This window comes from Centroberyx gerrardi, chromosome 19 (assembly GCF_048128805.1).
Source record: "Centroberyx gerrardi isolate f3 chromosome 19, fCenGer3.hap1.cur.20231027, whole genome shotgun sequence".
NCBI lineage: Eukaryota > Metazoa > Chordata > Actinopteri > Beryciformes > Berycidae > Centroberyx > Centroberyx gerrardi.
In genome coordinates this window covers 13816163-13928088 of record NC_136015.1, presented here as the reverse complement: position 1 = coordinate 13928088, position 111926 = coordinate 13816163, and the positions used below count along the sequence as shown (strand labels likewise).

Genomic DNA, 111926 nt, shown 5'->3' with positions numbered 1-111926 from the left:
GAAAGTTGGTTGTGAAGGTAATGACAGCTGTAAAGGTACTTACTTTTTTAAGGATTCATTGTTAAAAAAAGACAAACTTGGTGAGACCATATATTTACATGTTGTGATCTCTTACTCTTGTGAACTACTCAGCTGGGTTTTCTTTCTTTGGACATTTTGCGCAGGAGTAAAAACATATTCAAAAGGCTTATAATGTGATAAAAATGCAACAGCAAACTTGTACTAGTAATGCAAATGTATTGATCAACTAGTATTTTTTGGTTGACATGTCTTTGTTTTTGCTTAGCCTACTGTAGGTACGTATACTTTAATCTTTAAACCAGTTGCATCCCTGATGATTTTAAAGCACAAGGGTTTAATGTTATGGTACTGCATTTGTATTCAGCTTATCAAAAGCATCATCACCATCCAGTATCATATCTGCACAATTTGAATATCCAATGCTTTTTAACTTACTATGAGCACTCTGACGACACCATATCTGTAGCTTGTACTGACGACATGCCAAGCAAGGCTTGTATATAGTTAGAGTACTATTTTAACCAATTGTTACTTGCTAGAAATTTTATGTAAGCTTTTACTTATTTGTACAATGTCCAGAGTGGTATAGTATAATTTTAAAATATGCCTGTTAAGAGCACTGATGTATGTCTGTGATGTTGCTTTAAGGGAAATTGAAAACCTGTTGTCCAGTGGCTTTTATCGTAACTCAAAGTTGTCAATAGCTTTTGAGTTCTGATAAGTAGTAACCAGTCAAATGTCCAAAATATGGTACAATGTAATGTGTTGGTACATGCAATTTAACAAACAGTAAGGTTGGTACTTTTATTTAAAAAAAAAAATAGAATTCATGTCTGAATAATGTTTGATGTTTATTTACAATATAACAGGGCCATTGCTTTGTGTAAATATTTCTTTCAGTGATATCTCCCTTTTGCAGGAAAAAAAATTGTATCATAATCTATTTCCGCCCACATCAAAATATTACATCATTACAGCATTTCCAGTCTGAGTTCATGTTTCATTAGACATGTATGAGCTTGTTGGTGGTACAGACATACACACACACCCCTGGTTGACTGCTATTAGATTCATAAATGTTATCATCCATTTTTAAATGTTACATTTACATACCCAACATTGCTACAGTAAAAGTTCATGTGAGATACAATACATTCCCAGTGACTGGGTCATGTAGCGGGATGATGCCATCATTTAGACATAGTGGTGTTCATAGAAATGCCATAAAGGGCCTATAAGGAAATGATCTGTCAAAGGGGGATGTTTTAGTGCCAAATCTAATCAGTATATCACACTCACACATACACAGTTACCAATTATTTCCCTAAAAAAATTTCCTCTGTCTATCTCACTCACTCTTTCTCTCTCTTCCTGTTTACTCACTCTCTCACACACACATAGAAACACAATGTTGCCAGGTAATTACCTAAAAACACTTTTTCTCTCTTGCTGTCTTTCTTGTACACACACACACACACACACACACACACAAAGAGAGATAGGGGTTCGACTGAAGGAGATGCTCTCTCACTGCCCCCTCCTTCAGTCCCACTACTCCAATAATGAGATCATTTGTTCCCCTTACAAGCAGCAGACAACTCCTTGGTGACACCCGCCTTTGATCACAGGGCGAAGCCTATTTTGGCAGTTATGGCCACATCTGTCACTCCACTCTGTCCGGTTTCCTGTCTCTGCATGTAAATATTTTATGACATGAATTATTCTATTAAAAAATATATGATAAAGTGTGTCACTGGCTGTGTCTTTTTATTCATGGGGGTGCTGTCAAGCACATAAACTACATATATACATGATTTTCTTAAACATTAGTTTGACATTAATTAGGCTATTTGTCACTGTGAGAACATTACTGGGTATTCTGGCTGCCACACTGGCTTATAATCAGGATGAATGAATGAGATTGCTGGTAAACTTGATTTATCAAAGCAGTGCAAACTTTCTAATCAAAAGTGACACACCCATCTGATATAAATTTTTTAGGCAGCAGCTACTTGTAAGATTAGACCTTATAGCCCACTAGTGCTATGATATGCAGTCTTGCTCTAATGAAGTGCAATGAGGAACAATGTGACCCATTACTCCTGCCTATCATCATTACCCTATGATGTCAAACAATGTCATCTATTTTATACTTCAAGGCTAAGAAGCATGCCTGGATTATGAACAACGCACAGGGCCCCAAAGCCCCAGGTTCAGTTGTAAATTTGCATACTATCTCTGTTATATTTAATGGTTGTACAGTAAGCACTTTTGAGTACTATGGAGTGGGCTAGGCTTTGCATTTGACTGAGTGGGTTCTTGTCTGGGCAGATGCAGGATGTGCAGGATTGAATGGGGGTCGCTGGCACCAGAGAGTATCTTTCCCCTGGGGCTCCTATAGTGGGATAAACCGGGCATGCTAAATGCCAAAATAAATTAATAACCTGTTGTTTACATTCAACAGAACAGAGCAATGTAGTCGATCACTTCGATCTACCAGATCTTATGGCCCAATAGTCATGATCTGCACTTGAAAAAGTAGTACATGTCTGTAACAACTACAATATCTATATCTGTCTGGTCTAAGTTTTCCTTTCTGTAGCCTATATTTTTCCCTTTCTTTCCTTCTTCCAAGCCCCCTCCCTTCTCGTTTCCTCTCCATCCTTGCGTCATTGTTTTGAATGGAGCATCCTCCCGGCTTGCGTTACCTTCTGTCGGAGGGAAAGGGGGAGCGTAGGGGCTTGTGGAGGCGTGTGCTGCGCAGACCAATCACAGCCCGCCTCGGCCGCCGGACCGCACATGTTTACAGGCAGCATTCCGCCGGTAGAGGCTCTGGTCGGTCGGAGCCGCGTCCGGACCGGATTCCCCAGCAACTGGATCTGGAGTCACCAACTGCCGTATTTTCAGTCTTTTTCACCATTTACAGAAGGTTAGTGAGGTATGGCGCCGAGCAGAGTGAAATATTTCGACGTATATGCCACATTTCGCCGACGTCCTTGTCATTATTTCGCGGACAAACCGCCGCTTTCTGGAAATCGTGTACAAATGTCATTGTCGTTCCCGAAAGTGGCCGTTCCTCCGTGTTTTACCGCCGCCTCCTCAGCTCGCAAGGAGCAGTGGGGAAAACAAACAGGTCGAACGGAGGAAGATTGGTAGCCGGTTGGATGTGGAGGTTGTTTAGCGGCGAATGAATCGTTTTTGTGTCGTGTCTTTGTCAGGTGTTATTTCAACTTCCCTTGCATCTTTTTGTGCTTTCGAGTACGGTGCATTTAGGACATCGTCAGGAGTTTTCGCCATCCGAGTATGTTGCCGCTTTCTAACATCTTGTCAGGGCTGTTGGAGCGCGTAGTCTACCCGCTGCGGTTTTGTGTTTTTCTCGACGTTGTTTATCGATTATAATTCGACGTTTATCGATTTAAATCAACCGGTTTACCGGCTCTGAATTCAGTGGGACATTTTTAGCCATGCATACGAGACGTTTGGTGAAACGGTCGATCCTCGGTAGCCGCGTTTATGCGCCGAGTCCGACGGGGGACGGTGCCCCGGTGACAGGAGTGGTCCAGGCTGTCAAACAGGAAAACAGAGACGTCTCCACCACAGGACCCCGGCGCAGCGTCTACACCGTGCTGATGCAAGACGGGAGCCTCAAGGAGTTCTCCGAGGACGAGATAGCCGCGGGGTTCAACCATACGACAGCCAAAGGACCGCTCAAGTCCAGTTTGAAGGTGTGTGTGCAAGAGAGCGCCCCGGCCGGCAGCGCTTCTCTGTTTTTGTTGTGCGGTGTTTTGCAGCGTTTAACCGCTTCCTGCACGGAGCGGATTTCTCATTGCCGCCGCCGCGGCCGTTGGTGACAAATTTCATCCGTGGTGACAAAACCAGCATCATTCCGGATAGCCCAATGCCGATTTAGCTGCATATTGCACCAAATAACGGGCTGTCATGATATTTAGCGACATCAGATATATGGGACAAAGAGCTTGATAGGGCCTGCGCAATGTTTATGTGGGCTAGTGGGTGGGTATAGCCGAGGCAAACAAACACGCTCTGACTGCAGCGTTTTGGACTGATGTAAGGAGCTGGTCCGAGGTTTTTGCACAGAAGCATATGGTTTAGGAGAGATAATTCTCTGCACTCTGACACTAAATGCATATCTGCAATGGAAGAATAGATGATTTTTACCATTTTCATTTTCACTGATAGATGATGCAGTTTGTTACCCCATTTAATATTAAATAGCCTAACATTAACTCATTCTGCACAACAAAGCTATTATTGTTTAGCAGTGTCCAAAATAGCTAATGTGGGCTTTATGTGGCATTAAGTGACAGAATATCAAGTTTTGATAATGCCGAAATTTGTGGTCCTAATTAGCAGTGACCTAATTGCCTTCATTTCCAAGTTGTGTGCTTTGGTGTCACATGGCTTCAAATAAAGATGCTGTGAGGAGGGTAGAGGAGAAGCCAATTCAGCCCTCGGGTTGAAAACACTGCTCCTAGCAGAGGGAAAGTGTGTGTGTTTATGTGTATATGTGTGTGTTCTGTCCTTTTTATGGTGAGGGAGTGACTGTGAGGAAAGCATATGAATGAATAATGGCATGTTTACAGTCTTAGTTTGATTTATTTTGATTTGTGTGTTAGTGAGCTGTACATGTGTGTGTTTTGTTTTGTTGTATTACAGATCAAGTAGTAGGCTATACATGCTGTAATCCTGGATGTTATTTCAGTAACTCAAATGGAAATGTTCAGGCGCTGTTTGTTACCACATGTGTTGGTCTATTAACATTCCTTTTTGTAAATGCTATGTTTGGGTAAGGCTTAGTTGTCAGATAAAGCAACATCACACGAATCTTACTCGCTGTCTGAATGTTTGGGAAACTTAAATTAAGCAACAAGCTATTAAGATTAGCATAAACTACTTTTACTTTTACTTTACACGGAAATGTAAAACCATGGCACAGGAATGCAACACCACTGCACGCAAAATGTAACAGCAGTGTATGGAGAAATACAGCATGTATAAGCTGGGGTTCCCTTGTTTTGTGTTTGTTTGTTGCCTTCAAAAAACGTACTGCACAATACCATTAGAATTACGAATGGAGGCTGAAATAGTGTAGCAGAGACCACAGCGTAGTCCTATCAGCACAATGGACAAGCCTCTTTCAACACTACTCAATTCCCATGGAGTTGGAAAACAAGACATAAAATGAGGAGGAGGGGTCTGTTGTGCGTGCATGCGTGCAACATGTATGTGTGTGTGTGTGTTCCATCTGTGTGTGAGTGTGTGTGTCTTCACAAGTGTGCGTCTGCGCTTGACCGTTTGTATGCATTGTTTTGCGTGTGTGTGAGTGCGTGGGAGAGTATGGATGTGTGTGTGCCCGCATACGTATTTGTGTGTTTTATGAGTGAGCGCTGAGATTGTGAAAATTTGGAGTGGGGGTGGGGTGGTTGGGGCGTGAGGGCATAGACCCCCCATTTGAGCAGCTGCCGTACGGCCCCAGCACTGGCATAACAAAGCGGGCACCCCCAGGTTGGCAACGGGTGGCATGCTCCAAAGAATCTGGAAGCCTGGCACAGCGCCCAGGATGGCAAACGAATGCCCCCTGTTCTAGGGGGGAGGGGGAAGCGGACAGAATGCCACTTGTTGACTTGTTGGTTTGTGCATGTGCGAGTGTGTTGTGGAGTGTGAGCAACGTTACACGCATTTTTTACTGCTAACAAAGAGCCGTTACTTGTTTTTGTTGCCGGCGCTTTTGTTGTTCTTGCTGTTGTTGTTGATGCCGATCTCTCCCGGACGCTTGAGTCAATGAAGCGGTCTTGTTGACAGGAGCTGAGTGACTCTTTGTTCCGAAGCGGTGATCCTCGACAGGGCGGCGTTGGCTGTGCTTATTGGTTGGCTGGGCAGCATTAGCATGAATTACAGTGACCGTGGGGCCAAGTTTGGATTTGGCCTCCCCTGCTCTGATGTATGAGTAATGACATGGGGGCAAGGAGGTGTGTGTGTGCAAATGCACACATGTTCATAACTTGATAAAAGTTTAATACTTTTTTTCTTCTGCTTGTGTGTGTGTACTTCAAAACCATTCACACCAACTCACTTACACACTTACAGACTCTACAGAGTCTACAGTCACAGATTGCTATTCTGCATGTAAAATGAGTTCCTCTGTTTTCCCCACAGACTAGGTGATATTAGCAAACCTAATGTCAGGCAACATCAATTCAGTCTTCCTGTTAGGTACATATGAGCATTTCCATACTGCTGCCTTTGATTGCATTGTCATTAGTTAGCCTAGATGCTGCACCACCACAGGGTACTTCCACAAATGATTGTATAGCCTAATGTATAGGCCTAATTATTGTCCTGATTTCTTCCTCCCTTCTTTGTTTTGAGCCAGCGTAGGCTCACACTGCTTGCCTATAGGCTGATGATGTATGCAATGTGTGCATTATGATAGCACTGCATGCCCCCACTCACACACTTACACCCTTCCTACAAATTACAGTGATGTCTTTATAAGCTACATGCCATCTATGTAGGGTAGGCTAAATCTCGTACAATTCCTGGGTATGAGCCTATGGCTTCAAAGATTCGATATACAGATTGTAAATAGATCAGCTGCATGATGAAAGTTAAATCCTACTACACTTGACAGAGTATAGCCTAATCCCTTTGCAAAAAAAATACATTGAATGAAAAAAACAAATACCATTCTGATCATATTCACTATTTGCTCTCAAACTGCCACTATTGAAAATTGTTGCACAAAACAACCATATGAACCAAAAAACATAGTGGGTTTGGCTTGGGATTTTATGATATTTGGTCCGTGGGATTCAATTTATGGTCCGTGAAAGCTTGCTTTATTATGACCTTTGACCCATAAAGGTGAAAGAATCTTTACACTTGACAAACTACCGCACAAAGCAAGGAGGTTATGAGTTTCTGTGTGTGTGTGTGAGTGAGACAGAGAGAGAGAGAGGGAGAGAAGGAGAATGAGAGATAAAGAGAGGGGATATCAGAGACACTTGGGTATTTGTTCTATTCATGCGTGCACACACACATCGACACACGCGCACGCGCAACAGCGTTGACACATGCAACTCACATTTCACGACCGATTTGGCATGCTTCACAATTTCCTGGCTCCGTGAAATGCCATCATTCATACGGCTGGCGAGAGGAAAGAATTGCCACTGGTTTTATCCGAGGAGTACGCTCGTCATCCACACCTAATCTTCCCCGAGCCTATGTAATCCATCTTGTTGTTTTACTCAAGTCTGTGTTTTCACAGAGGGCTTTTCGCACCGCTGCACGTTTGTCCGACCAGCTTCTATCATGAGCGATACTCGATACTCATTTCTCATGTTTTTTTACCTCATTAATCTAAGTAAATTGTTCTCTTGGTGTGCGTGTGTGTGTGTGTATGTATGTGTATGCATGGGTGTATGCGTGTGTATACGTGTGAGTGATTGACTGGGGTGCCACTGCCTTTTCTACAGTCAAGCCTAATCGTGTTACAGTGCTTTGAGATAATGATCTGGAACACACACACACACACACACACACTACTGGGCTGTATGGCATAACTCCTCAACGCTCTGTTGGCGTGGGCAGCCGTGTGTGTCACCCTGGCTGTGTTTTGGCCTTTTCTCAGTGTGTTTCTGAGAGCCTGATGGCTTTAGTTACCCACAAAGAGGTGTGTGTGTGTGTGTTGGTGTGTGCGTAGGTGCATGCAGGTATTCATGTGCACGAGCAAGCTATCTGTTGCTGTTGTGTAAGAGGAGGAATGATGCTCGGCTGTGCTTTACGTTGCTACAGGTAGGCGTTTTCTGGGCGCTGTGGTAGGGGAAATGCTGTTCTTTTGCGATTGTTTGTCTGTCTTTTAGTGAATATGTCAGGGGAAGTGTGTGATGTGGAGAGGGAATAAACATTATCTTGCGCTGTGTGTGTGTATGTGTGTGTATCTGTGTGTGTTCATGCACGTGCATCAGTGGTTCTCAGGGAAGCAGAGGAGTGTGTGTGGGTGCTGTGGAGGGACTGTCTGAACCGCTTTAAGCTGAATCGCTTAAACAAAGAAAGAGACCCACCATTTCTGTTTTCCCCCACTTGACAACTTCAACGCGAACTTCATTTCACTTTTTTTGCTGTCATAAGCGCAGCACCACAGTGTAAGTCCTGAAACATTCAAGCAGCCCAAAGCTGTCCTGTGGCTTACATCCCTCGGTTAGGCCAAAAGCTAACAAACCAGCACACTTAGTTCTAAGGTTCATGTTGATGGGTGTGGGACAAACACTTTAAAATTCTCAAACATAGGGTTATATAACCACCAGGGGCAGAACACAAGCACTTTCACAAAGAATAAGGGCAGATTTTTAAATTAATTGTTTAAATCTTAATAATTCTGATAATTAATGTTGTTCATCTGGACAAAATGAAAATGTTTTAAAAATTATTGTCACTAAATTTGGTTACACTATAAGCAAGACACTGATGGTCAAATATCCCATAATTCCCATTGACTTGTTTTCAAGACAAAGAAAAATCAAATATTGGCAAAAATATTTTTTTTGAGATAACTTGCTGAACATTAGTACACGTCATCTTCATCTTCATCTTCATCATAGAATATGTCACGATATTTTCATCAAGTTTGGACACTTATTATGTAAGACTGTACAGTGAGTGTGTACAGTAGCATTTACAGACAGACATTTTCAGTCACTGCGAGCTCAATCTTTTATGAAATCAAAAACCGTATAATAGAATTGTTTGCTTATGTCTGATAATGCAGTATTGGGCTTCTGGTTTAGTTACAGTCATAAGTAGCTATTGTTAGTCTACAGTTTGTAGTACCAATCTTTTCCACAGTGCCTTTATACAAGGTCAGCTTTTATATCATGTAGACCCTTCCAACCTATACACTTGCCTATGCAATATTTTCCCGGTATTATCACTAGGTCATTAAAATGGGCAACCTTTCTTAGTGTCAGCCTTGTTACCTGTGGCAGGCGTGTCTGCTGTTCACCAACGTGGGCCTTTACAAAAGGAGGCTCCTTTCTGTCGTCTGCACAATTTTGTACAAACATTTCTCACGGCTTTTTCCTACATCAGCGTTGTTACTAACTTGGATACGTGGCTCTACCACAGTACTGACTCACTGCACTCTGCCATCCCTCTACAGCACAGTTCCAGTAATGGAGCTCCAGAGGGCCAGAAGGGGGAAGGTGGCTCGCTCAGCCCAGAGGCGGTGGAGGAACAGCGGGTAGCGGACGGCAAGCGCATTGGCCGGGTCCTGGATCCCGACACACGATCAGTGTCCCTGCTGGAGCAGAAACGCAAGGTGGTCTCCTCCAGCATCGACGTCCCCCACGCCAGGTAAAAGAGAGATGTGTGTGTTTGTGTGTGTGTGTGTGGGTGTGTGGGTGGATGTATACACACATGCATATGCTACTACATCCCCATGTCCTTGACAGTGAGAGTGACAGTCTTCTTGCCATCCTCCTAGAGGGATTTTGGCTTGGGCTTGTGAATGCAAGGTTCACTGAAGGTTTATGACATAGATATGTCATCCCATAAATAGGACAGGGTTTATATGGGCTGACATCCTATATTTTAATGTGATCCTTGAAGCCATTTTGGCAGTCCACGCTATGCAATGCGATTTGACAGGACTCCACTTTTGTTCCATTGCATATATATATTTTATTGATTCTATCTACATGTTGAAATCATTTTAGCTTTATAAGATATTACCCCTACCCTAATACTGAAAGGTTGCACACAAAACATAATTTTTTGAAAAATCCCATTCTACTGCCTTCACTTGCTCAAGCAATTATGATTATTAAAATCACATGCCTCTGGTGGTTTCCCAAATTGTAAAAGTGGTACAACACTCAGTCTAAGCCAAGAGAATCAACTGACACAAGCAAACTGAGCAGCTACCCTCTTGCCCGTCTTATCCGCCCGTTAACAAAGACATTGTGGTCTCAGAGTTCGCCTAATGGGACTAGATGTGTGCAGACTGGACATTTGTGTGAAAGAACAGCTATCACTCTCATGTTTTATTGAAAAGTGAGCTGTACATAATCTATCTGATCCTACGGTATGTAATGCACAGCTCCATACAAATGGATGGTTATTATGTTAGGACACACAGGCTGTACACCCACACACACACACACACACACCCTCACACTCAATGATTCCCTTTACAACACACACGCACGAATATTATCTTTGCATGGTCAGCATAATCCACCACTGGAGCTGGCCCCCAACAGGGCAATTAAACATTAATAAGTGGTAGTGCATGGCAGTGGAGTGCCATCTAATAAAGAGACAACACACTTTAACTATTAAATGGAAAACACTAATCCCTTGTAAAGTACCGTGCTGTTATCGAACCTCACTCCCTATTACTTGTCTTCTCGCTGCTGGAGGATTCCAATCAATGGCAACTTGCTGAAAAGTACAGTCAAAGTCGCCCATTTGTCCAGCTTTATCACTTTATCCCAAGCCCCGCTTCAGATTTAATAGTTATTTGCTGATGAATCATTGATTTGGTTCTCACAATTCCCTCTCGTGCTGCCCATTAGGAAGAAATATCTCTTTTAAAATTGAATCCATTTCATGGATGAGGAAGATGTTTTACACCTGTTCCGCTATAATTGCCTTGCCTTGCATAGGGATTGCAATAATATTGAAATTTATATTGTTATTGTTGAATGGCTTATTGATTATCTCACTGCCCTTGCATGAGTTGAGCTTGTTGCCTTTAGCTCAGGGAAGATCATTTTATAAGGCAAATTCCTGTTTATCCCCCAAATGATATGATTGAAGATATGAAGAAGAACGCTATGGGGAATATTTTATAAGTCACAATTGACCCTTACCTTTAACAAGCAAGCATTCCAGATATGTCAAATGAGACAGTGATCTATGATGAGCTCCACACCTTCTACATTCAAGCCAACTATTGGTGTGGGGATACATTCCCAAAATGTCATGACTCAGTGAATCACAGAAGGTGTCTTCCTAGCCAAAATTTAAGCCAAAGTATATATCAGAGTATGCTGTTATTATTATTCAAATATTTTATTAAGTTTTACAGCTGTTATGCAACAATTAACCATAAGTAGCCATCACTTAACATTAAACAATTTTCTCACACAAACACCCTTGTACCTATACCCATCCATACAAAAACACCTGTTATTGGGAATGTGGACTAGCTAGGCATCTTTGAAACATTTATTTGAGAAATCTGGTTAGCTTCCGCCCATACACAAATGAAACTGATCAAAGACAAAGGTTAGGGTTGCTTTTCTGCAAACCCTACTTAACTATCTATCAGCTGTACTGGGATTTGAGTGGCCATGAAAGTGGCTGCTCTGCCAATGCGTGCTGTGCCTCATCTTGTTTTTTGTACCTCCTCCTGAGCAATTTAGTCATCCCCTGTCAGGTATGGAAGGAAAAAATAGCTTGACAGCAAATGAACTGTGTGAATGCCCTTGTGCAGGGAGGACGCCCTTGGCACAGTCAAAGATGTCCTGGATGATGGTGGTGGTGGTGGTGGTGGGTGGGGGGTTCCATAGGTAATCTGGTTAGTGTCCACTCTCTGACTTTCAGGATGCTACAAAGTGTTAGCATAAAATTACCCTTGCTCTGTTTGTTATTATTATTAACATAGGCCTGGGTTTATATGGCTCATATTTTATAGGATTGCACCATAATCCAGTTTTAATAGCCATCTGAGATGAAAATGGGGATGCCTTCAGGTTTGCTGGAGAGGTTTGGAGTCAAAGTTAACTGCCTGTCTCCTTACTTATTCATGCTCCTTCAAAGTGTTCAGCAGGAAATGCCTTGTTATTATAAAAGGTTTTTTGTGTGCTAGAAAAAGGAAAAATCCAGTTTCTTAGCTAACAACATATACTTTTTGTATTTGTTAAATTTAGTATAATATATGCATAATGTATAGCCCTTTAAGGCCTTGTGTTCGAAGATAATTCTATTGTGCGTGTCAAGTACTAAATCAAACCAACTTCAAAACCAGATTTCAAAAAATCCATTTCAGCCCAGTTTTTGAAGTATGTTCACACAATCAACAACATGGAAAGGTCATTCTTCCAACATCTTAGGAGCAGGTAAGAGTCCCTACCTCTTTTCTAAGGTATCAGTATAGTGACCTCTCCAGTGCACAGTGCCATTATTGCCTTAAGATTAAGATCCATGACTCTCATCCTCTGCACACCTGCGACCGATTTTCAGCCTTGCTCCTCCACTGGGGAAGAAACGGTGTCGCTACCGACCGCAGAGTAACATTTATCTGTAATGGAGACATGGGGACTCGAGATAGAGAAGGAGGGAGGGAGGAGGGCTGGAAGGGATGGAGGAAAGGGTCTGAGAGAGAAAAAGAGTGAAGTGAATGTGTGTAGTGGGGGAGCGGAGAGGAGGGCAAGAGGGGAAAGGAGATGGAGAGAGAGAGCATGTGTAAGAGTGTGTAGCTGTGAAGATAACAGTGAAAGAGAGAGAGAGAGAGAGAGAATGCCTGAGGATTTTTTTTTTCAGAGCTAACTCCCCAGAGAAGTCTGACCTTGAGGTTGTTAATTGCGCTCTCAAAAGTTCCCTCTCTGCTGGTGATTTACCAAGAAAACGTCTGGCTGCTTGATGGCTCTCCAGTTCCCCTGTAACCCAGATACAATAGGTTTCCTACCTCATTGGGAGCCATTGAAGTACCCCAATGCCATGTTCGCAATCATTGTGAAAATAGAGGAAAAATGACGGTGTGCCGTATAGATGTTAGACCTCGGGGGTTTTGTGTAGCTACATTTCATGGCCCTGTCAGCCGTTCCTCCTCTCATTACTGTATCGAGTAGCTTCCTTCATCGTATTTGTTTACAGCACATTTACCCCACCCGCATTCTGTCAAATCTTGCACCAAAAATCAATAGGTGTCATGCCATGATTGACCTATTTTCTCCAACGGCCCAGATCCCAAATGCCCCAAGAAACCGTTTTCTTTATGAAACGTTTATTAAAAGTGCTGTGTCTCGAAATATGGCGGCAGGAATTGCTCGCTGTGGCAGATTTCTGATTTGTTTACGCCATGTAGTGATTGCCTCATTCTTCCTTTACTGAATGCTCAGACATCTCCACGCATTGTCAGACTGTGGTCTTAGCCAGCTGCTGGTTCTGGTCCTTCTTCCAAGGGCTTATGTTTTCTCTATGCAGGAAATGGTCAATTGTAACAAGAGCTGGCGGGGGCAGACCAGTGGAAACGAATGGCTTGGCTTTTGACAAATAGCCTTCTGGAGACTAATTGCTAGCAGGGGAAGTGAAGTATAACCTTAGTTGAAGGGGAAATCAAGAGAGTGCTCTGCTTATTATTGCAAAACCCAAAAACAACAGATCTGAGGGTTCAAATCCTATCCCCTCAAGACCGCCGACACAGTCAGCCCTCCCTGTCGAGTGTGAACTGAGGTTACTCACGTTTCTGAAAATAACTGGACCCCTTGCTGTTCTTTGTGTGATTGTGGCTTGGTATGACTTTGACATTTTTTCATATATCCAAAGCCAATACAGTGACCACCGTTGTTTTGATTTATGGTAATTGATGACATGTGCTTCCCGCAGAGTCATACTTTTAGGAGATGGGGGGCATCCAACTTCAAAACCCACTTTGTTTGAAGCCCAAACAAAAGTGCTCCTCTAGTGTATTATTGTTGATGATTGTTATTGTTGATCAGTGTGTTTGCAGTGCACTGAGTTCACTGTGCTGAGCCGACCATGTGTTCCACACTCGGGGCCTGGTGCACCAGCCAACTCAGAAATGGAACGGTGCCAAAGACTCCCCATCCTGTACAAAAAGAGGCCCAAAGGGACTGTCGAATTATCGTTTTGTCTGTTGATAAAGTGACATGGCTTCATAATCCGCTTCTTCTCTCCCTCCTGGTGTAGTTAGTTGTTTTTTTCCACGGTCATTTCTCCTCTTTTGGCACACTGGTACAGTTGTTACTCCTTTTACACGCTGTGTCCGTGTTTGTGGCAAAGGAGGGCGTATGAATTTCGAAATAAGAGAAAGGAGGGGAGGATGGGGTTTGTGCATCAGAGCAATGTGGGTTCTCCAGAGAGTGAGTGACAGAGAGAGTGAGAGAAAGAGAGAGTGAGAGAGACGCTCAGCACTTGCCAAAGAAAACAATTTTCCCGGTTCGGATGCCAGTTGAGTTCAGAAACCATGCGATTACCATCTGAAAAGACTGCTCACATGCTCTCTCTCTCTCTCTCTCTCTCTCTCTCTCTCTCTCTCTCTCTCTAACTCTCTCTCTCTCTAACTCTCTCTCACACATGTTCACTGTCTCACTCTCCGAGGCTCCACATACGATTATCTGATTGAACAGAGTTTTTTTTCCTTTAGCATTTTACTTCCTCAAACCAAGCATGTTGAGTGAAATACTGTTAAACTGTATCAGATTGGCCTGAGTAGCATGCAGCTAAAAATATCAAACAGAATGGCGCTTGTATTTATATAAGGACATTGCCCAACATGTATAAAGGAGGATACTTCTTGTTGTGCCACAGTAGTGGCTCCCAAAACTAAAAGAAAATCTGGGATTTGTCTTGGTGACATAGTGACAGCTTAGAGTTTCACAATACATATTCACATACATGATACAATGACAACAGGACCTTGCATATCTCTCTACATATACACACTAAATATTCTTTATAGATGTATGGTTGAGCAGCAAGACATGCAGAGGTTGTCACTTAGGGAAGTTTAGTAGTGACCAGTGGTGCGTTGATCTAGTGTACCATGAGGAAGTTATACTGAATAGAATGAGATGCAGCATGAGCATACACTCCTGACTCTGCAAAGTGGTATAGTGTGCAAAGAACTCTGAATCTGAATAATCATTTTATTTGTATAGTGCTTTTCACAGCAAAGTTACAAAGCATTTTACAAAGGAGTAGCCTAAATAACAAAAACAATCAACAGCAAAAGTGAAAAGCAATGTAAGAAAAGCAAGAATGATTAAAAGATGATACAGATTTAGCCAGCCTGAGCTCCTTGATGTGGGTCGTTCCAATGTCCAGGAGCCCTGATGGCAAAAGCCTGATCTTGTTTTTAATCCAGACCCTGCCAATAGGGACCTACCCAAGGACCTCAGGCTGCAGTCCACCTCATATGGGGTTTAATGGTCTGTGATGTATCTTGGAACCAGATGCATTTATGCCTTAAAAAGGATCAGCAAAATCTTAAAATCAATTCCTAGTAGAGTAAGTATCGGGTAACCAGTGTAAAGATGCTAAAATTGGCACGATATGATCTCCTTTTAGACAGGGTTCAACATAAACCATCATGTTCGTTGTTGTAATACAGTCATCTATTCTCTAACCTCCCACTTTCCATCTTTAATGTCTCATCGTGAAAACTCAATAGAACAAAACGAGATCTTCCTTCTGGTGGAAAGGAAGCAGACATAAATGCACAGGGGCTCTAAAAACCAACTGAGAAATAAAACATTCAACTTCGACATGACAGGTGCACCTTCTGTACCGTAGACAGTCATGTTTTATAGCGTAGCCTAGATCACAAGCTTATTGAAGAATTGTCTTGAGGGAGTTGTGTTTTATTAAACCTATGCAGCTTACTTAAATATCAAATCAATGCTTTCCTGCTTATGTGCTTTTGCCATCGCCAAAAGCATATCCCAGTGAGAAGTGCCACGCTGAAGAAAATGGTTTAAATTGGCCTGCTCTGTTTACCAGGCTTCACTGGAGTTTATCTTGGTCAAGACTGAAAACCTCAGTGCATTGTACATAATCTCTAATCTCAAGAACAATTGCTGAGTCTCCATGGATCCACCCTGCCCTGCTGTTAGCTCAGTCTTAGATTTAGAGCACATAGACTGAGCAGAGTGAAACCTCTTACTCTTTGTCAATATCCATGGCACACCAGCGATGGCTCCATTGATTTGGTCTATGCCGGCTAATTCTACAGCCTCTCGCTCCTGAGAAAGCGACCACCTGTGATGCCGCAGGAGTGGAATTGCGAGTTGAAATTTATATGCAAATTGGCACTTTAATTAAGCGTGCTAAATATCAGTGAGTTTGAGTGGGGGAATGGTTAACAATGGATTAGTAGACAATCAGTCCAAATCCACCGTGATCTTTTGCCAAACCATTGGACCGTGGCAAGTGTGTGTAGGCAATGTGTGTGTGCTCTTGTGAGTTCAATCCTGGATTTACATTCACTCAAATGCCAATAGATTTCAGAGCCGTTCGCTGGTTCATTGGCTTGCTTCTGAGTATGGCACGCTAATAACAACAGAAGTTATTTCGAATAAAATAGATTCTCATGACAACTCTCAGCATTTACTTCATTCACAGTGTTCATTGCGTGCAATTTACATGATAACCACAGCAGTGCATACAGTATATCTAGATAATGCATACACCTTAGAAGTCCTGTGACGATTACTTTGACGTTAAGGGAGGAATTGACTCATCATGTGCGACATTAATTTTGAAGCCATCCGAAAAAATCTACAGTTTATTGAATTTATTAAGTTTACAGTTATTGATGTCATAAATAAATGTAACACAGCTTCTTAGGCGTTTGAACACTCTTTATGGCGAGGGAGCGTGAATAAACATGTCGGTTTGACAGCACTGATGTCATAAATCAACATAGTAATCAATCTTTAGCCTCATAGAAAATGTCACTAATATGCTAATTTGTCCTACATCGCTGTTGTTGTATCTGTATAGTATTTTTCTGTTCAGTCATTTCCTACCTATCTATAATGCATAGTGTAAGGCCTCAAAGCCAATGTTTATGTGACAGTGCGCTCTGTGGGCCTTCTGCTAAGTTGGACTAATCCATAGTCCCCTGCTTTAATGGACTGATAGGACAGAGTGCAGCAGGGAAAAAGCTCTAATTGATTGTATATCGACAGACGTGCATTATGCTCATCCACGGTATAGGCGAGGTGGTACTAATTGACGGCAGTGTCAAGTGTCACACTCTGTGTCCAAACATACACGCTAATGAGGAGGTGAAATTAGCAGCATCTTCCACCGAACATGGCTTCTCTTAGCCAGGAAGTGAGAATTTTACTTGATCTGGGCAGTCAAGTCAGCAGACAGTGTGTAATTTCTGCTCCTATAATGATCAGGAAATGTATATTAAGGTTTGTTCTGGATAAATATGGCATTGTTATTGTTTAATTTTTTTGAATGGCCATTGAGAAACAGGTAATGCTGATTGTGCCTTGAATAATGGTGCTGCCATGATTTGGTATTTATATTACTGTTCCAGCCAAGGCAAAGTTTTGGTTAAAGGCAAAGGCATTGTGACACAGTGGGGGGTGTCATTAAGGTGGCATGCTCCTCAAGTGTAACCTATTAAAAACAAACCCAGCCCCGCAGAAGTCCCTGCCCCCTCCCCACATCATTTCTAATTATAGCCATCAATTTGGAGGCTTCATTGCCCTGTCTGTTTTGAATTATTGATCTCTGTCAGGCTGACAGGCTTTATTAATTAAAATGGAGATGTACTAATTAAGAACGCGGCGTGAGGGTGTCATAATTGTAGCCCCGTTTTAATTTGGGTGTCACTCATCAATTTTATCGCAGTTTAGCAGAGTGGTCGTGGTGTGACGGAGGGGTGGGCAAAGGCAGGATGGAGGTGCCCTGGCAAGGCGAAGTGTGTGTGTGTGTGTGAGTGAGTTGTCGTGTGTATGCATGTGCGTTTGTGTGTGTACGTACGTGTTTACCCTCCCCTAAAGCTAGATGTCCATCATTCGATACTACCCCAACTTGCCACTTCAGATTGTCAGCACCCCCTGACTGAAAGACCAGATGTCATAATGACTTCCTTTCTTTGTTCATGACAGTTTGCATTAGAGCATTAATTATTCTTAGCCATAATCCAGAGAGATAAGTGCAAATTTAATGCAAAGAAAGGCACTCCTGCAGCACATCAATAGTGAAGTGATGCCGTCCAACAAAGGAACCTCTCTCCGGCTCCCGGGGGCTCGCCACATATTTTTCAGAGGCAACAGACAGGGAAGTGATATAAATTTCCCCCAGTCTCATACATACATTCATTTTAAAAGGGAAGAACTATTCTGTTTCCCCTCATTGGTCCCCAAGAAGAGAGAGTCTGTTTTTTGGACATGGAATGAGATGTGGAAAAATGCTGAGAGGAACTGTGACTGCCAAACAATTTAGTATGGTTTATGCCTCTCACACATCTGTTTGTGAAAGAGAGCGCACCTACATGTGTGTGTGCTTGTATTCAGGCTTATATCTGTTTGTGGGTATGTTAACACACGTGTGTATTCTGAATGTAGTCTTAGCATTAACATATCATTCCCACCATATTACTCACCAATGGGGTCTCTTTCTTTCTCTCTCTCCTCCTTTTTTCTTCTCTCTCTCACTTGCTGAGAGCTTGGGTTCCCTCCGAGTCAGATCAGGTCAGACTCAGCACACAGGTGTCATTCCTTTCCCAATAAATTTGGTGTTACACAACCGCTCAGACTTGTATCCCATCTTCTCATGTGTCTTCCAAACCCCTCAAGCAATGTTTTGACCTTAATGGTCCCTCCATCCTGTCAATAGCATCTATACTGGTGTAACTATACGACAGCCTAGTCAATGACCATGAAAACACAACGAGACACCAATTACTTGCCAATTAGCAGTTTGGAGGACAGGAGTTAACGCAGCACTGCTAGAGAACTGTCCTTGAGTCCTCAGACCGCCCTTCAGTGTTGTCAATAGAACACATGCCAAAGGTAAACGAGTAAACGTCAGTCAGGCTGCAAAATGTTTAAAGGTAGTCTATCAAGTCACTTTCCTGTACATTTTTACGGTCACAACAACCACACAGCACGTAAAGTTGTGTAACAAAGAGTTGGAGAATATACTGCGCTTTCATATGATCCTAACTTGTGTAATGAATCAAATACATGACGCCTACACTAGTGTTAATTCCCAGATGTGGTATGCGTACCTTCTGGACCAACAGATGTATAAATGATATTGTACGCCGCGGGAGAGGCTATAATGTATTTAGCACGGTGGCATGTAATTTCACCTCCAAGAGAGCCAAAAGATGATTATTCACACGAGCTGCAATCATACGAGCTTAATGTGATGATAGTGCGACGTGCATTGAAGAGCCTTTCAACACAGATTTCCTTGATGATTTATTTTGCCGATAGCTGCTCAGTATTCACCAGGGAGACATTAAGTCGAAATCTTTTGTACAGTGCAAGTTTGATGACAGGAATCACATCTAGGCCACAAGAAGTGATAGTTGATGGACTGTTCAAACATGCAGTGCCTCAACAGATGGCGTACACAGAATTTCACTCAATGCTGTAGCATCTACCGCACCATTTAATAAGCCAGACATTCAGTCAAAACTATCCCGCAGACGTCTTCCTCAACAAAAGGGCCTTATGTTGTGAGAAGGAAGCGATAAAGTTAATTGAAAGTTAGCCATTTGTTGATCAGTCCGACATCTAAGAGCCATCTGCTGGGGCCTATCGACATAAAATGTTGCTGAATAGAACAACAGTGGAATATCCATTTACTTAATAATCCAATAATGGGCCTCCATGGTCTGTGGTGTCTCCAATAAGATCTAAAGCCATGGGAGGCAGCAGACCAGAACTGTACATAGGAGGCTAGGCACTTCCAAAAGAAAATTTAAAAGGTAATTTATCATCTATTAGGTTGCCAGCTCACACCCTTGGCCAGATATTAAGCCTGACAAAGAGAAGCAGAGATGGCAGCTATTTTCCATCCTATCTTCCATTAAATTGGCACTGTGAATAGGAGACTTGGGCTGACTTCAGTCAAGAAAAGAAAAACTGAACAAGTATTGGGTCGCAGTGCATTCCCAGTAGGACCAGTAGCGCTAGACACTCAAATGGGACAAAACCAGCACAACCTCAGGAAGGCTCTGTGAAATGTCGGCTCTGTTTCGGCCACCTTCTCTGCTGGCTCTAAATAAATTTTAAATTAACTTGAGCACAATTTTGTCCCTGTTTGTGCTTCCTCATCTCAGTGTCTTGCACATGGCTACATTTTAAATAACCAAAGATCAATGCAATTTAAACTGGCAAAAAATCACTGTATTTGTCCAGTCGCCCATTTGCCACACCTTGTTCTTATCATCACCTCCTATAAGATCTGGTTCTTTAAGGGCTTAAATTTTCATCCGCAATCATTGTGAACATTTATAAGCCCTGAAATGCATAAACCACCTTTTGTTGTGGTAAAATAGTGAAACTTAAAATGGTGGACCCCAGCTGTTTCATAAATGTACCCAATCATAATTGGCCCTTACCACACACCGCCCAACCTTTCAAATATGATAAAGTCTCAATTGTCGTATCTCTACCCTGTGGGGGGTCTGTGTAATTCTCTCTGCCTCTCTCTCTCTTTCTGTCTTTGTCTTTGTCTCTCTCTCTCACACTCACGTTCTCTTCGTCTCTCTCTCTCCAGCCTTCCTTTGTTCTTCAGAGACATTTGTCATTAGCTTCACTAGCTTCACCTGCAAGCAGCTGGCTGGCTATGGCAGGGTTAATGCACACAAGCGCACACACACACACACACACACACACACACACACACACACCCCTGCACACACACACACACACACAGACGACCCCCTGGAGGTCCAGCTTAGTTTTTCACTGTACTTCTTATCTTCAGGTTGTCTCTTGTCACTGTACAGAACAGCTTGCAAGGGGGTAAACAGTCGACACTGGCACTCTTTGCTTGGGGGGCTGTGTGTGTGTGTCTTTGTGCGTGTGTGTGTGTGTGTGTGAACAGGGTGTTGTCAGAATTTAGAAGACAGCTGGTACAGTTGCCCCCTCAACCCCCATTTGGAGAGGTTGTTCAGACTATCTCCTGTTTTTCTCATCATGGACACTCACTCTCTCACACACACACACACACACACACACACCACCCCCAACATTAGAGAGCCTTTAGTATCAACAAGCCTGCAGTTTGCCCTAACTACAGATTTGTCATCTCTCTCTCTCTCTCTCTCTCCCTCCCCCCCCTCCCTCCCTCCATCCCTCCCTCCCTGTAAACAATGGGAGCCAGTGGCTTTGGTCACGTGAGCCACCAGCATCTGCAGGCGAGGTTGTTATTGTTTTGATTTCGGTTCCACATGCTGAACCTTACTCCCATTGGAGAGGGACGTGTGCGTGTGTGTGTGCGTGTGTGTGTGTGTGTGTGGGTGTGTGGGTGGGTGCAATCATTTGGGGGGTTTGGGTCGGGTGGGACTCCAATGTTCTGCCAAACTGAGGGCTGTCTGCAGAACTTTGTGTGTGTGTGTGTGTGCGTGTGTATGTATGTGCGCACATGGATCATGGTGGCTCTGGCAGCATTACCTCACTGCAAGCTGAAAATGGATGTGTTTACCAGGGGCTTCTTTCTCTCTCTCTCTTCTCTCTCTCTCTCTCTCTCTCTCTCTCTCTCTCTCTCTCTCTCGCCCTCTCGCTTTCTCTTCTCTCTCTCTCGCCCTCCCTCCCTCCTTCCCTCTCAAAGATTCCTCTCTTATTTTCGCTCTTGCAGGCATTTAGGCTTACGGTCTTGATGGAGGGAATTACAACAGCCTCATCAGACACACACACATAACACGCACACACACACACAAGCATTTCAAGGAGTTTAGGTAGGCAAACATTAACACACACAAGTGCACGCACACACACACTCACACACAAACCATGTTACATAGCCGTACTCCCTCATATAGTATGCATAATGCATGACCTCCCATTGACATCTATGTAAACATTGGTGCTTCCTTCAGCTGCTCTGCTCTGGTTCTTTGTCAGAGGGTTGCGGTGGTGATAAAAACTACTCATTGATTCAATTCTTTCCATCTCCCCACACACACGCACTGCAACAACTTCTTGTACTTATTGTTCCCATGTCCTTTATTTATTGGCTTGTGCCTCCTTTTGTTACATTGCTAGGCAAAGTAAAACAGTACAGAGCAGATTTGTTATTTGCTCAACCTCTTTTTCAAGCCATATCTGAAATCGTATCACATTTGGGTTTGGAAAGACGTGGGAAGATGGGCTGTTTTTGCCCTGTGTGTATCTCCAATGGGAGAGCACCGTGACAAGGTTTGTAGTGCGGTTTGTAAGTCCCACTTCTAGCACCAGTGCTGTCAGATTGTGTGGCCAGTGCCATATTATATTGGATTACAGGTTAACTCTTTTCTGGGTGGGGTCTGTTTCTCGCTCTGGTCTCGGTGGTCGTAAAAAGCAAGCGCTGGTTCCTTCACTGAAACAAAGGGAGAGCAGACAACCTCCTCCTCTTCCTCCCTCTCTCCCTTGCTCTTCTCCCCCTTTGTCTCCCTTCCGCTCTCTCCCTCTCGCGCTCTCTCTCTCTCTCACTCTCCATTCCTCTCGCCCTTTCCCTCTCCCCCTCATTCTCTCCATCTCTTTCTCATCTCCCCCCTCTTTTTCTCCAAATGGATGAGCCTTCCTCTGTCGCTCTCCACCTTCCTCTCCCTTTCTTTCACTCTCTCCTTCCTGCTTTTACCTCCCCTCTCTCACTCTTTTCTATCTTGCTTTCTCCATCTCTGTTTTCCCGCTCATTTCCCCCCTGGTTCCCCCATGATCGGTCTCTCACCCTCCCTCACTCTAGCCCTCCCTCTCTTCCTTTGTCTTCTCTCTTCTCTGCCCGCCTGGTGTGTGTGTGTTTTTCATCTGACTGACAGAGAGAGATGTTAACCCACTGTTGAGCTGTGTGCTGGTTTCACTGGATAGGGCGCCTGGCTGACTTACACTAGCATATGAAGTCAGTAGGGGGAAACGCAGTCAGGCTAATACGATACAACCTGAATATTTGACTGAGCAGTATGCAATCACTTGAATTTTAGCATCAAAGCAAACACAAAATATGGAATGTGTGCACACTTGTGCGCAAATGCTTGTACAGTCTAAATGCCTCTTGTGGCATTGTTGATTGTGTAAACTTATGTAAATTCTTTTGTTGTATTGTTTTGTTGAGTGGTCTTTAATGGAGCTAACAGTGCGAGTCCTCCCTTTAATTTGGATGGTTTGAGTTGTTTCTTCTATTTTGCAGCACAGTCTAACTTAATAAAACTGCTATGCAAATAAAGTTATTATTAATATTGTAGTTGTCAGTATTATTATTTATGTACCCAGTGCAGTGCATGTCTAAGCTGAATGTCTAAGCTGAGAAAGGAGTGATATTGTGATAATGGAGGACATTGCTAAGCTTGGATTTATTGTGCTAAGATATAATGAAGCTAGGCTGTCGCTCACCTGTTCCCAGATTAGAGAGATCTAATCTAGGTTAGTACACGTAACTAGGCATGCAGGGAATATATGATAATAATAACAATCATCATCATCATCATCATCATCATCATCATCATCATCATCATCATCATCATTATCATCATCATCATCATCATAATAAGCATAAGCATAATCACAATAATAACCCTAACAATAATCATGATAATAATAACAATAATCATAATTTATATAACAATAATAATCATCATCATCACTGCCATTTAACCAAGCTCATTGACTTAAAAAACTATTGTTTACAGAAATGGCCTGGAGGTGTAGCTGCAGGAGAGGGGGTTGTATGCAGGGGGAATGAACACGCACATGCACAAACACACACACACACACACACACACACACACCACAACATGTATGCATGCCCGCACACAGAAACAAACGTTTTAGGTTGTGCATGCATCCACATACAATTCCCACAAAACACACCCACACAATCGCACTTCTAATTATATATGCAAATATGCCAATCATTTGCGGTTAACCCCTCATGAAGGGTTAACGACTAATGATTGTCACACAATCACACATTTACAAGTGATTACAATATCAGACAGACAGACAGACAGCAAATTACAGAAAAAGCTCTTGAGATTTCCTTCACCCATGTCAAATTGCCGGTATTTACAGCCTAAATTTGTTTTTGTTTACCTTTTGAAGGCACACCGTAATAAGTAAAGGCGTACAGCGTTGACCCAAATGCTAAGCGACAATTGGCACGTTAGCTGGCTGAATCTGTCCATCAATTCATCGCCTCGCCTGCGGCTCCTCAGAGAGTTAGCACCGAAGACGTGAGCGGCATGCTGACACACAGACAGGTGGTGAGAGTGCAACCCCGGATCCGAGAGAAATTTACGTAGCTTAAGGGTATTACTTTGTGCGGTTTCCTGTTTGCTTTTTATTTCATTTCTGTAACACTTGGAAACGCAGATAAGTTTGAAAAAATCCTTTTGTAGGTTGTAATCGCTCGTTCACACTGAGGTTCAGGCTACACTTTGAAGAATGTCGGTGTCCAAGAAAGAATAATCTATAATTCGGTGGTCATGTGAAGCAATTATATTTGTTTGTGGGACTTATTGATTGTTATGACACCTGCTGTTTTCGACAGCATTCGATGCCTCTACGTGCTCTTTTGTGTTGTAATTCCATTCAAAAGTCAAGAAGCATATACAATGTAATATTAAGTACAAGACAGGTAATCAATTTTCCCCTCTTTCTCCAGCCTCCCAACAGCGTTTTGGATTTCTTTAGAAATGTAAGCATTTGTCCTTTATGTATATATCAGTATAGATCCCCATGGGAAAAAGGAGTGGAGGAGTCTTTGTGTCGACTTGTTGACATGGTTGAGGGTTGAAGAGGGGAGGGGAGGGCTCTCTCTTTCTCTCTTTCTCTCTCTCTCTCTTTCTCTCTCTCTCTCTCACTCACTCACTCACTCACTCTCTCTCTCTCTCTCTCTCTCACACTCTCTCTCTCTCTCTCTCACTCACCCTGCCTCTCTCTCTCTCCTCTTCCCGCTGTCTTTCTTTCTGTCTTGCCTTCACTCTCATGGTGTTTTTTTTTTTGTTATGGCTCTCTCTTCACGCTTGGTGTGTCACATCCTCATACCACACAGCAGTAAATTAATCAGAGATGATGCTCGCCTGATGGAGACCTCCCCCAATACACACGCTTCCTCTCTCTCTCAATTTCAATTTTCAATTCAAAGGGGCTTTATTGGCATGGGAAACATACACTCACCGAGCACTTTATTAGGAACACCTGTACTCCTGCCTATTCATGCAATTATCCATTCAGTGATTCAGTGACTTTGACCATGGCATGGTTGTTGGTGCCAGACGGGCTGCTTTGAGTATTTCTGAAACTGCTGATCTCCTGGGATTTTCACGCACAACAGTCTCTAGAGGTTATACAGAATGGTGCAAAAAACAAAAAACATCCAGTGAGCGGCAGTTCTGTGGACGGAAACGCATTGTTGATGAGAGAGGTCAGAGGAGAATGGCCAGACTGGTTCTAGCTGACAGAAAGGCTTCAGTAACTCAGATAACCTCTTTACAACTGTGGTGAGCAGAAAAGCATCTCAGAATGCAACACGTCCAACCTTGAGGCGGATGTCACTTTGGTAGCCGGTTGACACTGAGCTGAAAGCTGATACCTACCCAGTATTAGTAAGGTGTTCCTAATAAAGTGCTCGGTGAGTGTACGTTTACATTGCCAAAGTAAGTGTGAAATAAAAACAAAAAATGTACGTACATTTATATACTAGAATAAAGAAATGTGTAAACAGAACTGTGTAACATTGCAACATTGCAATCAAATATATAAATAAGAGTAGGTAAAATTAACTTAAAAATACAAACAGAAAAATTGTGCTTTTGCTGTTTTAAAAAAAAAAAAAAAAAAATTATGTATATATATATATGATGATATATAAATGTGGACATTGCAGTTAAAAAATATAAATACAAATAAGTGAGAACTGTGTAAACAACTGCAACAATTTTTTTTTTTTTTTTACAAATGTATTTAAAGGTATCTATCTGTTCTGTTTGTATGTACAGTATGTCTATGTACAGAGATCAGCATGGTGCAGATAGTGCAGGAATACACAGATGATTGACAGTCTTTGCGGTGGTTGTATTCCATTAGACGTCCTTTTCCTGTCACAACAGCTCACAAATCTTGCTGCTGTGTTTGCACATTGCTGTACTTCACCCAGCAGATATGGAAGGTTTTTGTTATTAGTCATGTTTTCAAAATGTTTTTGGGTGTTTGTAATCTGTGGGAAGTATGTGTCTCTGATGTCTTGGTACAGTTGGCAGGTACTTAAAAAGTGCAGCTCGGTTTCCACCTCATGTTGTGTGCAGTGGGTGCACAGTCTGTCTTCTCTTGGAGCCAGGTCTGGCTGTGGCGGCCTCTCTCGACGGCGAGGCTGTGCTCACGGAGTCTGTACATAGTCAAGGATTTCCTTAGTGTTGGATCAGTCACAGTGCTCAGGTATTCTGCCACTGTGTATTCTCTGTTTAGGGCCAAATAGCATTCTAATTTGCTCTGGTTTTTGGTTGATTCTTTCCAATGTGTCAGATAGTTTTCTTTTTGTTTTCTTATAATTTGGTTTAGTCTAATGACGTTTCTGTCTGTAGTCTCTCTAGGTGAGGGCTTTGTTATGGAGCGTGTCAGGGTCACTTTCTTTTAGGTGATTATAAAATTTAAATGCTCTCTTTTGAATTTTGATCATTAGTGGGTATCATCCTAATTCTGCTCTGCATGCATTATTTGGTGTTTTCCGTTGGATGCGGAGAATGGATTTGCAGAACTCTGCATGCAGAGTCTCAATTTGGTGTTTGTCCCATTTTGTAAAATCTTGGTTGGCAAGTGGACTCCAGACCTCGCAACCATAAAGGGAAATAGGTTCTATAACGGAGTCCAATATTTTAAGCCAGATTTGAATTGGGATGTCCAACTTGATGTTCCTTTCTCTGTCTGTTCTGAAAAAACTAACCGGGGAAAGAGAATGAGTAACTCTCTCCCCTCATTCCACATCTACCATCCAGGTGCCCTTGAGCAAGGCACCTAACCCCCAGCTGGGCTCCCAGGTGTGAATGTGTTTAACTGTGAATGTGAAGTAGGGCATTGCTGGAAAAAAAAAAAGCATGCACTCTCAACCTTTCCTGGGTAAATAAAGGTTAATAAACTGCATGAACAGCGAATAAACTCAGATGGAAGCACATGTGATAAACTCAGATGGAGGCACAAGTAAACAGAGAGGGAAAGAGAGCGGAGAGAGTTGCAGGCAGGGGGGAGGGGTGTAAGTGAAAGGCCTTTAGGTAAATGTTGAAGTGGCAGGCAGATCCTTTGTCCTGCCCGGAGGCTGTGTGAGGCGATTGGACCAGCTGATAGGCCTTTTATAATGCTCTCCATCAGCTCAATCTCTGGGGCTTTTATGAGCACCTCCAGCAAACACACACATGAACACACGCATGTACACACACACACGCTCACATGCACGCTGACACACAAAGCTCCCCCCTTCGAGGTGTAATTGGGAAAGAGGCCCCTTCCGCCAGTCTTCACGGTGTGTATTGCTCTCCTGGGAGCTGGGTTAGGGGGTGGAGGTGTGTGTGTGTGTGTGTGTGTCTGGAGGTGTGGGTGTGTGTCTGTCTGTTGTGGTTACAGGCAAGGTGTTTATAATCAAGCTCAGCTGTGATAAAAGGGTGTTTGTGTGTGTGTTTATGTGTGTGTGGTTTATGGCACTTATTGGCAGGTTGTGTGGTAAAGTGAGCACGCGCGTGTGTGTGCAGAGAAAGGAGCGCTCGGACCGACACGTGCTGCTCTCACGACCCCCATTATCACCGCTGCATCCACCACTAAACACCATGACAGACAGACAGACACACACACATACACACAAACACACTGATGAGGTCGAAGGTGGCCACAGGAGAGGGGTCCCCCAACCCGTAGAGAATGAGTGGAAGAGGAAAAGGGAAAAGATGAAGAGAAATGTAGAGAAGGACAGAGCAGAGCTTTGATCAGGCCCAAAAATGTAGTCCAGCGGGAGGTCAAATGGCTCCAAATCACCCCTCGGTGGCATTTTATGAACCTGATTTCAGTTGAATTAGTTTCCACTAATAACCCCTTCTCTTCACAAACATGCTACACAAAACATAGCTTGACAAACCCTAGTTTATTTAGTGAAACAAATTACCAATGTACTAGTCATCATAGCTGCTTACATCTAGACTAATTGTGACACCTTGTCATAATTACCGTAAACAAAAGGGGCCGTGGTCGAGATAATTGGTAACCTCTTTCTCACACTAGTGGTATTGTTAGTGCTAGTGTTTCTCAAAACCACCTTAAAACCACATTTCCCATCAACCCTGTTGCTTCCTGTCGCAAAGACGATGTTGTGCGGGAAGAACAACTTTGTGCTGTAAAGCAGTCTCCCTTTGTACCACAAATCAATCCAGCTGATTTCTCTCCAAATCTGACCTGGCGGCACACGATGTAAAATGCAGTGTAGAAGGTGCCACACATAGCACCTTTTAAACCCATTTTGCGTAGAGAAGAGTACACACAAATCAAAGCTTTTAAGTCGGGTACCTGTAATTTGATGGAGATTCTGACTTATTTGAAGGTGAACACAATGGTTTATACAAAACTATGTCAATGAACTTACTTTAGGGTGACTTTTTGTGAGTGTCAAGGTAGAGGTGGAGCTCCCTTTGGACCATCTATCTGTGCTCATGCCTCTCTGATTGGGTTCAGTCAGCTGCTAGAGTCAATGCTATAAACGGAGAGAGAGACAGAAACAGAGAGAGACAGGGTTGTAACCAGCATTCTCTGTTGTTTGCTTTCCCAGCTCCACACATCATTCTCTAGCAGTTTCTTCTCATTTTCTCTATTCCTGACACGGAGCTCAGGTGCCTCATTTCTCTGTCCGCTTCCTTTTGTTTACTCCGATGCTGCATCGTATGGATGGACAGTGCTGGGCAATGATGAGATATAGATAGAGGGTGGAGAAAGATAGAGCGGGAGAGAGGAGGGGGTAGAGCGAGATAGGGAGCAAGAGAGAGGAAGAGGGGGAAAAAAGACAGGAGGGGGGAGGGTGGGGGGTTAGAGAGAGAGAGAATATTTACCAACCAGCCGCTGTAAAGGTCGTCATGACTCTCTTAGCTGCTGCCTTTGTTCGCATCAGCGGGCAACCCCCCCTCCCCCCCCCCCCCTCCTCCTGCACGCGCTGACTCTCTCTCGCTCTCTAACACACACACACACACAGACACACACAGTCACGCACATTCACATTAGCTGGCTTGCGTTCACGCACCCATGCACGCAGGTACTTGCATGCAGAAACATACATACCCAAATAAACCCACGGACCGTGACACATTTACACACACACGTGCGCGCACACACACACTCACATGCAGACACACACATGAGGCCAAATGAGTAGCTTCCAGCAGTAAGACGCTGTGTATTCCCCATGCTCATTAGGGCATACAGCAACATCAATTCAGGGGAAGCCCATCTCTGGGTCTGTGTGTGTGTGTGTGTGTGTGTGTGTGTGTGTGTGTGTGTGTGTGTGTGTGTGAGATGCTGGGTTACCTCTGCTCTCACCTTCCTCCCCTCCCACCCCTCTCCAGTCTCGTTCCATCTCTCTCATCATCATGGCTTGCAATTTTATTCTGTCTTTATCATTAGACTTATTATACCCATTGTTATCTTCAGGGATATAACTATTTATTTATTTGTTAGTGGTACTTAAGGAATTTGGCTATGCCACTTCCATTGTATGTGAGATTATTGTCACAGAGTTAATGCTTTCTTGTTATTTATTCATGATTAGTATTGAGTGACAGACCTGTGAGACAGGAGATGTTATGTGACAAACTGTAGGTCAAGAGCTGGATGCAAGCTCACAATCTCCTCATTATTCCCATTCATTTCTAATGCTGGCTAATTAGCTAACGTTAACAGTGAATAAAAGTACCAGCCAATCTCAAGGTTATAGTCTAGTTATATTTTCTTTATTAATATTATTTATTTGGTGAATTCTTTCAATTAACAAGAATGATTATTTGCCAAATAAAATAAAAACGAGAGGTGGGGAGAAATAGTAATTTCTAATAATTTCTATTTTTATGATTTGCATCCTTTGTTTTGACAGAAGAGAGATTTTCATGTTGAATGTAAAGGTAGTGCTTATGTAGGGTGGAGGAGCAGGGGGTCGGGGGGTCCTAAACCTCTCCCCCTAACTCCCTCATCTATCCCTCACTCTGCCCTGCCGCCCATTTTACCTATTTCTTTTTTTTCTATCCGTCCATCCATCTATGTGAGTTGTTTTTGTTTACCAGCCCCAAGTGTTTTATCAGCCACCCTCCTCCTCACCTGCTAATATGGGAGGGGGGAGAACCCTGCAGGCGACAGGAGCGTCTCTTGTGGTGTGTGTGTGTGTGTGTGTGTGTGTGTGTCTGGCCCAGAGGCTGGTACGTAAGTGGGAACTCCAACCTATAGCACAAATCTAGGGCATAAGAGCGAAATGTGTGTGCACCCCGGGTCCAAAGGGTAGGATGCAAGTAGGAACCCCAACCTATAGTGCAAATCTAGGGCACGATAGTAAAGCGTGTGTGTGTGTGTGTGTGTGTGTGTGTGGCAGTAAAACGGCATGTTGCGAGGTAAAGTGCAAGATACAAAGCGGCTGATCATTTTCCCTCATCTCTGTCGCCTAAGGGGTTAACTCTGTCTCTTCGCATGTGAGAGGAAGAGAAATCAGGACTCGTATACATCAACCTGACACACACATTCACTCACTGAAGACCTGGTTCTATACCCTACAGCTCCCGTCCTATATAAACACACACACACATACACACACGCTACCTGAAGACAACATTCCCTCATACGCTCAACCATCTCTGCATCCGAGCCGTTGTGTCACTTTACGTGTCGCTACACACACTCTGGCTCTCCTTTGTTGTGACATGTTTACCTTCAACTTCAAAGGTTATCCATTCACACAAAATAGGTCGACACAGTGACATGAACGACACAGTCAATTTAGAGGTAAATAGTAAAAATGTGCCTTTTGATTGCATCATTGTGGATTTAGTGGTGAAAATGTGACATTTGAGCCTGTAAAATGGACTTTGGTGAACAGTATAGGATTTCAAAACAAGTATAATATAGCCTACCAGAAAATGAGTCTATAGGAAGAGAAAATGTCAAGTGTTCTGCATCCTTCTTTTTGTTTCTCCATATTAGAGAAGTGAAAGGAGAAGTAGTAACTGTTAAAGGCATAGTTACTGCTTTTATGAAGCTTATCTAATTTTTCATGAGCTGGGAGTCTTTTCAGTCCACAGAGCCACACAGGTCCTTAGCTTTTATTATAGCAATGCGTGTGTAAGCCACTGATGAGCTTCTTGATTCACTACATATATATATATATATATATATATATATATCCTAATTATGGTTTTTCACAAAAGTTTCTCAACCCTACTGACAAAACACTGCGGCAAGTGTATCTGAATAGACGTTTAAATCTCAAATAAAACAAAAAGCAAACATCTCAGTTTTTTTTTTAACCACAGCCGTTTATCTCATCGCATTTCTCTGTGCATTAGTTCAGCTAGGTGTCATATCTAAGTGGAAGTATGTGTGTTTCTGCTGTGTGTGTGTGTGTGTGTGTGTGTGTGTGTGTGTGTGTGAGAGAGAGAGAAAGAGAGCGAGTGCGTGAGTGTGTGCATGTATGATCTCATTCCCAATTATGTGTGTGTGTATGTGTGCAAGTCTTTTCCTTGTGTGTGTGTGTGTGTGTGTGTGTGTGTGTGTGTGGTCTCAGCTCAGTCTCCCAGTAGTGTGGAGTATGGATGGATAACTAGGCTAAAGAGCAGCACATGGGAGGGAGGCTGTGTTTCTGCCAGTGCTTTCTGTGATAGTGAAATCTGCTTTACTCCAAGAGAGGCACTGAGACATGGAGGGAGAGAGAGAGAGAGAGACTGAAAAACACATACTATATACTTTAATCAAATTGTACAAAGAGAAAACTGTATTTGAGAGTGGGGCAGGGAGCTTTGAGGCTGTGTGTGTGTGTGTGTGTGTGTCGGGGGGGAGGGGGGGGGGGTTACTGTCAGACATTCTTATCCATCTATCAGTTTACAGCATGAAACATAATCCCATCCACTGTTAGTGTATTAGAGACTATAGGAACAAAGGGAAACAGAAAGATGGATGTATGGATGTACAGATAGAGGCATATAGGGTCTCTCTTGATCTGCAAATAATTTTGTGTAGCTACCGTACAGTTAGCTGGTTGTCTGTCTGCAGACACATTAGGAAGTAAACAAGGGCATTACGCTGCATCAAACACACACACACACACACACACACACACACAGAGGATCTTTGGCTCTATGCCCAGCTAGTGTATGCCATGCCCTGTTTTGCTCTTACCAGAGGGAATCCACTAAGAAGGGTGTGTGTATGTGTCTGGGAGTTGTATGTGTCGTTTAAAAAAAAAAAGGGGGGAACTAGCACACAGTACATGCACACTGCCCGTGTGCACGTACTGTAGCTTACTCATGCGTACAAATGTGTCTGTGTGTAGCTGTGAGTGTGTCCTTTTGTGTTGGTGTGTGTGTGCATTTGGGTGTGGGAGGGAGAGCTAGAGAAAGAGAGAGAGAACAAAAACATCCTAATGCTCAATCAGCTAATTAACTGCTAGCAAATGCCGATGATTAGACACGGTGAAGGCCTCAGCAATAATATTGTTTAGTCTAAATGACTTGATCATCTGACTAGCTTCATACGCTCAATAAGCCATTCTCTGTAGAGTACTTCGTAGCAGATGGTGTACAGGTTTTACCTGGCTTTTAAATAAGTTCACCAGCGGTGGTGGTGGGGAGAGTATGGGTGGGTTGCTCAAGAAACACTGATTGGTCACAGGCAAAGATGACAATTTGAACTTTTCATTTAGAAGGAAAAAGGCCTACAACCTATTATGTCATATTTTCTTCAAGGCTGTCAGAAAAAAACACTACGGTAGGTCACTTGACAGTTTATTAGGGAAAACCTGCCAGTGCATTGCATTTCATAATGTCTACACAACAGTCTGTGTTCTTTGAATTTGATTGATAATCATTGTACAAAGCAGCGTCCTGTCTCATCCTTTGATCCCCTGATCTTGAGCTCACTGGAAGTCAGCAACTGCTCGTAATGATGTCTTCATTGCCCTCACTAATGAAAGAGAATTTTACCAGCCACTCAAGACGGGAATCTTCTGAGGATTCTGCTTTTTTTTTCTTTTCTTTTTTTCAAAGCAGACAAGACACCAAGAAGCCAGCTCCTCCGATTCTCTAGCTTTTGTAGTTAATGGCATGTTAAGCATTGTTAGAGCATGGCAGGTACACTGCTAGAGTTTGGTGTTAGGTGTTAGTTGTGCAGTGCACACAAAATTTTTGAGGGGGTACGAATTCACACAAACATGTCCCCAATGCAAATCAATAGAAAACACAGAACTATTAACATAATTTGGCAGCTTGACAGTACCTGTATTTTCAAATACAGCTGTCTCTGCAGGTTGCCAGCTTATGGTGGTTGAAACAAAAAATTACAATTAGGCTACACAGTTACAATGATCATGACTAAATATCTAAATGTCTCAAATCTCAGTTTATTTCATAACTGGGGCATGTTTGATATCAAATATCTAGACCATACACTCATACCTGTAGTGTATGGTCTTCATTATTAAGTTAAAGGGAAAATCCACCTTAAAACAGAACTGATTTTGTTCCAGTTATGTTTTACAATTCAGTCCATGCTTTTGAGCACGATCAAGTTTCTCCTAAAACTAGAAACCAGACAGCCAAGACCCAAGGAGTTAATAAAGTAATTATCAAATTGATTTACCATGGAGCGGGTAACTTTATTTTTTCGGATAGGTTCCACTCCTGGTTTCAATCCCAGAATCAGTCCCAGTACTTGTTGCAGTTTAAAACTGTCTCCTATTTGGATGTTTTCTATATGATTTATCAACAATTGAACTGTAGTTACTCTACGTTTGTTTGAATGATGACAGTTTGACGTTTTTAAAAAATGGTGGTGATTTTTCAGCACTGGAGAAACACCGATCCATTGTACAGTTCATTGTGAAGCTCGAGTTACAGTGAATCAGATGGAGGTTTGGCACTGCTGGTCTAAGAGCAGAAGCAGAGCTTGTGTGAAGGGATATGCCCATGGCTCCTATTTCAAGGAGCTGGCTGCCAGGCCAGGGCATATGTTGTTATGGCTAGGGAGATGACTTGGCCCCTTGATTATAGGTCCGTGTGTCTCTGTGTGTGTCTCTGTGTGGGCGTGTGTGCGTGTGCAGCTTTCAGAACAGATGCTGGGGTTCAGTAACATTCAAGGACCCTCATGTGGAGCAATAATACCAGTGTCAGTGATGGAGTTGTCATTCTACAGACATTTTGACTTCAATACCGATGCCATCTTGAATATCTCAATTTTATTTTAAAACCGATGCCATACCTAGAGTTGATAGACAATTAGCTAAAACTGAAACCTCATGAAACACAAACAATTATGGGTTTGCAATAATCAAAAAATAATGGAAAAATATTTTTCGGTAATATGTTTTCGAGCTGTCAGTTTCACCTAAAATTTTGCCTTTGACAATGAATTGACTGAAATTAGTCAAATTTGACTGAAATTTGAATATTAATGGTAAAATTGACATAATATTGACACATGAAAGCAGGGGGCAATGAACGGACAGTGTGTTGCTAAATTATTGCATAGGAGATCCCCTCTGTGTGCAGTAAAAGTTTGACTTCTCCTTTGTGGCTGTAAAATTCACCCATCTTATTAGTCGTGCACTAGGCATTACACTTGGGCAAACATCAGACTGCAGCTGTCTTCAGCATCCGCCCAAACCTCAAATACACGCTCATGTATCTAAAAGCTATAGGCCCACACATCACAAACACACACTTGACGTGTGTTAGAGAGACTTGCTCGACAAGAACCACAAGCGAAGCAGCCAATAAGCTGCACCGGAAATTGAATAGGCAACACGCTGGTATAATATTCCCCTTTATCTCCTCATATCTCTCAGTTATTATTATACAAACTCTATTTTTGGGATCTGTGTTGTCCAACAAAGAACCGTTATCTGTAACATCTCTAGAGCCTGCATGATGCATGCAAGCATGTCAAAGAAAATTCCCTAGTGTGTGTGTGTGTGTGTGTGTGAGAGTGTGTGTACCTTCACATGCATCTGTCAATCAAAAGCTGTGCCCTTCATGCATGTTAGTCTCGTGTCATATGCAGATTCCTTTTGTGGATTTTTGCTGCCGTGTGTGTGTGTGTGTGTGTGTGTGTGATCTATCAGATAAGCACAGGGTAGAGGAGGAGCAGTCTGATTTATAGGATATTATTGAAGAGGAAATAGGCGTCATAGTCCAGTGGCTGTAATAAACGAGTAGACCGCCCTGCACCACTTAGTATCAAAGAGACAGGCCAACCCAAACATATACACATGCACACACACACACACACACACGTGCGCGTACACAAACACTCTCACTCTCTTTCTCACTCACTTACTTTGCTCGCAGTTCAAATCACAACAACAGTCTCAGAAGCTCAAAGTGTGGGAGGGAGAGAGAGAGACGGAGCGAGAGAGAGGCAGAGAAAGTGAGTAAGTAAGTCCAGTAGGGGTGAAGGGAGGAAAAGGAGCGAGAGGGAGGAGTGTAGACAGAGGAGTGTAGGAGTGAGGGCCGTGCTAGGCAGGGCTGGACTGTTTTTAGGGGGAATTCCTGTAGCCCGCCGCACCATTCAGCTGGCTTCATTATATTTGACTGATGGTCTTTGGGTGACATAGAAACTAAAGCTGCCAGGTGTGTGTGTGTGTGTGTGTGTGTGTGCGTATGTGTGCATGAAGACTGACCTTGTCCAATTTGTTTGAAAAAGGCTATGAGGTTGTTAAAAAGATAACAAATTTGGAATGGTGGATTGCTCTGTAGCTACATGTCGAACATCCGCTGTTTTATATCTTAATCTGTCAAGAATGTGACCTGGGATAATTTTGTTGACTCTGGACAGAAGCCCATTTCCCTCATTAGCTTTCAGTGGAAGGATGTTTAGTTGTCTGTCTGCAGCCAAATGTTGTTCTATGATAAGTAGATACAAAAAAAACGTCTTTCTTCAAAGGAGAGATTTGTATAGCAGTTCTGCACAAATCCTCCAGCTTGACCCTATTGCAGTTGTCTCCAGCTCTCATTCCTTGTGCTTGGTACTTGATTTTTTTCTAGATTACACTTTTAGGCAGTTTGTGGGAAGTAACCTAAAGGTTGAAGAAGAGGACTTGTGACCTGAAATTTGCTAGTTTGAATCCCTCAAATAGCTGGTAAAATCTGGGCAGGGGAAGCGAATGAGTTCCACTCTCTCCTTACGTAACTACTACTGAGTTGCCCTTTAGCAAGGCACGTAACCCCTCACTGCTCCAGTGGAGCTGCTCAGTGGCAGCTGTGGCTGCACCGGGCTGCTCACAGGTGTGAATGTGTGTAACTTGATGAGTGTGTAGCAGGGTGTTGCTGGGGGGAAAAAAGCAAGTTTGCTCAGTCAACCTTCCCTGGATGAATGAAGGTTGAAAAACATATCTGCTTTATTGCCTAGTTTGGTGGAAAGCAACAGGAAATGGAGAGAGAAGGAATGACGTACAATGTTCTGGAGGCCATAAGGCAAACTCAAACTGACAATGCTGCTTTTACCAAGAGCTGCAGGGCATCCCAGTAAAATAGAGATTTCTGAAAGAATTCATGGAGTGTCTGAAAAGAAAGAGGGGCTAAGGCTTGAAACTCACCCTTGTGCACTATTTGTGTCCTGAAAATCATGCAGACTAAACTTCAGAACTTGATTTGACAGAAAAAAAAACAGTACATACATAACATACAGTATGTAGGATCCCATACCTGTCAAACTAAGATGGCTGCAGTAACCTGATACACTGTTATTGTCTCCCTCCCTGCCCAGCGTTTTGGTTGAAACTGGACACAGCCTGCCCCCAGAATGGCAAGCAGGCTTCGGATGCACACACACACACACACACACACACACACACACACACACACAAACGCGCACACACTCCTCTGTCCCACCTTGTTTGTTCCAAGTCCCCTTTGTTTTGTTGAGTTTATTTATCCAATAAAAAAATTGTCACATCTGTCCAGGGAAGTACAACAGATGTCAGCACACTCTACACACTCACACACACACACACACACACACACACACACACACACACTCACACACACTTACAGCCCCTTGGCAGCCAGCCATTTCTCCCATTAAACTCTTCGGAACCCCGATGAGGGAGTTGTTGTTGTACTTGTATTTCCACACCCTCAGAGGGAGAATTTCGGCTTAACCCTGGTCCTAATCTGAATTCTTTCAGTCTGTCATTTCCACGGCGTTCAACATGTGTCCCTGGTTTTCTCGATAGGTAAGCACCTCGTCTCCACTAGTGAGCTTTTGCGTCTGGCCTTTATGAGAGCTGCAGTCAATGGGAGATCCTGTAGTTCTTGTTACAGTGTAAGCACCCAGTATTTGGCTTTTACCATCCTCACACAAGACCCTTCGGGATAGAAGGGCCTGGTTAATATGGGATGGTAAGTTGGGTGAAAAAAGAACTGCAGGTCAATAAGGGGGCTGTTTTCGGTAATTTGTGTCTGTGCGAGGTAAACCAGACCAAGGGGCATGACTGTAACAAAGGGCTGAAAATGTTTTTTTTGTTGTTGTTGTTGTTTGTTTTCCCCTACTTCCTCAGTACTTGCTATGTTTTTACTGCTTCCAGGCCCCACATCTGAGAGCTTAAGCTCCCGGTGTGATCTAGCTTCAAATCTAACTGAGCTAATTCCAGATGGGCTGGGTCAAAGCTAGATGCAAAACAGGCTCAGTTTGTTAATTCAAAAATCCTCTTTGACCCTGTTTACACCTGGCATTAACATGTGTCTTGGGCATTCACACACACACCTTAGGAGGTAGTCAGAAGTGCATTTGGCCACATTAACACCAAAGTGTAAATAGTTTCCATTCCACATACAAGCGAAAGTAGAAAATACAAAATACAATAACTGTTTTTTTATTTTTTGATCACTTTGTTGCATCATCTGACTTTTTGTATTTTTTTCTCTTGTTTGTAATTTAAAAAAAAATGTTACTTACTAATAAGATAATTGAAATATGGAGGACCAGCTGATGTATGCAGTATGCTAATTGGCAAAGACAAGTTATGAAGTAAAGAAAATGACACATGCAGCGTTAAAACATATATTTACAATGGAAAACTCAGTCCAAGTCTGTGTGGGTAGTTGAGATGCATTGTTAATATCAGGTATAATCAGATGAGGATAATTCATATCTTGATACCTGGATGAAAGACATATGTTAATAACAGACTTAAAGGGGGCTTTCTTTGAAGTCAGATGTGAAAAACAACACTGGGCATTTTTGTAAATGGGATCATAATGTCAGAAGTAGCCAGATACCTGCTGTAGGTTGTGGGTTCAAGGACCACGTAGTGGCTTGGATAATGAGAACATTAACAACATTAACAGCATCTTTTGTGAGGACAATAACATGACCATTTGGCCCCTGAAGATATAGTCAGTTTCCATTCATGAAAGGCCAGTAGCAAGTTCAAATCGCATGGCTTCATTTCAAGTAATCTCCATTAGTAAACAAGCTCTTTGTTACTTTCCCACTGGTTTTCTGTTGATTATAAGGCTATATGTCAATGATAATGTTCCTTTCAGCGTGCCTCTGGGGTCAGAGGTGGAAAGATGTTTTATTGCAAGTTAGCAAAGCGAGAACATTAGAACACAAACACACTAACACACACACACACACACACACACACCCCAACATATGAAACTCATTTATCAGAATTCACTTACCAATCCATTAACCGTCCTACTTAGTCTCCTGTGTTACATGTATCATGTACAGTTTAACATGTCTCACACACACACACATGGGTACTCGCGGCCTGTGTTAATTACCTAGCCATAATAAGCACTTGGACCGAAACTAAGCTTGATAAGACGACTAATGACAAATGTGATTTGGGAAATTCCCCTTCTCTCTCTCTCTCTCTCTCTCTCTCTTTCTCCCTCTCATACATCACATCTTAATTATTGCTCCTCTAATGTGTTTTGCTCAGATTTACTCTTTCATATTTCAAGATAGACGAAGCACCCTGTAATTATTGTCTGTCACAGTTGCCATGGAGATAATATCTCCAGTCACATGACGGCCTCCCAAGGTGACCAGGAAGTGGTTTTACGGCAACATGGGGTAGGGGGTTATGGGTAAAAGTGACAGTTGTGTGCGCAGCTACGTCCCTTGATTTATGTGGAAGCTGTAATGACATCATATTCAACGGTGGAAAGGGTAATAAATTAGACACTAGCTAATGGAGGTTGAGGAACTTTCTTTGTTAGCCTCTGCTCTCTTGCTCTTTTGCTCTTTCTCTTCTTTTCTCTTCTCTTCTCTTCTCTTCTCTTCTCTTCTCTTCTCTTCTGTTCTCTTCTCTTCTCGTCTCTTCTCCTCTCCTCTCACCCCTCCTCTCCTGGAATTCCCCTCATCCCAAATGCTAATCTGTCCAACTGGCAAAGTAGGATCGGGGTTGCACCACTTCCCTATGCTTTCTGCTCTACACTCCTCATTACCAGTTGTGGGATGAGTTTATTTAGTCATATTAGGCATGGCTATCTTAAACTCAAGGTGGGATTACCAGTCTCCTGCTGGAAAGCTCCCCCACAGCATGACGCTGCCAGCATGCTTCACGGTAGAAACGGTGTTAGTTAGGTGATGAGCTGTGCCCAGTTTCCACCAGACATAGTGCACTGCATCATGTCCTGCCACTTATTGCATCCTGCCATGATCAGTTGAGTGTAACTGTAGCAAATGAGTATTAAGTACAGACACACGAAAGAGACACGAAAGAGGAGGATAAATGTTATGATTATCTCAAGGATTTTGCATAACTTCCTCTGCCCTTTCCCCACTAAGGGCATTTATTTGATGTTTGCCAGGGATTGGAAAAGTAAGACGTGACGGTAATTACAACAACTTGTTGCCTGTGTGTTATTCCAATTAAGATGCAGTATAACCTAGTACAGTGTTTCCCACAGAATTCGAATGTATTTGTGGTGGTAGGTGGGTTGGCAACGGGGGGTTGAGTGCCTTTTTATTCTTGTATTCTCTTATATTGTCAATATATAGGCTAATATCAATAAAGGATCCCATTACCTGGATGGCTGAAAAATTATCTAATGTACTCCATTTTAAATAGTTCCATTTGTCAAACAAATAACTAACCTGTATATATCTAAAGTACTTTGTGTCAAAGATAACATAACTTAAAAATATAAACAGTGTTCTGTTTGTTGCTTGCTTTTGTCTACAAGGTGAAGAATAGAAATGAGACCCCTTTTACAGAGAAATCTGCTTTCTGCCCCTCTGCCCTGCTGCATCTCTCTGTGCTCTCAGTCTCTCCTGTATCTTTACATCGTTACATTACAGCCTTTGACATTATTATCTACTCTGTTTTACTGCTCAGCACCTCCTCTGGTCCAGACTGTCCTGCTCCTCCTCAGGACCAGTCCTTTTCCTTCTTTGAAAATATTTTTCAATATTAATCTGGATTGAGGGAGCAAACATTCAGAGTCAGAGTTAAAAAGTTAATATTAACGTTATCAGTATACTCAGTGGATACTGACTAGCAGCTAGGCTATACAGCGTGCTAATCTCGGAAACTCAGCTGTATTCCGAGTAACGTTAACTGTTAGTTCTTCTTTTCGGGAATTCAGTCAGCCGTCTTCTTGGCGTGGAAAAAAAATCTCCCTCACGCGTGTGCAGTGGGAGGCGACTAGACGGGTCCGGTGAGAGAGCAAGCAAGAGAGAGAAAGAGAGAGAGCGAGAGAGAGAGATTGCGTGGAGCAATTAGGGGCTGAGCGAATCAATGCGCTACATGCAGTTCTATGATTAAATAGTGAAAAAAAAGAAAATTTGTGGCAGTCAGTGCTGATATTGTGGCGGCCCGCCACAAAGTTTTCTGTGTGGGAAACCCTGGAGGGGTAGAGCGAGGGGAGATTGTCCACTAGTTAATCGATCACGGATGGCGTCGTTCTCTCGGACGGATAAAAAAATAAAAATAAAAAATGCTAAAATGGGTCGCCAAATATACTTTGGCGGCCGTTAGTATACCTGGGCGGCCCGCCCAAGTAATGTCTATGTGTGGGAAACACTGTAGTATTTGATCTCACAGGGTGTGAAAACTTGGCAGTGGCTGATCTAGTGTTTTTCAAGGCAGCGGGAGGTTCGTCATTCTAATAGACTTAACTTTGATCATTTGGCTTCCACACACCATCAAAGTCTTTTGCTCGCTCGCAGACAAAACACACACATACACACACAGCTTGTTACGATAATAGTGAGCATGTACCATAGGTATGCTGTCAGTAATAAAGCCATCGACATCTCTTTGATCACAGGGATTGGCCGTCTCCAGGGAATACATGGGAGAGGATTAAGACGCCTGTCTTCCAGAGCGCGTTTGTTTTGCGCCAATTAGAAGAGACAAATAGGGATGTTGTGTGTTGTTACTGTCTGTCATATGGATTGGCTAATGTGGAATCAGCAATGAGCTGATGTTCGTAATATAAGCTTCATGGATATATAGAATACAAGACCCACACCAGACAAGTTTAGTGTGGGATTTGTCAGGCGAATTGTTTAATCCGCACAATTTAGATTCAGTGTATCAATGTGACAAGCAGCTGATGTGGCATTCTTCACAGCAGGAGCCAAAGCTGAGAGAAGCAAGCTTTTGACCAGAAGGTCTCTGGTCTGTCTGGAAAAACCCAGTCTTCCAGTCTGTCTGGAAAAATCTGGTTGGGGGAAATGAACAAGACACGTTCAGTCTCAACCCCTGCACCATCTACCGTCAATGTGCCCTTGAGCCAGGCATTTAACGTCCAGTCCTTTCCAGTGGAGCTGGGAGACTATGGTGGATGTGTGTATGATGTATGTAATGTAATGTAACCCTCCCTCACCCTACTTCAACTACCCTTGTTAAATCTGCATTTAAAAAAAAGCATTCCCTGAGTTTTTCCTAGGAACAAGGAAGTTATTTTCAGTCTAGCACAATGTGCAATACTGTAATGTGAGCAGGGCATGCCCAGTGACGTTCTCTTCTTTTTCCGTTGTGTTTTGACAGACGGTCGGAGGAGGAAGTAGACATGGACAAGGTGACAGCTGCCATGGTGCTGACCAGTCTCTCCACCAGCCCATTGGTCAGGAGCCCGCCTGTCAAAGTTAGCGGTGAGTTCCTCCACCTACACTCTCCTCACAACACCCAAAAAAACGAATAACTGGGGGACGTCCTGCTGACACAGTGAGCTTTGGCAGATCCGATATACTTTCAGCTTCATGGGTTTAAATCCATCTAAAACCACTGTTACATCATTCTTCCTCTCCTATCTCTAATAAAACAGAAATGTTATGAAAAAACAATTAAACAACTAACAGCTCAACCTAGCCAGGCATCTGAATGCTCTGTTATACATAGACTTCTTATTCCCTCATGGCTGTTATCTTGTGAATGCATGTGCAAGCTTACGTTGATAAATTACCGCCACCTGCCGTGCTTTAGGATTCCCTCATCAATGACCGAGTTCTGCAAATCCACAGAAAGGCGCAGTGAATCTGGATCTCTGCCACTCGACTCAGTGGCGGAAATCCAAAGTGCTCCTGTCAATGCAATCACATGCAACCGCTTAGAAACTCTGCGCAACCAACCGACCGACCGACCATTCAACCAAGCAGACATGCAGCCAACCTTCCAACCACCATGCATGTGTTCATCACAGTCACACACACATGCAATGAGATGTTAAACGTTCAGGCAGTGCATAGCACACACTCACACACATCATACACACCACGCGTTCATGCACACATGCACAAATTGGATTTCATATACCAACCGTACAATTTTATCTCAATGTACTCATACACATGTCACGCACATGTACACATGTTAGAGATCATACAGTGTGCATCCACATCGGTACACACACATACATAGGTTGTCATGCATAGTGCATTCTTACAGATTCTTGCCCAGCCGAACACCATGGTTCAGTTTCTTCGTTTCTCAAAAATTGACATATAGCCTTTGTCGTGGAAAGGCGTTTGGTCCATGTCTGACCTAAAAGTGGCCGCCTCCCTTAGCAGCTTAATGTCATTGGCATATTATTCAACAATATGATTTGCTTTTACAAACACCAAAGCAAAATGCAGAGCAGGGTAGTTTTCTTATTGCTGGCGAGCCACTTCCTCTTTCATATAAAAGTACTGTACTGAGATAAAAAGCATGTGTCTCCCTACCCTGACTACACTAAACACACTGGGTCTGCTTTTATCACACACACTGTACACACACCACCATCTTTGTCTTTTTCTCGCTCACTCATTTCATACACATATAAATACACACCGCATACACACAAACACGCGTACACTCTCTCACACACACTTACACACACACACACACACGCATGTACATACACACTCCAAACCCTTCCCCAGTCTCTATCTTCAGAAGGTAAAGTGTCTTTTGTTGCTGATATTCAAAAGAAACCTTCCTTTGATCTCCTAAAAAAACAAGACCTTGAAACCATCTCCTCGGAAACACAAAGTAACCTTTATTTTTTGTCACAGTCAACAATGCCGCTGGGAGGCTCTATGTGTGAAGTGCAAATAAAGCTGTCTGAACTGAATTGAATGTCTTGCTCTTCCATCAACATCTGTAAATGTGACTAGAGAAGCTGTATTTCTTATTAGATTAACTCTTGCTCACTCTCGCTACCTCTCCTCCCTACTTTTGTCTCCCTCTTCCTCTCCCTTTCCTTTTTTCTCTCCTTCATCCCCCTTACCTTCTCTTTTCTTCTCCACCCCCCTCCATTTCTGTCCCTCATGCCTCTCCCTTCTTTTCTCTCTCCCCAGAGGGTCTGTGCGGTTCGTGGAAGGACAACGGCTCAGCCGGCCCCTTCACCCCCTCTAGCTACAGCTCCTCGGGGGGCTACTGGAGCTGGTCCGCCCCCAGTGACCAGTCCAACCCTTCCACCCCGTCCCCGCCGCTCTCCGCCGACAGCTTCAAGCCCTTCCGTGTGCCCAGCCTGGGAGGTGTGGGGACCGGCCCCGCGGGGCCCGAGGACCCCAGCCTGGACGAGCAGGACGGCAGCAGCCTGCTCTTCGATGAGCCCATCCCTCGCAAGCGCAAGGTGAACACTGAGAGGCAAATTCTGCTGTTGTACACTGTGAAAACTTTTTTTTCCTAAACCTGGGTGAATTAGTAGCTGAATGTGTTTCCAATAATTGAAAAAGATAAGTGATATTACTGCCGTTTCAGCAGCTTTCATTTTGAATTAAGCAAACCCCAAATAGTTCAGCTATTTGAAACCATTTTCAAATATATCTCACTCATGCCTCATTTTCAAATGTGAAAATCAAATTGTCCAATTACAACAGTTTATGTCAGTGTATCCCAATCTGGTGGTCGGGACCCCCAGGGGGGCCGCAAGATAATTTTAGGGGGTTGCAAGTTGATTTATGGGATAGGAAAAATCTGATTTCTTACAAATATATTTTTGTGTCTATTTTTTCTAATTTTATTAGCCTTTTTCTTGTGAAATACTGAATAGCAATATGCCTCTCGGCTGCCTCTGATAATCAAAGGAAACAACCTGAAAAGGGAAAGTCATTCTCTGGTTGAACTGTATGCAGTCTGTGACAGGGGGTCATGAGTAGGCATCACTTTAAGGGGCGCATACCAAAAAGGTTGAGAACCACTGGTTTACGTTTTAGCGACATGCACAGCAACACTTTTCTTCTAGCTGTCATTAAAGGTGTTTGAAGAGAGTGCCAGCAGTTCTCCTGATAAGACACAGATCTCTCAACAGGAAAAGGGTCAGGAACTTGTCTTTGAGATGCTGTCAAATATACAGCAGCTACTTCATTCCCTTTTCCATCTCCCTGTGATATTAGCTAATGGGGTTATACAGTATATAGACTCCAACTGAGTGCAGCCCTTTGCTCCTGTGATAGTTTTGTCTGTGGTACCCAGATGCTGCAGAGCAATGCGCGCACACACACACACACACACACACACACACACTATTTGGCCACATCTCATTTCTACACACCACTGACAGCTTGTCGCATCTATAGCTCACTGTCACTCTCATTATTTTCCCAGATGTATATTGCTTTTCTCTCTCTCTCTCTCTCCCTCTGTCTTTCTCTCTCCCTTTCTCCCTTATTTGTTTGTTGCTTGCTTTCAGTGTCATTCCTCCCTCCCTTCTTTTACTCTCTCCTCCTCACTCCTTTTCTTCGCTCTCATTTATTTCTTATATGTGTGTGTCCTCCCAAGACATTTGACCTTCATAATTACTTCTCAGCCTGCACATGCAGTCGCTTAGCATTGACGGTAATGATTTTAATACCTGCTACGGCAAACACAAAGGTCCCGCCGGCTTCGTGTCTCTCCTCTCCAAATCAATAAAGACTATTGGGTGATCCTCGCACCAGCACAGCAATGTATTAATTGGGGACTTATCACAAAGAAGGGCATAGAGAAATTGAAGGAGAGAGGGAGGAGGGAGACATATGGATAGAGGAAAGAAAGGGGGAGAGCGAGAGAAAGCGAGGTTATGGATGAAGAATAAAAGGGGGACCAGGATGGGGATTACAGGGAAGAGGGAAATAGGAGAGATAGAGGGAGAGAGAATGGAGGATAGCTGGAGAAGAAAGGAGTCTCCTTCAGAGCTTCAGAAAACTAATGTAGCTCACTTACACACACACACACACACACACACAGGGCATATGTGCAATGCCAAGGTTTCACGTGAAATTATCCATACACTCGTCTTGTGCTCTCGGTTTTCTCTTGGCAAGACAATACCGTTCGGAGCTCCCCATTTAATTAACTGTGAAAGGTTTCTTAAAAGGGAATAACTCACACACACACACACACACACAAAACAGGCTTTTGTTAACCAAAGACAAAACAATGCACAGGGGACAGATGATTGTTGTGTGTGCATGCATGTCTGAAAAGGGGAGGGAAAAAAAACGTCTCGTCAAAATTAAATGAGCAGCCTCAACAATAGTTTGATAGACGGGCTTATAACAGCATTTATAATGGCTCAGAGCAGGGGAACGGAGCAGGAGGACGGAGAACGCTCCGAGGGGTTTTCACACTCGGAAAACAATGCATAGTCTCTCTAGGAGGGGAATAGTGTAATTACAGTTGACTGATATAAGATACAGGAGCATCGCTAGCTCACACCCACTGTCAAGTTAATGTATTTTGGCTCTCATGATAGACAGCGGGTGGGGGATCATCGGCCAAAGGCGTCTGCTGGAGTGTTTTCAGAATGGCTGTTTACACTGAAAAATGGGATGCTGATGCCTGCTTCTCAGTGTAGTCTCATTCCACATATGATAGCTGGTATCAAAGGAAACTCATTAAGGAACTGAAATCGAATTATTAGGTAACTGTACACTTTATTTACAAAATAAAATGTACAGCAAGGTGGAATCACATTTTTTTTTGTGCAGGCAATTCCGTGTCTTTTTTAACAAAACAGTTTTTTTGGGTTTTTTTTTTTAAGAAACTGAGCCATGAATTGAGGTCCGGGGATCTCCTGTGCTCCAGGATCAGTTGTAATAATCATGTCAGGATGGAGGGGGTGAAATTTCATTGTTTGCCCAAGAGGGATGACATTGTAGCAATTTATAAATGTAACATTATCTTACCTGCCCAGTAATCAGGAACAACTTTTTCTCTTGAAGATTAAGTACTTTTGAATACTAATACTTCACACACCCTGAAGTGAAACAGCGAAATATATCAGTGCTTTTATAAAATGCAGATGGGTTGTGAATAAGATAACTATATATCATACAACGCCAGATTTGGGAGTTCAGCTGCAGACTTTAGTGTCAGAGATGTTGGTGGCAGAAAGTAATGGTCACATCCTCCAAGCACTTCATGTTCATGGTTGCTTGTCATATAGTCTGTGGTTATAATGGAACGCTGTTTTGGGAGTCAATATGGCAGCGTCAACAAAACATTGCAAGTCATGGACATGAAATCATGACTACTCAAATGTGCTTCCTTATGCCAAAAAACGAAGAGGGGGTCCATGGTCTAAAGTGTATTTATGTGCTGGTCCTTGATGTGTGACTGTGTTTTCTGACTGTAGCTTCTGTACGCTGTGTGTTTCCTGTAGAACTCCATGAAGGTGATGTTCAAGTGCCTGTGGAAGAACTGCGGCAAGGTGCTGAGTACCGCCGCTGGCATCCAGAGACACATCCGCACCGTCCACCTGGGGTAAGACACACACGCGCGCACACACACACACACACGCACAGTGGCTTTCTCTCTGTCCCCACCTTCCACCTCTCATCGGAGATTGTCAAAACAGGGGATTAATGCCTGACGGATTATCGCCACGGTAACACTTCCTGCTCTGGGCGCAGGGGGTGACAGGCCAGGGGAAAATGAGCAAGGCGGAGAACAATGCTATCGGATGGATCGCACATTCATACTGACATTCAATTAAACCGAGGCCACTCTCCCCTCCGCTGATGCACTCCAGATGGCGCTTTCTCACGGGTGTTGGTCGGCGGAATGACGTTAATGTGGAAAGGGGGCAGGGGTCATCTGTGATCGGATTGACACATTTTGCATTACACTTCACGTGTGCACACATATAGGGGTAATGAGTGTGCACATAAGTCACGCTCAGTTTTGCTTGCCAAAGTTCTTCAACATGCTAGATATGTTTAAAAGGAAAGAAAAGGGAAATTTCAATCAAAGAAGTAGAATGTCCACACAAATGACTAGTAATGGGTATTGTTCTTTTTATATGCGCCACATGCCAAAGCCATAACTGTCAGAATGTAGGCTAGACGTATTGAGCTCATAAAATCCAGACATGCAAGCAGATATGCAGTCTATGGTTTAATTGGATGTTTCCTCTAGGCAATGGGAATCGGATTGGATTTTAACCCTGTTTATTGTTGATCTTCCTTCTTCTCTTTCTGTCTGTTGATTTCTTTTATCTATTTAATTTATTTGTTTTTTCTTTCTTTCTTTCCATCTTTCCTGCTTTCCTCCTCCCTCCTTCCTTGTCTCTCTCCATCACCCACTCCCCCTCCCTATCCTCCGTCCTCCCCGCCTCCCTCTCCCAGGCGTAACTGTGACTTGGAGTGCAGCGACGGCGAGGAGGACTTCTACTACACGGAGATCAAGCTCAACACCGACTCGGTGGCCGACGGGCTGAGCAGCCTGTCCCCGGTGTCGCCCTCCGTCCTCTCCCCTCCTCCTCCTCCTCCTCCTCCCCCTCCTTCGCTCAGCCAGCCGGCGGACTCCCACAGACCGCCGCAGCCCAACGACACCAAGGAGCCCCACGGCGGCGGCACCACCCCGCTCAGCCGCTCTGCGCCCAGCGCACTCTACCTCATCCACACGGACCACGCCTACCAGGTGAGGCAGCGTAGGAAGAGTGCGCACACACACACACACACACATAGATGAAGACAAGATCAAGATCAATGTACAACACACACATTCACACTCAACTTCAAGATATAAGATCAATGCACAAGATCAATGTTCTCTCTCCTGGTCACACACCACAGCATACTCTTCAGGCACACACACACACACACACACACACACACAGACATGCAAGATCAATGTACCCTGATCATACAACTCTCTACTCTCTCTGTTTCTCACGTTCTCTCTCTCCTTCTTTCTATCTCTCTCTCCCTTCTCTCTGTCACTGACACACACACTGCTGTTGTGGGTCCTCAGTCTACTGACTATGTGTCACGATGTTTAAAAAAAACAAATGATGTCACAGTGACTTCTGGTCCCTCGCTCCGGTCAGCGGCTGTGCTAACAGTTGTCGTATTGACACACTGGAGCAAGTTTGGACAATTCATCCCGGTTAGAATAATAACAAAATGCATCTGTTATAACAAAAAATTTATGTTTAAAATTATGTGTCAAAATAACTACCACTCTTCAGTCACATCAGTCCGTAAGTGTGATATTAATGTGACAGTTACTTGTGCATAGCTACATCTGTTACCAGCAAGGTAATTATTAATGATTACGACTTTAGTTCCATAATGAGGTATCCACCATTTGAAAACCCAATGTCTTTTCTTACAAAACAATTGCTGTCATGAGAGTAAATCACAGTATGGGTCACTGCTAAAGTTATGAGTCATCCTAAGACCTTTGACAAAATATAGAATATAGAATGAGTTATTTTTGCTTGGAACACGCCTAATATTCAAATAATTGTTCAAAGGAGCCAAAGAATAGACAATTCTTAAAAAAGACATTTGCACATCCCTTGACACTATGGCACAACCATCTCTTCAAAAAAGTGTCACACCTTCTTTCTTTCTGAAACATATGGCCTCGTTAGTAGCAGCAGAATAAATCCCACTTATCCCCTGTCCCGCGCCCTCAGGCCACAGCTCCAGTGTCCATCCCGTCCAGCAGCAGTAACTCAGCCGGCTCCGCCTCCACCAGCTTCACCCCCACCAACAACTCCAGCTTTAGCATCTCCTGGCAGTCACCGCCCGTCACTTTCACCGGGAACGCGGTGAGGAACGCGCACGCATACACACACACACACAAGACCATGCATTTATTTTCAGCTTCAACCGTTGTTTTCCTCACACACGGATCCGTTTGTGTTTTAATGATTGTAATTCCATCCAACCCACTCAGGTGTCTCCCAGTAAAAGCCAGGGCTTTGGAGAACAGCGTTCCCAGACCATAGCCGTCCTCTCATCCCCTCCCAGAGCCACCACCGCCCTCAGGTACTGGACCTCACTGCAGCTTACCTCTTCCCATAATGTGAACACTCCCAACAAAATCAAACCCTTCTGAAAACACAAACCTCCTTGGGAGATGGTGTGGAAGTTTTTTGAGCTTGGCAGTTTGCCTCATTTAAACATTAAGAATCGCAAGCATTTCCCAGTTTCCTTTTGGCAGATGATGTTACCAGGAAATATCTCGCAGTTTAACCATTGCATTAAATATTAATTTCCACTTGGATTAGAGCTTTTTGAATGAAAAAAATTCATTGTGAAAGAGATGAATAATTAAATAATGGTTGCAGTGGCTCTCAGAAATTAGCACATTGTCTCATATTTAAAAATAAATCATGATTAGCCAGTCAGATTCACCCCATGATTTGCCTAATGCACTTCAACAAGGAACCAAGCTGTTTTATGCATTATGATTTTTATGTTTGGTTTCTGTGAATTTTGTGGGACCTCCTCAGAGCAAAAGTGAACTATGTCAGGAGAGAGGGCAGTGCTGATGTAAGTTGAAGGGGCATTGTTGTGTCTTGGTTGTCGTTTTCCATATCTGTGGAACCGGTCCGAAGTGTCTTAAAGCATGGGGGGGGGGGGGGCAGGAAGAACAAGCAGTTCTATTTCTGCAACATGTCTTTTCTGAATGCTTAGCTGGTAAATTTATTTAGCAAGGGATCAGTCAGGTTTTTGCTACAAAGTTGATGATGAAGCTGTCGATACTCAGATTTGATGAGGATTTACACGGTGTCCATCATGACGGTGTGTTCTGTTCCTCTCCATCTCTCCTGTCCAGTCGGAAGGTGCGCGGCGAGGGGAAGAAGTGCCGTAAGGTGTACGGGATGGAGAACCGCGACATGTGGTGCACAGCCTGCCGCTGGAAAAAGGCCTGCCAGAGATTTACCGACTGACCGCACCCTGCCAACGCCACGCCACGCCAACAGGCACTGCCGCCTTTCACCAGGGAAAGGGGGAGGGGCATCATTTTGCATGCGTCCATTTTTCTTCAGCTCAAAATCGCAACTGTCCGTCAAGCTCTGGCTCCGCCCCCTACTCGCGCCCCCCTCAGCTCCACTGTACCAGTCCAGCTGCAGTAGGAACCAAAGGCTGGTGGGGTCACCTTTTGCATCGCCGTCCAGGTTTCCCAGCGCTGCCTCGCCATTCCCTTCGTTCCCTATTTTGGGAAACCCCAGTGCAGCTAAACAGTGCAAAAAAAAAAAATAAATAAGTTCTAAGAATTTCTGCCGTTTTCTATGTTGGGTTCAGTGTTGCATCTTTCTATGTTTTGTAAAGCTCTGGTTTTTAAATGGAAAGTCCAGTCAAAGAAGGGGACCAGAAACCTTTTTTTTTTTGTCAAAAAAATACAAATATTCACTTTTTTATCCAAAAGAAGAATGGCCTCTTTGCTGCCGTTTTTGAAGAACGTCATGAAAAAGCATGGAGGGAAAGCTTGTAGTTTTTGTCCTTCCTTCAACTTGTTCATCTCTCTTTTGTCTGGACCTTTTGAGGTGGTCTTTTAACATCACAGCCTCCCCTAGTCCCTTACCTGTTCCTCACTCCTTACACCCTCAAGGGAATGTATGGCAGAGCTGGGGATGTGAGATAGAGAGGGAAGGAGGGAGAGAGCAGTAGAGGCAGAAGAGAGACCCACACATGGTGAATGATCAATGCAAAAAAGATGAAATTCACAGTCAGGGAAAGCAGATGGACCTTGCCAGCGATGTACCAGATAAAACCGCATTCACGTGAACACACACACACACACACACACACACACACACACACATAAACACAAACACACACATCCACACTCAAACACCACAGAAGACAGGAACTGTTTTCTATCTCACTTTTTTATCCAATTTATTCTTTGTTTTCTTTGTTTTATCAGGGATGTGATTCTAAAGAAAGCAAAAACCAGCAGCTAAAACTATGGTTATATACAGCACTATCTCAATAGCTTCTCTTAAATCATACATGACAACTTCGCAACCAAAAACTTTTCTTGTTCTTTGTTTTTGTTTTTTTGGGGTTTTTTTTAAGGTGCCATGATCACTGTTGTTGATGTACTTTTTCTCTTTTTTGGCGTTAAACCAAGACTGTTTACCTACCACCTGCTAAAGAAAGTGTGTATTAAAAGACCAACATCACAACGCTGGAAGCATGGAGTCAGCGGCTTGGCGAGGCCATAAAATGATTGGCATCCTTCACCACATACAGAGAGACAGATTGCCCTCCTCCTCACCAACCTTTACGCCTCCCCACAGGGAGCAAACTAACTTTGTGTTTACCTACGCCACATCGGCGTGTCCTATTGGTCAGCTGACCAAAGGGGGAGGGCTCAAAACCAAAAGTGAGGCACTTGCACTGTATGTGTGTAACTGAGCACTTGGTACACTTGTTACCTTCTAGAGAGTTGAAAATCTTTTTATCTTCCACCATGCCCTCTCCATTTCAGCCTAACAGGTTTTTAAAGGAAGTAACAAAAAAAAACAACCAACATTTGACCAGCCGTGACTTGGCCACTCCCCCTTTTGTGCCTGCTCAAATGCTCAGAGAGTATTTGAGTAGCGTGGGAAAATTTGGAAACACTTGATTCGTTCACTCCTTTGTCGTTTAAAGTGCACTGCACACTTTGTTCACTTGGCAAGATGGAAGCAAAGCTTTGGCTTGGACTTTCATAAGAGGCCTTGTGATCGGCTAATAACCTTGTTATTGACAAGGTAAAGGGTGGGATTGGTAAAAAATAATGCAGCTAGCTGATTTATTATTTGAACATGTCCATGAGCATACTGGCCACCTGGTTGGCCAAAGGCAGGAAACAAAATCCCAAGGCCAAACAGTTTACTGATGCTCGCTTCATAGAGATAGATGGACCGGCTCTTTTTCACCTGGGGCTGCATTCGACTGTTCGAAATGTCCTGTGTTAAAAACAAATGTTACTACCAACAGGCACACTGTCATTTCCCTTCTGTTCATTAATTTTCTCTTTGTATTTCTCAGTATATTGCATTTCCTTGAATGCCCCCTAAATTCTTTCTTGGCATTTCTGTCACATTTAGAGGATCGTTTGACACAAGAAATACACCAAACCAACACCAGCTAATAAACTCACAAGCTAGCCCACTCATTATACTTCCACACCTGAGAATCGTAGCTCTTATTTTTGCTCAACTGTTTCTATTTTGTCCATTTATCAGTATGTTAATGTAGATATGTAGTTCGTATATTTTCTCTAAGCTCCATGCTCACGGCCGACACCTCGGTCAAATCTCTATCCGCCACCTTATGAACAAGAGAGGTTTAAGTATGATAAGATGTGGGGAAATAATGTATCATTCAAACTTTCAGGCTACTATTGTTTTGAATACAGGAATAGCCTTAAAGTCACTCTTTAAAAAAATCATTGTGCTTCTTCTATGTCATTACTTTGGTGACGTCTCCGCAAGAAATATTTAGATCTCAAAATGATTTGCCATTGTATTATGTGAACGTATTGTTGTTTGAGAAAATAAGACAAATCTATATATACTTAAAGAAATACATGTTTGAATTTAAAGTTAAAGCAAAAAAGACACGGATTTGGCTGTTTTTTTTTTTTTTTATATATAAATATATATACTGTTTATGCCTTGTTTTGTTTTCATGTTCTGCCGAAGGAAATTTTGTGGCTATTGTAACTGCAGGAGGGAGACGAGGCATGATTTCCGATGCAAGGCAAGCTTGTTATGCTCCTTTCAGTCGGCGCGACCCGCACGCTCCCGCCCGGAGGCTCCTTCACGTCGCGCGCCCCGCTGCGAGCGCTGCTTAGTGGCCGAACACCACACTTGATTAAAACCTTTATCTTATTTCCACTTCTCTTCTCACCGTGCCGCGCAGTCCCACCCGCAATTAGTTTGATTGACAGCTCTGCGTGTTTGCGCGCTCGACACACACGCACAGGCTTTGTGTGCGTGTGTGTGTGTGAATGCGAAGGTGCCCCGGGGCGAGGATGCGGGCCGCTACTGAAGCGCGGTGCTGTACCCGCCCACCCCCACCACCGCCGCCCACGCTCCCTCCCCAGCAGTTACATACCTACATCAAACGGCCTGCGGGGTTTCACTTGTCGGGTTTGTGTGGGGCCGTCCGCTGCGAGACTCCTGTCAAAACCAATACTTTGAGATTCAAGGCTGTTTCAGTCGGCCCACGGTTGGTTTTGTCATTGTTCCGTGTTCCATGCCCTCCCAATATGTCGCCCCTTCCCCTTCATTGTGGTGCTTCATGTTTGTGTTCGGGACCGTCTCCTCCATTGGTGCGTGGAGATTCCGGGTGGCCCATCAGAATCTGTCGGGGTTCTGTCCAGGAACAACTCCCTATAGTTCAGATCATTCGACGGTGCTGACGAGACTGGATATCGTAGCGTCAGCATCTCTAGGCAGCTAATTTCAAGTGAAGTCGTCCCTAGATGCTCTTTCTAGGTCAGTGTTTTGATTTGTCGCTCAAATGGCTAATATTACGGTTTGGGCTAAATAAGCTAATCTCAGACCCTCGTTTAGGGTTGATCCAAATTACCTCAACACAAAGGATACTTGCTGCCATATCTCTCATACCTATCCATCTCCTCACAGATCTGCAAGGCAGTAAAGAACTAGAGGATTTGTTTCTGGACCGTGGCCTGGCTGCATCGTTGTACTGAGAACATCTTGGTCCCTTTTACTACCAGGATGGCCTCAGCGTGAAGGTGCTTTTAGGGTCACTCCGCCCAGATCTGTTTTACATACTGTACGCACTCATACAGGGCCGCGCACGCGACAGGAGGGGAAGTGGAGGTGCTATATACCCATGCAGTGCTATTTCTCCCATGTGTCCTATGGTCGCATATACAGTCTACTCCATTTTGTACACACTGTTATGCTGTAGAACATGAAAATAAAAACACCCTGCCTCAAGTCTACCAAGTGTCCAGACACAACTCACCCCTAACCTCTGTTCTCTCCCCTGCTTCCTCATCAGCTCTGTTTTTTTGGTGATTAGTGCTGATTACTGTCTGTTGATAGGATTTCCATATGTACGCAAACACAACTAATTCTCTGACCCATTTGTGGCGGGGGGGCAGCCCGGTAGGTAAGAGCAAAACCAATGAATTTGCAAATTTCATAGAAGATGAGCCAAGCCAAGTACTTTTCCCACTCAACAAACTATTATACACAGTATGGAAAATGCTAAAAAATGTGAATGTTACACATGGCAAAGTGGTTGATATGCACACACAATGCCATTCATTTGACTTTGACAGTGGCAACAAGTCAGCCATAGTTGTATTCCTATTTAGCAAAATGAGAAATTGGAATTTAAACCAATATCAGAGCATAGAGTCTTGAAGGTGTTGAACATGAAATCCTTTACTAATATATAATATAACAGATGAAGACATGCTGTAGATTATATTGTATAATTCAATTCCTTTTGGGTAAAACTGGCACAGCAGGATAAGGATCATGACACCCGCTCGACATCTTACTCCCAAATTCATAACCAGATGATGCCAAGCGTGCCATATGGTAGCATCCTCCTGGGATGATCCAACTTATTCATATAGTCAGAAGTGAGCGTTCCACGCAGCCACCTGAGGGAGCGAGCGGCTCCGCACACGAGCTCTGAAACGGGTTGCCATTGTGAACAAGTGTTCAGCACAGCAGAGTTAAAACTGTGGCATCAAAGAGCCTCAATAGGCGGTCTTGTTGCCCTAGTGAGAGTGATATGAATACTTATGAGGATTTTTTTTTTTTTTTTTTTTTCAAATGGAACGGCAGCGGCTGGTCTGGCTTTTGTTCTCTGGTGTGTTTACCCCCCTACTGCGGCCTATTAAAGGGCTGAGCGTTCACCCGTGATTTATAAGCTGAATAAAACAAGATGGCATTATTCTACTTACGGAAGGCGTAAAAATCAGCTCTCGTGAGTTATGAGGGGCCCTCAGTGTATATGTCCTTACACACACACACACACACACACACACACAAAAATACACGCACCATTGTCCTGCTTAGCTACTGGGCAGTGATGGCTTTAACAGCAGTTCATGTGTTGACAATTTTATAAGCGTTCCTGGTTTATATACCTGATCTCTACTGAGATCAATATTTCATACACGACAAGACTTGTTTGTGACGAGGCTGACGCTATTACACGTTATATCGTCCAAGTATAATCCAATGTATGCTACAATATATACAGTTTAAGCTACAACACAGTATATCTAAGATACAGTATCAGTGTATATCAGTTTATTGACTTGATTTCCCAGACTTTTAATATCTTCAAAGTGGGTTAAAGGCACAAACTGTAGTGTGCAGTATGTGTCCAGTTGCAAAAAGACATCCATGTTTTACACTATTTACTGTGGACCAGTCGGTTCCAAAAGTTACAGATTGTGCCTTTAGTCAGGAGGCCCCTTCAGCTCTGTGGCTGCTGATTGGCCAGCCAATTCTATCTGGCTGTATAGCATTTGAGCAGATGCCCATAGGGGTGTATGTGGGTGTGTCTGCCCCGCTGGCCTCCAGTTCCTTTACACAGACCCTCCTGTGTTCTGCAGAAATACCACTGAACAATAGACTGACAGCAGGTGGGCTGTGTGTGTGTGTGTGTGTGGAGTTAATGGTCTGGAGTCGATGTCAATAAGCCGATTGCACCCCTCCCATTTTTACAGACGCCATGGCTTCTCATGCTTGTCAGATGGGAGGCGGTCGCCAAGTTCAATGTACAGTATTCAAAGTTTCAAAGTCACGTGGAAATTTACTCTTAAGTCCTTGGAGAACTTTTAACGAGGCGCATTATTTCAAATCATATTTCAAATCTATGAGAAAATTAAATGTTAATATGTGCACAGTGTATCTGAAAAGTCGTGGCATTGCCTTGTGTGACCCAGATTATAGGCTGAGTAGCAGTGCATTCAAACTGCCCAGTTCCCACCAAGCGTGGGACTAGTTTCCATGGCAACCATGTTGATGGGCAGGTTATGCGTCGCTGGTCCTGCCCCCTGAGTGCTGGGGTTGGACAGTATTGTTGTCAATAAAAAGAGGAGGGACCGTCCCTCCTTCTTTCAGGAATGTGGAGGAGGGTTGAGAGGGGGAGAAGTGGCTCCTGCATTGGTCTCGGGTCAGTTTCGGGTTTCCCTTTTCAACGTTAACGGTTAGGAAGTGGGGGAGGTCCGGCTGATCCTAGGTCTGCGCTTTCCCGGAGCGGCTTCACCCCGGTAGCGCTAAGTTTTCGGGGAATATAGGAGTCCTGAATGTGCCTTGATGAGCATAGAGTTTCTAGAGTGGACCTCACCAGTCAGCCCATTAAGTGTGAATGGATTCGTCCTGTCTGGAAACTCTCTGTGGAGGTGTGTTGCTGTGATATGCAGGTCCACAGCAACGATGATGGAATGTCTCTGGTGCTGGCTAGTCTGAGTTCAGCTTTCTATAACTCTATTTCAAAGATTTGTGATACAAAGAAATGTTCTGTGAGTTGCGTTCAGAGGCCCCTTTGGCCCCTCTTGGTTCTGGAAAGACGTTGCTGTGAGGAACTTTGAAGGTCTAAGAGCGACTTTTCTACTTTTTGCTGTAACGTTTTTTCGATCCAACCTTATGATGATACTGTGTTTTACTGTGTTTCGTCTTTTTTTCCTCTTTCTTTCTTTCTTTCTTTGTTTTCCCAAACATGACTCCTCTCTCCCTTTGTGTAAGGGCTTGTAGATAAATGTATGTTGATGTGAAGAATCGCTGTTGTGGTGCAATCTAGAAATGTTTGGGAAATCAAGGGAGCCTCATTCAGCAAACAGCATGTGAAGCAGTTGGTGAGATGATCCATTTTTAGTACGGAGCTGCTAAGTGATTTCCACAGGAAGCTGAAACGTTCTAATTTGTTTTCTCTGTGATGGCAGGTGGAACATTTCTGAAAGCCTCTAACTGGCAGATAGAGGGAAGGAAAAACAGAAGTGATCATCTGCCTGAATTCCATTACCTCAATTGGATTTGATTGTTAAAAAAAAAAAACGAATTCGATAAACGGGAAACAAAAAAAATGAGTTTCATTGATTTGGTTTTTGAATGCTGCAGCTCCCTCAATTTTAATCATTGTAACTTGAATATGCAACACAGAGAGCGGCGACCCGCCCTCTCTTCAAATCGGATCATCTCATTGGCTGTTTTATCCGTTACCTATGATTACGACCATGTAGACCTCAAGAACTCAATGACTGTCGCACTGGATTTTTACACTCTTTTTTCAAACAGTATATATATATGCTCTGGTCTAACTGTATTTTTACTACTGCATGTGCATGCAAATAAGGAAATTATGGAATATATGACTTTATATAAATGTGCTCTATTTGTGCTGTGGTGTCCATGAGGGGCGTTGAGAGCAGCCGGGTCGCCACGGTGTGAGAGGAGAGACTGGTTCTTCTCTCTGTGCTGTGTGTAGAGCAGCATCTTCTCTTTCCCGTGAGCGCTCAAACTGTTCAGTACACTGTGGTTCTTTTAGGGGATTTCAAGGCGTAGGATCGGCGTTGGAAAAGAAATGCCTATCTTAGGCTTTTAAATCCATAGCAGAGTTCAAAGTACCTGGGATTCCCCGTCGGCCTGGTCCACTTTATCACGGTCTAGGGGACGCGCTCTCCGTCTCTGTCATGTGTATTAACAGTGAGCCGGTCCTGGGAGAGTCTGGCAGGATGCTGTTGGAAGACGGATCACTAGAGGAGGCTGTGCACTAGCCTACATCTTACAGTTAGCGTCGAGGCGATGGGCGCCGTGCCAGCTTCACTTACGAGGAGGCCGTCGCTCTCCAGTCTGAGCTCTCAGTCTTTCTTCCTCCACCAGCCTCCCTGACACTTTGCCAGCTCCTCTGAAAATACGCCCAATTCTTTAAAAGGAAGATGTTATTTTCAACACATCTGTGGGTGCAGCGCGGGGGCAGCCAGCATCATGTTCAAACATTAGCAACATGTGTAAGCACGTATTGCTGGTGAAACACAAGTTAGTAATGTGAGACTTTATTGTCCCCTGTAGGGAAATTCTCTTCCTCTTGCCCCTTCCGCAGAAAGGTGAGAGGTCAAAGGTCAGCTGCAGAACAGAGACCCTGCAGCTGGTGGGGCTGCAGTGTCTTGCTCAAAGACACTTCAGCAGGGAGGATGCTTGCCAACACACTGCTGCCGTTGTGTTGAAATGTAACACAAGATGTATTAAAACAATCAATGATGCGTTAAAAAAAGGTCACATCCTTTTAAAGACTGCAGAAGCTTGTGTGGCCGCAAATCTCTATTTCCTAAATTGATAAATGACACTCCAGTTTTATACTGTAATATATCATATTTGTAAACAAAAAGCTCATCCTCAGACTGTGTTGGGTTGGCAGCGGCTGCTCTCCACCCTCTCTCGACCCGGTGCAGTATGTTGCTTTTTCTACTTTTGAAGCCTCTTCATGTAAATGTTTGATATGTGTTTCCAGACTGTAAAAACTAAAAAGTAGACGCGACACACGTCCCTCTCAAGAGCTGTTCACGGACGGTGCGTCCGGTGGCACAGCGGGTTGTAAAAATGTTAACTTCACATTGTCTGACATGGACAGGGACAGGTTGTTTGGGGGATGCTGTTGCGGTGCTGAGGTCAAGCTCAGGATGTCGTTTCATGAACAGGCTCAGTCGATTTTTTGCACTTTTTGTGTGGTTAGTGTGCGACTGATCAGCGCGCCACAACTAGGGCAAACATTTGAAACCTGTTTTGAAGTACATTTTTACCCATGTAGTGTAAGATCAATACACGAGTAAAATATGTGATCGCTATATCTGGTTGGCATGTCGGCCTCTGAGGCAGTGCGGATGAAAAGCCTCAGAGACGGTGCCCAGTGCCAGTCTACACTTCACACATTACCAGAATGTTCCGCGGCGGCGCTGGTGCGATCCCTTAAGTGTCTCGTCCAATCAGTATCATTTACTTCAAGTTTCTGATCTTGAAACGACACCCTGCAGGAGAGCGTTTCATTTCACTGAAGGTTGAGGAATTATTTACAACACTAGAGTGCTTTGACATCTCAAACACTGTCAACTCTAATAGGAATACTTGTCTCCCAAACCCTCTCCTCGCCATCGTTCTTGTTTTTTTATTTATGAAGGAGAAGGTCTAGGAGCCGGTTTCTTAAACTACGGGCTGAGCTCCAGAGCGGCTCCCGCAGGCCTGCTTCCTCCGGCTCCTCGGGAGTAACGCTCTGATTTCATGAGTCTGGTGTGTTGGCCCCAGGATGAGAGAGACAACATTTTTCATTCGGAGCTGAAAAGGTTGAAGAAGTGTGCGCTTAGGAGAGGGTACGCCTGATATCATGATATGGGAAATTAGGTCAGACAGTTTGGGGAGGTGCAAGCTGTTTTTCAAATTGGCTCGGCTTTCCACCATTTGCGCATCAAGAGACTGCAACATTTATATCAGCCTGCATCATTCATCAAGAGGAATTTATAAAGGCAGCATTTTGAATATGCAACTAAATATCTCAGCTGCAAACGTTTGTCACCTATGTTTTATTTTTCATAGACAGCTTTTGGCCGGTACACACTGGCGCCTACACACACGCACACACACACATATATGAGTGAAAGAGGTGTGAAAGCCAACTGTGTCATTAGATCATATGTCGTTGGGGTGGTGTGTGTGGAACATATGTCCCGATGGCTCCAGGACTCATCCTCCTGATCGGAGGAGCTCTGTGGTGGAAAGCGCTCGCGTCTCGCCAGGCGCAGGCTCGGCCCCTCCAAGGAGTGGTTAGCAGCAGTGTGTGTCTGCGGTGTGAGATGGAGTGTGTGTTGTTGCGAATGACCGCCCGAGGTATGTCCCATCTGCTCCATGCAGCATTTACACCTCCTCCTGTGTGTGTGTGTGTGTGTGTTTGTGTGAGAGAGAGAGAGAGAAAGTGTACACAAGCCTATGTATTTCTGCATACTGGGTGTTCGAATGTGTGTGTGTGTGTGTGTGTGTGTGTGTGCGTGCTTCTACTTCCCACAAGGCCCTGATCAAGCCATTCCTGGGGTCATAAATACACAGGTTTCCATGTGCAAGCTGTCAAACCTCATGCATTATCAACAACCATATTGACATACCATAATAACCCCCCCCCCCCCCCCGGTGCTTTTCACACCAGCCAAAGCCTTTGTGCTTCATTATCATAAACACTGGCATTCACACCACATCAACCTCCTGACCAGAATGAAATGCGAAGGACCCCAAGGCAGGGGATTTCACATGGGGAGTGTGTGTGAAGCGTATAGGTCTAAGTTTGGCTCGCAGCATCGGACGCATATTATATGTGGCTTAAGCTCACAAACGCCTCGCATGATGTTCCCATCTGAGTGAGTGTGATGCGGCTGCGGCGATGCTCGTGCAGGTTGTAGCCACACCATGCGGTGCGGTCGTCTGGAGCGGCCAGGCAGGCGCTCTGAGGCGCCGGAGCAGAGCGGTGGAGAGGCGGCAGGTTCAGGTGCGTCGAGAGAAGCTCAGCGGGGCAGGAGGGCTGTTCGGCTTTAGTGGAGCACAGGGAGCCGTCTGTGTGTATGTGCGTGTCCGAGTCACTGAATAATGGATGAGAGCAATGACAAACAACCTATAGCCACTACACACACACACACACACACACACATCCATACACCGGCTCCATCCATGACCTTAGTTGATAAGAATCACTGCTGTCCATAAAATCAGTAGCTCTCCTCCATTATGCCGCCTTCACTGTGAGGCTGCACATATTGCTGTTGTAAAGTGAAAAGCTCATAAATCCAATCTTGGTGATTTTTTTTACTTCAGTTGAAGGATCACATGCTCCTCTATGGGTCGAGAAAATTCTACCACTATTGGTCTTATCCAATGGGTCAAAACCCATTGGATAAGCTTCAAAATGCACAGTGGTTAAGCTGAAAACAAAGCTGTTCTTAGTTCCTGAAAAGTTGACATTTTGGAGATATGAAGTTTTCATGGGGCAGCGATGATATGGGCCTTTTTACACTAGCAATATCGCTTTTCACATCTGACTTTTAAAGCAACTCTTAGGTCAAAGAGAGATTTCTTTAGTTGCATCAACAGGAGGATCAGGATCTGGCTTGAGATCTGCTGTAGCTCTGGTCTGGCTCTTGACGGTAGCAGGTCAAAGGCTAGATTTCTAGACATTTCTCTTGGATGGGTCGTAGTCACACCTGGCAGAAAGGGGAAGAGGGGGAAGGGAAGAGGAAGAAACAGGGACTGACCATGGAAAAGGCACATTGTCACATGACCGTATGCCTGTTGTGAGTCCACAGATCTCGATGTCGTAGAGCAAGGCTGACATCCTGCCCCCTTATATAGAGTGTGCACTTCAAAGTGTACATCAAAGCGCCGACTCTGGGCAGCGCTGGCACACTCGGGCTGTATGGGGGACGGCAAATCATTTGGGACAATTTCTGAAAGTTTGCCTTCCAAGCTCATACACACACAGCCATGTTTGAACTGAATGTTCTCTCTCTCTCTGCACATTTAAAGCGATAGCTCAGCAAGGCCTGTTTGATATTATTATACACACAAACGGTTGTCAGTGTCAGACACTGAATCAATATATGGGATTCTGTATTATTCTCCAAATACACCACAGAAAGCACTTGCAATATGTGTCTATTATATCTCACAAATAGTATACTATATCGCACCAATGATGTTTTGTTATATTCTTTTTCACTATATTATCAAATGAATTCTATATGTTGATTTTTTTCTCTTGAAGGAAAAACATCAATGCACATTGACTGTTAACCCCTGTATCAGTTTTTCCTATCCAAACTCTGTGTATAGAAACTGCCATTGTTCTTGTTGTAAATGGTGTTACTGATGATTGCGTTCTGGTGCTGTTGTTGTTTGACTTGGTGTACAGTAAAGAGACTTTCTCCAGAACGATCTGTGTGACTAGACGATTCTGGAGGGGATCTGGTTATAACCGAATAAAGATTTTTTTGGCAGCTGTTTGTTAGCCGCTGTCTGAGTGTCGTTTCTTTCTGCTGAGTTCGAACAAAGAACTCCTCACTGAGCTGATGCACTTGCTTAGTGTACTTGAGTTAAACAGGCACTCACAGTTAAAAACCACAATGTTTAGTACAATCAGAGGTTCATTTTACCATCTAAATTTTGGACATACTTGTATGTTCTTGATTAAATTTGACCTGTAAACTTAATAAATCGGTGTAAACAAAGCTGGTAGTGGGCCAACAATGTTTTGACAATGGATATTCATTGAGGCACTGAACTGATAACTTTTACTGCTGAAGTAGACTTGAAATAATAAGCTACTGTGTGGGTGTAGTGTATCTATGAGTATGGGATTCCTCTTAAAACATCACCTATTGAGTAAACAGAAAACTTCAAAATCCCATTAATACATCCACATTTCTCCCTCGATCACGGGCCGTTGTCACATCGCATTGAACTCTTGATGTTTTCACACCTGGCTTTGCATTTTGCACCACTGTAAATAGAACCTCAGCGTTTCCCTATAGGCTTTACACCCACTCTACTGTTTTTTTGTTATAGTGAGTGAAAGAGTATTTTTTCCTGAAAGGAGCCTGAGCTTCTCAATATTCTGCCGCTTCTCGGCTCCTATAGATCTACTAAACGGCCACCCGCCCGGCGAGTTGCCTCCATTCATAACCATGAGAGTCAGTCCAGCAGCAGACAGTCATGGCCCCAGGCAGTCTGCTGTGGAGATGGGGAGGAATAAAGCCGTCAGCTGTGGACTCTGTTTTTGGCTGCCCTCTTGTGTTCTTATGAGGGACTGCAGCTAAACAATGAGGCAGTTTGAGGCTGTGTTGAGATCTCAGTCACAGCACAATCACAGGTATATACTGTCAGTGTTATACTTATCTTATGTTGGGTTGAAAAGCCCATATTAGACAGGGATGTGTTGAAAATGTCATATCTTTTTAAATAAAGTATGACACCTCGGTTTGTTGCAGCTGTTTGTCACCCCATTCCTATGTTACATAAAGACAGAGTTAGCCCTAAATGAGGTTACTTCATATTTTTATTAGAATACATTGCTTAACTTCACTGTTCCAATTAAGGACCTAGCGAAGCCTATGTGTGTGTGTGTGTGTGTGTTAGATGTATAATTAGTGCGTGACTAATTATATAGTCCTCATGACTAAGATAAAAGGCTATAATAAATTATCCCAGTGATCTGGGTCATGGCTGAACAGAGATGTTACATGAGGACAGGATGTATTACTGTTCCATCCACTGTAGTCATAACTAACTCTGAATAGCAAACACTGTTGTGTCAAGGATAGTCTAAACATCAAACTCCCATAAGTGTGTCTTCCTCTGTGGTGTTCTCCCTATAGGCGCTGATCTACGGTCAGTGTGGCAAATTGTCCCACTGACGGTTAAAGTTAAGAGTGAGGCTGGGAGAGCTGATCCCCAGTCAGCTCTCAAGGCCAGCAGAGGCGTCATGTTGTCTGAATGTTGTCAACCAGTAGGGGAAGACTTGTACCAGGCATTCATGCAGTGAATCCTTGTGTCCTTCCTTCCTCGCCTCCTTTTCTGTACCGGAGGAGACTTTGGCTGTGTTCAGACCGGCTATATTTACCTTTCAAGTTTGATTTAACCTCCATCCTGAACCCTGCTATAAAGCTCCTTTTGGATACAATGTGGTACACAAAGTTTATTAACTTGCAAACTTACTTTAAGTTAAATGATAGGAAGATATAGGGAAAAAATTAAATCACCGAATACACCATGTTTGTCTGCAGATGCCAATGGTGCATTGTTTTGAGAGTAATGTTTTAATAGTTTAATAGTTCCTCGTATATCCCATATATTAAGTGGCAGTATGATAATTTGAACAAACCCACAGACTTTTTCAGGCCAACTCAAGGAAAGAAAGGATTCTGTCTGAAGATGTTCCTCTGACCTGACCTGATGTCTTCTTAGGACACTTGTTAATAATATAAGAAAAGCAACACTTATATATAAATATAATCCTTCATCTGACCAAGGCTGTATCGAAAGCAGCAGATTTTCATCATTTTGCGCAATCCTCTAACAACACATTTCCTACAAACAGAACAAACATTTAGAAAAAAAACACAAGGAAAACATGTACTGTTAATCTGTTTTATAATCATCGCATTGGACAAAAATTGCACATTGTAGGTAAACCTGGGGTGTAAAATATAAATGTTATTTGCTAATCTATTACATTGCTATTTAATATTAGTATACAAAATAATATCCAGTGGCTTTTTTTACTTGCCTTGTGTTTTTTTGTATTACATGGAGGGGGATGGCTAGGTGTTACCTCCCTAGCAGAAACAATGGACAAGTGTTCAAATATTGACTCTGGCTCTGGAAAAGACAGATACATTTATTACACTCTCGCCCAGGGTCAAGGCTGAACCTTGACTGTGTGTTTGCTTTGCCGCTGTTCTGCCGATCTTGGCTCGTTTTCCTGAAACTATCTTAGCAGGGAGGTCCTCTCTGTCCAATTGTTAACGATGGAGAAGGGATGATTTTTACTCAAAGGTGTGTTTGGGAAGCCTTGGAGTTAGTGGCTGCAGCCGTAGCATACATGCTAGAGAAGAGTGTATCTGTACCTCGGTACTGTGGGTTAAATTATACAAAGCGTTGTACCTACAATATATGACTTGAAATTGAATATATGACTTGAAATTGTGAGAGAAAGGCATACATTCATACCGTGAACACAGTGTTAGACTACTATACATTGTTGTGGTATCCTAAGATTGATATAATGAAGGAAAAGGAAATGACAAAATGAGATTAGCCCCAAAATGGTTACCCATAATGAACCAGGAACACCCCCCCAAAATGGAGGGAGGAAAACGAGTGCGTATAACAACAAATCCAACATGTAACGATAACGGCCAAGTTGAAGGAACAGGCCAACATCCGCCAGGTTCACGTAAAAAAAGAGAAAAGAAAAGAAGGTGTAAGTGTAATTCCTTCTCCATTTGTGCAATCTTCTAAAACACTGACTGTCATTCAAACACACATAGCAAAGCGTACAAATGCGATATAGCCAATGACAGCCATAATTCAATAAAGGAAAAAAAGAAAAAAAAAAGTGGTAGCACGTGTTTGGCATCAGTTTGAGCTGTGCTTTGCTGGTTAGAGAGTGGAGGACAGAAGGAGTGCAGGAGGAAAAGGGAAGGAAAACGAAAAGTTATAAGGGAGGGAGGACAGACAGAAGCCTTGCATCCAAATTCTCTATCATTTCTGCCATAGTGTGCGCTCTTCTCAGCCAAAATAGACTCAAAAGCCTACGATCGGCATGAGACCGCATGCCTCCACCCATCCCATGCTTTCAATTCCACGTCGGGTAACATGTGAGCGCACGTGTCGCACAAAAGGACCGGACAATTGGATCAGAAGGAAGGCTGGGGGAAGTCATTTGTTTCCAATGAAGGGAGATTGGCACACAAGAGTTTAGGGGCGAGGGGTTGGCGGTTCAGGGGTGAAAAGGTGGAGGGAGGGGGGGGGGGTTCGGGGTCAGGAGGGCGACGCGGGTCTCAGTGCATCGGCGCTTCCTGGAGGGGCGTGTCCTCAGGCTGGCTGAGCAAAGACTCGGGGGTCGGATTACTGTCGTCCTGGTCGCCATCGTTACTGTCGGACACCGACGGAGTCATCCTGGTCTGAGGCAGAGGGAGGAGGAAGGAGGGGCGAGATTAAAAATACCAATGATTAACTTTATTCAAACAGCACTATCCTAAAACCAGAGTTTACAATATGCTTTACATAAAAAAAACATAAAATCAAGGCATAATAGTAAAACACACACAATAAAAGTTAAATGAAGGAAAGAGCATTACAAAAACACAAACACCACAAAATAATGGTCCATAAAGATAAAAAGTCCTTACATAAAAACAAGTCTTTGGAAAGTAGCTTGTTATTTAAGTGATTTAAAAGTTGATAGTGATTCAATACTGTTTTCACTGTAATTTCACTGAAATTACGGAGATGATGAACCTCCTGTGACCTGTAGGAATATCTGATGAAGCTAAAAATAGGAATATGAACATAGTGATTGAAGGGGTGATGGTTTCAAATTGAGTTAGCACACATACCATCTCCCCAGTTTCAACAGACTTCATTGAGCTGGGGAATTGATTCCTGGCTTCATAGTAAAATCTTGACATTGCACCCGGAGGAAACACACTAGTATACAAATATTACGACGAATGAACCAGGTTTTAACTAAATGAATGAAATATCCTGTGCAACTGGCTGGTAGATTTCCCAGGCCTGGGGTTTGACATATTGCCAGTTTAACATTTTGAAGTGAGCATGCCTGAGTGTGTGGACAGAACGGCCCGGCCATCACCAGGGAAACCTAGTCCATTACCTTTAAAGTCTCCACTTTCTCTTCAAATGACTTGAAAGAGGGCGTATTCCTACGAGGAAGAGACATGGGAGAGTGAGTGACAACATGGCAGAGCTCCGGTGTGCGGACTCACCTGACCTCCTCATAAATGCTGACAGAACTTTGGGAAAGTGGAGATGCACAAAAAAAAAAAAAAAAAAAAAAGGGGAGATGGAGCATCCACTGTAACCATGCCTTTAGAGGTCACGTTATCTGATACTCAACACACAAAGGAGGATCTTCTAAAGTGACCCCATTACATTCAGTTCTGCTGAAAAGGTGTTCATCAGAGCTGTCTGTGTCCTTTTTTCACAAAGAAAATATCAAGGAAGTACAGGATGAAAGAGGTAAGGAAGCAGGAAACAGCCAGAACACTTGCATCTTGAAAAGTTGTCTTGTTAATAAAAGCAGCCATGTTCAACTCACTTAACTTACAATAAATATGTCTAGACATAATTTAAAAAAATATAACATTTGTGTGTATAAAACAGCCTTTTTTTGGTTCTACAAAAACATTGCTGGATGCAAAATGTTTCTGATATTTTTGAGGGATTTTAGGTCAAATCAGTTTGCAGGAAAGCATGCAGCACATATGTTAATGTTTTAAGGCAGCAGCTTCACTGATAACTGATACAGAGGCTGTTGGCAGTGGTTGCTCTTAGCAACCTCAAGCTACACCATCTGTACCTTTTTTTATGCAAAATATAAAATGTAAAGACAGAACAGAAGCCAAGGAAGTCTCTCTTTTCTGCAATTCTTTCTTGCAAAAACAGAGTCTGTTCAATGTATGGCCTTTATCTCTATCAATCGTGTGTTTTATTCAACATCTGAAACTCAAACGGCACCATATATGTGACACTGAAATTTACAACAAAGCAGCTGTGAGTAGCCTTACCTCATGACAGGCATACTAGCGGAGTGCTGCAGTGAGCGAATGCTATCCGACAGCATTAAGGACAAGAGAGGGGGGTTAGTGCCTATCTTAGTAGAGGCTGTTAGCAAAGGCAGTGTTTGACGAAAAGAGCAAGACAGAAACAGACAGCAAGCACAGCACACAAACCCTCATTTATTCTACTATATACGTTCAATGAGTGATTATTCTACCTAAGTGCATAAATCCTATAAATCCTGCTTTATCCCATTTAAATTGATTGTGTATTAACACAGTAGATGATGTGCTAATCCTGTGTATTATGGGGTAATATCTTGTCATCAAACCCACACACACACATATACACATATACACACACACCCCTCCCCTTCGACGACCCCCCCACCCCACCCCACCCCACCCCACCCCCAAAACAGCTATACGTCCTGGCTAATACGTGAGGGTGCATTTCTCAGCATACTGCAGCTTTGGGGCCCCTAATAATCTTGTTTGGAGCCCAGTAATCCAGAGAGAGGAAGGATGAGAGGGCAGAAGAGAGATTAGGATCTGGGGGAGAGGGATCCGCTGGGGTTCGGTTTCAGATAGAAGGAGCTGGGTCTAGGAGCCTTCGGTTTTTTTTTTGGTCTTGTAATAATGTATTGTTATGGTTAGATGCCTTGCTCAATGGCGGGGGTGGATTTTGCTAGCTGCTGATGGCGACAAGGTCACTTCTCTAAACTTTGGCTAGCACTAAACCTCCATTTTATGAATTAGGTGTAGATAACAGAAAAAGCGAGATGTAGCTGTGCATCGTATTATAATTGGTCTTGGGAATTAATAGTTTATAAGTGATGGAATTGGTGGTTCAACTTGTACTGACTACTGGCTATACCATATGTGACTGCAAATAAATACATGGAGACACAATTGCATGCACAAACACACATTACTGCCCACACAGATGCACATAAAAAGGACCCTGGTGGTATAAGTAGGCTCTGGTGAATAAACAGGCATACCTAAACTAACTATATTCATGCAAAGTGAGAAAGATGGTAGAAGACAGATTGGAAGTAATTAGAAGATGCGCACACTGTGGCAGCCAAATAGTCACAACACTGACAGGACAGCTAAGAAGTAATCATCATCATCATCTATGAGGCACCCAGTGTAACAGTAGATACACAGACTAGAACTAGCTTTGGCAGTCTTACCCAAAGGTATTGGAAATAGACTGCAACCTGCAAAGGCCAAGGATTGATGTAAGTTACTGGCATTTGTGGTGTGTGTATGCACACTAATCTCACAGTGATGCAGTTGAATCAATTAAAATGAATGCAGAATACATATCAATGCAGAAATCCAAATCCACAACTCATGATATCAACGGGGATGATGCGGGGTAGGGGACAGGCAGGAATGAGTTAAGGTATGGCTGCATATCAATAATAGAAAATAACTTCCTCTCTTTGGTCATATTCTGTTGCATAAACTTGCCCATAGCCATGTCTAATTCCCTCCCAGACACAAAACAAATCATGTTACATCGGTGAAAATCTTAACCCATCTGACAAAATCAAACACACTTACTATTTCTCACTTTTGGCTACGGATCAACGGAAAAATCTGTAGTTTATGGAGGAATTTAGCTGTTAAACATGAATTGTTTTGTCCTATCTGTGAAAGCCTGGTTAATATTCACTCCTCAGCACCGTTTACCAGGCATGGCCGACTGGGAGGAGACCCAGGACATGCTGGGGGAGGGGGGGAGTACATCTCCCAGCTGACCTAGCTAAGGCCTTAGGATCCCCAGGAGGAGCTGGGGGGAGCTGCTGGGGAAAAGGTAATCTGCGCTGTTGCCACTGTGGCCCTGACCAGGCTAAGTGGCAAGAAAATGGATGGATGGAGCACACATTTTGCAGTAGAATGGAAACTTTACCTACTAGATGTGGTCATTAAATATAAGTTCTGCACAAAACATCATGTCTTCTAGTGTGCAGCCAGTGTTGCCGTCTCCTGCCAGCCTCACCTGACATCCTCAAGCTTCCGGGTGATGGCTGAGCCCACGCTGGAGAAAGCTGCTGTGGCCTTCTGACCTGCCTGGCTCAACGTCTCTGATGTCCTCTTATAGCTGGGAGAGAGGAGGAGGACACAGAGAGGGAGGGGGAGAAAAAGGGATGAAGAGGGAGAGAGAGGAGGATGGCAAGGGGTTAAGGGGGGGGCAGAGGTAGGGAGAGAAAGAAGGAAGGGGAGAGAGAGATAAGGAGGGGGGAGAGGGATAAATGGGGGATGTGCAGCAAAAAGAGAGGAGATGAGGGCGATGAAGAGAGACTGAGAAATCAAAGACTGAAGAAGACAAGCATCAATGTCAGAAATAAACTTCAATGTTATAGGCCAAAGGCGGCATGTTCACTACAGATCTCTTTAGAGCACTCACTTCTTCTTCCTCATTGTTCAGAATGGAAAAAAACTCCCCCAACAGCACCGAGAGCTGACCATGCTGTCAGGCTACAAAAAGACTGAAAAACCTTTCAACCTTATCAAAAAAGCACCAAGCTTCAAACAAACTTTCTATTCACATAGCAGCTGCACAGCAGGAGCCAAGATTATGCTTCCTTAACTAACTGTTTGTTGCTCCTAGCCGAAAGGTGGACAATTTCTCTAGAGAACTGAGGCTGCATACTAGACGTTCATAACTTGATTTTAAGATACTATGTGTGATGGTTGGTTGTGGTTGTGCTGGTTCCAGGTAGCGCACTGGTTAAACGACGACTCAAACACTAACAGTACTTTGAATTAAATTTCCACTGGACCACCTACACTAAAAATATATGATAATAAGATAAAATCATCTACTGAATAGCATATATAGTAAGGGGAAAAAGGCTGGAGACTTGATACCCAGCAAGCTGTCATAATGACTTAACATCCACCTTTATGGCACTATGAAGCATGTTAAATGGCAGGGTGGGGTGGTAGGTGAGCACTCACGCGTTGGAGGTGGTGACCTCCTGCCAGCTTTTGGTGATGTTCTGTTTCAGCTCATTGAGCGGTGTGATACCCAGCTTCCTCTTAATGTCCGCCAAATGCTTCTCCTTGGCCGCCAGGACCTGGGACAGGGTCTGGATCTCATCCTCCACCTGGACACACACAGGCACACACATACACACACACACACACAGACAGTTATTCCCTTTTCACATTTGACACGTACACGCATTATGCTTCATTTCACATTGTCCTGTTAGAATCCATCTGAAGTCAGCGTGGTGAAGAACCAGGAGAAAGCAGCAGAGCCAAACTCAGAGAAGTTTAACAGTGTTTGGAAGTAAAACAGCCTTAAAGTATACATTACACATAGATAACAAAGATGATGCATAGACTTTAAGCTAGAATCTGAAAACATGTCATCAAAATAGTGTAGATTTATTCATGAAGCAGTGTGTTTCTGAAGACAGTATTGGAAGACACACAAAGAAAAAGCAATGTATTGAGAAACAGGAAGCGGTAACGCTGTTTTCGTAAGGACAGCTATCTTGAAATACAACAGCCCGGGTCTAACCTGGGCTTGACCCCGCTGACCCACCACCTCTCTAATCCCTGATCCCTCCTGACCTTGGCCAACTCTCCCTGCAGCTCCTCCCGCTCCTCGTCTGTCATGGTGGGGACGGGGGAAGAGGGGCTGACGGCCGACACCGCATCCTCCCCCACCTCCGGAATGGCGTCCGGATGCTGCTGGGTACCTGGGTGAGAGAGGGAGGGAAAGGAAAGAGGGGTGGAGAGAGAGAGAGAGAGAGAGAGAGAGAGAGAGGAAGGGGGAGATGAAGGGTGGGAAGAGGTAGAGGAAATGGAGGTAATGGTATTAGCGGGGAGGGATGAGGAGAAACGGGAGGGAGGGGATGAAAGAATGTCGGGAGAGAAGGAGGAAGGGAGGGCAATTGTACAGAGGGAGAAAAAGAAAGGAGAAGGGAAGGAGTAGAAAAATCGAGAGAGGTAAGAGAAGGGAGGAAGGGAAGGAAAGACAGGAGGAAAGGAGGGAGGGATGGAGGGAAAAGCAGTTTAAGAAACGAAGGGAGTGGTAGGTGGGAGGAAAGGAGAGAGACGGTAGAGAGGGACGAGTTGACAGAAAGAGGAGACAGAAAGAGGAGTAGGATAGAAAGAGAGGGGAGAGGGTGGGAGGGAATGAAGAGGAAGGATGGAGAGAAAGAGGAATGGGGTGAGGGAGAAAGGGAGATAACAAAATTAGACAATATTGGATTCATCCTTTGTTCTCACTTAGCGAGTTAAATATCCATTTTGAGGCTGCTGAAGTGTCAGGAGACATAAATCAAGCACACCTCCACGATTTCAAATAGCTCGTTTTGTTTTGTTTTAAGACATATTCACATGTAGTTTTGCTTCACGACAGCGAACAGGTGGCATGACAGTGGTAAGCTGATGCTGGCTGTCAAATTGAAGTTGTCATGCGGTTCCTCCGGAGGATGAGGAGGAGAGAGGAGGCTGGTAGCACATGAATGGGTGAAGGACAGCAGGGAGTAGGACTAGGAAGATTAAGAGATGCTAAGGATGCTGTTTGATGGTGGGCACTTTCCTCGGGGGAGTGGGGAGAAGCTTTCAAGATCCAACAGCACAAACCCGAGTTTTCAGACACACACGTGCCCGAACACACACACACACAAGCATGCATGCTCGTACACTTACACTAAACAACTTAACACTTTTTCTCTCTTTCTTACACACAAACCTCGCTCTCTCCACACATACAGTACACACACTCGCGCTCCTCTTTGATGTGCCAGTCTCCAACAGGGCTGCAGCCAGTAGGAGCAGCAGCGCATCAATAATACAGAGAACCTTCTAGATGGAGACATCCTGGGCTCAGACAGCGAGAGGGAACAAGAGAACGAGGGCTTGTTAGGATCCGTCAGTCAAAAGGCCAACAGCGGGTGAGTGTGTTATTCATGGTAGGCCAGGATATGGGGGTGGAATGGGGGTGTCTGAATGCATTTTTCAGTTCATTTGGTCTCACCTGTTTCATTGATTTAGGGTAGAGGTAAAAACAAAAATACTGAAAAGGAACAAAAAAGAGCAAACTAAAAAAGTGAAAAAAAGAGTCAAATAAAACAGTGAGGGGAAGGGATAAAAAAAACAGTTGGAGACTGAATTTCAGAGGCGCACACTGTGCCGTTACCACAACATTTATGCACATACCACAGCAGGGGACAGAACTGAGGCATGAGATGAAAAGAGGCCAAAATAGACCAGAGAGCAGATTTCATAATTAAAATATTTAATATCTGAACCCACTACCATCACGGAACAGAGAGCTGCAGTATCATGTGGAAAACCGGGCTTGGCCTTGTACGCTGCCCCATGTAAATACTGTAGGGAGCCAAATAACACTGTAATAGATTTAATCCGTTAATTAGCCTACCCTCAGAATGAAGGAGAACATCTTGTTCTGCATTTTGATTGATTGTTACAGTTGTTTATGTCAACAACCTAGTGAGACAACTCATTGGCATGCAAATGTGGTCATGGAATAAAGGAATCCAGCTGTGGCTTAAAGGACTACTTTGACTTTTCGGGAGTTTTGGCGCCTTGGCCATCTTACCCAATATGAGGATTGGCACCAAAATAATCTCTCCGTCTCTGGTGGATAGCTCTGTGCAGCGCACATGCTAACGCTTTAGCATACAGTACACGCTTCATCTAACACACTATCTCCATATCTTCCCCTCCCACTCCATTCCAGCACCTTGGCACCTCTCCTCTCCTTCCCGCCACGCCCCATTCCCCAAAACTTGAAAAACATTCCTAACCAAGAGAAATGGAGGTTTGGTGAGGGCAGTGACACTGAATCATGAAACGGTGGAATTTCCTCACAACCGCCTGGAGGGCTGCTTGTGAAATACAAACTTTTCTCAGTCTATCCAATTTCTCTTGACATGTAATGAAACAGCGTTGGTTAGCGTAAGCCAAGAGCTGGGCCGCGCCATTATGAGTTCTAACACTAATTAAAGCCATGGGAATAGAGAAGAGCTGATTGACTACGTCTCAAGAGCAAATATTTACATGTCAAAACGTGCTGTGATGATGAAACACGAGCGAACACAAGATCCAGCTGGAAATCACTGACAAATAATTTTAGAGGAAATGGAGGCAGGCGTTACAGTAATTAAGTGAGAATAAATACACAGGAAATTCTCCTTTACCCCTGAAACCACCTCCACTGTTCCACCTCATCTGCCCTTAAGCTCTCTCTCTCACATCTCTCTCTCTCTTCTCTTCCATCTGCACTCTCTTCCTCTTACTGATGACGCAGCAGTACCACATACATACACACATGCTATATATACTGTACACACACACACACACACACACACCTGCTGACAGTGACAGGCTTCTGTAAAGGACACCTCCCCCATAGCAGCTCATCTAATAATAATGGGACAAATCAGCCACTCCTACTCAACTAAGTGTTCTACAATAGAGCAACAATTATTAGGCCTATATTATCTTTGGAAGGTTCTTTGAAATATTAGTAACCTACATAATGCTGCTCATATCTAGTTTGCATGCAACATACTACCGCATAAAGCACACAGCTCTATGAGATGCTAGGGGAAGTCCAGCAGCACCTCGGGGATACAGGAACAGGTTCTGTAGGCTGACACCTCTCAGGAGTTACAGCCCGTGCTCTGTAATACATTCCTGCAGGCACCGAAGTGAGATCTGTATGTCTAAGGCAGGGGGTAGCTACGCATGTGTGACTGTGTGCCTAGGAAGTGTGTACCCATCCATGTGGGTGTTGGGAGCGAGAGAGAAAGACAGTCAAGGAGAAAGAGAGAGACAAACAGAAAGAGAGAGAGAGAAGTGTGTGTGTGAGTGTAGGCAGAAGTTTGGCTTGCAACACCTCACCCAGATTACTGCCCTACCCCGTTTGTTTTAGCTCATTTCCTCTTACGCCAACGTGTTCGGCCCCATGATCATCTAACTCTCTGTGGCTGTCACAGCCATAACGACCAATTAGAAAAACAAGGCTCAGGACTTGAAGCACGCCTGGACAGAGCATAATTATATCGGACTTGCCTAACCGCCAGCACATAATTAGCTCCGCTTTTGTGATAACGAGCCAAAAAAAGAGCTTTGCAATTTTTAATATCCATTGGACTAATGTAGCCTAATCATTTGATAATTGCATTACAGTTATGAAATTGGTATTTGGTTTGCTGTTGTGGCTTAGCCATTTGTGACTAATGATGACTGGAATCTGCAAGCAGCACACGGATGTATGAAATAATTTATAATGTAGTCTTTGTTTAGTTTAATAGCCCATTCATTTTAAGTGGTTTCCTATGAGTTCACTCCCATGTAGCATACAATAGTATTGTTTAAATACAGAATATAGGTGCATCCATGATCTGACAATCTTCAACACTTCAACACCCCACCAAAACGAAACCAAAAAAAAAGCTTTTTCTTTTTGACATGGCTTGGCGAAACTACTTACTCCAGGGCCAACAAAGCACTCAGCACAAACAGAAACTCACACTAGCTTTGTTATGAAGAAGCTTACTGCACTCCAACATAGGCTGATGCTATTAAGTGGCTGCTGGTTCTCTGGAGCAGGTTTCCCAAAAGCTTCTAATCATTGGATTTAACTTCGTTTTATTGTAAGGCAATGGATAGGGCTGAGACAGTCTTTGGGAAACCCCGCCATGGTAACAATTGCTTTCAGTTGACACCAACATGTGGCCCTGACATATAGTCTTATTCAACAGATCAGGATGTGATGCAAACAGCATGGAACGACAAACACACTGCCAAGACTAAAATAGGCATGAAAAGAGGTCCAGTGAGCTGAAATAAAGACAAAGGGTTGTGATGAAAACTTCCAAGTAAATGACACAACATAAATCATTTTACATTGTTTGTTAGACCATGGATATTAGTTAAACAATCCATATAGACCAACTTCAGCTATCTAAAGGCAATTTTCTAAATGTGTACCCTAAAAAGAAATCCCCAAATTTTCCTTGCATGGAACAATCATCATAATAATCAAAATATGAAAAAACAGCTCAATCGCATTAAAAACAAATCAAATATTAAAAAATGAATTATAAAATGAAAACTAGCAAACTGAAAGCTAACTGAAGTTCAGCTGAAAACTGACAAGAAACTACCATAACTCACACACATATTACATCACACCAAATATCACGCCCTCCCTCCCTGTTTCTGTTCCCCAAAATGATTCCCCTCCCATGGACCAAACCCAAGTTTTCTCTCTCTGTCTAACACACACACACACACCCACGCACACACACACACGGACACCACATCCTTGGCCTGGCCTCTCCCTTTCCTCCTTGTGATTACCTCTGGTTTTGACAGCTGGCGAGCTGGGCGGCGTGTCGCTGTAGGCCGGGGAGAGGTAGAGGTAGCTGGCGTTGACTCCTTGTTCAAAGTCAAAGGGAGAGTGGTATTCTTCCAGTGGGTCCATTCTTGCTGCTTGAAGTGTGTCGTCAGATGGAGCGGCCGCCACCTCTCTACCACCACCGCTACCTAAGCTAACAGAGCCAAATGCTGATTGTCTGCATGTGATCCGGGCGCGTGTTGCCGGCCTCTGTGTCTCTCCTTGTTTACAGCGTCCCAGACTCTGGTGTGTGTGTGTGTTTGTGTGTGTGTGACAATTAAGAGAGTGACACACACAATGTCAAGAGTGTGTATGCATGTGGGAGTAGGTTTTCTTAGCTTTAAGGTAGCTGGAAGGCGAGAGTGTGTGTATAGTGGCGCAGGTTGTGTTTATGAGTCTTCAGAACGCTCCAGCCACGCTTTCCATTTCCGCAGCAGGCTCTTGCATGATGAACAGGCCGAGGCGTTGTGCACCCTCTGCTCCTTTCTTGCTGTTAATAAGTTACCTGTCCCTTGGCGCTGCTGCTATTGCATACATACACACACATACTCTCCACACACACACCCTCCCTGTTCCTCTCCAGAGTAATCCCAATGGTCGCTGCAAAACAGTCAATCCATCCTTCAAACATCCATCTGCGCAATCAGTGCTGGTTTCAGACACTAGCCACCGTTAGCAGAGCTAGTGGGACACAGCGGAGCTCTGCCTTGGTATTGCGTGACACTCTATATGCCAGCTTCAATACTCTCTCGGGTCTCTCTCTCTCTCTTCATTCCCTCCCTCCCTCCCTCACTTTCCGCCATCCATCTTGTCATCCAAGGAGAAAAAATAAAAAAAAAAGGTCCCATTTGTGTGCGTTGGTCACGTGATATGTGTGTGTGTGTCGGGGGGGGGGGAGGCCCATGAGATAAGAGAGCGTAATCTGCGGTGTCCCAGATTACAGCACAGCACTAATCCAGGGTGGCCTGTCCAGCTTGGAGCAGCAGTAATGCTAGTCAGCTAGAATGGAGGGGAGCAGACGCCAGAGGCTACACTAGGTATTGTGTGTGGTGTGTGTGTGTGTGTGTGTGTGTAGGTGTGTGTGTGTGTGTGTGTGTGTGTGTGTGATCTTGTGGGAAAGTGCTCCGTGTGTAGGAAAGAGAATTTGTGTGTGCATGTGTGTGTATGCACGCTCATGTGTCACTGTGTGTGCATTCATGCATGCTAGTATAGTCATTCACATGGCCAAAACTCTTTGGAAACTATGTCCTTGATCATTATATGAACCAACTATACACACTCATCTCTTTCACTGAATGCTTTTCTTCTGCGATTCCTACAGCAGTCTTTATGTCATGTCACACTACACTGCTGAAAAGCAAAGCTACAACGTAAGGCAGGAATCCGACAACAACATGGTGTGTCATTTTGTTCAAGGTCATGTCCCATTTCATTCATACAGTAGGCAGTAAACAGTATATTCAAGCAACTGCTGACACTCAAGGCTGCAGTGAAATAGAAAATCAAACACAAAACTTATGACTGACTACATGCTCCCAAAGATTTAGTGTGGCACTGTAAACAACATAGTGAATGAGCAGAAGCTGTGAGACCTATAGAACGAAGAAGAAATCGGGATTATTTTGCTATCCCTAGCAGGGAAAAGCAGTAAAATTCAGCATTCATATCTGCATTAGTGATCATTTTCCACTGTCCCCTAGAGCCAGGATCAAGACGGAGGAGTTTGCTCTGTCCCCTAATCCCTGGGTCTAACGTTGACCATTGGGAATCAATTGGAAAGGATGGAAAAGGTGACTATGAGAGCACCCAGGGGGATTGTCCACAAAGTCAGTCAGTTATTCACAGTCAGTGGAACATTTCCAGGCTGTATATCTTGATGACATGAAAGGATAGAGTCTTGGTTTTACACTACACTGCGGAAAAAGCAAGGCTATTGCGTAAGGACAAAATCTACAAGCTTAGGCATAGCTGCACATCTTCACAAATATTGACTCAACTGTCCAAGGCCAGAGGAAAAACAAATCCTCACATCAATGTGTCCTGTAGAAAAACATCACTACAGAAATTTTGACCACCAATAAGTCCAAATTTTGAAACCTGAGAAAAAATAGTTGATTCTCTCATTGATACTCAATTTCCAATGTGGTTTGGATTTGTTCCATGGTCACAAAACATTGTTGACAAGTCTACTATAAATTACAGTAGAAAAAAAAACTGGAGCTTTTTTGTAGCACTGACAGCATAGTGTTTTTTTGCCACTACATGACCTGTGCCTCCACTAAAAGAATCCCTTTGAGCCTCACACTACATGTGTTTTTCACAGACAACAGTGAATAGACAACAGTGGATATCGGTGAGAAGGCCCTGCATAATAGAAGTGACAGGTTGTAGGTCATGCAAAGCATGGTGGCAACTATGGTGTGCCCTAATGATCCTCAGAGTCAGGCTCCATTGCACAGTGCTTCCCTTCAGCAAGTTCAACTTCGGAAGTGACACGCACACGGTCACTGATCACTCATACTGTAAGCAAACTATCAAGCGTGAACATGTACATGCAATGCACACACACAAAGTACAAAAACAGGCCTGCAGGCATGTACACACACATGAACACACACACACATATACATCAAGGACAGTAAATCCTTGCCAGCTCCCCTCTCTCTGCAGTGAAAGGGCTGCTACAACCTGGATGTTTGCTCTTCCAATTCATCTTAGCTGGCCAGCTGCCAAATTGTACATCAGTTAGTGCTGAGAGTCTAACACACACACACACACACACACACACACACACACAAAGGCTTAGACACACAAGCCCGCACAAAAATACACCACTCCATCCATAGGCATAATCATGCAATACAATGTGACCCTTTTTAAGCCTAACCGATTTATTCCAAAAGTAGTCAGACAAAATAAAATAGCTGCCAAATGCATATTAATGGGAAAATCAATTAAATTAGTGCTCTTCACTTTCACAACATCTTAAACAATACTGAGACTCAACAGAACTTCATAAAAATGCAGCAATGCTGCTCCCTGCAGAATACTAAGCTCAACCTTACTTTACTCTGCTGCCCCTCTTACCAACAGAGCTGTTGATTCATATCATGAGTGACGCTGCATTCATGTGACATTTGTTTAAAGAAAATATCAGCAGTGTGCTTGAATTGGATAAATGATTTAGTATCATAAATGCAAACGTCATCAGAGTCAAGAATTTGCTTTGAAACTAATATCTGACCACCCAGTCACAGCAAGTGCTTATTTTGATTGGTTGATTAATCAACCACTATTTAAATAATCTAGTCCTGTATTATCTTGAATTATCCAGTAACAAAATAAAATTTGAGTAAACAGAGAAATATGGTAAAATATGAGGGAATTTTCTCTTTTCCAGTACTTCAGGTTACACCTCCCGCCTGAGAAAGTTGGAAAACAGTAGAAGAACGCCAATAACACCCCATTACACCCATCGACCCAGACTGTAACCAGGAACAAACAGCCATTTCCAAGTGGTTAATAAAACACAGCATGAGATCAATTACCTGATTATTCATGGCGCACCCCGTCACATGATGAGCCTAAAACAAGAATCATGAGACATGGATGACTGTGGCTGCAGCTAGTGTGCCCAGAGATATGCATCATGGGTAAACAGAAAGAAGAGAGGCAAACAATTGGCTACAGCTAAAGGGAACAGGCTGACAGAGATGGAGCACAGTAAATGGACAACTGAATGAAGGGACATTAAAGCAAAAACCCTCCTTATTGCATAAGGAGTGCCATCTTTTCATCTTACTATTAAGTTTTTGAGTCATTTCAGAAATATGTGTTTTTCTCCTATTTGGTTCATTGGCCCCATGTTTTTAATATGCTCCTGTTTCTGTTTTATAGCTGCTTCTGAAAGTGCTCTATAAATAAAGAATATTTAATCATTATTTAGTCCAAGCTCTCCCAGGCAATATTGTAGAGAGGCATCTACGTAACAGCTGAAGAATAAAGGCAACCATGCTGAATCTGGCTCATTCTTCAAACACGCTCTGACACATTCAAACTAAAGGATGTCATCCCAAATACATGGAAGACCCTGGTTTTGAAGAAGTGGGTTTGGGAGATGTTTCCTTAATCATAACACTTATTCTCAATTCCGCTGCCTGACTACTCAGTGTTTCACTGTCTTCTCTTTAATGAATAGCCATTAGTCCTGAATGCTCTCATTTGTGAGTGGCAGATGTAGCCCATTCTGACTGGGAAATTCCACCAAGCCAAAAGAAGAGAAAGCCTACAGCCACCAGTCTACTACAGTCCCTGTACACATCTGGGCAGGGCTCCAGAATGCGACCATTTTATCCAGTTGTGTCACTGATTTTTTTCTTCATATCCAAGACTCTGGAATTTTGACTAATTTGATAATTCTCCCTCAGAAAATAAAGCGACATGTGGCACCAGCGCCTAACAGCGTGTGTCCACTGACAATGCCCCTCTTCGTGGATGTGGAAATGGGTGTAGGCAAATTTGGCAGTATAGGGCCTATTCCTAAATAAATTCTCAATTGAATGCTACTTGGCTTGGCACACAAGTTCTTTATCTGATTTTTTTAAATTAAAATATGCGTTATGGGTCACGTGATCTTGTTTTATTTGTTGAGAATCATTGATTCTATCTTTTACAATGTCCAATCATCTTGGAGAGACACATCATACAAGCTAGCATACATGGCTAGAAACAGCAATAATTAGTTTTCCCTCTATGCTCTTAGGTAGGACAGGCAGAACTTGGACAGAGATGATTCATGAACAGACATCAATCAGACACCTGCCATTCTATTCGCTAACATTTGCTCCAGACGCCTGAAATTTGCATAAAGTAGCTACACTTGAGCCTTACATTTGGCACCACCCTCTTGCTGCTCCTCATTTAGTCCATTTTGGTATTATTTATCATCGACAAGGCATTTTTGGCCACAAGACTACCACTGACTGGATATTTTTGCTGGAAACGGTGCATCTGGTAACAACAATCATACCATGTTCAAAGCCGATTAGATCACGCACCTTACCCATTCTAACATTTAGTCAAACTGTAACTGAACCTCTCCACCTGTCTGCATGCTTTAGCCTATACATGTGGGACTCACTGTTTGGAAGTGGGAGCTATCTGTATAAATGGGGAGGTGTACCTTAAGTGAATGCTGAGTGTAGATATTGCAGAGATTTTGCCTACCATTAGCTAGTGTTTTGGTTGTGGTTTTTCAGGTCTGCCACACTCTACTTTGGCTGTCTCAGATAGACCTTTTGAATAAAAAGGTTTTGATGCTTGCTTGTGTTGTATTAAAATCTCATGTGCACGTCGCTTTGGATAAAAGCGTCTGCCAATTGGGAAGTTGTAAGTTGTAAAAACAAATAAGAATTCACCTCATGATGGCATGATAGTGAGATTGACTAATGCAAACCAAAATCTGTTAAAAAGAGGATGTGAACAGAGTTGCCTAACATTGCCTACTTCATGACCTACTGCAGCACATTATCTAGCCTCTGTTTATCAGGTTGATACAGCACAATGTCACATTCTAGGTATATGTGACATGTTAATTATTACATGTGAAGCAGTCTGCAGATGAAAATATTGGTGCCACCAAATTATCTACTGGTAAAAGTTAGTCTGGCGACAAAGGTCCTGGGCCAGGTTCAAACTCAGGACGTTGTGGTTACATGGTACGCGCCTTAGACCACAGACACCAAGACCTTTCAATAACATTTCTGATACTTCAAGTTTAGTAATGGTTTAAAAACAACACTTTGTCCTAAATGCATTTCTTTGTTGAATGAACAATGACGTCCTTCACTGTTCCTTCCTTATGTGACACAGCAAAATATTTTCTGTGTAATCTTTATACAGTTAGGCTACTTAGTCTACAGTGATTAGGCTACAATTGATGTCCTCAATAAAAATTGTCCATAAACTAATAGAAACCTTGAGATCGATTCGTAAGAATATAATGATCATATGATAATAATAATAAGCTTTTCAATACGTTTTGATAATTAAATATCAGTATTTACACCAAATTGTGGTACAGTACTTATAAGTCTAATTTTTCATACCTAGCCCTGCTCTCAAATAAAGGAAACAGAGGATTGCAAGTTGAAGCTTGGACATAATTTGGGTTGGTAATTCTCTACACCTGAATGAAAAACAGAGTATATGCACCTCCCTGTAGATCTTCTTAAAAACTGGTGTTGAACATACAGATAAACAATATTAAAAGGCAAAAAGTGTGCTTTTATTATTCCACACCAAACAACAATGTTGTAGTTATTTGGAATAATGAAAGCAAGGGAAATTAATAGACTGTGTGCAGGCACATTTTGCTTTCAATTCTACACCTGACCCTTTGAGCCCACTAGACTTGCTCCGTTTTACAGTGAGGCCCAAAGTTTCTCCCTACAGTGTCATGTTGGACGTCTGATCTGTCTGATCCCAGAGCTGCCAGACAGGCGAGAGCTCTGCTTGGCCAAATCTCACAGGTCAATGGAAAATTCAATATCACTGACATATTTTGAGTTAATCATTTCTACAGCTTCCACTTTTTACTCAGCTACCAAAGCCCATAAGCAGCTGATTTTAGTTTTACAATAACACAAACATGACACAAAAAATTTGGATATTAATTATGGGGAAATGTAGTGTTATTCGAGTCATTCAATTATTCATCAGATGATAACAATTAGTATTCATCAGATGATAAAAGTAAACCATAGTTATATCCAATTATATAATAAAATCAATAAATCAACATTGCAATTTCATATCACAGTAGGACATTGTCCTCTTTATTCATATAAAGAATTAGAAAAGTATACTTGCCTGAACTTGTCCTGTCATAGGCAATGTCATTTATTTATGGGTATTAGCTCAGCTATTAACAGCCCAGAAGATCAAACCCTTGTTAGAGTTCCTCAACAACACCTGAGGCCGCCAGTGACTGGTATGTAGACATGTATCTCCAGCTAGAGTAGCTTATGAATTTGGAAAACAAACACCCCTAGGTTAAATCTACAATACATCCATTTAAAACTAACAGGCCAGTCAGGCGTGTGTGACAGAGTTAACTGTTCAGGAACACGAGATGCTAAAGCCAATCTGAAAAGTCAGTCTGAGTGATGTTTTAAACACAGAGAGACAGTTTCACTCCAATAGTATTTGTCCTATGTTGCTGTGATGTTTAATGAAATTTGAGCTTAGAAAAAAAATATCAGACCAATATTTAACATATCATGACAACCCTTGAAATGCATGAATTCCTACTAGTCATGACTATCATTTTTGGTCCGATAATCCATATGGCCGAAAATGACACACAAAAATATGCTTACGCAGCATGTGAAGCAACTGCCTTTACTATTAGACAATTTCTTAAAAAACTGCACCATGTGCAGCAAACCCCATGACTACAATAGTAACAAAATGTTCAGTCATGTAATAATGCAGAAGTAAATGATGACTTGAGAAGTCTTTTTTCCTTCAACAAAATGGTCTTGATATGGACCGGCCACAGACCGGCCATAAGGCTGAGTCAGACTTTGAAACAGATCAGCTCAGCAGGGTTAGGGGGATGTTGACTTCCTCTGACTGTCCACACAGCTGAATGCAGCTAGTTGTGCCTCCTTGAAATCTAATAAGGTAAACTTTGGCCACCCCTCATAATGATCAATCTCATTAGACGACTTAGTGGGAAAAACAAGACAGATTGACAAGCCTGACCGAGATCCCCATTTGAAAATCTGATTTGAGAAATACAAAAAACAAGAGATAGGCTATCTCAATAGTCAAAGGATCCACAGCATGGCTTCTTTGTCATGCTACAACAAACTCCGATTACAAATTGTAGATATACAAAGGTCTGCAATGAGATATTCTGGGTTACTTCAGGAGGAATTACAAAAAAAATGTCTATCAAAGCCCACACATTTCTGTTCATTAGGCCAGTGTGCGTAGGCCTGGAATACCATTTCTCAGTAACAGAGACAATGCTTTGGGAATAAGACAATTTGAGTGGGCTGATGTGAATCAAGGCACAACAACAGACAACTTACAGACTTAGCACAAATGGAGTGAACTGTGAAAGCTTTAAGCCTGGAGCCTCTGTGCATGGAAACTGGTGCTTATGTCCAGACTTTGTCACCATCAGGCAAAACATATGAAAATGTAACATCCTCTTTTCATGGTGTACAAATGTCACTAATGCTTACATATTAACCAAGTCTTCTGTGTCACATAGCCGAGCACCGACCGTGGGCTAGTCCTCCAAGAGAATCTCATATCAACATTCCAGACATTGTACCGAGAACTGGAGGAAAGAAATTCCCCCTCAAGCAAAAATGGACCAATGTAGGCCTACAGTAACTAAGCATTGGCAACTCCATTAAACAGGGAAAAGAAAGCACAAACAAGAGATGCACGTATTATCAACAAAGGTCATCTAAGCATACACAAACAGAGGAGAGGAGAGACTAAGAGCCCGTTCCCTTGACACTTGTTCTGGGCAGCACCAGTTGGGGCACTCAGTATGCACACTGGCCTGCCTTCTGCTAAAACCGGCTAGCCTAGCTCCTTTTCATGGTGTGTGTCACCTGAACCTCTGGCAAAAAGTAGTGAAAGAACACCTGAACACCAAGAGGGATATCCTGATTGAGGCAGACACCTCAGATTCAAAAGGGGCGAGTTTGCCGAAATCGTAATAATAAGGTGAAAGTGACAAGGAAAAAAGAATAATAAGGATGCAAGCGCAGACAGTGCCAGGATATAGCGACCGCAGCTACCTGCATTAAACGTGTGATAATGAAATGAACTTCAGTCTGTTGCCATGGCAGCGTGACCAAAAAAAATGGATAGGTCCCATTACACCTTACAGGAAATACTGACAACAGGGAAGATTGAAAATGCACCTCTGAAGTCACATATACAGGGATAGACAGAATTCTCAGACAGACACGGATCTCATTCGGTCTAATATTTAGAAGCGTGAATTATCAACCAATAACAAACTACATCTGTCAATTCATGTCAAAATACAAAAAAATACACTTCTTTCCTTTTCATTTCAGGATTCTGCACCTTGAGGCAAAGTCACAAAGCACAACACATACGGACTTCAGGAAATGACATTCCTGAAACCAAGGGGGTGAAAATTGTCTGAGATGAAACTTTCTGCTGACGGGAAATGAGGTCAGGGCTGTGGCTTGTTTACCTGGCATCCCCTTGAGGGTGAACAAACAAACCTGTGCCTCCTGCTTCATTCCACAAGACCTACAAGGTCTTGCTACGTGGGAATCAAACGCAAGAAAAAACACTTTTGAACTGTTTTGGATTGACTAAGCTGAGTCTTATAAAGCAGTTTTCTTTGTTGCATAGGTCTAATAGCCTAAAAAAAGTCTTACACCAAAACACAACACTCTCCTGAAAAGCAGCTGTGGGAATAGGCAAGTAAACAAACCTGGAAGATGAGGGAGGGAGGGCGAGCAAGAGGTGTAGAGGAAGAGGAAGCAGATGGCTGCCTAGCGAGACAGGCACAGTCCAGGTATGGGACAGGAGAGACAGGAAGAATGCATTCACAGCTACCTGCAGGTCACACACTCATCTCCTCTCTTTATGTGAGGATGCTTGGCAGACTGGGTTACCCACCCTGTGTGTGCTTGGGCTTATTAAACCACAATGACAAACCATGTAACCCTCCCACATAGTTAGTAGTGATATGGAATAGGAGTGTGGTATTTTCAAGTGTCAGCATATCACTACAACTTGCATAGTGCACTCATTGCTCTGCCTATGTTTCTTTAGGCTACATCTTCATGTCTGTTTTCAAGCAGAAGTGGACACAGAATATCAGAACTATTAATGGACAATGTCACCTGACTCAAAAAGTAAACTGGCGATATTAGGACGTCTAATCAACTGTCAAACGTACTGTGAGGATAGAACAAATCCAAATGAACCCAGTTCACATTTTGCAGAACAAGGATTTCCCACCAAATCTGACAAGCATCAAAATGCAAACTCATAAAAATCTTGAATGTTATGACATCCACCTGAAAAATCTACGGTATAACGTTACTTATGGACTGCCTATCAAAGTTTTTTTTTGTCTTTTTGCGGTCAAATAGACGTTACAACTTCCTCATCTAGGTTTTCTCTGAACTAAGTTAACAGCTACATGTTGAAGCAAATATTGTGTAATATTGTACTTCCGTGTTCTTTTGATGGACAGTGAAACACAAGGGCTTAATTTTTATCCCTCCATTTTCCAAAAGTCACCTCGACCGTTGGCATCTTTGTTACCAAAACTGCACTTCACTCGAGTTTGAAAAGTAACATATGTTCTCATCAGTCTACTGTACAAAGTTAGCTAGCTTGCTAACTTTGATTGGAGACAGCTAACCAAGTCGGTACTTTGAAAATATTTTCGGTGACAACATTGCCAGTCTAAATGCATCTCCGCAAATCAATTACCTTGCTCTGCATCCTCCATCCTAAAGCTGAGCGTTGTTTCTGTCACACTTTTAGGTCCAAAGCCTGCAGGTTGCACACTTGGCTGCAGCAGATCTTCCTGTTCGCTCTCTCATGTTGCCAGGCAGCTCGCCGTGGGGTGGGGTCCGCCGTGACGTCAGCGCGTAGCAGTGTAAACAGAGGCGAGCACGTGGATCAAGTTTTGGGCCGTCAACAACACACAACAGCTGCATGGCTTGCATCGACACGACATGTCATGATTACTTATTTAGTGGATTTTACTAAATAAGATAAACACATAAACACGCATCTCTGTCATACTTAAATCATACACAGCACAGCATGATACTGACATCCACAGTTCAACAAGTCCAGCAAAAGCAGGCTCCGGAAAGAAAAGTAAATATCCTACATGAATAAATACGTATAAAGAGGTAAAAGGAAAGAAGGAAAGAAAGAAAGAAAGAATACATTTTTCCAAGTTGCATACAATTAAGTTGGCTAATGTGTGTGTGTGTGTGTGTGTGTGTGTGTGTGTGTGCGTGTGTGTGTGTGTGTGTGTGTACGTTCTGCGCAATTTTAGCACATATGTAACTTCCATCTGTCAGTCTGATATTGTGAATAGTTTACAGTGCATATTTGCACATTTCTGTATGTTCTTTCACTTGTACACCTGATAGTGTGAATAGCTAGTGGCGCACACTTGCACTTAAAACCTATAAATCTGTCAGCAAATATAATATATTTTTGTTATAGCCTACTATTCTAAATATGTTCAATTATTCCAATCGATTGTTGTATTATCTCCATTGTTCTCTAATTGTCTTGTTCTTATCTACATCATATTCTCTGCTGCTGCAAAAACTCAGTTTGCCCATGGGGATCATTAAAGTTTAATTTAATATAATGTCATTTTATTGAGTTTAAATTCAAATTTCAGGATATATAGGTTACTATATATAAATATATATGTGTGTCTGACATGGGATGTACATGGGGTGTATCTCTGTTAATGACAAGGTGATTTAAAAAATAACTGAAGAAATTAGTGAACACATCATGGCCATGAAACAGGCTGTCACAGGCAAACAAGTGACAGAGCAGCACTTGCATTGTAAGAAGAGAAGTGAAGCTTGTCTTCTTACATTCAAAATTATATGTAATAATTTTGAAATCCTTTCCTCAAATGAAAAACTACAATATATTCTAGCAGAAAAAAGGGTGTGCCACACTTGCAGCAAACCATGTTTAAACCTGCCACAATTTCAGACAGGGGGACATTAACAATGAAAAAAATTGCAGGAATTGGAATGCAGCTTTTTTTTTATCCCTAGAAAATTAATCCATTGATTTATTGATTGACTGATTTGATATTGGACCATTTATTGTTGTTAATGTCACATTGTCATGGTTGCTAACTGAATCAGTTTAGATTTGTTTTGGTTTGGAAACATTGTAGGCTATTTCATGCCAATCAAGCCTCTGGATTGGATTGAAATGGGTGGAATCAGTCTGAAATGAATGTTTATAATACAAATATTGGAACTTGGAAATTCCCTGGAAGTTTAGGGAATTTAGAAGCCTATTGGTCATCAACCAAACCCCTTCCTAAGGCATTCATGATGTTACTGAACTGTGTGATAGGATTTAGCAATCCAGAAAACATGTTTCATTCCTGCACTTTCATTCCTGTGCTAACTCATTTGCTTCATACCTTAGTGAATGTTTGCCAGTTTGACATCAAACAATTCCCATGTAGTGACAAATAATTTTGTCTATTCCACTGAATTTGTAATGTCCAGAAGATACTCGGAGTTATAAACAGACACACTAATTGTACGCAGCATGCCTTATTACCCTCTTGGGCATTTAGACATGGCAGTGGGGGCCTATATAGCCTACAACCCCCCACCCTATTGTAACCAAAACCAGAGTCAAATCCTGCCCTTGTTCACACGCTGTGTGCAAAGCCCTTAATTGGACAGCATTGAAACTAGACACCCAACTATGTCACTAATCACACACGCGCGCGCACAAACACACACACACACACAGAGAGAGAGAGAGAGAGAGAGAGAGAGAGAGAGAGAGAGAGAGAGAGAGAGAGAGAGAGAGAGAGATTGTTCACATGAAAGACTGCCACCTGCTGGACCTACTGTTGATGACGGGGAGCAGAAACGCCGCCTTGAGATAGGTGTTACTACATACGTTGGAATTTTACTGTAGGCTACACATAGAATTTATAAAGGTTTATTAGCCTACAGGGGATGCCTATCTCACATTCAAATGAAAATAAAATTGCATTAAAAGTCTCCCTCAAATTGTTTTATTGTATTTTATTATGTTCTACTTATTCTGTTATTATATATCCTTAGATTTAACAAATATAAACTATAATTTCCCATTACGGTGATGAAAACTATATTAAGCTCATACACTGTGGAATATGAAATTTATATTAAGCCTTAAATTAATTAATACATTTGTCGTAAAGCAGTAAGCTATTTGGGATTTCCATTAAAAATTTCAATCTCATGGACGAAACAATTAGTCTTAACGTCTGATCTCATATCACTCGGCCTAATAATGTTCGTGTATCCTAATTGTGTGGGTGAAAAGCCTGTTAAAAATGAGATCAACAGTAAAACGTTCATCGTTCCACCTGCGGTTACACCTTACACCTTGTTATGCTTCTGCTGACCACTTGTTGTACTTGTGCTATATCAAGAATGTAAAGCAGTCAAGGTAAAAGTTGTCCGTCTAACAAACTATGGAAATCCTATAATAACATTTAAAAGAATAGCATAAAGCATGACGGCAAATAAACCGTATATAAAATCCTATAGGCATATTATATTCATATTGTAGTAATATAGAAGATTAAAAATACAGCAAAGTACGCTAGGTCACTATCAACTCACTATTGAGTACTGTAAATCCCTATAGGAATACTATAAGGATATCATGGTAACCCCGCTTAGCAGGAGGGCTGAAGAGGGGCGCATAGGCAAGGATTTATGAGAAGACAAGCAAAGCTAAAAGATGAAAAGCATGCGGAAAATGGGTGCAGCCTTCAAACACAAAAGACCCCTTGCTGATCAACAGCACCCCCATCTTCCTTTAAAAGCCCCCCCTCCCTCTCCAACCCCCCCTTTCTCTGGTCGAGGTGCATTGTGGGGAGGAAAGTCGTTGCCATTCGACCTCTGCGGGGCCTGCGCGGACGCAGCTAGAACCCTGAAATTCATTATGCGTTTAAAACCTTTATTTATTTCCGCATAACCTACATACTCTCACCGGGAGGGCCAAAGCGGAGAAAAAACGACGACGGTCCACCTCTTTCGGAATTTTAACATACTCGATTTACAAACATATTTTTTTTACGGTGGGGATACTGTTGGGAAAGTGAAGATTCTGATATATTAAGAAAAATGTCCGGAGAGAGAAACCGCAGGTCGTTGGCTTTCCGAGGAGGTGGATTAGCTGGGTTAACGGGTTCCAGCGGTATCGGTGGGGGGAACAGTAACAGCTGGGAGGCCCCGGCCTGTCAAGACCGACATTTGAACGGGAACAGGCCGGATCAAGAAGAGGACAGGGATCTGGGGGCAATAGGACCATCGCAGAGGAGTGTGGAGGGTGCTGGGTCTGTCAGCGACAGCACAGAACCCGAGGCGGAGGAAGAAGAGGACCCGGAAGGGGGCAGCTGGGCAGCCGGGGACAGCGAAGATCGTGTCGGCTTGGTGGAAGGGGAAGACGGGTCCAGAGAGGGGAATAGCTGGACAGCGGGGGACGGTCCCAACAGTGCCGACGGCCCGGACTCGGGGAGCGGAGGGACGGGATCCGAGGACGACAGAGGCGAAGCGGGCTCCAGGAAATCTGGGGTCGAGATGAGACCGCAAACGCTGCTTCAGAAACATTCACTGTTCCATGCTTCGTGGTTGCAGGAGTTTCCATGGCTCAAATTTTGCCAAGAGACGGGACTCATGTCATGTTCTTGGTGTCACAACATTGCCACTAAAAACAGCGACGAGCTTGTCAAAGGCAGTCGCAACTATAAACGGGCCTTGCTGCTGAGACATCACCTGTCTTCTGAACACGGGAGAAATGACCCCACCAAGCAGGTAGCTAAAGTCCATAAGCTTGCTGACGCCTTCGCTTACCTACCTAACGTTAAACTTACCTGTCAAACATTTTCTACCAGATGTCATTATTTGTTATGTTTGTTTTCACTTACAACGGCAGCTTCGGCAGCTTTTAAAAACCTCACGAAGGGGAAAATAGGTTGTTGCCTAAGCTTCACAATCTCTTTTTGTAGGCTAATTAGCTAGCGTAGCCAGCTAAACTGAGCTACCAACTAGCTTAGCTGACTAGCTGCTTGCTGCTATGCTACCTAGCCGGAGTTAGTTGGCCAGTGACGGTGTTGGAAAGCCCCTGGCTAGGCTAATGTCAGCTAACTGAGTTACTGAATAGCTAAACACACTGAACCACTTCTCTCTCTGGGTGACACGAATCTCTCAGGGCAAGTTAACGTTAAAAACCAGAGTGCCTGTTCACTCACCTGTCAAACTAGACGCACTACACCTGCTAGCAACTCTCATACGCTATTTCACAGAATGAATGATTAATTACATGTCACAGATAGCTTGATATTCTTTTTTACTGCCTCAAGGATATTATTAAGTAATGGGAAGTGCTTGCGTAGTGTATTAGCTAGCTCGCCAAACACTACATACTGTTCAGTAAACCCTTTTGTTGCCTCAGCAGCTGACTTGATTGCTAGCTTGCTAGAGGTCACACAATGGCAAGGGCTCGACCCTTAGCAGCCTTTGGGGAACCGCACCCCTACCCAACCCCCCGCCTCTTGGCCTCTCATGCAATTTTGCTGGCTCGCAGTCCCGGATGACCTCTGGCGCGTTTCTTCCTCCTCCTCCCTTTGGGGAGCTAAATTAGAGGCATTGTGCTAGAATGACTCCCCAAAATCCATAGATGGTGTCACTTGCCAGGCTGGACAAGGGGAGAGGAGTAAATCATGTTGCCTGGAGCCTGACAGCTTGCCTAGCCCATATGTAAACGTTTGAATAGGCTTGAATGAGTGAATTAGATTTCAGTAATATAATGTCACAGCATCACCTGACCCTGTCATCCATATATTTCTAGATTAATGGGTGCTAGTGTTATAGCTTTGAGAGGTATCTTATGATTAAGGCCGCACCCTATATGCAAAAGACTGAAACCATATGTCCTACTGACAGATCATCAAGATTGAGGTTAGCCCTAGCCTGGAGTTAATGAAACTGTAATTAACAGGATAGGAATAATGCATTCTTTTAATCCAAAACAATCAGCCTAGTTATACATTTGCTGAACGCTGTCTCTATTGACATGCACGGTAAAGCCTTTTATTGGTTCATTGTGTTTATTGCAGTGTAAGCAACATTTCTAAGGTACTCTTTGGGTGACCTCTCATAAAAACAGGGACTGTAAATTTGCCCTACCAATCCGGTGTCAAAGGGCGTTCCTCCCTTCAGTCCTTTATTAAAAAAAACCCTCCTTACTACTATAAATTGACACATCCCACCTCATACCCTGATTTTGATTCAAGCTGTCAGGGGAATTAAGAGCGGGGCGCTATTTGACTCTAATTTGTAAGTGAAGAGGATTGCACTACCACATTTAGTTCCTTCCTTTGCACACGCAATCACTAATCAGAATGACTTAAAGTGATCCACTAACTTGTGCACATCTCTAATTGGTAAGGAGAGCAGTAGGAGGGGATTAGGGGCTTGGTGCGGTTACTCCCTAGCAACAAGGACCCCAGGCACTGGATTGAGAGGTTATCCTGCCGCTTCCTCATGTTGGATAGAGCTGGAGAGATAAAGTACAGTGCTGCTTTATTGGACATGATTTCATTCTGATAGTGATTTAATTAAATTTGAGGCTACTTTAATACCGGTACTCTGTTTTGACTTTCCCTAGTTTAACGTATTTTTTCTTTTTTACTTTTTTTTTCTTCCAAGGTCCAGTTTTTCAGTTATGGTCAAAGTTCAATGCAAAGTTATCGCCTTATCCCCTGGGTGTATTGTCCCCCATATGAAGGCTATAGTGCTGCTGGCAGAATAATAAGCGGCAGTGTATGTTCAACTAGGCTGCATTGTGTAGCAGTACATTAAAGGGGAATTATGGTGGACGAGGCAACGTCTTGTTCTATTCACCCATTCCTGACATTAGTCAGGCCCCAGCTGCATTGGTTAAAGCTAACTCGATTAGCCCTAGCAGGCTGGGCACACCAGGGCAGCTGTGGTAAATGTGGGTCTCCTCGGAGAAGGGGCCGTTGTCCTTAATTCTCTAGACACTGTCTTGTGCTCAGTCTTTTTTTCCCCTTTATGTCACAAACTAGTAAAAGGTTAAGATGAAGAAAAAGTAGACCACTAATTCTCCTAGATCAGTATCTGCGACCTATAGGAGACATTTTCACCCCCTAATTCCAGCGAAGACTAAAACACCACACACAACTGTTAGGAGCGAGTCTCCTAGAATGGGGAAAGGGCCCCACCCATTGCTGTCTGATGTCTGCCAGATAGATGGGATGTTTATTGGGGGCCACAGGTCGGTAGGACGGGGTGGGGGTGGAGTTGGTTTGGGGGCCAGAGGGAGAATTCTTCTCGTGGAATCCGTCAGTGACTCTGCCCTCCCCTCTCTTTTTTTCCTCCCTCCGTCGTCTGTCAAAGCATTGTTAGGAGGCCGGGAGACACTCAGTGCAGCCCTCCCACACCTTGGGCCAAACGCACACTGCCGTATTGTTCTAGCATCTGGGGACAGACGGGTTGGGTGAGGGGGATTGAGGGAAGGATAGATGGAGGGAGGGATGGATGGAGATGGCCTCAGGGCTGGGCTGGTCATGGGACTGGATGGGATGGTAGGTGGGGGGTAGAGGAGAGCGGGGAGGGAGGTGTACATGTGTGGGTAAAAGGTAAACAGAAACTGGTCCCAGTGTGTCATTATGTTGTGTGGGGACAGTGTTACATCACATGATCTCTGCTCGAGGTGTGTCTGTGTGTCCGTCATGAATCTGTTGGCCCTGGGGCTGTGTGGTTTGTTTGGGTTTTTTAAAAGGCTCTCTTCTCCAAGATGCAGCTTATCTTGACTGCGTGGTTAATGCTTCAAAAAGCCTGAATTTATGGCCACCCCGGTTTATTTAATCCATCTGTAAATCAGCTCTCATTGGCCTTTCACTGCAGATTTTGAAGCATCCACGTTTGACCTAGATCAAAGAATTCTTCTTCTCCAGATTCTCTCGCGCTCTCTCTCTGTCTTTCATTCTTTCTCCCCTGCCATCTCTGGCTCAAATAAAACCTAGCCACGTCATGACTGTGGAGGTTGATATTGTCCCCATATTGTCTCTTGGCTTCCGCAGCCTGAGCTCAGCCTGGTTTTGCCTGCAGCATCTGCTGTGCAGTGTTGGTCTGCTGGTTCTCTCAGCTCCCTGCTAACACGTGGCACATCTGGAGAAAGGATGATGCTGCTGATGAAGCCAGTATGGAGCAACTTATCCAGTACCAAGCTGTCCTAGCCTGACTCCAATGCGTGCACACATACACACGGCTCACATCATAACTGCCAGGCAAAGCCTTACCTCCCTGGCCCATTGCCTCGCAATGTGTAATGGATAAAAGCTGTGGGCAATCATGGGGGGACGGTGGGCAAATTCATTGATGTTAACCCTCATACTCTATTGGCTAGTTAGTCGCAACGATAAAAACTGGTACACAAATTGCCAGGTACTAGGAGTCTGTGGACGCACCTTTATCTTTGACATTTGGAATTGGTTGTCTTTCTGTTATGTTTTTCCGTTAATCACTGAACCTATTCTGAGTATGGATGTGTATAGGTGAAGGTAGTTGCAACTTGTAGCCTTATTAATAGCTTTCTGTCAGGGAAGCCGAGTATACTTGGTTGACATTATAAACTAGGAAAAGACTGAGCCATGTGCTTTGTCTCCAACCTCAGGTTAGCCCAGGAAATTGGACTTTAAACCTATCCAGTTGAAAGGAAGAAGAGAATAGACAAGACAAAGCAAAGAAAATCACGTACAACCTTGTTCCACTGACAATCCTACCAGGAAGCAGCTCCAACTGTTCTGGTTTCGACATCCACCTCCGCCCCCACCCACCCACCACCACCAATACATCCCACCACATTACCGAACATGATGACCATACCCTTCCAGAGGCTTTGATGTGTAGATCATGGCATAATTTTTCTCCCTCTCCCCATCCTCTCAGACCCACCCACATGCTAGCGAGTGCAGCCTGGCCCTTTCTATGGTTTTAAGTGGGAGCTGCTGTGTAATAAGAGAGTGAGTGCAGAGCCCTTTACAAAGACCCACAGTGAGTGGACAATGAGCCTCGGGGAGAACACAGGCTATTGTGGAGGCTAAAATGGGGTGACCCAACTCCTTCTCTCCCTCTCCGTCTCCCTCTGCTCCACATTTTCTCCTCCGCCCTTTTTCGCGAAGCTCAAGGTCTCTCTCTATCTCTGTCTCTCTCTCTCTATCTCTCTATCTCGCCCTCTTGCTCTCGCTTTCTCTTTGTGTGTGTGTGTGTGTGTGTGTGTGTGTTATCAAGCTTTTCTCTCTTTATGCTCCAGCGTCTCTCCATCATAATTTATCTCTCTTGCACTCCTGTGCCACTCCCTCTGTCACCCCTATTTCTTTCTCTCCTCCCTGTTTCTCCTTAATCACCCCCCTTAGTAACTGCTCTCTTGTCACCCATCCTGTTCTGTCCTTGTTTTCCTCCTAGCCTGCATCTCTCTCATCTACTTTCCCCCCCCCTCTCCATCTCTCTCTCTCTCTCTCTCTCTCATCTCATCCCATCCCATCTCTCTGTCTCTCCCCCTCCAGCTGTGGCAGAGGATGATAAGCCCCCCTATACTATCCTGTGTGCCCGGGTTGCCCTGGACAAGAGCTGCAGTGTGGCGAGAGTAGGGGTGGGGGCTGGGTGGGGACCTCAGAGAAATGGATTTAATCTGAATTACTCAAGCTGAAACCCCAGCTGTGTGTATGTGTAGGCAGCTTGGGTTCTGTGTGTGTGTGTGTGTGTTTACATGCGCATGTGCGCGAGAGAGATGGTGGGAGGGGGCAAAAATGCAGAGCTCGAGCAATGTGAATTATTCTGGATTAGGACATCTGCTGTGCAATTCTAAAATGAGGCAGTGATGTATGCCACAGAGAGAGTGTGTGTGTGTTAAACTATAATATAAACTTGTACACATTCAGGGTGTACATGCATGTGTGTGTCATGTTTGTGTGCATGCACACACATGTATCCACCCAATCCATGTGTGTTTATGTGTGGTGTCATGTATTTGTGTGTGTGTGTGGGTGGGTACTCCCCCTCTCCTCTGCTCCGTACCAGGCTGGCCCTGTGCCCTGCTAGGGGGGAGCCAGGGAGGTGGAGCAGGGCTGTTGCAGGGTAGAAGAAGGCTTCTGCCAGTTCCCCTCCCATCCTAGAGTTAGGTAGCCTCCAAGTGCTTTGGACATTTGTCATCCCTCCTCCAGGTCTGATTATGGCCCTTTTACGTCTGTAGTTTCCAAGAGAGTTTTAGTTGAAGAGAGATATCATTATACTAAAAGGAAGCCAAATGTGTTTTGAATCTTACAAATATGCTTTCAAATCTAGCTTTGGCCTGCTGTCTCTGGAGGTGATGACCAAAGCTAGAGTTGAAAGCGGATTCATTCACCGGGGGGAAAAAAATGATGTGTCTTTGACTAGAACTCTTTTAAAAGTTAAACGTGAACAGACACATTTTCTGTAGTGTAACTAACTACAGGCCAGTTCTTTGGCAGGAAGAGTAAGTATGCTCTTGGCAAATGGATTAAACGAACACCTTACTGTAGCCTTAAAGGAAAAATCCACCCTAAAATACTTTTAACACTGTTAAAAAATACCTACTGGCAATGTACCTTGCATTTCATCCATCTTATTTGGTGGTGTATTTTTCTTATTCCCTTGGATAACTGGCCCAACGTAGATAACGTGATGTCATGTTGAGATTTTTGCAGCACAACTACAATAGAGCTTGGTGGCAGAAAAAAATTCTGATGTCTAAAACATCAGTGGTAAACATTAGTTTTTGGGGTTAGGGCAAGAGCTTCTTTCTAAACTCACCATTTTGCACAATCATAAAGTGAGAAATCCATCGTATCCATCGAAGGCAGAGATACCAGTTTCTCCACCGAGAGTAGCTTCAATAGAACAGAATGCAAAGCAGCCACATGACATGTTGTGTTTTGAGTAAGGGGCATTACTCTCACTTTTTATCAAGTGGAAAAGCTCTCGCTCCACCATGGGTATATTTCTCTCTCCACCCACATACTGAATGCAACAAGTTTAGACACGTTCTCTGTGGGCTGTCGAAAGGCATACTGGGAAATGTAGGAAATTACTAACTGAAATAGAAGTAAACGAGGCAGGGTGAGGGAAAGTGGGTACACCAAATAACATTTCATCACAAAATAACTCATGGAATGCACTGAACATCACGGATTGATGATATCCAACAGTGTAAAAGTGTCAGAGGGTGGAATTTTCCTTTTTAAGGTGCGACTGCAAGGGTGAGGAAAATTTTTCGCACTTTGTAAACCTGTTTTCAGTGTTTCTTTGTCATCTGTCCCATAAGGGGAAAAAGAGCCATAGTCTAATCTAAAAATGTAGAAAGCAATTGAGTTTTAGGAATTGTGGAGTTTTTGAGTGTAGTAGAGCAGACAAATTCATTATAGGTCTATGTAATACAATCGGACCAAATAGTAATAGACCTTGTCGTTGCCTCTTTTTCACCTCCCCTATAACAGAAGCCAGTCAGACCTGTTTCCACCCCCAGGGCAGGTGCACCGGTGTCACAGTGTGCACCCCTTGGCTGTGTGTGTGTGTGTGTGTGTGTGTGTGTTGAGGGAGAGAGTGATTAGAGGAAGGGAAATTATTTGAGTCTGTGAGTATATGTGCCAACTGCCAATTGCCTATGTGAGTGCACACATCTTCTACAATAACTTAATTTCTTTCTTTCTCTCTTTCTCTCTCCCTTCCATCTAAAAGGAGATGGAGAGGGCCTCAGACAACACCAGCCCCTCCACTATCCCCTCTGAGGAAGACTACCGCAACAAGCCCAATGAGAACTCCTACTGTTACCAGCTCCTCCAAGAGTTGGACAAGCAACGCAAAGGTGGCATCCTCTGCGACGTCAACATAGTAGTCTCCGGCCAGGTGTTCCGCGCACACAAGAACATCCTGGTTGCGGGTAGCCGCTACTTCAAGACCCTCTACTGTCTGACCAAGAGCGAGGCCCAAGACCAGACCACGGTCACGCACCTGGACGTAGCCGCCATCCAGGGCTTCTCAGTAATCCTTGACTTCCTCTACTCCGGGAACCTGCTGCTGACCAGCCAAAATGCCATCGAAGTGATGTCGGTCGCCAGTTACCTCCAGATGACGGAGGTGGTACACTCGTGCCGGGCATTCATCAAGGATGCTCTGAATATCAGCATCAAGCAGGAGGCTCCTGATTCGGTGGTGGTGGACTACAACAAGAGGCGGACAGTGGCCAAAGAGGGACACAGAGGGCCGGAGCGGAAGCCGAGCAACTTCTGGGCCACCAGCATCCTGTCAAAGCTGTCAATCAAGGCCAGCAGCAACCAAGGAAAGGATGCAATGGAGGAAGATGAGGAAGGGGGCAGGGTGAAGGAGGAAGCCAGCGACGTGGAGGTGTCGGTGGGTGGGGGTGAGGGCTGTGCCCTGGGGGCCTCCCGAGCCCCTGGCACCTGGACTCACCACAACGACAACTTGTCTGATTCGGCAGAGGCCAACGAAGTACGGGGGTCAAGTGGCCCGGGGCAAGTATTCGTCTGGAACGAGCCAGCCACCGGTGGCGCTGCAGCAGCACCGGCAGCAATAAAACGAGAGGCACCGGATGCGGCAGCTGGAAGCGGGCGGAGGAAAAAACAGACCACCACACGGCGTTTTGTCTACAACATCCCACCAGAGCCAGAAGAGGGTTTCGACGAGGGCATGTTCATCCAGCCCTCGGCCTCCTACCCCAGAGAGGACTTTTCCTACCTCTCTGAAAACGCTGGTAAGACAGACATTCACACCTTTAACACAGACTCATCCCCTACTCCTCTCCCTTTCTTTACATACAATTTCACAATGACCTTACTGCTTCCATATCCCCATAATTCAAACTGCATATTCTCTTGAAGCAAAATACACAGGCTCCTCTTTGTGCAAGAGGGTGTTTGCAAAGTCTTTGTAACATTATATGTTCTAGACAAGCAGGGAATGTAATAGCTCTACATGTTACTGATAATGCCATACATATTTTCATACCTGATGTCTTAAAAGCTCCATAAAGTCCCATCAACTCTTAGGCAGTTTTTGTACAGCAGGGGCAGTGAACCAGATGCAAAAAAGATGGCAGCCTCCTCAACTGATGTTATTGGATTTTGTACCCTTCCCCTAATGTAGCATTCAATTGTCAACATTATGCTTTTGCCATTGTGTACAAAGAAAAGGCTCAGGAAGGCTTGGCCACACATGTCGCTGTGATTGGACAGCAGCCCCAAATGATTGCAGTCTTTATCTACCTGGTTGAAGTGCATTAAGCTTAACATGGTCATGGCCAAGGAAGCCTATCTGTCACACAGAGCTGATTGTAGTAACTTTTTATGCGACTGCCTTCAATGACATGTCATCTCTGTTGGCAAGAAGATACTAAAAGCAAGAAGATACTAAAAGAATCACAGAAATGTTATTCTTTTAGTAAATGCAGTGATGTAAATAATGAATTAGCCCTGGCTTGGCTTCTTTGGCCCAAAAGTGGGATTTTAGCAATAGCAGACCATGTGAGGGACTCGGATCTCCTCTGTTCTCTGCCCTTCTCAATGTCTCTCTGCTGCTTTCGAGCTACATCCCCTAGCTACAGCTTAGCCTGGAGCTACTGCTAGTTGGAGACACAGCGGGCAGTTATGTCAATTAGCATTGTTAGCTAGCTTGCTGCCCCCCCCCCCTTGGTCAATGCATCTATCAATTTAATTCTCACAGTGGTTCTCACTCATAATTCAATCAATTCCCCCATCCTTTATATCTTGCTTGATACAACTTATTCTCTCCAACCCCATCTTCTCTCTTTCTGTGTATCCTTTCCTCCCTCCCTCTTTTTCTCTCTCCGTCTATCCCTTGCTCCATCCATCCTATCCCCATACAGTACCACCCTTGGTAATCTCCTCTCTCAGCTTCAGCCTTCTGCTTCTGTTGGCCCCATTAAGCGTGGCACTCTACGTAACCATAATGATATCACATATTAAGTGGAGTGGTATGGATGGGGGGAGGGGATGTGTGAGGCAGAAATTGTGTGGAGAGAGTGAGAGAGAGAGAGAACAACATTGTGTGTGTGTGTGTGTGAGAGAGAGAGCGAGAGAGAGAAGCCCTTCCTAATGCAGGATAATGAAGAAAGCAGGGGAAACATTCTTCCCCCAGGCCTCCCTAAATGCGCTCCAATGCTCTTAGTGCCTGCAACTCCTCCTAGGGCTCTTTTTAATGTGCGCTTGAAGTGATCCAGGGTGTTGTAATAGCCTAGAGAGACGCTCACTTAAGAGTGAGTTTGTGTGCATGTGAGCTAACTCTCCAACCTGCTTCTCTTCATGTATCTTTGTTGTTTAGCTCTATGTCTGTATTTAATGTACACTACTTTTCCAAATAAAGATATGGTTAAGATTTCAACTGGGCTGTTAGTCACAGTAAAAGGTTTCCAATCCCCACGTTTAGGCAGCTGTTTACTACTATATTATAGTTGTGTGTTCAACAGAAAATTCATCCCAAAAACAGAATCCACATGTATGTTAATAGTTGAGTAGATTTGTGAACATCAAGTCTCTGTGCTAGGAATTGAAGAGCCAATACTCAAATCTATGATTTCATCAAAAGTCATAGGGTAAATATTTGTCAGTGTTTCCCATACACAGATTTATTTGTGGTAGCCCACCACAGTTAGATAGGCTCACCAAAAATAGACTTTTCCCAAAGTGACGTATTTAAATCACTTCTTGTCTTGCATATACACAGTCTTTTCTTCTGCATGAGTATGTATATATTAACCACCTTATAAAATAACCTAAGAACCTACGGGAGACACTATTTATAAATGTGCGAATTCTCTTTAGGGTGGAATTTTGTTTTTGTCCTGCAAAGCAATGTTTCACTTCGGCATAACATTTACATTTTAGGGATCATCTGACGACTCACAGTGAGTGAGCAGGTAGGGGGTGACCATCTTGCTCATGAGCTCTACGACTGGGCACGCGGTGGTTTTTGGGATTGAACCGGTCACCATTCGGTTATGAGACAGTCTCTGTAACACTAGGCCACCCTGCTGCTCCATTTGTTGTAATTGCCATGCATATCCCTATGAACAGTCATCCACCAATATTGGCTGTCCCAGTTTCCCGCAGTGATGTCACTCACTGGGCTTTCGTTTTGCCTCAGTTGATCTGTGTGGTCACGCTTCTAGGATGGAAACACAGTGGCCAAGATGGTGGTGTTCTTTGTCGTCTTTTTCAAAAAGTAATTTTGTGCAGTGTAATTACTTGTTTTCCCGCCAAAACGCATGAAGTCTATTCTTAAAGAGAGGTTGCCTGAAGTTGATGGATCCTTCCTTTGAAAAGATTAGAAACTATTAATAAAAAGTAATCAGATGCTTTCTCAAAGATACTCAAACATGTTAATTTTATAAACAAAAGATCTTAAAATAGCTTGAATTTTATTCCCTAGTGAGTTTTACTTTCATGTCAGTAATCATTTTGAATTGTAGGTGTCACTTTTGCCAAATGGTGGATATCTCACTTAACTTTAACTTTAACAATTATTGTTTAAAAGAGTCAGTGGGGCGTCCTGGTAGCTCAGTAGTCTTAAGCCAGTGAACTATCTAATAAAAAAAAAAGGCAGCAAAAAAGCCTAAACAGAGATTGTGGAGGCAGCTGATGTTGGAAGTTGACGGCTCCTGGAGTCATAGTAAGGCGAGTGTTGTGGAAAATGAAAACTGTTGAAAGTGAAGGGTGGCTTTAAGGCTCTAAGTGCCTTGCCATTGCTGTCTGCTCTTACCACGCAAAGCCCTCAGCCAGGACTCGTGGCCAATAAATTCTTGGGTCTTCTCCAAACAAGACCGTTGGATTGTTTAAAAGGGCGGGCTGCTACACACAGACACACAAAGCAGGTGAAGTGCATTTGCATACACACTAGTCTTTCTCTTGCAGCGTGCACACGAGCACACACCCACGCACAATAACCCCCCCCCCCCCCCCCTGCATCCCGGCGAGGTGCAAAGCCGCCAGGGGCAGTCCCTTCCCTCCCTAATCCACTCTAATGCACTGGGGCTGTCCTCACCATTCCAAATATTGACCCAGGGAGAATGGAGACACACACACACACACACACACACACACACACACACACAGGGGCGTGTCTTTAATGGGCTCTAAACGCTGAGGCTGGAGGAACCGGACATGCACCCATACACATGCATACACACACACACACACACACACACACAGGTGCTCACAAAAGCTGAGTGTAATCTGAGCCGGTGTGAGGGCTTGACTCTGTCATTCTCTCATTAACCCCCTCCTTGCCGGAGCCCAAGTTAGACTGCCCATTGGCCTACTGACTGAATACTGTAGGCTCTTGCCTGGGGAGCACGTACTTTACATATAGTTGGGGCCGACGTGTGTGTGTGTGTTTGCCTATTTTGTTAACTGAGACTCTTCCATTGTTTCGCGTGGGGGGTGGGTGGTTATGTACACAAGGCGTTGTGAGGTGTGCACCCCCCAGGCTCTCAACCACCTCTCATCTCTCTCTTTCTCCCTCTCCCTCTCTGTCCCCTCCCCTTTTCCCAGAGCTGGCCAATCAGATCCAGTATAGCCTCATCCAAGACTCGCAGCAAGGAGAGTCCTGGGAGAATGGTAAGATGCCTCACTCTCTAGACTACTAACCAGCACAGTAAATCTTGAAACCTTTTTCAAATAGGTGTCTTTTCAAATGAGTGTTGGTAGTCCAGTCTTAAATATTACTCCGTTAATGGGAAAAAGACTGAGGGAGACGCAGGCGAGAGGGTTCTAGTTGGATTTACTCCCAGGCCAGCAGGGTTGCATATGTTTACACAGAGAGGGATCAGTATCGCTGCAAGAGAGGAATAAACAATTCTCAAAGATTACATCATCTGTAATTCTAAATTTTGAAAAGCATAATGAAAAATGTGAGAAGATTCAAAGATGGGAAATATCCATTTTTGCAAAGAGAAAAATCAAGCATTCCTCTTTTTTCCATTATATTTGAGTTTAGTTTTGGCTGATGTTTTTACCTATTCAAGGCTATAATCTATTCCTGTCTACTCTGTTGTATGTATGGCGACATATATTAAAAATTTAATTTCATCCTGCACCTCGCCCTAAATTAACAGCTTGTTATGCTTCCACAAGGTGCTGCTCTGCTGTATAGAACACACACTTAAACATTCACACACACACACTCAGGGAATACACAGGTGACCTGCTTCTCATCAACCTACTCCCCCACCCTCCACCCCCCTAGCAACCTGCCCTGACAACGCCTCTGTTGTGTGCTCCCTGGCTCAAACAAAAGGCCAGGCCCTGTTGCCCCGCTCTCTCCTCGGTGAAGACAAGCACAATGTTTTGGAGCCTATTCAAAATCAATAGATAGCTTATTTATTTGCAAGCCCAGCTGTCCACAGTAGCTTGTTAGCATAAACATCCAAGGAGGTTCATGGACAAAGCACTGGTGCAAGGACACTTTGATTCTTCTTATTTTCAGATAATGAAATTTATAAAAAAATAACTGTATTGATACTGTATGTTCCAGTTGTTCAGTGTCATAGCCAAGCCTGATGGAAATTGATGATACATGAGGTTAATGTAAGCTAAGGCTTTGCATCACTTTTTATGATTTTTCTCCCCATGAAGTTTTAGATTTGCTAAGCATACATTATTGAACATATCCAGATCTATGTACAGTTTTGCAGTTTTGCAAGAAATTGCATTAGACCCATTTGGTTATTACCCATAAGGAGGTATGTAGCTGTTGCCATGCAACTTGACACAGTTTCTTTATTTAACAAGGGCAAATCATTAAATTGGATGTGGTGCCCCCACATCATTAGAATGGCAGGAGAAGGCATTCCCATTAAAATCAACAGTCTTAGCAAATCGCAGCCATAGAACTTTTGATAGCAAATGGTTATTATTGAAATAAGCACCAGTAAAGTACAGGGGACATTGCTGATTTGTTACCATTGCAAATCTCTCCTTAACTGACTATTTCATTAGGAGTTGCATTTGACATTCTCTTGAGTTTCCTATACTAAAGAACATGAGTTTGGCCATTATGCATTATCCATGTTGCTGCCTTGCATTAGCTGTTAATATGAATTGGTATCCACCACAACATTGCCATTGTGAGATCTCCAACATTATAAAGTTCAGCTGGCAGAGAAATCACCAGTTACTTAGCAACAGTCACAGAGCAGGATTGTGAAGTTGATATGGCTGCCACTGTAATCTGCTGCATCTAAACTCTAACTGGCTCTCCATACATGAAATAATCCTCTAACAGTCAATTTACCAAAGTTCTGTAGCAATCTTGTCCTAAAGGAGCTTACCGTGATACACCAGAGAGTGTGTTGTCTATTCATTATAATGGTTACCCCATCTTACATCAGTGATTCAGTGAACATGATATTTGTCCCTGACACACCCCTGTCTCTCACCATTCAGATGACATACACACATTACCACAGGAGGATTTTCAGATGCAAAGAAGGCTTTAATGATCATTCTGTCTTCAAAAGTTTGTTTATTTGCAGTCACTTCTAGTCTAGTCATGCAAATTTCACTTCTAGGCAAATTAAAGAAACAACCATGATTTGTATTTTTTCTCAATGGAGGGCAAAAAATGAGAACACTGGAAGAGATTAGCATAGACAATAAGAGTTGTTACCGAATGCGTCTCTTGCTAACCTGTCTCTGCATCTGTTTGTGTTTTGTGTCTCTCCCCCACCCAGGCGAGTCGTCAGACCTAGCCCTCAATAAGCTCAAGTGTCCCCACTGTAACTACATAGCCAAGCACCGGCGCACGCTCAAGAGGCACCTGATCATCCACTCGGGCGTGCGTTCCTTCAGCTGCGACATCTGCGGCAAGCTGTTCACCCGCCGCGAGCACGTCAAGAGACATTCCCTGGTGAGTCCACACAATGCACACACACACACACACACAATGAATGGCCCCTCTCACCCTCTCTAGAGGATTCGCTCCTCTCTTGGACCGCCACGTGACGTGCATCCCCCATCTTCTGCCAAACACTGCAACGTCTTGGCCACCCTCGTATCGCTTCAGTCCACCTCATGTTGTGTGTCTGTGAGTTTTTTTCTCTCCAGGGAGTGAGTGCAGCAGGATGTTTTTAAAAGTAGAATTTCTTGGCTGTGATATGTATCACTCAATGCAGGGAGTGTCTCAGGGTCTCTCGCAAAGTGGTCCAAAGTAGCTGGTGTTGTGAGACGATCCCCCTGTATCCCTGATGTTAAGACTAGAGAGGCATGGTGCATCTTTTCACTGCTGACAGATTCAGAGTACTAATAAGTATTGTTCTATAGACATTACTAATGCAGTCTGTTTCTTTTATTGAACTGTATAGGCATAGACCATACGTTTTGTTTTTTTTCAATGGACAAAGTGATTAAGGCGTCATTGAGAGATCTTTTTCACCTGTGTATGGAAAAAGATCCAGGTGTTTTGCTGTGATTTCTCACTTATTAAACACGGCTCTAGTATCTGAGAGCATCTCCAATAGTTTTTGCCTCATATTGACCCAATACCTGAGACCAATGCTGGTGCCAGGACATCCCAACTTGACTGCTAACGACCCGACTCACCCCGTCTCCTCCACCCTCTCCTCCCCTCTCCCCATCCCTCTCGCAGGTGCACAAGAAGGACAAAAAGTACAAGTGCATGGTGTGCAAGAAGATCTTCATGCTAGCAGCCAGTGTCGGCATCCGCCACGGCTCGCGGCGCTACGGTGTGTGCGTGGACTGCGCCGACTCACACCAGGCCACCCAGGAGGGACTGGAGGCCATGGAGGGCATGGAGTTCCCCCGCGACGACGACTTCGAGGGGGAGGAGGGGGAGGACCTGGAGGGGGACGAGCCTGCCGACAACGACCAATCAAACTGGGGTGAGGGCGACACTGGTGCCGCCCTGGAAGAGGACTAAAATTTTAGCAAGCTTAAGAAACAAAACGAAATAAAATAAGTTAATGTTTAATATATATGTATAAAAACCTAGCTGGTAAACAATCAACTCCAAAGTGCTATCAAACCTTGAGGTTACTTAAACGTGCAAGTATACGACAAAGAGAGATGAATAAAAAAGCTTTGGTAGAGTGGGGACTCCAAGATGTACAGATTTTATTATTGTTAAAATGTGTCCGACTCTGGGCCCAGTGCCCACTAGAGAAAGATTCTAAAGACGAGTAATATGAAAAATCAGGTTTTTGGTGATGTATTTTTTTTTCCTTTTTTCGTGGGAGGGCTGGGGCTGGGCGATGTACAGAGTGTTTGAGTTAGGGTAGGCCAATCATCTAAAAAAAAAAAAAGAAAGAAATGTTAATTATTTAATTTATGAAGAGAGGTTATTATGGTCTTATTAAATGCTATAATTTTTATTTCTGTTGTTTTTGTCTGCAAGCAGAGGCACAGTAATGACTTGCTTTCTGCTCAATCTGAAAGTATATTGCTTGGTGCGTGTAGAAGTACGTGGAAGAAAGAGCATTATTTGCCGACAGGAAGATTTTAACTTGCTCTGTAGATCATCTTGTTTAGATGCGCTAAATATTATTATATTATTATTCTTTTCTATTTCTTTCTTTCCCTGCACAAATCTTGGAACCAAAAAATCTGTTTTGTGACTCTAATGTATCACAGCCATATTTATGATTAATTTAAGAGGGCTGTGCTATTGTGCCAAGCAGACCGCACACCAAGATTTCGCAGGAAATAAAAAACTACTGAAAACGCTTAAAAAGGACAGCGTGAGGCTTTTTTAAGCGGGGGAAAAAAGATGAATTAAAAAAAAAAAAAGCGAAAGTACAAGGGGAAAATGTTATTGCTAGCTTTATACAAATCACGGCGTCACAGTAACACTTTATTATAAAAAAAAAAGCATTTGACTTTCACTTAAAGCTTGAATTTTGCCAAATGACAAAAACGTTTGGTGCTGTAATGCTTGTCGCAAAATACTGGACCTACAGGCTATATATGATGTTTATAATCATAAGGCTTAAACTGACTCAGTTATATATATGTAATCAGCTTAAACTATAGAACACTGTTGTGCTACGGCGACTATCAGGTATGCTTTGCCATTGTTTTTAAGCTTTTATTTTATTTAATGCACACACACACACACATACCATTTTGTAGAACTACCGGCAGTACTTGTAATTGACGTTATAAGGACCTAAGTGGACATCGATACCTGTATACGTTTGTTTATATTAGGTACTGAGTTATATAGTAAATATATATATTTTGAATCACTTGAACGTTGGTGGCGAAGGGGAAGAAGCATGCAGGAAATCATGATGTGATGTATGAAGTCTGAAAGAACTCCGTTTTTCATGCGTAAAAGGTATACAAAATTTCATCAATCAGTTTAATTTGATAGAAGTCTTTTTATTTAGGTCTGCCAGATAGGAAAACACTTTGTTCCACATAAAGTGAAGTTCTATGGCGCCTCATAGACATGCACTTACTTTTGCGTTCATGAAAATCATTTTCTTTTTTTGTTTTTTTTATGTCTTTTTGCTTCCCCAAAAGCGGGTCTGAATGGAACTATATAAAAAACTGTTGTGTTCTTCTTCCAATGCGCAACTTTTTTATTAGACATTTTGTTTTGTTATTTAATATATATTGACTCCAAAATGCAATCAAGACTGTTAATTTCTATTTGTCCAACCAAAATTGTTGTTTTTAATTATTGTTGAAATATAATGTATGAGAAAAGCCAGGTGAAAACTTACATAGTGTAGAGAATCCTTGCTTGTGTCTGTAATTGTTGAGATTTTTAAATGTTTTTATGCTACGGAATCATTCACTTTACCCTAGATACATATATTGTTTTATTTTGTCCTTTCTACAGATGTTTCCTCTCTCCTTTTTTTATTTCATTAAGCACATATTTTCTAAAGAAACACGGATTGTTTGCGGGTTAAAACCTTGGAACAGCAGTATCTGTTCATATGCAGTGGATTATATGTATTGAAGTGCTAATGATACAGATGTGTAACTTCCCTTTACTCTCAGTGGAAGATGTATTTTAAAAGGCATAGAGAAAATCTTCATCCTCTTCGTATTACTTTTACCTTCAAATCACTGTGGGAGGGGTTATATTACGGATATATATATATTGAAGATATATGAGAAAATATATATATATATTAAGAAGATATTATTTAACTAGTGGATTTACTCAATGGAACACGTTGACAGTTAGCTGTACAAAACCCCCGGCGTGGTGTTTTTTTCCGTGACCTTTAACCTTCCGCTTTCTCTCTCTGTTCACGCAGCGTGCTTGTCCATCACACCATCCTGTTGTCTTGTTTGTTCTTTTGATACTATTTACCATCCTACTGATTTTACTGTAACGGATGAAACTCAAAACTATGATGTATCGTTTTAGATTTTATGCTGTATTTGTTATATGGACAAAAAAACACAAAAAAACGAAGCAAAAACACTACAGATATAAAGCAGAGGTTTTTTTCCCAGCTGTATTTTTTTACGCTGTTGCAAAAGGTTGTATTTTTCAATTTCTCTCGAACTCTAACAGTGATGCAAAACTTGGGCCACACCTCGGTCCCCTCCGAACACAAAGCAAATTCAGGTTACTCTTTTTACGTTTTTATCAAAGGTTTTCAAAGATGGAACTACATTCTCCTTTTTTCTGTCTCAATTGTACTACTGTTCCTCTCTATACTACATTTTAAGAATAAAACTTTGATATTGCTTTAACCGTTCTCTCTCCATTTATTTTCCCGCAGTGGGATTGTGGCTCTTCTGATGGTGGTCAGGACCCACCTTTTCCTGTTAGAACAAAGCAAGACCAGGGCCCAAGCTTTTTCTTGTCAAGGACCCCAAAAGAGATAAACATTAGACTATGAACCCCTATTTCGTTTTGGTTTTGTCCTTTAGTTGTAAGATATAACTTTAGTCACACCTAGCTAGTACCAGGTAGGATCCTATCCTATCCTATTGTCTACAGAACAGTCTAAAATCTTTAAAACATGGATTCCATAAGGTGCCGGAAACGTTTCACAGAGATCTTGGTTCACGCTGACTGATAGCATCGCTGCAGATTTTTCAGCAGCACATTCATGCTGTGAACATCCAATCCACCTGATCCCTAAGGTGCCCTAATGGGTTGAGATCTGGGGACTGTGCGGGTCATTAGAGTAAACTAAAGTCACTGTCAGGTTCCTGGAACCATCTGGAGATGATGGTGCATTATCCTGCTGGAAGAATCCATTTGAAAAGTGGTAGACCGCAGCCATGAGGGGATGCACCTGGTCGCAAACAATGTTTAGATAGGCTGTGGTGTTTAAATGAAGCTCAGTTGGTACTAAGAGTCTAATGTGTGCCAAGAAATCATTCCTCACCCCACACCACCCGTACCAATGACACCAGGCAGGATGGATCCATGGATTCATGCCTTTTACGCCAAATTCTGACCCTGCCATCAGTGTCCCACTGTAGCCTGATCGTCTTGTTCTTAGATGACAGGAGTGGAAAACAGCATGATCTTCTGCTGCTGTTGCCCGTCTGCTTCAAGGCTCTAGTGCGTTCTGAGATGCCTTTCTGCACATCACTGTTGCACTGACAGGTCACTGTTTGTATACTGTTGGCCTGTTAGCTTGAATGCCATTGTCTGGCCTCTTTCATCAACAAGTCGTTTTCACCCTCAGGACTGCCACTGACTGGATACTTTTTGTTTATTGCACCTTTCTTAGTAAGCTGCAGACCCTGTGAGCACCAAATCCCAGCAGGGCGGGTGCTTCTGAGATGGTGGTACTGGTCCGTCCAACACTAACAATCATACCTTGTTCAAAGCTGTTTAAATCACGTCTTGCCCATTGTTTAATCGAACAGTAACTGAATGTCTCGACCCTGTCTGCATGATTTATGCTTTATTTATACGTGACTCACTATCAGAAGGAGTGAGCTATTTGCATAAACAAGGAGGTACCTAATACCTAATAATTTGGACACTGTGTGTACTTAAGGGGGTGATAAACACACAGTACACACAAACACACAGTATGAACTTCTAGGGACTGAAATAATACTGAAATGTACCTCTTACAGATGGGACCCCCTGGAACACCCTCAAGGACCCCTGGTGGTCCGTAGACCCCACATTAGGAACCACTACTGAAAACGATTCAGGGTTGAAGGGGGTCTGACTCTGACTTGAACTTAGGTTCGACATATGCTCATATGTGAGTATTCAGTGCTCCAGTTCAGACGACACTTTCTTCTTGATCTTTAACGCATTAATCAGAATCACTTAATTTGCCAAGTACAAAGAAGGGACAGAAGCTTAGTGGCACTGGTGCAGAGCGGGGATGATTTGAGGGTAATCTTACCCAAACTGAGTTTACCCACCTTTTTAAAACTGATGATGTACATTTTTCTTACATAAATTCATAGTATACATCATAGCAAGTAGTATCAAACTGATGTAAGTTATAGTTATATAGCTATGACGATGTTTTTTTCACGAAATTTAATTGATTCTTTGTATTAGTGGTGGTTTGCCTTATAATGATCTGGAGATCCTAGATTTTTATTTACCACTACATCACTGCTGCAGAGACATGCTGACAACTCATATTAACACAACACATACTGACACATGGCACAGGGAAAAGAGGACCTCATGTACAGAGCCAGGGACATGGACAGCAGACAGTGGACTATCACTCACTCTCAGACAAATCAATTGTTTTCCAATGAGGTTTGTGGTCAGTCAGGTATACTCAAGTCTAATAACTTACCTTTGAAAAAAAAAATAGGTTCTTTGTCCACTGGAAATCCCAAGATCGTGACAAACTTTGCTCCCTGGCTCAGTCAACATAATCACTTCTCCTACTAGCTCTACAAAGTTCCCCAGTTCTAACCTACTGTATGTTACCATTGATTTAAACTCAAATCCTTATTCGAGACAGCTCTGAAAGGACACACTGAACCTAATATCTGTATTTTAATGCTGACCTGTTCTCTAGAATCTCTTCAGTGAAAATGGATGGATGGATGGATGGATTTGAGATTTTCAGCCATGAAGTCACCACTATCCACCTCCCCTCTGAAGGCCGTGGTGCTGCCACCTGCTGTTAGGACTTGGAATAAAACATCATGCGTGCTGTTGGCTTCACTGACACCAGGTGGCAGTACTGGCCTTTGCTTTTCCCTCTGGACAGTCAAACACTCAACCCATCTTTGATCCCAGTTATTCAGTGGGACCACTGATGAAAATATTGACAGATACACTGATGCAATATAGGTCAAATAACCCTGGGGTCATGGGTTTTCACTAGTAGAAAGCCTGGGGAACTTGTTTTGCCAGTGGCAGTATAACAGTGTTCTGGATAGGGGTAATTCTGGTTTTGATTCAACTGATTCAGCTTCCAGACATATTTAAGTCAAAGTTTTAGTTATTGTGCCAGTTGT

General features: G+C 43.3%; 3 protein-coding genes across 5 annotated transcripts; 2 read left to right on the top strand and 1 right to left on the bottom strand.

Moving 5' to 3' along the window:
- The first annotated feature begins 3149 nt into the window (after positions 1–3149).
- Positions 3150–54822, top strand: znf704 (zinc finger protein 704). Its single transcript, XM_071901574.2, has 9 exons — positions 3150–3746; positions 9203–9396; positions 42196–42299; positions 43986–44263; positions 47276–47376; positions 48240–48534; positions 49538–49672; positions 49801–49892; positions 50686–54822. The coding sequence occupies exons 1-9, from the start codon at positions 3486–3488 to the stop codon at positions 50798–50800; spliced, it is 1575 nt and encodes a 524-aa protein (XP_071757675.2). The 5' UTR covers positions 3150–3485; the 3' UTR covers positions 50801–54822.
- Positions 54823–65009: 10187 nt separating this feature from the next.
- tpd52 (tumor protein D52) lies at positions 65010–87206 on the bottom strand. Of its 2 annotated transcripts, XM_078290450.1 has the most exons (6): positions 87098–87206; positions 71779–71906; positions 71155–71303; positions 70193–70294; positions 67275–67323; positions 65010–66561 (listed from the first exon to the last, which is right to left on the bottom strand). In XM_078290450.1, exons 1-6 carry the CDS (start codon positions 87114–87116, stop codon positions 66439–66441), a joined length of 570 nt encoding a protein of 189 aa, XP_078146576.1. In that variant the 5' UTR covers positions 87117–87206; the 3' UTR covers positions 65010–66438. The 2 variants fall into 2 exon arrangements, with proteins under 2 accessions (XP_078146576.1, XP_071757629.1); XM_071901528.1 differs by lacking the exons at positions 65010–66561; positions 67275–67323 and having other exon boundaries at positions 70189–70294.
- A 3131-nt stretch (positions 87207–90337) lies between these two features.
- zbtb10 (zinc finger and BTB domain containing 10) lies at positions 90338–106597 on the top strand. Of its 2 annotated transcripts, none has more exons than XM_071901593.2 (5): positions 90338–91212; positions 98182–99214; positions 103029–103094; positions 105209–105384; positions 106123–106597. In XM_071901593.2, the coding sequence occupies exons 1-5, from the start codon at positions 90523–90525 to the stop codon at positions 106411–106413; spliced, it is 2256 nt and encodes a 751-aa protein (XP_071757694.1). In that variant the 5' UTR covers positions 90338–90522; the 3' UTR covers positions 106414–106597. The 2 variants fall into 2 exon arrangements, with proteins under 2 accessions (XP_071757694.1, XP_071757695.1); XM_071901594.2 differs by lacking the exon at positions 90338–91212 and adding an exon at positions 98039–98077.
- The last annotated feature ends 5329 nt before the right edge of the window (positions 106598–111926 follow it).

Excerpts from the sequence above, each read along its gene's own strand:
- znf704 (XM_071901574.2), top strand. The coding sequence starts at position 3,486 with ATGCATACGAGACGTTTGGTGAAACGGTCGATCCTCGGTAGCCGCGTT. Across the intron at positions 3,747-9,202 it reads CGCTCAAGTCCAGTTTGAAG|CACAGTTCCAGTAATGGAGC; the intron begins GTGTGTGTGCAA and ends ATCCCTCTACAG. Across the intron at positions 42,300-43,985 it reads CCCGCCTGTCAAAGTTAGCG|AGGGTCTGTGCGGTTCGTGG; the intron begins GTGAGTTCCTCC and ends CTCTCTCCCCAG.
- zbtb10 (XM_071901593.2), top strand. The coding sequence starts at position 90,523 with ATGTCCGGAGAGAGAAACCGCAGGTCGTTGGCTTTCCGAGGAGGTGGA. Across the intron at positions 91,213-98,181 it reads GAAATGACCCCACCAAGCAG|GAGATGGAGAGGGCCTCAGA; the intron begins GTAGCTAAAGTC and ends TCCATCTAAAAG. Across the intron at positions 103,095-105,208 it reads AGGAGAGTCCTGGGAGAATG|GCGAGTCGTCAGACCTAGCC; the intron begins GTAAGATGCCTC and ends TCCCCCACCCAG.
- tpd52 (XM_078290450.1), bottom strand. Across the intron at positions 70,295-71,154 it reads GAGGTCACCACCTCCAACGC|CTATAAGAGGACATCAGAGA; the intron begins GTGAGTGCTCAC and ends CCTCTCTCCCAG. Across the intron at positions 67,324-70,192 it reads CGGAAGCTTGAGGATGTCAG|GAATACGCCCTCTTTCAAGT; the intron begins GTGAGGCTGGCA and ends TCTTCCTCGTAG.